At 42.4% G+C, this 120910-nt stretch overlaps 1 protein-coding gene across 3 annotated transcripts; it reads left to right on the forward strand.

Annotated features, from left to right (window-relative positions):
- Positions 1-921: 921 nt before the first annotated feature.
- DDX60 (DExD/H-box helicase 60) lies at positions 922-104102 on the forward strand. 3 transcript variants are annotated; one of them, XM_067040084.1, is made up of 39 exons: positions 922-1177; positions 1789-2117; positions 14085-14189; positions 14375-14438; positions 15728-15917; positions 17701-18042; positions 19850-19966; positions 20878-21039; positions 22359-22520; positions 31815-31956; positions 32920-33075; positions 36245-36350; positions 36801-36916; positions 38958-39118; positions 43082-43334; positions 45355-45521; positions 46079-46237; positions 48103-48252; positions 50756-50875; positions 51963-52058; positions 55301-55416; positions 56257-56399; positions 56499-56608; positions 61841-61945; positions 62496-62624; positions 63687-63811; positions 65958-66116; positions 70075-70222; positions 71554-71706; positions 73958-74062; positions 83078-83278; positions 88146-88250; positions 89047-89188; positions 91550-91671; positions 96646-96793; positions 98087-98229; positions 100351-100502; positions 101659-101721; positions 103368-104102. In XM_067040084.1, the coding sequence occupies exons 3-39, from the start codon at positions 14186-14188 to the stop codon at positions 103465-103467; spliced, it is 5136 nt and encodes a 1711-aa protein (XP_066896185.1). In that variant the 5' UTR covers positions 922-1177; positions 1789-2117; positions 14085-14185; the 3' UTR covers positions 103468-104102. The 3 variants fall into 3 exon arrangements, with proteins under 3 accessions (XP_066896185.1, XP_066896186.1, XP_066896187.1); XM_067040085.1 differs by lacking the exon at positions 922-1177 and having other exon boundaries at positions 1936-2117; positions 22362-22520; XM_067040086.1 differs by lacking the exons at positions 922-1177; positions 15728-15917 and having other exon boundaries at positions 2048-2117.
- The last annotated feature ends 16808 nt before the right edge of the window (positions 104103-120910 follow it).

Raw genomic sequence — 120910 nt, forward strand, 5'->3', positions numbered from 1 at the left:
CTTATCACTGGTCTCTGACAGAGCAGTTTCAAGGCAGATCTGGAATAAAGGGGCTCAAGGGCTCGGAGGAGGGGAAGAGGTGTAGACAGTGCGTGTAGACCACGAGAGGCCACCGTGCCAGAAAGAAGGTGGCTTCCACCTCCCTCTGGTAAGGACCCTCCGAGCCCCCCGGGGAAGTAACAATCACCTCCTCAGCCCCAGAGCCTTACTTCAGTCCCTCCTGCAAAGTATTGATACCTTTGCTCTGAGCTCATGGGTGTCAGGAGTCAGGACACTGACCTTTGGGCAGGAGGAGGGAGGGGCGTTGCCCAGCTGGCGCCAGGCAAGTGCCTTAAAGAGCTTAACGAAGGAGGGACACAAACGGAGTGTCACTTTAGGCCAGTCAGGTGTCAAGTTCCAAGTTCTCTCGTTTTCTTTGTCACTATCATCACAACAAACGCATCACAAACTTGCAAATAAATAATCAATTAATAAAAGCCTGATGGCTGTGAGAAGTGTGCACTTCTCAGCCCCTGACCTTTTCTCCAGTCGATGGCCATCTGTCTGTTTTCCCCTGTGGAGCAGTGAGAGCCTGGACCTCTCTTCTTTCCTTGCGGACAGAGCAGCTCCTGGCTTCCCACTGTGGCTAAGATTGCCCCACCCACCACTCCCTGAACTCCAGCGTATTTGCACATTTATAGCGCTCTTGAAGTTCATGAAATTAAGCACGTGAGCACACAAAGCAACTGCAGACATCAACAGGCAGAAATTACGTAAAAACAACATCAATTAAAGTGAGAAATAGGGAATTCCCCGGCCGTCCAGCGGTCGGGGCTCTGCCTTTTCACTGCCTGGGTTTCAGTCCCCTGGTGGGGGAACTCAGATCCCACAAGCCACGTGGTGCGGCAAAAAAAAAAACAACCCCAAAACAGTGAGAATGTTGCGCTTTCGATTTTACAGAAGGATGTTTCTCGGTCCAGGAAAGCTCCAAATATAGTTGACACAGAACGGTAATTCTCAGCTTCTCATCACAGAAACTCCAAGTTCACGCGTTAACTGGTTTGGTTTTTCTTTTTGCATAAAGGTGGAATTTCAGACTCCACAGTACCTTACATTTGAGAAATGGAGTATCTGCTGCCACATCATTAAACAAAGGACGTCACAGCCATCAGCGATTGCAGCCCTCCAAAGAGAGCCGGTGAGCCACGCAGAAACTCAGGATGTGAAAACACTGGCCCCAGAGAGCTGAGGTGCAGATCAAAGGAATGATTTCAGTGAGCCCAGCCTTTGCATCTTCCCATATATAGAAAAGCACTGGGCTTCCCTGGTGGCGCAGTGGTTGAGAGTCCGCCTGCCGATGCAGGGGACGTGGGTTCGTGCCCCGGTCCCGGAGGATCCCACATGCCGCGGAGCGTCTGGGCCCGTGAGCCATGGCCGCTGAGCCTGTGCGTAACGGGAGAGGCCACAACAGCGAGAGGCCCGCATACCGCAAAAAAAAAAAAAAAAAAAAAAAAAGAAAAGCACTAATTTCCTTAACTTGGGATATCTGGTTTTCCTTAATTAACAATAATCTCCTGACGTTCAGACTACCTGCCCTTTGTTGCAAAAACTATGTAATCTGGCTCCGCCCCCCTCACCTCCTCAGAGCAGTTTCTCAGGGTTTCTTGAGATGCTGCCTCCTGGGCTTGAAGTCCTAAAAATTCCTGCCGAGGAAAACGTAACTCTCAACTTCTAGGTTGTGAACATTTTTTAGGTGGACACATTTCACCTATTTCTAATTCCGCCTCTTCTCGATTTTATCTTGTTTAGATAGATGTCCCGGATTTCTCTGCCTCATTTCCCTCTATTTCACGCCCAAATCCCAAAGTCCTCTGCTGCCTCTTGCTGGATGTTGTGGCGGAAGGATGCTCAAACACCCCACCAGCTCACACAACTGAAACGCGGTGAAACGAAACTGGAAACTGAGCGCAGGACAAGAGAAAGGAAACCGAAAGTCTCCGGGACCTCTGGCCTGCTGGGGGCCCCGCCCCCGCCCCGCCCCGCCCCGCCCGACCCCTACACCGGCCCTGGGCTCCGCGCCCTCCCGCTTCTCTGCGGAGCGCTCAGCTGCCCTTCAGACGCTGCGGGTCCGGCTCCAGGTTCGGTCCGGGTTAAAGGGTGTGAGGGCGTCTCGGGGATCCCGGGGCGCTGCGGTCTCGCAGGGGCTCGAGGTCTTTGACCTGATGGGCGGGGAGGTGCCCGGCGCGGGCGCTGGACGCGGGGGATGCAGGGCGGGGGCGAGGGATGCGGGATGCTGCGGGGGGGGGCGGCGCGTCGCAGAGCTCCTGAGTTGCAAGGGGGATGTGGGCGCTGGCGGGGGCGGTGGCGTGGGGCGCTGAGGTCTGAGGTCTGAGGAGGGAGACGAGCGCGCAGGCACTAAGGGTCCTCTTCGGAGAAAGGGTGGGCCTGGGGCTGCTGGGGAGACCAAGGCGCGCGGCAGAGGCGGGCAGGGCCGGTGAGCCCTGGACCGGGCAGCGCCAAGCAGCTTCCTCATCCCTGCGGAGCCTCCGACCCAAACCAAACTTGCAGAATCAGAGTCTGCATTTTCATAAGGTCTCCCAGGTGATTCCTACATTTCAGTGGCTTAGCGCTGTAAGAATTTATTTTTTTAACTAAGTATTCACGGTCAGGGGGTGCGCGTTCATTTTCTATTGCTGCGCAACAAATGATCACCCCTTAAGTGGCTGAAGTCCGTCGAAATTCATCGTGTTGGAGTTTCGGTGGATGGGAAGTCCCGGCACAGCGGGAGCTGAGCCCGGACCTGCGTCTCCCGGCTGGAATGAAGGCGTTCGCTGGCTGGAAGGATCCAGTTCCTTGCAGCTCTGGAGACCCCGCTGAGGGGCTTAGCCTCAGCTTTAGGTCTGCAGAGCCAGCAGGAGAATCTCCTTTCTCCTGTGTATGATAGTCTCGCAGATGTACCCCCATCGGGAGAGACGCTGTCCCACTAAAGTCACAGGTCCTGCCCACGCCCAGGGGACAGGTTATGGGGGGCGGGGCACACCGGGGAGGCTGGGGTCTCAGAGGCCACCCTCAAGCCCTGCCCACTGCGGGTCAGCTCCTCTCCAGGCCATGTTTCAGGAGCGGCCCCCTTGCGCGCTCCACCATCGCCTGGACCGTGTTCTCTGGCTGTCTCTCCTCCAACGTGTAGCCCACGATTCCTCTTTTTTTCCCCTTCTTTCGATTTAAGATTTAAAAATCAGAACCCAAACAAGGTTCTGACACAACTGTGTTTGCAAGTTTGTTACCATCTCTTTCATCCTATTGCAATTTATTTCTTAATAAGCTGGGGGTTTTTGTTTTAAAGTTTATATTGGTGGTGGGTTGTTGTGTTTTAAAATCTTGTAGAGACTCTCCTAGTCCTCTTGGCATATTTTAACATTTAACATGTTCTTCTGTTTTCTAAATTTCAAAATGACAGTTCTTGCTACCAGAGTTTTGATCAAATTCAGGTTTAAGATCCGCCCCCCACCCCGGAGTATTTCCACACTGGTGTAGTTCTGTATGGAAACAGCTCTTTGCCTCTATTTTTGTTGTGTTATCACCTACAAATGACGACATTGATTAGTTTACCAGAAGCTATAAACTGGAACCACCCAGCTCTACATTTTTGTCTCTGTTTGTTAGCTCGGTTACCCCCGGCCTCACAGAAATGAAGCCTCCCCATGTATCAACCTCCCAATTTGGCTAATTGTATTAATTTCATGCTATCAGTGTTTGTCAAAATTTCTAGTATTTTATGACTTTAATTCTTGTGATTTGTTTCTATGTTGACTCAAAAATGGAAAACCAGTTAGCAGCACTTACAAATTATGATTATGTACAATTGTAGGAAGTCTTTTTCTTTGGCTGGGAAACATAGTTCTATATCATTGACACTATTGCTTGAAATGGATACTTCTCAAAAGTCAAAGTGTCATGCATCCTCTTATTTTTCTTTTTAGCTTCCTTTAATTCTTTTTTTTTTTTAACATCTTTATTGGGGTGTATTTGCTTTACAATGGTGTGTTAGTTTCTGCTTTACAACAAAGTGAGTCAGTTATAAATATACATATGTTCTCATAACTCTTCCGTCTTGCGTCTCCCTCCCTCCCACCCTCCCTATCCCACCCCTCTAGGTGGTCACAAAGCACCTAGCCGATCTCCCTGTGTCATGCGGCTGCTTCCCACTAGCTATCCACCCTACGTTTGGTAGTGTATATATGTCCATGACACTCTCTCACTTCGTCACAGCTTATCCTTCCCCCTCCCTGTGGCCTCAAGTCCATTCTCTAGTAGGTCTGTGTTTTATTCCCATCCTACCCCTAGGCTCTTCATGACATTTTTTTTTTCTTAGATTCCATATATATGTGTTAAGCATATGGTATTTGTTTTTCTCCTTCTGGCTTAATTCACTCTGTATGACAGACTCCAGTTCCATCCACCTCACTACAGATAACTCCATTTCATTTCTTTTTATGGCTGAGTAATATTCCATTGTATATATGTGCCACATCTTCTTTATCCATTCATCTGTGGATGGACACTTAGGTTGCTTCCATGTCCTGGCTATTGTAAATAGAGCTGCAATGAACATTTTGGTACATGACTCTTTTCAAATTATGGTTTTCTCAGGGTATATGCCCAGTAGTGGGATTGCGGGGTCGTATGGTAGTTCTATTTGTAGTTTTTTAAGGAAGCTCCATACTGTTCTCCACAGTGACTGTGTCAATTTACATTCCCACCAGCAGTGCAAGAGTGTTCCCTTTTCTCCACACCCTCTCCAGCATTTATTGTTTCTAGAGTTTTTGACGATGGCCATTCTGACCGGTGTGAGATGATATCTCATTGTAGTTTTAATTTGCATTTCTCTAATGATGAATGATGTTGAGCATTCTTTCATGTGTTTGTTGGCAATCTGTATATCTTCTTTGGAGAAATGTCTATTTAGGTCTTCTGCCCATTTTTGGATTGGGTTGTTTGTTTTTTTGTTATTGAGCTGCATGAGTTGCTTATAAATGTTGGAGATTAATCCTTTGTCAGTTGCTTCATTTGCAGCTATTTTCTCCCATTCTGAGGGTTGTCTTTTGGTCTTATGGTATCCTTTGCTGTGCAAAAGCTTTTAAGTTTCATTAGGTCCCATTTGTTTATTTTTGTTTTTATTTCCATTTCTCTAGGAGGTGGGTCAAAAAGGATCTTGCTGTGATTTATGTCATAGAGTGTTCTGCCTATGTTTTCCTCTAAAAGTTTGATAGGGTCTGGCCTTACATTTAGGTCTTTAACCTAAATGTAATTAATTTTTGTGTATGGTGTTAGGGAGTGTTCTAATTTCATACTTTTATATGTATCAGTCCAGTTTTCCCAGCACCACTTATTGAAGAGGCTGTCTTTTCTACACTGTGTATTCTTGCCTCCTTTATCAAAGATAAGGTGACCATATGTGTGTGGGTTTATCTCTGGGCTTTCTATCCTGTTGCATTGATCTGTATTTCTGTTTTTGTGCCAGTACCATACTGTCTTGATTACTGTAGCTTTGTAGTACAGTCTGAAGTCAGGGAGCCTGATTCCTCCAGCTCCGTTTTTCGTTCTCAAGATTGCTTTGGCTATTCGGAGTCTTTTGTGTTTCCATACAAATTGTGAAGTTTTTTGTTCTAGTTCTGTAAAAAATGCCAGTGGTACTTTGATAGGGATTGCACTGAATCTGTAGATTGCTTTGGGTAGGAGAGTCATTTTCACAATGTTGATTCTTCCAATCCAAGAACATGGTATATCTCTCCATCTATTTGTATCATCTTTAATTTCTTTCATCAGTGTCTTATAATTTTTTGCATACAGATCTTTTATCTCCTTAGGTAGGTTTATTCCTAGATATTTGATGCTTTTTGTTGCAGTGGTAAATGGGAGTGTTTTCTTAATTTCACTCTCAGATTTTTCATCATTAGTGTATAAGAATGCCAGAGATTTCTGTGCATTAATTTTGTATCCTGCTACTTTACCAAATTCATTGATTAGCTCTAGTAGTTTTCTGGTAGTATCCTTAGGATTCTCTATGTATAGTATCATGTCATCTGCAAACAGTGACAGCTTTACTTCTTCTTTTCCAATTTGGATTCCTTTTATTTCTTTTTCTTCTCTGATTGCTGTGGCTAGAACTTCCAAAACTATGTTGAATAAGAGTGGTGAGAGTGGGCAACCTTGTCTTGTTCCTGATCTTAGTGGAAATGGTTTCAGTTTTTCACCATTGAGAATGATGCTGGCTGTGGGTTTGTCATATATGGCCTTTATTATGTTGAGGAAAGTTCCCTCCATGCCTACTTTCTGCAGGGTTTTTATCATAAGTGGGTGTTGAATTTTGTCAAAAACTTTCTCTGCATCTATTGAGATGATCATATGGTATTTCTCCTTCAGTTTGTTGATATGGTGTATCACGTTGATTGATTTGTGTATATTGAAGAATCCTTGCATTCCTGGAGTAAACCCCACTTGATCATGGTGTATGATCCTTTTAATGTGCTGTTGGATTCTGTTTGCCAGTATTTTGTTGAGGATTTTTGCATCTCTGTTCATCAGTGATATTGGCGTGTAGTTTTCTTTCTTTGTGACGTCTTTGTCTGGTTTTGGTATCAGGGTGATGGTGGCCTCATAGAATGAGTTTGGGAGTGTTCCTCCCTCTGCTATCTTCTGGAAGAGTTTGAGAAGGATTGGTGTTAGCTCTTCTCTAAATGTTTGATAGAATTTGCCTGTTAAGCCATCTGGTCCTGGGCTTTGTTTGTTGGAAGATTTTTAATCACAGTTTCAATTTCAGTGCTTGTGATTGGTCTGCTCATATTTTCTATTTCTTCCTGGTTCAGTCTCGGCAGCTTGTGCTTTTCTAAGAATTTGTCCATTTCTTCCAGGTTGTCCATGTTATTGGCATATAGTTGCTTGTAGTAATCTCTAATAATCTTTTGTATTTCTGCAGTGTCCGTTGTTACCTCTCCTTTTTCATTTCTAATTCTATTGATTTGAGTCTTCTCCCTTTTTTTCTTGATGAGTCTGGCTAACGGTTTATCAATTTTGTTTATCTTCTCAAAGAACCAGCTTTTAGCTTTATTGATCTTTGCTATTGTTTCCTTCATTTCTTTTTCATTTATTTCTGATCTGATCTTTATGTTTTCTTTCCTTCTGCTAAATTTTTTTGTTCTTCTTTCTCTAATTGCTTTAGGTGCAAAGTTAGGTTGTTTATTCGAGATGTTTCCTGTTTCTTAAGGTAGGATAGTATTGCTATAAAGTTCCCTCTTAGAACAGCTTTTGCTGCTTCCCATAGATTTTGGGTCGTCGTGTCTCCATTGTCATTTGTTTCTAAGTATTTTTTGATTTCCTCTTTGATTACTTCAGTGATCACTTCGTTATTAAGTAGTGTATTGTTTAGCCTCCATGTGTTTGTGTTTTTTACAGATCTTTTCCTGTAATTGATATCTAGTCTCATAGCGTTGTGGTCGGAAAAGATACTTGATACGATTTCAAGTTTCTTAAATTTACCAAGGCTAGATTTGTGACCCAAGATATGATCTATCCTGGAGAATGTTCCATGAGCACTTGAGAAAAATGTGTATTCTGTTGTTTTTGGATGGAATGTCCTATAAATATCAATTAAGTCCATCTTGTTTAACATATCATTTAAAACTTGTGTTTCCTTATTTATTTTCATTTTGGATGATCTGTCCATTGGTGACAATGGGGTGTTAAAGTCCCCTACTGTGATTGTGTTGCTGTTGATTTCCCCTTTTATGGCTGTTAGTATTTGCCTTACGTATTGAGGTGCTCCTATGTTGGGTGCATAAATATTTACAATTGTTATATCTTCTTCATGGATCAATCCCTTGATCATTACGTAGTGTCCTTCTTTGTCTCTTATAATAGTCTTTATTTTAAAGTCTATTTTGTCTGATATGAGAATTTCTACTCCAGCTTTCTTCTGATTTCCATTTGCATGGAATATCTTTTTCCATCCCCTCACTTTCAGTCTGTATGTGTCCCTAGGTCTGAAGTGGGTCTCTTGTAGGCAGCGTATATATGGGTCTTGTTTTTGTGTCCATTCAGCCAGTCTGTGTCTTTTGGTGGGAGCATTTAATCCATTTACATTTAAGGTAATTATCGATATGTATGTTGCTATTACCATTTACTTAATTGTTTCGAGTTTGTTATTGTAGGTCTTTTCCTTGTCTTGTGTTTCTTGCCTAGAGAAGTTCCTTTAGCATTTGTTGTAAAGCTGGTTTGGTGGTGCTGAAGTCTCTCAGCTTTTGCTTGTCTGTGAAGGTTTTAATTTCTCCATCAAATCTGAATGAGATCCTTGCTGGGTAGAGTAATCTTGGTTGTAGGTTTTTCTCCTTCATTCCTTTAAATATGTCCTGCCACTCCCTTCTGGCTTGCCGAGTTTCTGCTGAAAGATTAGCTGTTAACCTTATGGGGATTCCCTTTTGTGTTATTTGTTGTTTTTCCCTTGATGCTTTTAATATGTTTTCTTTGTATTTAATTTTTGACAGTTTGATTAATATGTGTCTTGGTGTGTTTCTACTTGGATTTATCCTGTATGGGACTCTCTGTGCTTCCTGGACTTGATTGACTATTTCCTTTCCCATATTACGGAAGTTTTCAACTATAATCTCTTCAAATATTTTCTCAGTCCCTTTCTTCTTCTCTTCTTCTTCTGGGACCCCTATAATTCGAATGTTGGTGCATTTAGTGTTGTCCCAGAGGTCCCTGAGACTGTCCTCAGTTCTTTTCATTCTTTTTTGTTTATTCTGCTCTGTGGTAGTTATTTCCACTGTTTTATCTTCCAGGTCACTTATCCATCCTTCTGCTTCAGGTATTCTGCTATTGATCCCATCTAGAGAATTTTTCATTTCATTTATTGTGTTGCTCATCATTGCTTGCTTCCTCTTTATTTCTTCTAGGTCCTTGTTAACTGTTTCTTGCAATTTGTCTATTCTATTTCCAAGATTTTGGCTCATCTTTACTATCATTATTCTGAATTCTTTTTCAGGTAGACTGCCTATTTCCTCTTTATTTGTTAGGTCTGGTGGATTTTTACCTTGCTTCTTCATCTGCTGTGTGTTTTTCTGTCTTTTCATTTTGTTTACTGTGTTTAGGGTCTCCTTTTTGCAGGCTGCTGGTTCGTAGTTCCCGTTGTTTTTGGTGGCTGTCCCCAGTGGCTAAGTTTGGTTCAGATATTTCCTGGTTGGGGGGACTAGTGCCTGTGTTCTGGTGGATGAGGCTGGATCTTGTCTTTCTGGTGGGCAGGTCCACGTCTGGTGGTGTGTTTTGGGGTGTCTGTAGCCTTATTATGATTTTAGGTAGCCTCTCTGCTAATGGATGGGGATGTAGTCCTGTCTTGGTAGTTGTTTGGCACAGGGTGTTCAGCACTGTAGGTTGCTGGTCTTTGAGTGAAGCTGGGTCTTGGTGTTGAGATGGAGATCTCTGGGAGATTTTCGCCCTTTGATATTACATGGGGCTGGGAGGTCTGTTGTGGACCAGTGTCCTGGAGCTGGTTCTCCCACCTCAGAGACACAGCCCTGATGCCTGGCTGGAGCACCAAGAGCCTTTAATCCACACGGCTCAGAATAAAAGGGAGAAAAAATAGAAAGCAAAGAAAGGAAGGAAGGAAGGGAGAAAGGAAGGAAGGAAGAATGGAAGAAGATAAAATAAAGTAGGATAAAATAAAGTTATTAAAATAAAAAATAATTATTAAGAAGAAAAAACTTTAAAAGTAAAAAAAAAAACAAAAACGGTACAGTCAGAACCCGAGGACAAATGGTGAAAGCAAAGCTATACAGACAAGATCTTACACAGCAGCACACATATACACACCCACAAAAAGAGAAAAAGGGGAGAATAATAATATATCTTGCTCCCAAAGTCCAAATAATGATATATCTTGCTCCCAAAGTCCACCTCCTCAATTTGGGATGATTCGCTGTCTATTCAGGTTTTCCACAGATGCAGGGCACTTCAAGTTGATTGTGGAGATTTAATCCACTGCTCCTGAGGCTGCTGGGAAAGCTCCCGGGGTTCAGCTTTGGGCTTGGCCCCGCCTCTGTGCTTAGGTCGCTGGAGGGCGTCTGCTCTTCGCTCAGACAGGACGGGGTTAAAGGAGCAGCTGATTCGGGGGCTCTGGCTCAGTCAGGCTGGGGGGGGGGGGAGGGGCACTGATGTGAGGCGAGCCCGCAGCGGCAGAGGCTGACTTGACGCTGCACCGGCCTGAGGCGCGCCGCGCGTTCTCCCGGGGATGCTGTCCCTGGATCCCGGGACCCCGGCGGTGGCGGGCTGCACAGGCTCCCGGGAGGGGCGGTGTGGACAGTGACCTGTGCTCGCACACAGGCTTCTTGGTGGCGGCAGCAGCAGCCTGAGCGTCTCATGCCCGTCTCTGGGGTCCGCGCTGATCGCCGCGGCTCGCGCCCGTCTCTGGAGCTCCTTTAAGCGGCGCGCTTAATCCCCTCTCCTCGCGCACCAGGAAACAAAGAGGCAAGAAAAAGTCTCTTGTCTCTTCGGCTGCTCCAGACTTTCTCCCCGACTCCCTCCCGGCCAGGCGTGGCGCACTAGCTCCTTCAGGCTGTGTTCACGCCGCCAACCCCAGTCGTGTGACTGAAGGCCGAGCCTCAGCTCCCAGCCCCGCCCGCCCCGGCGGGTGAGCAGACGAGCCTCTCGGGCTGGTGAGCGCCGGTCGGCACCGATCCTCTGCGGGAATCTCTCCGCTTTGCCCTCCGCACCCTGTGGCTGCGCTCTTCTCCGCGGCTCCGGAGCTTCCCCCTCCGCCACCCGCAGTCTCCGCCCGTGAAGGGGCTCCTAGTGTGTGGAAACCTTTCCTCCTTCACGGCTCCCTCCCACTGGCGCAGGTCCCGTCCCTATTCTTTTGTCTCTGCTTTTTTTTCTTCTTTTGCTCCACCCAGGTACGTGGGGAGTTTCTTGCCTTTTGGGAGGTCTGAGGGCTTCTGCCCGCGTTCAGTGGGTGTTCTGTAGGAGCAGTTCCACGTGTGGATGTATTTCTGATGTCTCTGTGGGGAGGAAGGTGATCTCTGCGTCTTACTCTTCTGCCATCTTCTCTCCTCGCTTCCTTTAATTCTTGTGGACCGTACATAATTTCAATGTTTCTTGATTGTCCTCTTTATCTTTTTCCTTCAATTTTCTTACTATCTTTTAAAATAAATTTTCATTTAAGATGAGTAGCTGGTGAGGTTTCCGACTTGTTTTTTTAAAACTTTTAATTAATTTTTTTAACTGGCTGTGTTGGGTTTTCGTTGTTGTGCACGGGCTTTCTCTAGTTGCGGTGCGCGGGCTTCTCATTGCAGTGGCTTCTCCTGTTGCGGAGCACGGGCTGTAGGCACGTGGGCTTCACTAGTTGTGGCACACGGGCTCAGTAGTTGTGGCACACAGGCTTAGCTGCTCCGCGGCATGTGGGATCTTCCCCGACCAGGGCTCGAACCCATGTCCCCTGCATTGCCAGGCGGACTCTTAACCACTGCGCCACCAGGGAAGCCCCTAACTTCTTAAATGTCTTTTTCCTGATGAATTGAATGTCTGTTTGGATACAGAATTCTGAGTTCAAAATATTTCCCTCTCAGAACTTTGAAAGTATTCTTTTCTTTTATCAAGACGTCCAGTAATGCTCTCATTTTGATGTGTTGTATCTGTGTGCCAGGTACTATTTTAATCCATTTGTATGCATCAGCTCATGGTTTTAAATGGCTTGGAAACACAGCCAGCGGGAGTAATATGCTTGTCCAATGAGTGGATGAGTGAAGTGAGACAGAGAAAGTAACTTACCTCAACTGTAGTATGTTACAACTGGGGTGAGAAGCCCGGCGTCCTGCTGGCAGCACCCATGCTCTCCCTGCTCACATCTGCCTGTCTGCCTTACACCTCTTTGTGGTGCTTCTGTCTTTCTCTGTTTTCCTGGAGCTCTTCAGTTTTCACAAGCTGTGTCTAAGCATGTTTTTCTCTTTTGCCATTGTTTCTGCTCAGGTCTGGGAAAAAAATTTCAGTCTAAAAAAGGATATTTTTCTTTAACTTTGGCCTAATATCATTATGTTATGCTAACTATTATATCTTTGATTACTTTAAATTTATCCCCACCCCATTTTGCAATCGTAATTATCTGTGACTGGAATTACTGTGAAATGGACTTAGAACTTGTTGATCTGTCTTCCATATTTTAGTAATTTTTCTATTTTCCATCTCTTTGATTTTCTCTTCTCTCCTCTGAGAAATTTCCTGGATTTCAACCCCTAGATCACTAACTTGACATTTCAGCATGCCCATTCCATTGTTCTGCACATAAATTATTTTTCTGAAATTGTATTTAAAGTTTTTATGAGCATTTACTTTTTTTGTTTAGCTGTAGCAACCTGTTATTATTTGATTAGTTAATGTCATTATCATTATTGAGAACTCTAACTGGAGGTTTTTTTGTGAAGGACTCTTCTGTCCTTGAATCATGTTTGTTCATCTGGCTTCTTATTTTTTCTTTTCTTCCCCCTTAAATGTCTAGCGATTCTAATGTTTTATACGTAGTCACTTGTGGTTATTATGATAGGTAGCTGGTTTTATTTTCCTTAGCATGTTTCTCCTTTACATGAGAGAGAACTGAGCGTAACAATTGTAGATGCTGTGTGATGTTTAGGTGAGAGCGAGTTAGGGGTAAAGTTTGATATGGAAAGCTTCCTGTAGGATGTGTGAGGGTGGGGGAACGGGCCGGGAGTCCCTGGCCTGTCAGATGAAGGAGGGAGACTTTATTCTGCCAACATAGCTGTTGTTGAAAATCTGTTCAGTGTCCAGCATGCACTCATGTCCCATTAGTCATTGCTAGTTAATTTCAAAACCTGTATTATCTCATTCAGTTTAGGTGCATTATATTTTCAAATGAAGGTGTTAGGGCCTAATTTGTTTGGGGCTCACTGCTTAATACATGAACGGTTAGGTATTCATTTTGTCCTAGGAGTACAATTAAAAAAAAAAAAGTCCTGAGACGTGAAGGGCACCGTGAACCTCTGGGACGCTGTGATTTAACCCATCTCATCTCGTGTATCTGATACTGTCTTTCCTGATGCTGTGTCTCTCTGTCCAAGCGACTTCCTCCGCACTGGTGGCCTCACTTAACCATAATACTGAAATTACTCTCACATTGAGGTCTAGCCCAGACCTCGTGTTTGATCTCCAGACGTGTGCATTTAATTACTTACAGGACATAATCCCACAGTAAGTCGAACCCAGGCTGACCACAGATGAACTTAGGATCTTTCCCTGACCTTGGCCACATCCCAAGGTTTCCAGCCCAGGGAGCAGCCTCGCCTTCCATCCGATTGCATCAGGTAGAATCCTAAGGGGCTCCTCTTCTCCATCCGTAGCTGATCCATTACCTCGTCATGTCAAACTCACCTCCTGAGTATCAAAGATTAACATGGGCCTCAGACTACTGTCCAGCTGCACTACACGTAGCTACTACCATTGCTCTAGAACAGTGGCATTCCCTCCGCCTCACTAGCGGGGTCTTTGCTTCACCCCATCTCTTCTCTGTACTGGAGCCAGAGTACTTCCAAGATGCAAAGTCAATCACATCACTACCTGCTTAAAATCCGTCAGTGGATTTTAGGATGACAAAGATGCGATCAGAGGCTCTGCATGACTTTGTGTTTCTGCGCTCCAGCGCAGCTGGCTTCTTGAACTCGGCACCTAGAACCATCCGCACACTTTCCTGCCACAAGGCTTTTGCGCCAGGCGTTCTGGGTTCTCTCTGCCTGCAGTGCTCCCCACCCCACCCCTTTGTTTAATTAAGTCTCCTCTTATCCTTCAGAACTCAGCTCAAGCATTGCGTCTTTAGGGATGTTTCCACTGACCTTTTGACTTGGTCGCATTTGCAATGTTCCGTTGTTTGTATGATGATCTGATCGATATTTATCTTTCCTGGTAAATTTTAAGTTTCGTGTGAACTGACAGCATTTTGACTTTTGTTCATTCTTGTACTCCCAGTGCCCGAAGTTTTGTTTAAGACACGGTAGTCATCCAGTACTGTTTGTTGATGGAATAATTCCTTTCTAATTTTCCTTTCTTTGTAGGTCTGCCGTTTTCATTAGCATCTGCCACTTAGAGGTACCACAGTAAAGGATATTTGCTATATTTAATATTTTCCAGTTCAGGTTGGAGGCACGTGGCAAGAATGGGTAATTTTCTTTTTAACATATTTATAAATTGTAAAATAATGATTCTGCAAGCTACACAGATTTAATAGGATTAACTTTATGACTTGTTTTTTCTTTCTCAAATAATTTGTAAATGATAGCTCTTTTAAAAAGAATTGATTGAAAATAATTCATTCTCTTTTTCTCTCTCTTTGTTTTACGTTTAGAAAAGTACCTGATGCTTTTAGAGAAAATATCACAGTTGATTTTGGATCAAATGGCAAAAGCTGAGTGAGTGTTGTAGTCATAAATCAAGAGATATAAACTTCTACATCTTATTCCCTGTGTATCAGATTGGCCTTAAAGTGATGATCTATCTTTCATCTATCTTTCATCTACCATCTATCTATTATCTATCTATCCATCCATCTAATCTATTTATCAATTATCTTAGTATAAGTATTATAGTATTTTATATATATATATATATATATATATATATATATATATATATATATATATGAGATTGTTGAACACAGAGCTTTTAGAGCTGTTTGATGGTTGGTGGAAACAGTCTTCTCTTGTTTTATTGTCCATGACTGTCAATGGACCCATCATTTTATGAAAGGATGAGATTTTTTTTTCCCATATTTGAGAGCATTTATTCAATCTTCTTGAAATAATGCTTACAATTTCCACTTTTTTTTTAAACATCTTTATTGGAGTATAATTGCTTTACAATGGTGTGTTAGTTTCTGCTTTATAACCAAGTGAATCAGTTATACATATACATATGTTCCCGTATCTCCTCCCTCTTGCATCTCCCTCCCTCCCACCCTCCCTATCCCACCCCTCTAGGTGGTCACAAAGCACCGAGCTGATCTCCCTGTGCTATGCGGCTGCTTCCCACCAGCTATCTATTTTATGTTTGGTAGTGTATATATGTCCATGCCACTCTCTCACTTTGTCCCAGCTTACCCGTCCCCCTCCCCATATCCTCAAGTTCATTCTCTAGTAGGTCTGCATCTTTATTCCCATCTTGCCCCTAGGCTCTTCATGACTTTTTTTTTTTTTTTTAGATTTCATCTATATATGTTAGCATACGGCATTTGTTTTTCTCTTTCTGACTTACTTCACTCTGTATGACAGACTCTAGGCCCATCCACCTCACTACAAATAACTCAATTTTGTTTCTTTTTATGGCTGAGTAATATTCCACTGCATGTATGTGCCACATCTTCTTTAGAAAGGATGAGGTTGATGAAGCGGGAAGGTCTATATTCAGATATAGGTGTTCAGTCCCTGAGTTCAGCGCACATTTTGGCCTTAGATAACGTGCTCTCTTTTTGAGCCTCAGTTTCCTTCCCTGTTGAGTGGAGGTGATGCTGATTCTTCCTGTGAAGGACACTCATGCATGTGATGTCTTTGGCAAGTCAGTGTAGAGACCAACCTGAAAGAATTACTCAGTAAATCAAGTTATTGATGATAATGATGAAGATAATAATGATAATAAAGCTGCTACCCTTTCGGGCCTGATTTCATCTTCGTGTAATTTTTCATTTTCACTGTTTATATTTTAGTTATGACAGTCTGTTCAATGATTTTGTTGAGTCTGAGTTTTTTCTGATTGATGGAGACTCACTGCTGATGACATACTTGTGTGAGAAGTCCTTGCGGCCTGAGCAGGGCCTGCACTTCTTCTACCTGGTTGAACACTACCTTGTGGATCTAATTAGTAAAGGAGGACAGTTTGCCATCGTGTTCTTCAAGGTAACGTGATAGTTGGGTTCTTTTCTATGATTTGAGAATTAAGACTACAATGACATTGTTTTAGAAGTAGTTTTTTCTTCTTATTTCAAAGTGAAGTAGATCTATAAAAACTCAGCAAATTTAAAGGGAAGAGCAGAAAAAAAAAAGTGACCCATGATCCCAGTATTCAGAAATGGCTCCATTGAGGATTACTATTATTTTTATTGGGGTTGAGTTGTTTCACAATGTTGTGTTAGTTTCTGCTGGACAGCAAAGGGAAGTAATGTTCTCTCTGCTGTACAGTAGGTTCTCATTAGTTACCTGTTTTCTATATACTAGTATATATATATCAATCTCAATTTCCCAATTCTTCCCACACACCCCTTTCCCCCTTTGGTGTCCATACGTTTGTTTCTATTTCTTTGTCTCTATTTCTGTCTTGCAAACCGGTTCGTCTGTACCATTTTTCTGGATTCCACATATATGCGTTAATATACGGTATTTGTTTTTCTCTTCCTGAGTTGCTTCACTCTGTATGACAGTCTCTAGGTCCATCCTCGTCTCTACAGATGACCCAGTTCAAAACATGCACCCCAATGTTCATTGCAGCGCTATTTACAATAGCCAGGTCAACGTAGATGTCCATCACAGACGAATGGAGAAAGAAGATGTGGTACATATATACAATGGAATATTAGTCAGCCGTAAAAAGGAATGAAATTGGGTCATTTGTAGAGGATTATGTTTTATTTGCCCTCATGGTGCTTTCCTGTGAGGACACGCAGGACCCTGGAGGAGGGGGAGTGGTGTCCTCGGAAGCGGCTGAGCTGATCTCCGGGTTCTAATGTCCCAGCTCCAAGTAGGTCCACCTCTGTCTTCAAAACTCAACAGTTTGTTTGAGCCCAGAGGTGGATCAAACTCACCAATGTTGCTTTGTTCTTATTTGCTCTGCAGTAAATACATCCAAGGAAGGATACTTGGTCTTCCTCTTTTTTTTTTTTTTTGTGGTACACGGGCCTCTCACCGCTGTGGCCTCTCCCGTGGCGGAGCGCAGGCTCCGGACGCGCAGGCTCAGCGGCCACGGCTCACGGGCCCAGCCGCTCCGCGGCACGTGGGATCCTCCCGGACCGGGGCACGAATTCACGTCCCCCGCATCGGCAGGCGGACTCTCAACCACTGTGCCACCAGGGAAGCCCTTCCTCTTTTTTGAATGTGCATATAACTAATGAAATTTTAGCAGTTTCAAATACATGTATATATCATACACCACGTCCTCGTCATTCTATCCGTAAAGGTAACCAGTGTGTTATTCTTGGAGGTTTTGGTGCATGGCTATTCAGTTCTTTTGTGATCCGTATTATCGTTAGATATTGGAACGTTGCTGACTGCCTGCAAGCGATGCACGAATTGTGGGCTTTTGATCAAAACCGGTGCTATTTCCGGATGACCTGGGACTGTCCCCACAGAGTGACCCACCCCAGCTTTCCCTGTGGATGATTTACAGCTACCATTTGCTTTTATATATTTTTCTTTCCTTTTTCTTTTTGAAGTGAGATTGGAGAGGAGAAGAATTAGAATGGGAAGGGAAAGTGTGAGTTAAAGGGGACACGTGTATTTAAACCCAAGTTGTGATTTGTGGCATGTATTTGCAAAATGACAGTCCAGGATCAAGGGTCTATGTTCTGACTATAAAACAGAATACAGCTGTGTTGGAACCTATTCCTTTAATGACTTTCATGGTATGTGTTAAGCAACAAAACTAGTAGACAGCTAAATGACGATTTCAAAATTGTCTGCCCCACAGGATGCTGAGCATGCATACAACAACATCCCTGAATTTCTTCCTCTGAGAATGGCATTAATTCTCCACCTTCAGCATAACACCAACATTGATGTTCGAACAGACTTTTCCGGGTGCTTCTCCCAAGAGTGGAAAACTTTCTTGGAAGACCGTTACCCATATTTTCTGATTGTTTCCGATGAAAGCCTGAGCCATCTACAAGTACACCTTTTTAACTTTTTAATCATTCAGTCCTGGGCAGCGAAGGTCAATGCCGTGCTCTTCTCCGGCCAAGCATCCGATATCCTTCGACTTTATGCGTACTTTATGCCGAGCAAGTACGAAAACCAGATGTTTTTCCAGAAGGTAGTTTTCACCTAAAAGACAAGCTTTTAGAATTTCACGAAATTTTCTACATTACTTGACTCAGTTTTATTTCTTCCTCTTTTATGGGAATTATCATAGGTTTAACAGAGAGGTATAGAAAAATAGAAATGATAATAATAAAACCAAAATGCAGTCATTTATTGGGCAGTTGTTGTCATAACAATAGTGCTTGGTACTTCCCATGAATCATTTTATTTAACCTTCACAATGACCCGGTGAGGGAGGTGTTAGTGTTTTCTGTGTTTTGCAGATGATGAAATAGATACTTGAACAAATAATCTGCCCATTGTCAATTCCAAATCCAGTAATACAGCCTGGATTTGAAAAGAGGCAGCCTGACCCCAGCCCTTCTGTGCTTAAGTGTGGCATGGGGGGTTCCACCTCCACTTTGGAAGTCCAGACACATGTCCACATACTAGTGAAATGATGGTGAATATGGTAGCTTTTCATGAGAAAACAATGGAGAAAGTTGATGAAATACAATTTTAAAAAAAATTTTAAAAAAAGTTTGGCCGTACTGCATGGCACATAGGATCTTGGTTCCCCAACCAGGGATCCAGCCTGTGCCCCCTGCGTCGGAAGCATGGAGTCTTAATCACTGGACCGCCAGGGAGGTCCCGGAAATAAAATTATTTCTTAACATTAAATCATTAATAGAACTTTCAATCTATTTAGAATTTTAATCCTGTGATCTTATTATTTTGCTGTATTGGTATAATTGGTAATGACTGTATTGAACGTTTGGGAGTTCAAAAATGCTCACCAATTTTAGAAATAAATTTGGTTTCTCTCTAATTTTCACTACTTACAGTGAATTTAGAATGTGAAGACAATTCTATATACCATCAAAATGATTTTTTGTGTCAGTTAACATTTTCACTTTTTTGAGTTTAGGGTCACACCCCTCGGGGCACTGGTAACATCTGGATCGTTGTCACAAAATCCAATAAGATAGTTTACTTTGCTTTCGTTAGAACTTTAGTCATTAAATTTTTCCAACTCTGGTTGCCTGCTGTGAGTAGGAACAGCCTTGTGTGTGTGTGTGTTTTTTTTTTAATTAAAAAAATTATTTTTTTATAGTGACAGGAGGTCCTGTAATCCGTTCATTTCATTTTTTATTCTGTTAGAGCAATTTCTGAATCTGTGTTTGAAGAGTCCCTAGAAACTTCCTTACCAATCTTCCCTCAAGAAAAACATTTTTTAATGGAGGATTTTATTTCTGGTAAAATAATTTATGTCCTAGTTTATTGAACACTCACCTTAAAGAGGTGATTTCATTGATCAATTTGAGGACTAGGTGAAATGTGTATAAAAATGCCATGCATGTTGATAATGGCTGTTGCTGGATGATCATTACCTAGGGAAGGCGGTTATGCTATTCTCTCTGTGTCTGTTTGAATTTTTTTCTAATAAAATCTAGTGCATTAAATGGGTAAATTGTTTCTTTTTGAGATATTGAAAATGTTCTAAAATTAGATTATGGCAATGGTTGTGCAACTCTGTAAATTTACCAAAAGCCATTGAATTGTACCCTTAAAGTGAGTGGATTTTGTGTCATGTTAATTACACCTTCATGAAGTTGTTAAAAAATAAAATGGACCTAGACAAAAATTAATTTGGCAGACTTTAAAAGCATTGTTTTTGATCTGTAATTACATTAGTGTATTTTTTTTTTTACTTAGAAATATATTGTAACAATATTATTTTCAATATACGATTTTCTTTAGTTGGAAAGTAATGTGATATATTATTTATGATGATTTATGTGACTGCCTTCCTTTTGCAGAATGAAAAGAACATTGAGAATGCTTATAAAACCCTGATTAAACAATTGGAGGAATGTAGAGTTTTAGCATTAGGACATCTTTTTGGAAATTTAAAATGGAAAAATATGATGGAAGAGGTACTGAAACTTTTAAAAAACTTTTTATTTGAATGAATTGTTTAATTACTAAAAAAAATGCAAACATAGTTCAGAGTTCTCATATACCTCTCACCCAGCTTCCGCCCCCACTGTCAACAACTGATGTAACCAAGGTACATTTGTCAAACCAGGAAATTAATATCACTATAATATTAACAGACAAACATATTAATAACAGACTGTAATACACCACTTTTTCCAATTATCAGAAAAATTATTCACAAATTTTATTTTTACTGGATGCCTAATATTTCTCTAATGCTGAACATTTAAATTGTTTGAAAATTGGCTTTAACAGATAACTTTGTGATGAACGTCTTGGAGCGTGAATCTTGGTGCACATTTTGTATAACTTACCTAACCTACATACCTAGAACTTGCATAGTCAAGCAGAAAGTATCAGCATACATAATGATAATCATATGTATTGCCAAATAGCTTTGCAGTAACTCTGTGCCTAAGTATACTCTGATTTGCAAATATAAGAGAAATGACACGTCACATGGTTTCCAGTGCTATTATCCTTAAAATATACTTTGCTAATTTGAAAGTAATAATATGCTATCTAATTGTCCTTTTCATTACTAAAATGGTTGAACACTTTTATTAATATTTGTGTTTTGTGAATTGTCTGCTCATCTCTTCTTAAAGGCTCAGATGTTTTATTGATTTATAGGAGCTCTTTATATATTTAAACTTGTAATAATTTCATTGAAATACTTATTATTTTCCCATTTTGAATTTTGTTTCTTCCTTTAAACAGAAATGTTTACAGTTTTGTGTAGTCATATCTATTTTTCTCTTCTGTATGAGTTCTTCTAGTAAGATCACTTATGATTGAAAATATTTTTCTAAGTATCACGACATTTTACAATTTCCTTCTGTGACAGGCATGTGAAACTATTTCTCTGCTTAAGCAACTGTGGCCGGAAGGATCTGACATTCGGCAAGTTCTTTGTGTTACTTCGTGCTCCTTGTCTTTGAGTTTATACCATCACTTTTTAGAAAACAGATCAAAGACCACCGACGCTCAGAAAGCTGACATCCAACAGGTATGATAAGTTTACCGTGAAACACCAGTGAAGGTTTATTTATTTGATTTTACTGAAACATCTATTGTGCTGTTAGATGGGTTGGTGTTCTACTCACAGATGTTTACCTTAGTACATTTTTAGTCAAAGGTGTCCAGCCCTCCAGAGGAAGATGAGAAAGTGGCCCTCGGTGAGAGTTTACCCCCTTATGATGTTCCAGGGTCTTACATGCCTCGTGCCATTAAATCTTCATGACAGCAGTTTAAGGGAGGTGCTGTGATTCTTACTGAGGTTCAGAGAGTCCAGGGAACATTCGTCAAACCCAAGGACGAGATACAGTGTGGATTGAAACCAGGTCTGTCTGTCTTATCCAAGCTCCACTCTGTCCACTGCCTTGTGCGGGGACCTTCCTGCTGTCCTGGCTGGACAGATGCTAAAGCCACAACTTCTGTAGGGCTGACGGAGGCCACTGAGACTCTGCTGACTGGTGTGGGTTTGTTCTCCAACCAACTAGCCATCCCTGTGTGTCTGGACACATGCACGCACGCACTCAGACACACACGTGTACACGTACTGTGTTGTTTACAACCTGAGTGCTGGGGAACTCCTGGTTGAAGATTCTTATGAAAGAGAAACGCAGTTTGGTCTCTTCCCTTCATAGTTTCAGAAACGAACAGGGCTCATCGTCTTTCTCCTGTGTCCTTTAGGTCTGCTTGAATAGTGTCTTTGCAAAATAACGTAGATGGCGAGGCATGCCATTTTAAATGATCACGAAAGCGATACTAAACCACTTGTCTCTCTGGGGCTTCCCATTGTTGCACGCCGTCTGGCCCTGTGGAGGCACACTGAATGAGCCTCACTCTGGTTCCAGTGACACCCCTGCAAACATTGTCCCATCAGGTTAAATATGCCCACTTCTTTACCCTATTTCCACTTGGGTACGTTTGCAGATTGTACCGGTTTCCTCACCCTGGTAGTTTTCCATATAACCTTAAAAATAGGACGGCTGGGAGAGAAGAGATTCTGCACGTGTGGCCCCGCCGTGCAGAATCCTGTGAGCTCCTGACTTCATGCGCTGCTGGGTCAGCTCATGTGAAGTGGGGCTCCACTAAGAACACAGGAAGTCGCTTTATGTAAACTGCTACTAAGCTGGCAGTTCCCTGTCCCTCTTACCCAACATGTGTGTTAGGTGAAGAAAAGAACTTTTGCAAAAATGCAGAGTGAACAGCGTAAGAGCATGTGGTTCCTGCCCACGTGGTGCAGCTGCACCTTCTCTGAGGTGCCCAGGCATCGGGCGGTGGCCTGGCCACGGTCCTCTGACCCAGCTTCTTTATTTGAAGCAGGTGGAGAGGGACTGCCCCACCCTGGAGGGGGTGACAGATTGGTGTAGACTGCACTGTCTCAGCGTGGCGTTTCTCCTCCACTTACCTCTTTCCCAAAGAGCATGTACCAGATTCATCACTTCCCACTGGATTAAGGACATTCAGACTTTCTTAACAATGGTAAGTATACTCTTGATTAGTTTTTTTGTTTCAATTGTTAGATGTAGAAAAACCACAATGACCTTCAAAAACAGATTTGTATGGGAACAAGGGCAGCCCTTTGGCAGCTTTAAAGGTGTAAAGGCCTAAATAGGTCACTTCCCAGTTTCAGCAACTCTGCGTGGTAAAAGCCAACAGCTTGGTGTGTCTTCGGCCTGAGGGGATGTATCATAGCTCCCCTTCTGGTCTATGTTAAGATCAGGATTTTGTGTCATCAACTATAAGAGATGGCTGCTGTCATGTTCTGTTCTTGAGCGCAGTTGAAGAAATCAGCTAATAGTTGATTATCTTCATTCATTCTAGAGGACATTGAGAGGAAATTTGTAGACTTTAAAAAAATAGCAAAAGCAAAAGAAAATCTTACCCAGAGGCCCACCACTCAAGTCAATTCGGGTAACTGTTAATATTTTGGTTTATTCTGTTTTAAATGCATAGACCTTTTTTCTGTTATTTGTTATTGTTTCTAACACTGGAATTTTATATATATATATATATATATATAATATTTTTCTTTTCACATATTTTTCTGTTTTCTTCCACACTCTTGGTTAGCTCATTTTGTAGTGGCTGCTGGCTATTTTTTAATGGACGTCCCATGGCTTGATTACTCACTTCTCACTATGGGATATTGAGAGGGTTTTGGTTGTACTATAAAATCTGCTGTTCTCCGGGTTCTGTGTGTATAAGCTTTTGCCTTTAAAGTGGGGACTCCATGCCCAGAAATGGGATTAGTGGATCAATGTAAAAGGACATTTTTTAAGGATCTTGATCCTTATAGTCAGAATGTTCAAGGAAAGTGTTTCAGAACCAACCAGTCAGGAAGCCAGGCCACATATATTTATTTAATGCACGTGCATCCTGTGGATCACAGGAAGAGAAGGTGTTCACCCCCCCCCCCCCCACAGCACTTTCACAGAGCTACATTTTGCAGGGAGACAGATAAGAAATTTTTAAAACTACTCCTGCAGGATGGAAACTGCAGGACGCTTTAGAGTCTGATACTAAAAAGACTGAACTCAGTCTGAAAAGGACGACTTCTCTTAAGAAATGAAGAGAAGTTAAGTGACCCAAGTCTGTGAGTCGGAGTTAGCAGGTTGGAGGGAGGCCGCACACCAGATTCTAGGAGGTAAGGCGGCCTGTGTGATGGTGCTGAGGATGGCGTGACCTAATGTCACTGGACCAGAAAGAACACAGGAAAGGGACAAAGCGGAAGGGACGGGTCAGAGGTGCAGACCCCGTGGCCCCTTCAGGTGCTGTTAGGAGGGTGGAGACGTAACCTGGTGACACGCACAGTGAGAGGTAGCTGGATGGTCTCTAGCAGGTCAGTGGCACTTGCATTTCAAAGCAGGTGTCTCAGGTGCAGAGCAGAGGGTGCATCGGAGAGGTGAAACGTGGACTCGGGAAGCCAGTTACGTGACTGTCGCCTCCGTGCCTGTAAGTGGTGCTGATGTTGGGGACAGGGACATGGGCAGAGGGCTGGACCGCAGTGGGCAGTCGATCATGATTTGAGGTACGGAGTTGACAGGTTTAGTGAGTGAGCGGTGGGGGCAGGGAAGGGTCGGGGACAGTCTTCTCTTGAGCCTCCGGGGGGAGGGGAGGGTGCCGTGGTCCGCGGGACACTGGTGGAGGCCGCCGTGTGTTCAGTTTTGGAGAGAGTGCGTTTGAGGGTCCAAGGACGTACCCAGATGGAGGTACCAGGTGAGCTGTGTTAATACTGGTTTGGAGCTCAGCAGAGTGGGATTAGTTGGAGGTAAAGATTGGGAGTCATAGGCCCACGGATGTTCACGTAGTGGACGAAATTATGTTGGGAGAGAGGTGATAAGAGGGCCCGGGGCAGAGACCCGAGAAAGTCCAACGTGAAGTGGTCCCACATAGGCTGAGGTGCTGGGAAGGAGCTGCTGAAACGGACGGAGAGGAGAGAGGGGAACGGGTGGTTCTGAGAGCCGGGAACCAGGTCTCCAGATGTGGGCGTGGCTAATAGGATCAGGTGTGTCGAGAGCTCTAGGGGGTTGAGGACTGGGCACAGTCCACTGGGTTCAAGGGCACAGGGCAAAGTCAGTGTCAGTGATTCAGAGGTGAGTGGGAGGGGAGAGATAACGGTGGAGAGAACTTTCTGTGCAAGAGGCTGAGATTAAGGGTATGGCAAAGGGCAGAGCTGGCACGTGGGCCAATTGAGAGTGCTTTGCAGCGCTGTTCACAACAGCCAAGACACAGAATCAACCTAAATATCCATCAGCAGAGGAATGGACAAAGAAGATGTGGCACATGTATACAGTGGAATATTACTCAGCCATAAAAAGGGACGAAATAATGTTATTTGCGGCAACATGGATGGACCTAGAGATGGTCATACTGAGCGAAGTAAGTCAGACAGAGAGAGTCAAATACCACATGACATCACTTATATGTGGAATCTAAAAAGATGATACAGATGAACTTATTTACAAAACAGAAACTGACTCACAGACACAGAAGAGAATCTTATGGTTACCAGGGTGTGTAAGGGGGGCGGGGATAAATCGGGAGATTGGGACTGACATATACACACTACTCTATATAAAATAGATGACTAATAAGGACCTCTGTGTAGCACAGAGAACTCTACCCAATACTCTGTAATGACGTATACGGGAAAAGAATCTAAAAAAGAGTGGATATATGTATATGTATAACTGAATCACTTTGCTGTACACCTGAAACTAACACAGCATAGTAAATTAACTAGACTCCAATATAAAATAAAAATTAAAAAAAGAGTGCTTTTAAAATGACGGATGGAGCATGTCTAAATGCTGATCATGGAAACTAAGAGGGGATAGGATGAAAATACAGGGACAGTCAGGTGAGACGGGAGGGGACGTGCAGGACGCCTTTTTATGGAGGGAGGGGTATGGCCGTTCTTACAGGAGAGAGTGAAGAAAGAATGGTACAGACTGGCCGTGACGGAGGTTGTAGGGTCTATTTACAGTTCCTGCTTGCTGGTGTGAATTTTCTCTGTGAAGTAGGGGCAAGGTCATGCACTCAGAGTCATGGTGGGGAAGCAAGCCCGGAAGTTTACAGTGAAATACGTGGGAAACATTTACTGGAGGTGAGGAAGAGTAAGCTCTACTGAGAAAGACGTGCCACCCTGTCCTGCCTGGCACTTTGGAGGCTCCCCTCGACGTATCTGACAAAAGAATTAGAGTGGCACCCGCATGTGTTATCATATACTTTTCTGTGTCCGGTGGGTCTTAACCACGTGGCCGCAGGCACAAGGAGGCCAGCTGATGGCATGATATGTACAGAAAGGGACAAGAGCGTTTAGGCGGGGAGGACGCCCTTGGTGGATTTGTACCATTTTATGGAAAAGAAGACAGGGAGAGAGGTTTTCGTATCTTTGCAAGGGGGTGGTGCAAATGCCGGGCTAGGAAACAAAGCACCAGAGACAAGCTACAAGGACCCTATCGTGCAGGGAGAGAGCGGAGAAGCTGCTGACCTGGGGAGCCTGGTGTGATCAGTGAAGGAGTGTGACGGCCAATGCACGGGGCCGGAAGGATGGGCCGGCGGAGGGCGTGAGGAACCCCCCTTCGGGGCTTGGCAGGCAGACAGACTGTCGTTCCCTGGCCTGTCTCTCCCTCTCCTTTACTTCCCCTCTCACTGTAAATGCCTGCCATTCTCTGCCTGAAGGTTTGATCTTCTGGGTCTGAAATGCTGGGGTGCAATGCCCCACCGACGGCAGGTGAGGGCTGGGTGCAGGAGACCCCAACTTCCTTACACGTCGGGGCAGGTAACCCTGAAATGTGCTCTACGCTCTCAGAATTCCCTGAATTCCCAGAATTAAGCTCTGGTTGTCCACAGGGGTCATGGGTTGGAAAACATGGTCCTTATTGGTTTTCTTTTCTTTCCTGTCTCATGTCTGCATCCCCTGAGGGGTGCCTCTTGTGAGCAGTCACAAATTAGCGCTTTTCCTTGAAGTTGAGGCTCGGGGTCTGCTTCATGGGGGAGTCCAAACCAAGGCGAGGACGGAGGGCAGGTCCTGGCGATGACAGTCTCGGGTGTGTCGGGGAGAATGTGACCTGGGTCAGAGGGGTGAGGGGGGGGTCACTGTATACAAGACGTTCAAGAAATGTCGACGGTATCGTCTTCTTGGAGGCTGAAGTTATCTGTGGTGCTGGTGAAACTGTGCGCCAGGCAGGAACGTCATCGTTATTTGGGGACGTGGAGAGCTAGGAGCTTGGTGAGGAGGGGCTTCCAGATGGAGCAGACAGATGGAAGGCAGGCTTTTGGGCCGGGGTAGGAGGATAGATTGCAAGTGACGAGGACACCCCCTCTTCTCCATCCTGTGGTCAAGCCATGCGTGGAGCCGGGTTGCAGGGGAGGTGCTTGTTCATTGGGAAAGGCCGCGATCTGCACTGTGGTCCCCTCTTCCTCACTTTTCCATCCTCAGCAGACAGGTGTGTCAGAACCACACAGAAAGGGATTATTCAGGGCTTAGTAGCCTTTTTGTTCTGGGGCCCCTATGGCTATCTGATGAATGCTATGGCCCCTTCCTCAGGATAATATAAATGCCTAAAATAAGATTCTTAGGGTTACAGGGAAATCAGTTACGGTGAAATACCGTTATCAAAATATTATAACTGTATCGTTTGTGATATAGTAACACATGTGCTTCTTTGTTGCTACACTAGATAATCAGATAAATACCGTACTTTCAATGGATGGTGAGTGTCAACAGTATCTCGATATGTTTGCAGGGCTTCTAATGAAAACATCTGTGGTCCCTACTGGTGCCCTGTCCCAGCTACTGCTTGGGAGTGACGGTATTTTGTCTGGGTTTGCAATGGAAGAAAATACAAATTTTGCCACAGGTTAGCAAAAATAAAAATGTAATTTTCCGACCCAGGTTCATGGACTCCCCGAATTCTATCAGCTGAAAAACGTCTGTGGAAACCTCTTTTCTGCACTACCTCTCCCTCATAAGCCTGGCCTCCAGCTAGACTGGCAGGTGCCCTTACTTTGGGGATTGGAAAGACAAAAGCCAAATTCCTGGCTTTTAAAATAATAATACAGTAAGTCCCCTACATACAAACCTTCACGTTTCGAACTTGCACAGATGTGAACGTGTGTTTGCATGTCCGGTCACGTAAGTCAGTTCACGTGTCTGGCATGCGTTGCCCTGTGCGTGGTTCCTCTACAAGTGGGTGTGTGTTTGTGCACTTCACTATCCTGTGTTCGTTTTTTATGTATTCTTTGTGTGAAAAGTATTATAAATCTATGACAGTACATACTATAGAGCCGACTGTGTTAGTTGGGTACCTAGGCTGACTTTGTTGGACTTAGGATCAAATGGGACTGACGAATGAGCTCTTGGAATAGACCTCGTTCGTATGTAGGAGACCTGCTGTATGTACATTGATCCATGTATAACAAATATTATTGAAAAGGCAACTGTCTTCTTCTGCCCCCACCGTGCCTCCCTCCCCCTTTGCACAGAGTGTCCGTGAGTGAGGAGGGGACACCTCTGGAGAATAAGTGAAGGGTCCCCTGCGTGGCGTGGGTAGCATGATGGAGTCCGCCCTGAGGTTTCGCGCTCTGTGGCAGAGAGCACCTGTTTGCAGCACGGAGACTGGGAGACGGTGGCCTCACCGGGAGACCTGGGGCCGCGTGTGCCAGAAGACCGGTCTAGAAGATGCAGGTGGGGTCCGGGCATGAAGGAAGGGGATGTGGCCCCTGTGCTGCCAGGGGCGGGAGGGCATCTGAGGTCCTCAGGCCCCGGGGGAGTCCCGCTGGCTGATGAGGGGGTGGAGATGGGCCTCTGGGCTTGAGGGTCCTCAGAAGGCAGGCGAGATGAGTGGGAAACGTCCTGGCAAGTCCCTCAGCACCTCAGGGCTGTTTTTGGTAGACGTGAGCTCCAGGGGACCCGGTGGAAGCCAGCCCGTGGCCAGTGAGCAGCCAGTCTCCGTCCAAGGGGCCGGGGCTATGGCCTGGGCGGAACACAGGAGAGTCCTGTCCACCTGGGGCTGCGTCTTGAGCGGAGGGCACCCTCTTCCAGCTGAGACGGGGCGACCCCTGTGTAAGCGCCCCCGTTGCAGTCTGGCTGGGGGGATGCAGCGCAGACCCTGGAGGGAATTGACCCGAGGGTGACTGAGAAGTGATGTGTTGGACTAGTTCTGCTGGTGGCGCATAGGCTGCATTCACTGTAGCGGCTGACGGAGGTGTCGGGTCAGCAACCGCAGCTCGGATGCAGACAGGTCCGTCGATGCGTACCCGGGTCCTGTTTGTGAACGCTCACAACTGCTGTGACAGACGCGTTCAACGGTTTTGTGATACCGTGGTGGACACAGTATCATGGGGGCTGCTGACGCTCGAGTGAAAGCGTTTTCCTGTGTCCCAGGTCCCTCTGGGGAGCTTTGCTGTGGGCGTTTTTGGTTCCGTCAGGCAGAGGCAGACTGTGGCCGATTAAAAGGTTTATGAAGACTCTATTCCTAGTTCCCACTTAATTCACTTTAGACATTTTAATATAAGTCATGTCAGGTTAATACACTGAGCCTGTTGATACAGCATGTCAGGTCCTGAAATAACACATTATAGCATCGATAATACTGTGCTCTGAGTTCTGTTGTAATTTTGCTTCTGAGAAATACTTAATTTTTGGTCAACTTTATTTAGGGTGAATTACATGTGCTCAACTATTGAAGAGTATGAATGTGTTAACTGTGGTATTGATTTACAGATTTAAAGGAATGCTCTGAATGTATACTTTTCATTTATAGAGAGTTGTTTTTGGTTTTTTTTTTGGCGGTACGCGGGCTTCTCACTGCTGCGGCCTCTCCCGTTGCGGAGCACAGGCTCCGGACGCGCAGGCTCAGCGGCCATGGCTCACGGGCTTAGTTGCTCCGCGGCACGTGGGATCCTCCCGGACCGGGGCACGAACCCGTGTCCCCTGCATCGGCAGGCGGACTCTCAACCACTGCGCCGCCAGGGAAGCCCTATAGAGAGTTTTGTAAGCAATTTCTTAGGTACAGTGGGCATGAGGTGAGAAGAAGATTACAAAATCTTTCTGCACTGTGGAATGTTCTAAGATGGCCCCGCAGGACGTTCCTTGTGGTTTTGGCTGGTAGAGGACATCACCTCTAATTAGGATGGCGTGGACTGCCGGATGTGGTGGGAAGGCCTACCGTTTATTCTGTGCCTGCTTTATGCGTGTCCTTGACCTCTGTCGCCTCACTCAGACGCATCACTCCTCCTCTGTCCTCATTTTACTAACGAAAACCTGGGCTCAGAAGGGCTGCGGGGCCCATTAGCACAGCTAGTGAGTGACCCAGCCGAGGTCCACCTTCCTCTCTGTCCAGCTTCGCAGTCTGTGGCCCCCCTCGTCTTCTCCTCTCCCGACGTGGGGAGGGCTGACTGTCACCTGGGTGAGCCCCCCCGTTCTCCGCGCTTCACTTTGGTAGCACCTGGGAGCTGGAAGCCTAACTTCCTAGCACGGTTTCAGCCTCTGAAATGTTCACAGTGAAAAGCACATTCTCAGGCTTCTGGGGAAGGTAGCTCAGCAAGTGGAAGAGAGGGTTTCGTGTTGGCTCACATCTTGACACTTGGGGGCGACACGGAGGTGGCCCTCAGATGGAGTGCCTGCGAGGAGGAGCCTCTGGCGCCCCGTTTTCACATATTTCTCCTTACTCGGCGGTGTTGTGGAAAAGGCTCTGTGGCCCGGGGGCGGGGACAGCCCTTACATGGCAGTGGTACCCGAAGTACGGCCCCCTGACCAATAGCATCCTGAGAACACGTTAGAAATGCGGTTCCTTGGGCTCCCCCCAGACCTACTGGGGCAGCCTCTGGGGATGCTGCCTAGCAAGCTGTCTTCTCTTTTTTTTTTTTTTTTTTTTTTTGCGGTACGCGGGCCTCTCACCGCTGTGGCCTCTCCCGTTGAGGAGCACAGGCTCCGGACGCGCAGGCGCAGCGGCCACGGCTCACGGGCTTAGTTGCTCCGCGGCATGTGGGATCCTCCCGGACCGGGGCACGAACCCGCGTCTCCTGCATCGGCAGGCGGACTCTCAACCACTGCGCCACCAGGGAAGCCTGTCTTCTCTTTAATAACCTTTCCAGGGGAGGCTTTGCAGCAGTTTGAGGACCACAGCTTTATGGCCCTGAAGAGAGCTCGTTCGTGTTTTATTTGTAGGTAAAACTCCACCCTAGGTACAGGGTTCCTGGTTCTTTGATACCTGTGACTTCATCAGGAACCCTGTACAGCCGTCCTCAGTCACCTGGTGAGAGCTGGGCCGTCCGGGGCAAGAGCCAGTCGCCCCACGTGGGTATTGGGCACTTGAAACGTGCCTAAGTCTAAAAGAGACATCAGATTTCATACCCTTCATGTGAAAAGCACGTAAACTATCCTGTGAATATTTTTATATTGATTACACATTGAAATGACAGTATTTGGGGTATGTTGGGTTGAATAAAATAAAATGAATTTCAGCTTTTTTTTTTTTTTTAATGTGAAAAAAGTTTAAGAAACGGATGAAAGTTTAAGGTAACGTATGCAGCTTGCCTGCCTTGGATAGCGCTGAGTTAAACTTGGATATTGGGTAACGCTGAGTTATCAGCGTTACTGGATGGCGCTGAGTTAAAGTTCCACATCCGTAGAGATAAAGAGGTGATTCACGTTTGCAGAGCCTGGGTGTGTTATCGTGTGTGGAGCAGCGAAGCCTCCGTTTTTTTGCTCTCAGCCCAACTCCCCAAACTCTAACGCTGGTTAAAGGGGGGATGACCAGGTCTGTGCTCTGCGGTTGCCTGAGTGGCGCGCCGCAGCCCTGCTCGGAGCTCAGCGCCGCCGCTGAAGACGTTCTGCCTGTGACGGGCGGGAACACAGCTGCCCAGGAATGTAGGTGGGTGGGGATCTTGGCAAAGGGTCCCCTAAGCAATCAAATGCTCTTGTGACCTGAAAGTAACATTGGAAGCATTAAATAAACCCCGAGGAAAGAACAGAGGCACGTTGGAAAGCAGACGTATTTCTGTAGTCCCGTATCTGAGGGAGAAAAGGTGTGAGAGTCAAGTATGCATTTCTGTGACTGGGATTAAGGACTCTGCTGAATCATTCTTGGTCAGCCTGGTTTTAATTTAACTTTAATCTTTCAAGGTGTGACGTATTCATTATGACTCAGCCTGGAAGGGCCCAGCCCACTTGCCTTTCAGTTGGATTATTGAGATGTTTGAAGTATTCTAGGTTCTTGCTAATGTAAAAATTGTCACTAACTTGGTTTTTATTTCCAATTTCAGAAAAAGTGGTGTGACTACTTCATCCTAAGTAATATAGACGTTTTTGAATTTTGGAATCTGAATTTAACTCACCTTTCCGACTTAAGTGATGAGCTTTTATTGAAGAATATAGCGTTTTACTATGAAAATGAAAATGTTCAAGGTACCGCCCTAGTATGTTGTCATAATTATGCCTTTACCCAGAGAGAAACATTATAAAGGATTTAAAGCTTCAAAAATATTTTCCTAAACTTGCAACATATAGCAGTCATTTTCTTTCAGATACTTATTTATGCACGTGTATACGTTTTACTTAGTTGCAATCAGAGTGAATGCTGTATTTTAAAATATTTGTCACTTAATATTACTCCACAAGTATTTTTGGAAAAAATACGTCTTTGGGAATTTGGCATGTCTAGATAATTTTTAGCAGGTGAAGTTTTCAGTTAAATAGATGCAGAACATTTTTCAGAATATTTACTCTAATTAATGTAATCATGTACTACTATTAGATATTTAGGGAATTTTAAGTTTTGCCAAAGATAAAGCTGATTTATACATTTGTATATACTTAATTTTTCTTTCTTTGAATAATTTTATTAGAAGAAATCTTCTGCTGTTTATTCGTAGTCAAAGAAAAATAAAAGATGTTTTAAGAGAACTATAACTGATTGAACATTATTGAAGCATCTTTGACCTCTAAGATTTGGTTCCTACATATTGCAAGTGCTAGAATGAGTTAGCGACAAATAAATTTAGCAATCTAGCAACAAATAAATTTAGCAATCCTCTGTAAACTTTCTCATTTTTGAAAAATCATAGTTTTATTGATTATAAAGTTATGTGTGACATAACATTTTTTATTACCTTGAAGAAGACATTCACCATCTGTTATTGTTAAGACAGTTATAACGTTAATAGTTATCAAATAGGGAAACAGGATAAATTTTAAAGTCTCCAGTCCCACAGTCAACACTAGGGACCGTTTGGCTCTAGGTTCAGTGTAGCACTCACAGAAAATTTCACTGTTTGACAAGTATTTCAGAGCTCTGTGAATTTAGTCAAAATGTGTGCTTCTGTGTATGTGGGAATGACTTTCAGTGTTTACTACTTTGAACTCATGTAGGGCTACATTTGAATTTGGGAAATGTCATTATGAAAGATTATGAACATCTCTGGGATACTGTATCAAAGCTGGTCACAAAGATCGATGTTGGAAAGCCATTTCCTCTGAGAACAAAACAATTTCCTTTTCTTAAAAAGGATCCATCACCAATCAAAGGTAATAAATCTCTAAATTAATTTGAAATGAAAGCATTGTTCCTCTGAAAATGTTTTGAAAGCACCAGTAACTAAATGTTGCAAGTATAAACAATTTTCGGGTACTATGCATTTAAAATGACCTATACAATCATATCCTTGGGGCAATAACACTTGGAGTATAATTTTGAACAGAGATATGTTTTCCTTGTAACTAATGTTGTTGCCAATTTTTAAGAAAGCCAGATATATGTGACTTCCATGTCTATCAATCTGGAAGTGTAGATCAAGTGAAAAATCTCTGGTGCGTAATGATGGAAATGTTAGATGAGAGACACCAAACAGCTTTTTACAAAATCGTAAGTAAGCTCAGAACAATAGGAGGGACATTCCAGGAGCCAAACATGAAGGCAGAGACTGATCTCTGTGTCACTCTGAGAATTTCTAATTGCAGGTCTGCCCTACAATTAGAATCTGGGCTTTAGTGTCCTTAGTCAGCAGAGTCAAGACAACTGTAAGTCGGAAAATAACCTTAAAGCGATCAAAGGAATCTGGCGTGTTCTCTGTAGAGGAACATCATCATATACCCTGGTTTTACAGGGCTTCTCTGCCACATATGAGTGCAGATGCAAATTTATAAACGGCAGAGAAATAAGCCCCCAGACAAACAGTAAGCTGCAAAACTAGAACTCTTAAGTATTTCAGATTTTGTAAGTATCAAAAGTAGAATATACTATATGTGTGTTTAAAAATGCTTGAAGAAATAAAATATGAAATTTGAAACATGAAAAAATAACAAAATGAGAAAACATCTTCATATTTTAAAATAATCAAAGTTGTAGAAATGAAAAGACTGTCAGTAGATAGGTTCAAAAGCTGATTGGGGGCTTCCCTGGTGGCGCAGTGGTTGCGAGTCCGCCTGCCGATGCAGGGGACACGGGTTCGTGCCCCGGTCCGGGAAGATCCCACGTGCCGCGGAGCGGCTGGGCCCGTGAGCCGTGGCCGCTGAGCCTGCGTGACTGGAGCCTGTGCTCCGCAACGGGAGAGGCCACAACAGTGAGAGGCCCGCGTACCACACACACAAAAAAAAGCTGATTGGGGGCTTCCTTGGTGGTGCAGTGGTTGAGAGTCCACCTGCTGATGCAGGGGACGTGGGTTCGTGCCCCGGTCTGGGAAGATCCCACGTGCTGCAGAGCAGCTGGGCCCGTGAGCCGTGGCCGCTGAGCCTGCGTGACTGGAGCCTGTGCTCCGCGACGGGAGAGGCCACAGCAGTGAGAGGCCTGTGTAACACACAGACACACAGACACACAGACACACACACACACAGACACACACACACACACAGACACACACACAGACACACACACACACACACACACACACACACACACACACACACACACCCAAAGCTGATTGGATTTGGCTAAAGAGAGAATTTGTGAGCTAGAAATAGATCAAAAGAACTACAGGTACAACAGTGATAAACACATTACATACCTTAAATTTACACAGGGTTATATGTCAATTATATCTCAAGCTGGAGAAGTTTTAAAAGAACCGAAAAACAAACAAAAGAAATAGAGATAAAAAATGATAAAATACGTGTTAAAAGACATGGAAGACAGGATGAAACTGTCTAACCTTCCATTCATTTGGAGATTTGGAAAGAGAGGCCAAGCCGGTGCAGATTGGGCCGTATTTGACTGGACCACGGCTGGCGTTTGCCTGGATGCTGAAAGACAGGGATCTGCACACTCAGGGCGTATGATGAGTCCCGCGTGGGACAAGGCAAACACACGCACGCGCACGTGCACAAATACACACACTAGGCCCGATGCAGGGGGATTAGAGAATGTAAAAAATATCTTAAAAGGACCGGAGGTACTTACAAAGGAATAAAAAGTAGTCTCTAATAACAGACTTGCCCAAATATCATGATAGAAGTCAGAAATTAATGAAATCATGTTATTCTTAAAATACAGTGTAAGAAATGAGCAGCTTGGACATTTTTCAAAATACAAACACTGATTTATCCATCACCCTGTCATCACTGGAGACATTTCTATATCATGAATTTCAGGAAGAATAAAATGACCCCAGATGCAAAGTGACAAAGAAAGCTAAGGGGGTTTGGAGGGTGTATTGATAGAAGTGTAGTTTTCAGAGTACAGGGGAAGAATATATATCCCCTTTCATCATGTCAGGAAGAGTTCCACCACACAAAGACGCCTGAGAGCAAGGAGTTTATTGTTCCCAGGAAGATCCAATAAGGGGGTGCTTAGGTAATACCAGGGAGAGAACATAGTCAGTGCAGGCCGTGTTAATGTGTAGCTTTCCACATGGGCAACTACAGGTAAATTTTACTGGGAATCCTAGAACTGTGTGCAAACCACTACGGAGATGTCTTACCCACAGAGCAAGGTAGCTGGGGTATTTACCTTGTGACTTTCGTCAAGTCTTGGGGGGCATGAAATCCTTAGGACTCTGGCTGCACCCAAGGTTGTAAGAAGAAAGTGCTCAGGGAGAGTTGCAGGGACTCATAGGAAGGTTTCAGGCAAACGCAGGAACAGTGGACATCAAGGAAATAACGAGCAGAGCGATTGCAGCTCACCTAGAATTATGAACCAGACACTGGATAAAGGGGCAGTTATGAGCCAGCTATTGTATATACGATCAATATGTGACGTGTGATATCCATGTATCATATGTAGGTGTACATGGGCATAACGCCAAGGAGGATGTAAGAGAAGACTAATGATACCACATAATTTCATTGACATCTGTATTTTCCCCCTACTTTTTTATTTTTATAAAAGTATATATGTAAGAGATTTCTGAGTGAGACTTCCATATTTAAATTTCTTGTCTCATAATAGGAAATAAGAGAAGGAACAAACATTTGAAATAGGAAACATAGGTGTTTTTCTGTCTGTCAGTGTATCCGTCCATCCATCCATCCGTCTATCCACCTACATACATGCCTAAATGCTGCCTATTTCTGTATATTCTGCTGTGTTCCAGAATGTTGTAATGTGGAAAATAGCTTTATGGGAAGGGCTGGAATTGATCAATGTAAATCAGTAAGATCAATGAAACATGGTGTTTTTTAAAATGTGAAATTTTAGAAAATGCTGTGTAACATCGCTGTATGAAAGTTTCACATTTGACCTTGTCTTACTACTTTTTTACAGATACCTCCAAGGAAAAGATGGCTAATTTGGGTTTTATCCCAGTGTCATGTCAGGTGGTTGATAAGTTTGCTGGGGACATTTTGAAAGATTTGCCTTTCCTCACGAGGTATGGGGGCCACTGGGTGGAATGGATGAATTACTCATTAAAGCTTTTACAAAGTTCGACGGATTATTTATAAAGAGGTTATATTAGATGTAACATGTATTTGTAACACATAATGAGTTTAGTTTCAAATTTACCAATGTCTTGTGATCATAAGTAGCTTAAAAACCAACATAGTTTTAACCTTAGAGTAAAATCATTCCAGCTGTGTGTTTGTAATGAATGGATGAGTGGATGAATCTTTATTGGTGTCAATGGCACGAGATACGGGGTGGATTCTGGGTTCTGAAGCCCCAATAAACTGTTCTTTGGATTCTACCACCCACATTATATCTTGGAAAGAGGAAAGGTGGCTACGATTTTTTTAAAAATTATTAAAAAATGAGATCTGTGCTGTGCTGTATTTGGAGGCGTGCCATTAAAAATGTGCCTATGTTTCTTTTCGTCTCATAGCGATGATCCTATTGTAACTTCACTGGTCAAGCAGAAAGAGTTTGACGAGCTAGTGCACTGGCATTCCCACAGACCCCTTAGTGATGATTATGACAGGACAAAGGGTCACTTTGATGGTGAGTTCTGCGATTCTGGTGAAATACCTTAAAATCGATTTCACGCTCTGCCTTTTAAGTTACAATGAAAAATTACTCTGTTTCTTGAATAACAACAATGTACAAGATATGTAGATATACGTCATAAAGAGGGTGAGGAAAGAGCCCCACTTGGCTGACTGTCACGTGTACATGGGCACACGGATGTCTCAGGAGCAAGTGCACAGAGATGGCATTTGTCCCACAAAAGTTAGAAGCTAGTTTTTTTTTTTTTTTGCGGTACGCGGGCCTCTCACCACTGTGGCCTCTCCCGTTGCGGAGCACAGGCTCCGGATGCACAGGCTCAGCGGCCACGGCTCACGGGCCCAGCCACTCCGCGGCATGTGGGATCCTCCCGGGCCGGGGCGCGAACCCGTGTCTCCTGCACCGGCAGGCGGACTCTCAACCAGTGCGCCACCAGGGAAGCCCTAGAAGCTGTTTTAAGCTAAGACAGTTTATAGTTTCAGACACCTGTGTGCTCCTTGATGGCAGAAATATTGAGGCTATAGGCTTTCAAGCAATTGCAGCTGCTTTCACCTCATCCATAACAAGGGCAGCAGTTGACCCACCTTCAGGCTCGGGATGGAGGCTGTGGCACCACTGAGAGCAAGTCAGCCGAGACTGACTTAGGGACCTTGCTCCCTGGCTCATCCCTTATCTTCTTTTGTCTACCCCATGCTCACCCCCACCCTTCTTCCAGTGGACAGAACTTACCTTCAGAAGAATCTAAGAGTGGACCTAGAAAGCGTGTTCCCACAAAACACTTCCCAGCCTGCTGTTATAAACAGCTACTGATATCCTGAAAAATACAAGGGAGTTTTTAGATCAGTCATTGACATCTTCGGAGCCATTTGATTTACATATGTAGATACAGATATAGAAAAATCAGCCTGCTTAACTAGTCCCTTGAAGTGAGTGCTGTAGTTTTCTCTGGGGATGGGAGTATGTCATACCTTGAGAGTGCTGGGATTTCCTGTGTCATTGAATTTTTCCAGAGTGAGTCTTTCTTTTTTTTTTTTTTTGTGGTACACGGGCCTCTCACGGCTGTGGCCTCTCCTGTCGCGGAGCACAGGCTCCGGACGCACAGGCTCAGCGGCCATGGCTCACGGGCCCAGCCGCTCCGCGGCATGTGGGATCTTCCCGGACCGGGGCACGAACCCATGTGACCTGCATCGGCGGGCGGACTCTCAACCGCTGCGCCACCAGGGAAGCCCCCACAGTGAGTCTTTCTGAGCTGCCGAGTTCTTGGCTCCGTGGCCATGGTCTGGAGTAAGGATTTTTCTGTCAAGTGATACAAGAAGCCATGATACCCTAGATGGGTAGCTTCCTGATTTGGCCTTGACCTTCCCCCTTCTTTTTTTAAAAAAATTCATTTATTTATTTATATTGGCTGCATTGGATTTTAGTTGCTGCGCGCGGGCTTTCTCTAGTTGCACCGAGCAGGGGCTATTCTTCATTGTGGTGCATGGGCTTCTCACTGCAGTGGCTTCTCGTTGCAGAGCGTGGGCTTCAGTAGCTGTGGCACATGAGCTCAGTAGTTGTGGCACGCGGGGTCTAGAGCGCAGGCTCAGTAGTTGTGGCGCACGGGCTTAGTTGCTCCACGGCATGTGGCATCTTCCCAGACCAGGGCTTGAACCTGTGTCCCCTGCATTGGCAGTGGATTCTCAACCACTGCGCCACCAAGGAAGCCCTACCTTCCCCCTTTGTAACTTTATTCACAGGGCACAAAACAGAAGTAATGCCCAGAATCTGTCATTCTTTGTAGCATCCTGATAACTTGCTTTGAGAGGTGTACAGTGAAAGGGTGTTTTGTCGCTTGCACCCTTTAAATAAAGTAAGGAATCATTCTGTGAACAAGAGATAGTGTGATTTAAGATTCCTTCTTTAACAAAAGTCATCAGCCAAAGTTACTGTTCCTAACTAAAAAGAAAAGTGCACGTGTGTGTGGGATGGTGTGAAGGATTAGTGAGAACGCTGTTGAAAATATGTAGTACTGTTGCATTTTAAGCCTTTTCTATTCCAGAAAAATCTAGAGATCCTCGTCATCTTAGATCTGTGCAAATGTATCATCGTTTTCAGCAATTTTATGGGAAGTCATTAGAATCAGTCTCTCCAAAATTTGTTATACCTCAAGCTATCAAGCCAAAGAAGAATTTCTGTGAACCCAAGAGCAAAAAGATACAGGTAGGTTATATTCATTCTATCAATTTTTTTTAACTTTTCATTGTCCTTCTTTATTGTTATTTGTTCAATCTCTTTGACAGTTGCTTTCCATGCTACGTTTTTAGAAAAGTAAAGGGGTGGGAAAGATACTCCATGCAAATGGAAACCGAAAGAAAGCAGGGGTAGCTATACTTATACCATAGAAAATAGACTCTAACACAAAGACTGTAATAAGGGAGATAGAAGGTCATTATATAATGATAAAGCTGAAAACCTGAAAGCTTTTCCTCTAAGATCAGGAACAAGACAAGGATGCGTAGTCTCAACCACTTGTATTCAACATAGCACTGGAAGTTTTAGCCAGAGCAGTTAGGCAAGTAAAAGAAATAAAACGCGTCCACACTGGAAAGGAAGAAGTAACACTGCCTGTTTGCAGATGACATTATATTATATGAAAACCGCACCAAAAAACTGTTAGAAGTAATAAATGAATTCAGTAAAGTCACAGGATACAAAATCAATATACAAAAATCTGTTGTGTTTCGATACACTAATGATGAACTATCAGAAGCAGAAATTAAGAAAACAATCCCAATTACAATTGCATCAAAGAGAATAAAATACCTAGGAATAAATTTAACCAAGGAGGTTACAGTACATTGAAAACTACAAGACAGTGATGAAAGAAATTGAAGAGGATACAAATAAATGGAAAGATAGTCTGTGCTCATGGATTGGAAGAAAGAATATTGTTAAAATGTCCTTACTGCCCAGAGTAATCTATAGATTTAATGGAATCCCTATCAAAATTCCATGGCATTTTCCACAGAAATAGAACAAACAATCCTAAAATTTGTATTGAGCCATAAAACACCCTGACTAGCCAAAACAATCTTCAGGAGAAAGAACAAATCTACAGGCATCACACTCCCTGATTTCAAGCTATATTACAAAGTTATAGTAATCAAAACGGTGTGGTATTGGCATAAAAACAGGTACATGGGTCATTGGAACAGAATAGAGAGCCCAGAAATAAACTCAAGCATATGTGGTCAATTAATTTATGACAAAGGAGGTAAGAATATACAATGGAGAAAAGATAGCCTCTTCAATAAATGGTGTTGGGAAACCTGGACAGCTACATGCAAAAGCATGAGGCTTGGAACCCTATACTATACACAAGAATTAACTCAAAATGGATCAAAGACTTTAAGACCTGAAACTGTAAAAGTTCTAGAAGAAAGCATAAGCTGTAAGCTCCTTAACATTGGTCTTGGTGAGGATTTTTTGGATTTGACACCAAAGGCAAAGGTAACAAAAGCAAAAATAGACAAGTGAGACTGTATCAAACTAAGAAGATTCTTCACAGCAGAGGAAACCATCCAAAAAATGAATAGGCAACTAACTACAAAATGGGAGATAAATATTTGCAAATCATATATCTGATAAGGGATTAATATCTAAAATATACAAAGAACTCATACAACTCAATAGCAAGAAATCGAACAATCTGATTAAAAAGTGGGCAGAGTAACTAAATGGATAGTTTTCCAAAGAAGACATGCAGATGGCCAACAGGCACATGAGAAGATGCTCCACATCACTAATCATAGGGGAAATCAAATCAAACCCACAATGAGATATCGCCTCACACCTGTCAGAATGGCCGTCATCGAAAGGGCAAGAAGCAACAAGTGTTGGCCAGGATGTGGAGAAAAGGGAGCCCCTGTGCACTGTTGGTGGGAATGTAAATTGGTGCGGCCACTATGGAAAATAGTATATTTCCTCCAAATATTAAAAATAAAACTACTATATAGTCCTGCATTCCCATTTCTGGTATTTATCCCAGAAAAGAAAACAGGATGCAGAAGAGATCTCTGCACTCCCATGTTCATTACAGCATTATTCACAGCAGCCAAGGTACGGAAACAATGTAAGCGTCCCACAAGGGATGAATGGATAAAGAAGATATGGTCTCTCTATATATTGGAATATTATTCAGTTATCAGGAGGAAGTTCTGCCATTTGTGACAGCGTGGTTGACCCTAGAGGCGCTCAGTGATGTAGGTCAGACAGAGAAGGCAGATACTGCGTGGTGTAACTTACACGAGGAATCCAAAAGAAACAAAAGGTCAGACTCATAGAAACAGAGAGGAGAAACCTGGTGACTAGAGTGGATAACCCGACATCATATCATTGAATTTGCTAAGACAGTAGATTTTAAATATTCTCCCCTTCCCTCCTCCCCAAAAAGATAAATATGTGAGTTGATGAGTGGGTTAATTAATTCAGTGGGGAGAACCCTTCCACAATGTACATGTATATCAAGCCACCATGATGTACACTTTCAATATCCTACAGTTTTTCAATTATACCTAAAGTTAGAAAAATATTTGAGCAGACGTGAGGACTTTTGCTTTAATAGTCGACAGGCGGCCACCTCAGGCCCAGCTTGGTGGTCTTTGTTTTTCTCCTCGTGGCAACAAGCTCCTTCTTATTTGCACAGCCAATTTTATCTTTAGTGAGACCATCCAATTACAACTATTCCTTTTTTATTTACTGAAAAGCTTCTTTTATATAGTTATTTTTTTTTTGAGAGAGGTTATAAAATAGAAAGTTGGCAAAAATTCTAATTACCTAGTGTAAGGTATAAAGACTGAAAAAAATTTCATGTTTTTTTAATCTTCTACATTATTGGAAATTAAATAAATTATCGTGGAGATTAAACAACCTCAGCACCGTGTAAATGTGCTCTTCCAGCAACACTTCAAGCTAAAACAAACACATTGTACCTGGCAAAGAGCCGGGGCTTGTTCTTGTCCTGTTGAGACAGAACCATGCTCAGTTATCCCAGGACAGGGCAGTACATTTGGGAAGTTGAAACATTGGGGAAGCTGCGCTGATTCGAATTAAAGACTGAAAAAGTGATGACAATGAAAATCGACTTCATTAAAGGCAAAGTTTAGGGCTTCCCTGGTGGCGCAGTGGTCGGGAGTCCGCCTGCCGATGCAGGGGACGCGGGTTCGTGCCCCGGTCCGGGAGGATCCCACGTGCCGCGGAGCGACTGGGCCCGTGAGCCGTGGCCGCTGCGCCAGCGTGTCCGGAGCCTGTGCTCCGCAACGGGAGAGGCCACGGAGGTGAGAGGCCCGCGTACCGCAAAAAAAAAAAAAAAAAGGCAAAGTTTAGATATGAGTTTCATGACTAAACAGAATAATGGAAGGTTTGTCAGTGTTCTGTTACGGATACAACAGTTCTCTAATTTTCTTTGCAGCACATGAATCAGTCAAGTAGGTAAAAGTGTAGGAGAAGTGGGTCTATATTATGTGTAAGTTGGTTGGAAATGCTTGTCTAGACAGAGCAAACCGGCTTATTTATGATGTTCCTTCCCACCTGCCCCTTCCTCATTCACGCATAAAAGAGAATGAACTTGTGCTGTGCTTGGGACACACCAACAACTATTTCTGACACATTTCTGTCTAATGACAAGGAAAATCACAACTGCATTGCATGTGATGAGCATTTGATAGACGCCCGGGCAGGGGAGGAATACGTTCTCAGGCTGGGAGAGTTGAGCAAGGCTTTGTGGAAGAAATATCTAGAAGCACAAGTTGGGGTAGGGAGGTAACCATGGGGGATGGAAGAGGGAAACCAATTCCCGAGAGATCAGGAGACAGAAAAACCGAGTCCTGGTGTGTCTGATTGTATTACATTTACTCTTCAATTTATAACCTACACCACTTGGAGATCTAGAAAACTTATCTGTACAGAGGCTTTATAGTCATTAATTGGATTGTCCAAAGATTTCAGTTCACAGAGCCTTCAAAGTTAAGAAACAGACACTGAAACGAAAATTGTGCCTTGTTAAGAACGGGATGACGTTCAAAATAATCAATATACACTTAAAACTATTGTCTCATTCATGCGGTGCCATCTTGGACTATTTCCAACTTGTTTTATGACATGTTTCCTTCTCCTTTTGGGCAGGAGACCAAGGCTGAAAAAATTACTAGAGAGAATAAGGAGAGGCTATTTGCCAAGGAAGAACAAAAAGAAGAGAAAAAATGGAATGTTCTGTCCTTTTCTATTGAGGAGGAAATGAAAGAGAATTTAAACTCTGGAATAAAGAACCTAGAAGAGTTTTTGAAATCATGTAAAAGTAGCTCAGTGAAATTGCGAGTTGAAATGGTGGGGATCACTGCGTGCTTGCGAGCGTGGAAGGAACATTGCCGTGGTGTAGGTATGTGGCTTTGAGTTCTTGTTGAGTTGTATGTTCGAATACATTGGAGAAGAATAAAAATCTAATGATGATAGCTGTTATTTATTAACTGGAAGTTTGTGTTAGAAGGTTTAGAGAAGCCGTAGATGCATTATCTGATTTTGTCCTTGGAGAATTCCTCTAAGTACTATTAGCTCTATTTTATCAGTGAGCAATTAAGTCTCAAAGGGGGCCCCAGTAGCAAAGATACAGCACATTCATAAGCAAATACAAATCAATTCCTTATCACTTACATGTGGGATCTAAAATATGACACTAATGGAGGGCTTCCCTGGTGGCGCAGTGCTTGAGAATCCGCCTGCCAATGCAGGGGACACGGGTTCGTGCCCCGGTCCGGGAAGATCCCACGTGCCGCGGAGCGGCTGGGCCCGTGAGCCGTGGCCGCTGCGCCTGCGCGTCCGGAGCCTGTGCTCCGCAACGGGAGAGGCCACAACAGTGAGAGGCCCGCGTACTGCAAAAAAAAAAAAAAAAAGACACTAATGAACTTACCTACGAAACCGAAACAGACATGCAGACATAGAGGTCAGACTTGTGGTTGCCAAGGAGAGGGGGAGGGAAGGATTGGGAGTTTGGGATTAGCAGATGCAAACTATTATATATAGGATGGATAAACAACAAGGTCCTACTGTAGAGCACGGGGAACTACTGGAAAAGAATATGAGAAAGAATGTATACGTATAACCGAATCACTTTGCTGTACAGCAGAAATGAACACAACAATATAAATCAACTACACTCCAATAAAAAAATTCAAATCAATTCCCAGTCAAAGCGAGGTCCCAAGGGAAAGTCTGTCATTCATCTCTGAGATCTGAAGTGCGAACATTTTCTTTCTGGGCAAAACTCAGATCGTGTTTGCCTGGCATACTGAGTTCTTCCAGAAGTTGCTGTGGTTTCCATGTGCTCTACTTTACAACTGCTACAACAGATAGTAGAAAAGAAGAGGCAGGTAAGGGAGAAACATGGCTGGGTGGAGATGTGTAAGTTGATGGCAGGTGAAATGCTGAGGGGCCAGTGCGCCTCCAAACCGACAGTCCTCCTGAGTACACCTCGCTGAGCTGTCTGTCTTGGTCGTCTCCACACTCGAATCCTTTGAACACGGGGTCACTGGGGGTTCTTCTCCCCGCCACCCTGTCACTCTACAAACTTCAAGCTGCCCCTGCAATGACAGACTTCCCTGAGGGTTTCATCCCAGTGAGAAGCATGAGACTTGGCCTCTGTGGGTCTCTCTCATTAAGACGTTGTTGTGTCGGGATTTGCAGTTGACCTGAGAGAGGTCAGGATTAACAATGGCTTAAATTTCTTTTGTAGCCTTTTATAGCATCAGTATGTGTTTGGTAGTATTTGTTAAATACATAAAATGTAGGTTGATCGGAAGAAAGGGCCAATCAGAACTGCCCTAACATGTGAAGTATGAAAAGACCAGCCGTGAGGAGCACTAGGAAGGATGTATGTGACTGTAAAGAAATGGACGGGGATTAGCAAAGTTTGGATCTGGCAGGTATAACAGACGATTGAATTTAAAGGCTCCAGTGATTACACCAGATACTTATCTCTGGTCACCGTTAGGATTCAATAAATGTTGCCAAGTTTTTAACCAGATATTTAAACTCCTCTGGACATTTTTCTTTGAACAGAGTAGAGAAGGCATGAAAATAATAGTTGGGAAAGATTTGTATTCCTTAGAACTTAGACCAACTTGGGCTTTAGTGATCTTATTTCTATCATGAGCTACAAGATTTTTCTTTTTCTCCCAACACTTACAGCGCTACGTCTCAGTTAACCACAGAGATGTTGGAATGTGTTTAGTAGCACTTTGATTTTATTGAGTTTTCTGTATTCCAGAACCTCCATTAATGCTAAGTAAGACAGTGAATTTAATCGGGTCAGGTTGATAGCCTGCGTGACTAATCTTGGACTATCAAACATTTATTATTTTTGATTGCCTTTACAACAGTTTTGCTGTTTATTCTTTACCAAGGTGAAACCACAAAAGATTTAAGTATAGCTGTTCAAATGATGAAAAGGATCTACTCCGTGATGGAAAAATACCCAGCACTTTTGCAAGAGGCAGATCGGCAGCTCATAGCCAGATGCCTTAGGTATTTAGGATTTGAGAAATTGGCAAGTTCTTTGCATCCAACGCAGGTAATGTTTTCAGAATAGCTCCATTCTAATAGAGTAATTATTAGGTGCACCTCAAGTGTCTTGTAAACACAGTTACCTGTTTTTTTTTTTTTTTTTTTTTTTTTTACTGAAAATATTTACTCCAAGTTTATAATCATTATTAGTAATCCAGCTCCCCCAACTTGAACTAACCTAGAATTAGAAAATTTTACAAAAGCTTCTCTGGACAAAAATGCCAGATAGTCTCCTGCAGACCCTTAAAACTAATCCTGTGTTTAATTCTAGCAAAACATTTAAAAACTATATTGCAACTGTTCAGTTGTCTTGATATCAGATTGTAGCTCAAGTGCCGTGATGGATATCTGAAAATCTTGATGTCTGCTACTTACTTTTAGTTAAGATAATGATTTAGGTGGTAAGAGATTTCTTCAATAAATATTGCAAAATTTGAAAGATGGTAAAATGCTTTTCTCATAAAAATTAGTTTTCAGTTATTTTATTTTAAAAAATATTTTTAATCATTTAAAGGATGTTATAATTTAAAATCACTTTCAAAATGGACTTGTAAACTCCTGCAGGTCACGGGAAATGACATAAAGGAGAAGAAAAAGAACAAATACTCAGTCGGCATTGGGCCAGCTCGGTTTCAGCTGCAGTACATGGGCCACTATTTGGTACGAGATGAGAGGAAAGATCCAGACCCCAGAGTCCAGGACTTTATTCCTGACACCTGGCAGGTAGTGACTGGATGAAACAAACATTTTTGTATTTTATTATTAAATCTGATCTCAGGAGCTTCTCACGATTCCACACAGCACATTTGGCATGAAATTCTTAATCGTGAGTCATCTCACTTAAAACGGTCATGGGAAATGTCACATGTAGACTTTGTCCCATTTCAAGAAAGTGAATTTTTCGTATCATCCATTTTTCATAAATAGACCATTTTCTTGGAGGTACTCTGATGGATTCACACGTATATCTTTGAAGTTCTGTCTTTGTCATCTGACCGTATCATTATGGAGCAGCCTCCAAGGCTTCCCTGTGTCTGTAGGACATCCTATGTAAATATAGAAACGTGACAGAGGCATTCAAGGAGTTTAAGCAGTAGAGGCGGTGGTTTAGATATTTACAGCCTGTACCCGTGACCATAGGAGCTACTTTTCTATAAATAAATGTAAAATGAATATTGATGGCTATAAAATTAGGAATAAAAGGGTGCGTTTCTGCATTGATTCAACCTTATAAAATTGCCTCGAACCTTATCAGTTAAACCCGCTGACCGATGAAAATGCCATTTCAGAGGTTCAGTCTAACAGATGGGCTTATCAGAATCTGACTTTATCGTCCTTGTGTTGATTTTGCTGGAGTGCCTCAGAAACTCCCTGCCTGCTGTTCAGAGCAGGGGGACCAGGCCCTTCCTTCCTGAAGTGCAGAACACGAAGCAGCTGAGGGCCCTCCGGGTATCTACGCCCCCCTCCACCGCACCTCTTCTGATGTTGCCTTTGCCCTGAGGTGTGGCCCAGAGCGGACCTGGATTCAGCGCGTGCAGGACGGGGCTCTGGGGGGCTTTTCCATCTTCTGCCCATCACACAGGCTAATGATCCTTTGGCTAGTCCTCATTTTTTTTTTTTTTTTTTTTTTTTTTTTTTTTTTTTTTTCCGGTATGCGGGCCTCTCACTGTTGTGGCCTCTCCCATTGCGGAGCACAGGCTCCCGACGCACAGGCTCAGCGGCCATGGCTCACGGGCCCAGCCGCTCCGCGGCACGCGGGATCCTCCCAGACCGGGGCACGAACCCGCGTCCCCTGCATCGGCAGGCGGACTCTCAATCACCGCGCCACCAGGGAAGCCCCTAGTCCTCATTTTGATGAATAAAAGCATAGGCTAAAGGGGTGAGAGGCTGTTTTTTTTTTTTTTTTTTTTTTTTTTGCGGTACGCGGGCCTCTCACTGTTGCGGCCTCTCCCGTTGCGGAGCACAGGCTCCGGACGCGCAGGCTCAGCGGCCACGGCTCACGGGCCCAGCCGCTCCGCGGCACGTGGGATCCTCCCGGACCGGGGCACGAACCCGCATCCCCTGCATCGGCAGGCGGGCTCTCAACCGCTGCGCCGCCAGGGAAGCCCAACAGTCTGTTTTAATGAAGGTCCCACATGCCCTCCAAAGTAGGGGCTGGCATCCTTCTATTTAGAAAGTACAAGATAAGTAGTAAAATGATTAATCATTGCTATTTTTTTTTTCTGTTCAGCTACTTTTTCACCTTACAAAAATACATACTCTTAGATCTTCATTTCTCAGAGCCGTTGTGCACTTAGTCAATGACAAGTAATCAGAAAGAATATCTACCCAAGGACAAGATATTTTGTTCAGGCCCACTCTCCGTTTCCCACACACAAACCCACCTCCAGACGCTCAAAAGCACTGCAGTTGTCTCTTCTGGGAGAGGCCGTGAGTTCTTCACAAGTTCCCGTGTATCTTTTTGGTGTGTTTTCAACTCGCAGCCACTCCTTTGCGGCTCAGAGAATTATGCTGGAAGTGTCTTAAGGTATTTGTTTTGCTAACATGCTTCTCGTGGTGCTGACACAATGGTGCTCTGAACCCTGCAGCGAGAGCTCCTGGACGTCGTGGACAAGAACGAGTCTGCGGTCATAGTGGCCCCCACGTCCTCAGGGAAGACCTACGCCTCCTACTACTGCATGGAGAAGGTGCTACGGGAGGGTGACGATGGGGTGGTCGTGTACGTGGCCCCCACCAAGGTAGGTCCGGGGGCTGGGGGGGGTCATTCAAGTGACTTGAATTTTCTCTTTCACTCCTGAACCTCCTCTTTTAGTTTAATGCACGTGGTCATGTGGTAGATCTAGCTCTCTTTCTTTTTTTTTTCCCGATTTATTTTTTTCCACTTTTATTGAGATAAAACGGACGTGTAACCTGTTAGTTTCGTGTGTACAACCTCATGGTCAATATTTGTATGTATTGTTAAATGATCACCCCCATAATTCTAGTGAACATGAATCACGCATCACCTCATATAGTTATACATTTTTTTCCCTTGTGATGAGAACTTTTAAGATCCACTCTCTTAGAAACTGTCAGGTACACAATACCGCATCGTTAACTGTAGTCACTGCTACATCCCCTACTTATTTATCTTATAACTGGAAGTTTGTACCTTCTGACCCCCTTCACCCGTTCTCCCCACCCCCCTTAGCCCCACCCTAGCCAACCACCAGCCTGTTCTGTTTCCACGCGTCTCACTCTATTTTCTAACCTGCATTTTCTCCTCCCAGTCTGAGAGGCCGAAGTAATACTTGCCTTAGAGCACTGTGAGGCAGAGGTCTGGTCCTGTGATCTTGTCGTTCAGCTTTTTGCTCGAACTGAGAGAAGCGTCCTGACTCTGTTGGGTAATGTCGAGTCTTTAGGAACCCCGCGTTGCCTCTGCCCTTGGTGGGATGCATCCTGTCTGCTCTTGGGCGTCAGTGCATGAGGTGTTTCTCATACCAGGTGGTTTTGCCATATTTCTTCCATGGCTAGAACCACCTAATGCCAGACTTAAATACGGCAAGTATGACCTTTGTCATTTAGGAGAAGGGCTGATTTACAGGAAGTATAAGTTTGCATACCCTCAGGTACAACCCCTTGTTTTTAGTGCAATTACTCTTAAGAAAGGTAGATTTACCTGGGATAACTGTGATTCTACAGATTAAAATCAGATCTCACTCCATTTTAGTTTCTAGGGACATGTGGCGTCGAGTGACGTGGGATCAGCCTCAGAACCAGGCTGATCAACATGATTAGTTGAAATGAGCACTTTCGTTTTGATTGTAGCTTTTTCTTTTTTTTTTTTTTTTTTTGTGGTATGCGGGCCTCTCACTGCTGTGGCCTCTCCCGCTGCGGAGCACAGGCTCCGGACGCGCAGGCTCAGCGGCCACGGCTCACGGGCCCAGCCGCTCCGCGGCACGTGGGATCCTCCCGGACCGGGGCACGAACCCGTGTCTCCTGCATCGGCAGGCGGATTCTCAACCACTGCGCCACCAGGGAAGCCCTGATTGTAGCTTTTTCGTTGTTCATGGTTACGAAAGCAGTAAGTGTTCATAGCAGGAAATTAATAAAATATATCAAGAAAAATTAAGCTTTCTGGAGGTGGAATTGGTAATTCAACACAACACGTATTCCTCTTCTAAACGTCTTAGAACCCAAAGGTTTTAGAAGCCAAATGACTCTTCTAAAAGTTTAAATCCATTTGTATTCCCTCTGACAGTATATGGAAGTATATATATGTATCCTCGTATTTTTTTCCAACATTCCCATGATCTTTAAACATTTTTTGCCATACTGCTAGGTAAAGATTTCCATCTCATAATAAACCTGCACTTCTGTGATCACTGATTGGGGAGCCTTTCTGTACGGTTTCCGGGCAGTGATATTTCTTTAATCATGAACTACTTGCTCATGACATCTGCCCATTTTCTTTTTCTTGTAGTGGAAGGGGATTGCCTTTTTATCGATTGGCCAGAAGTTTGTGTAATAAGTATATTACTTTTTCTCTGTAAAGTATAACCAATATACTCTTGTCATTTTATATCTTTTTGCCATATTGCGGTTATATTAATGATATTTTGTTCATATCTTTGTGTAGTCAGATCTATCGATATTTCCGAGTGTGTTCAAATATATGAAAATAGGTGAAAATGTCCACTTTCTAGTATCTTTATGCTTATGTTTTAAGGTTTACATTTTAATCTAGGTGAGACTTTCTTGGGCATAGAGTGTGAAATACAGAGATGTGTATGGGTTTGCACACGCTCAGATTCCGCCGGCCACCAGCTGCCTAGTCTGGGGTGTGGGGGTCCCCTGCACACTCGCAGGTAGAGGTCTGGGGATGCCCCAAGTAGGAGAACCACACGTCCATCCTGGCTGCCCTCCTTGGCCATTCTACATAGACTCACGGTTTCTTTCTAAGCCTTGGTCGCCCAGGTATCAGCTGTTTGTTTGTCCTGTGTGGGCAGCATTTCCTGCTCTTTCCCTCTGATGAAGCCGGTTTTTCCCATTTTACATTGGGTTGAGGTTATAAGTGAGGTTCACGCACAGTCACAGAGCTCAGAGACAGCCCGTGGGTCAGGCAGATGGTAGGAGAAAGGGGTGATGAAGCTTCCTGCCCTCCCAGCAGTACGTAGTTTTAGACAGCGCCTGTCGTTCTCGCTCTGAGCTTTCCCCTGTACTTTATTCTGTGATTAATGGATATTTTCCCCTGTCAATCAGGCCCTTGTCAATCAGGTGGCAGCAACCGTTGAGAATCGTTTTAACAAGAATCTGCCCAACGGTGCAGCTCTGTGTGGTGTTTTTACACGGGATTACCGTCATGAGGCTCTAAACTCTCAGGTAGGACACACGCTAATTAATGCATTTGTCACCGAATTATGTGATAGTACTTAGAAGGCTCTTTCAGTAGAAATGCAATATTTTGACAAGGGCGTGTAGAAGTAATTTTCTTGAATTTATAAAAGATGAAGTGGCTTTAGAGAAAATTTAACAGTGTTATTTATATTCCAGAGAGTAAGAAATGGAGCTCATCTTTCTCAAGGACACTTACCTTTTGATTTTGGATTTCAGTTATAGTTCATGGCATCATCTTGGTTTATAAGTGGATCGAAAATGATCTGAAGAAAACCATGTGATAAAAACTGACAAACTCATTTCCATTCAGAATAACTGTTTCTTGACCTTTCTTGATGGGAAGGATACTCATCGTTATTTCAAAATGTTGTATTTATGGATGGACTTCACGGTGTTAAGTTAATCAGACAGTTTCCCTCCTTGTTAAACTCACTGAAAACAGTTACAGCTAAACAGAAAGTGAACACGTGACTATAGCACATTGCATGGTCGATGTGAGATGGGACACCCACATCGCCATTTGTAAGAGCGTCGCTGCCCAGGGGCGGGGCGTGAGGTCCGACAGAGGCCGGCTGTCGGCCCGTGCGCTGCCCCACTTTCGGCGCCCTGGGACTGAGCAGGGCTGGGGCAGAGACGCTGGCCATTTCGGCTGCGTGGGGAGCAGCGCCGACAGCTGCCCCGCGCTCCAGAGTCCAAGCCAGGTGGGCCGAAGTTCACCACCTTCCTCCGCCCCATCCTCTCCCAACTTCCATAGTTGTTCATTTTTAATAGACGGTTTTCAACCTAAACTGAACCTCGGGGGCAGAGTTTGAAGGAATAAACCTGCGACAATGAACTCTTCCTATTGTTATTACCGCGAATGCTCATAAATAAGAATTTAAACTTCAAATCTGATCTTACCATTTTGACCTATAAAAATGGCAGTTTCACAAGATTCAAACGAATATATCATATTCCAGTTAATCAGCAGGTCCATTCAGGAGTTTTAACTCTCTCTTCTATATTCTTAGAACTACATCTGGGTGAAGCAAGTGCTCAAAAGTGTTTGTTTGCATAATGTTCTTGTTTTTAGGTACTTATCACAGTGCCTGCCTGCTTTGAAATTCTGCTGCTAGCTCCGCATCGCCAGGCGTGGGTGAAAAGGATCAGATACGTTATATTTGATGAGGTGGGTTTGGTATTGTTTCTCTGGGTTGAGCTCCTGGTTGCGTAAGCGCCACACTGAAGACATTTGCTGCTTCGGGGCGTTCATCGTCTGCATGGAGTTTCGGTGGCGGAGGACACTGGCTTTCCCTTGTGAGTCCCAGCAGTCTTTGGGCTCCGTTTTCCTGTTCTGGCTCAGGACAGGGTATCTGTGTCTGCGGACCCCTGGTCACCAAAGACAAGGGGGGCTGTCTCTGGTGACCACCGTTTCACAGGAGCAGAACTCACCACCAGGGCATAAGTTTTCCTGGACAGAGATTCCAAAAATCTGATCTCTGATCTCCAAAGCAAAGAGTTTGGGGCTCTAACTATGTCAGTTATGTACCGTATCTTGTCGGTCATGGTCCCAGCGGGAAACAGGTGACACACGCAAAATGGAGGAACTCAAGAAGAGCTTTCTGGGGCTTCCCTGGTGGCGCAGTGGTTGAGAATCCGCCTGCCGATGCAGGGGACGCGGGTTCGTGCCCCGGTCCGGGAGGATCCCACGTGCCGCGGAGCGGCTGGGCCCGTGAGCCGTGGCCGCTGAGCCCGCGCGTCCGGAGCCTGTGCTCCGCAACGGGAGGGGCCGCGACAGTGAGAGGCCCGCGTACCACAAAAAAAAAAAAAAAAAAAAAGAGCTTTTTGCAAAGGTGTGTGGGCGGGGGGACTGTGCCGTTAGTGCAGTAGCCCAGGGCGAGGAGCTTACCCCTCAGCCTAAAGGGACAAGGCAAAGACGTGGTCACTGAGACCCACAGGGAGATTCTGAGTGCGCTGGCCGCTTTGTGAGAGACAGCTGCCTTAGCCAAGGAGCACACCTGGCTCGGGGTAGCCTGCCAGGAAGGCAGCCAATGGCACGAAGACCTCAGCCGCATTCCCTTCAGGTCTCTTGCCCAGGCTCTCCTTTGGCCAAAGCCAATGGAACCAGAGAGCATTGGAGCTCTTTTGCAGTAGCCCCTGTGGGTCCGTTTCCCTGGGCAGAGAGCGCAGGATGGAAAATGGTGGACATTCATAGAGCAAGTGAAGGATATTGAGAAGGTTTTTACAGCAGAATTAAGAATATTTATTCAAAGAGACTTAAAGCATTATAAAAGAATTCTTTTGCTCCAAGGGGTTTTCGGTTTCAAGGGGAAAATGATGATAAGCCTGTATTTCACTTAATTTTTCCCGTTGTAAGCTTGAAGCTACCACGCAAGCTGTGCTTTTGATTGGTTTGAATCTGACTTACTGTGGTTTTTTTTTTTTTTACTGATTCTGTATATGCTACATCTTGAAGGCCTTGAATATTCATATTGAAAAAAAAAATCCAACAGCTTTGTCTTTGCAATCTAGAATCTTGAATTGTACTCTAGTCTCAAAGCTTTGAAATGCTGTGACATGGGGTACCTCAGTTTCCCCAGTTTTATGTCAGGGTAAAGCTGACGGGCTTTGGAGACTGATGTCTATTCTGGCAGAACCAAGGAATTACGAAACCTAAGGTCACCACTCAGAGGACTGGTGTACTGTCTGACTAGGGCAAAGCCAAGTGGGCAGGGGAAGTGTTTTCCTTTTTTAAGTTGTCTGGCTCTGATAATAAGTTCTTTCCAGTTGATTGCCAGGTGCCATAGTTTCATCTGTTTAAAGGAGACCACATTTGAGAATCTTCCCTAAATCGAGTTCCATTTGCTTTATTTGGTCAAAGGACATTCATTAATTCAGCAAATATGTAAGGAGTAGATCTCCACAATGCCAGGCACTGTCGGTGCTGGGAATGCCTAGGGCACGTCACAGAATCATTGGAAAAAAGGGGGTAGACAGCTACGCCTACCCATGACGGTGGCAGCCCGCATCGGTGTCTATGGTGACGAGACGGATCGGTGTGACCCCACTGTGGTGATGGCAGGGAGACAGCAGGGGGACGGACGGCTCTGTGGGTAGGAGAGTTGGTCAAGGAATGAAGCAACGTTCAGTGTGTCTGGAGAAAAGTGAGGGCAGGATGGGAGAGAGGCTTGAATGAAGCTGGAGAGGCGGGTGGGGGGGGGTTACCCCCAGCACAACATGTACGCCCCGTTCAGGAGTTTATATTTTGTTCCACATGCAATGGCAGGATATTGAAGAAATTTACTTGTGGGCGTGGCCTGATGGAATTCATCCTTGAGATGTATCTGTTGGCTGTGATGTGAAGAATTCAGGGTATGGTCTGGGGAGCTGGGAGGGCGGCCAGGAGGGTATCGTGGTTGACTTGGGGGCCGTGGACACGGAGAAAATGCTTAGATCTGAAAGACATTTTGGAAAGTAAGATAAAGAGGAAGTATTGATGGATTGGTTATGGGAATTAAAAGAATTTGTGTCAAGATTTTCTATTGCCTGAATTTGCCAATATTTATGTAAACTTGGCATGGTTGGTTAAAGGTAATTGGAGACCATGTATGATGATTCAAGTCTCCCTGTCTTATTTTCATTCACTGATTTAAAATCAACTGAAAAATTATTTAATTTATTTAAGCTAAACTAAAACAAACAAAAGCAGTTCACCCGTTTCTCCCATGCCCACCTGTTGCAAATACCTATTTGTTCTCTATGTCTTTGAGCTTGTTTTTTTTTTGTGTGTGTATTTTTCTTTTGAGATTTCACACGTGAGATCATTATTTGTCTTTTTATGTCTGATTTATTGATTTATTTCACTTAGCATAATGCCCTTGAGGTCCTTCCATGTTGTCACAAATGGGAAGATCTCCTTCTTTTTTATGGCTGAATAATATTCCATTCTGTATATACATACTACAATTTCCTATCCGCTCATCTTTCAGTGGACACTTAGATTGCTTCCTATCTTGGCTGTTATACATAGTGCTGCAATTAACACAGGGGATGCTTATATCTTTTTGTGTTCTTTGGATAAATACCCCGAAGTGGGATTGCTGGGTCATATGGTAACTCTATTTTTAGTGTTTTGAGGAACCTCCATACTGTTTTCCACAGTGGCTGCACCAATTTACATTCCCACCGACAGTCCACAGGGGTTCCCTTTTCTCCACACCCTCGCCAACACTGGTTATTTGTGTTCTTTTTGACGGTGACCGTTCTGGCAGGTGTGAGTGATAGCTCGTGTGGGTTTGATTTTCATTTCTCGATGGCTGGTGACGTTGAGCGTCTTTTCTTGTGCCTGTTGGCCATCTGTTTGTTTTCTTTGGAAAAATACCTTTTCAGACCTTCTGCCCATTTTTAATGGAGAATTTTTGTCTTTGATAGGTCCACTGTCTTGGTGGAGAAATTGGAGCAGAAGTCTGGGAGCATCTCCTTGTCATGATCCGCTGCCCCTTCCTGGCCCTTTCTGCTACCATCAGCAACCCGGAGCATCTCACCGAGTAGGCATTAGCTTCTAGTCCAGATAGAATGCTTGTCTATTCTGAATGTTTGAATGTCATGCTTTGTCTCTGGGTTCTGGAGAGTTTCATAACTTGCTGGTGAATTTATTACCTTGTCTCTGGATTGGATATTCAAGGAACAGAGTCACCCCTCCTGGCAGGTGCTGAGCAAGGCCACACGCTATAAAGGAAACTCAAGGGTTCTCCCAGCTGGATCTGCAGTTGACTAGGAAATTTCCCCCATATCTCAAAAAAGGTTCACCACAAGTTATCGATTTATGTTTCTTTTTCTTTGTCCTTTACCAAGAAATAAAATTAAAATGGTATAATGACATGCTCTGCCATGGACCTTGAGATTTCTTATGTTGTCCCACTTTGTAGATGTTTAGAAAGATAGTGAAGCCTTATTAGTTGAAAACCCCATATTATTTATTCACTGGGCTAGATTTTTGCCCACTAACAGCAACAATTATAGCAAAGACTCCTATTTGCCAGGTGCTGTTCTAAGTGCTTTGCACATGTTAATTTATTTTAAATGGCCAGCAACCCTTATGATTTATTACTTTCATTACTGCTGTTAAATAGTCTTTTCCGTACTGCTGTTATTATTTCCATTTTAAATGTGGAAAATGAGGCCCAGAGAGATTTTGTGATCCAACCAAGAGCTTCGGCCCATGGTAAGGAGGCTGGGATTCGATCTTAGGTCATCTGGCTCCAGGGCCTATTCCCTTAAGTAATTTTTAAGGCACATAAAATTTTCTTTATTTAAATACTTTAAAATCCTTTCACAGGAAGTGGTTCCATGTTCTGCCTAAATCATAGGTAATTTTAATTTTTAAGGTGGCTACGTTCCGTAAAACAGTACTGGAAACAAACAGACAGTACGATGGGAAAAAATATTGCTTCTTCAAGAAATGCCAGCTGCCGCGCCAGTTCTCGCCAAGACTACTTACTGACGAAGCAGTCGTATAAAGTGAGACTTGGTATGTTTGACATATTCATAGGAATTTTATCTTTTCCTTTCAAGTTATTCCAGCCATTGTGTGTTCATTCATTTGGAAATCCTTGCTCTTCATTTCCAGTGCTCTATGCAGAGAGATACAATGATTTAGAGAAGCACATATGTTCAGTAAACAATCATGACATTTCCTTTGACCATTTTCACCCGTGTGCTGCGCTGACCACGGACCATGTGAGTGATACTTCCGCCATGTTTGTTCTGAGCCACATTGGTGGTTTGTATCATATTGCAAAGCTGCCTGGGCGACACTCATCAGAATTACAGAAGCGATGCTCTGTAACAGATATTGAACCTGAGTTTTAAGAGTAACAGGAATAACTTCATAGTTTTCATGTGCCCCTCAGTGGTGTCTACATCTGCAAAGCTTAAGAATGACTGAACATCTTAACCTGAAGTTTTTGGGGGTCGATTTTCTCTATTCTGTGCCCATTTTCCTTCTTCTCAGCACCCGTGTCCCATCTGTCCACCTCCGAGGACACTAACTCTTCTCTTAATGCAGCTACAACTGTGTGTGGACAGTACCTTGTACGTGTGAGAATCTGTTTGCTGTGAATTAGGTCAAACGAGGAAAAGACGCTTTTCGCTAACATAGCAATCACACGACTTTTTGGTAGTGAATCAGTAAGGTGGAGGCCTTAAGGGGACCTCATTTGACGCACTGGGGTTTGAGTGGGGGAAGATTTCTTAATTTCTCTTGCATATTATTTTTCCTTTTTCCCTCTATTCTCAGGAATGGCCCCTTAGAGCTCTGGCTGCCTCTCAAAGTGATAATTAAGCAATAGTTTGCCTTCCTTCCAAGACTGGATAAGTGAAATATACTCTAAATTCTGTTGTCAGATGAGCCTTCTAAATGGACGATATTTAAGGCACATGGCGTTTTCTTTATTTAAAATATTTGATGTCACAGGGAGTAGTTCCATGTTCTGCCTAAATAATCATCTGGATCAGAAAGCTAACTTAGATAAGTAATTAGTGAGGATAATTCTGATCCTGCCGAGCCTCTGATGGCTTTTCTCTGGAACCGGCAAAGGGCACAGCTCCTTAGCTAGGCTTCCCAGGTCTTCTAGGAACTGGCTCCAAGTCCTTTCTGTTCATCCACTTCATGGATTTTACCTGGAAGCCCTCATGATTTATATAGAAACTGGAGTGTTTCAGCACAGATGCAAAGTGCCCGTTGTCCGGACTCTCTTCACCTTTGATGGTTCTTCTAATGGGAAACCTCTTCAGAATCCTCTGTGACTTCCTTAGCTGGATGGAATCTTCTCTCCATAGCACCTTGTCTATACTTTTCTTGTATGACCACAGTTATCGTCAGCTTGCTGCTGAAGTTCTTTACGTGCTTGTTTTCTTACTAGACTAAGTCCTTGAAGACGAATTTTGTGTCCTTGTAGTTTGTAACTAACCGCTATGTATATACAATTAAAACGTATATTACACAAATGTAGCCAACCCAAATGGAGCACTTACTTTGGGTTCTAAGAATTTTACGTATTTTGTCTCTTTTAACCGCCACCACAATTTTAGGATACGTGATGCACTGATGTTCCCATTTGGCAAGTGAGGGAGGTGGGGCGCAGAGAACTTGCACCACTGAGGAAGGGGTGGGGCTGGGAGGCGGTCCCAGGTAGATCGATTCCAGAGCCTGCCGTCTTATCACTGTGTTCTGAACAACGTGGTGGACGAATGCCTGGGTGAGGGAGTGAGTGAGAATCACTGTATAGCCTTTGGGCTGTGATGCAGTAGCTTCTAACAGCAACGGAGTGAATCCTAGCGATGGTAGTTTTTCCAACAGGATTTTATTATGGCACTTTTTTCCCTTTTGTGTGGCAGTGGCTCTGTCTACACTCTAGAGAAAACTAAAGTGTGGACACAGTTCCTGTGAGCTAACTCGCATCCCCAAACTAGAATAGTGATGCTAACCCACATATTGATATCAAGACTCCTTTCTCTGTCTTTCTCTCCTCTTCTCTTCTCTTTCCACGTTATTTCCTGGCGTTTTTAAGTAGCGGAATATTTTCACAGTCATTTGTTGTGTTTAGATGGTTCAGGGCAGGTTGTCTTTAAACAGCAGTGAGCACGGGCTTTGAGAGAACTTGGCGAGGCGGGCGTTTTGGTCCAAGTGCCTTTCCTGTATCTCAGTACCTATTAATGGAACAACTGGGAAACTGTTCCCTCCCCTCTAACCCCATGTGACCTCTGCAAAGGTCACGCTGCTGCATGCTTCTCCTTCAGGCTCCCGGACGTTGGCAATAGGAATGGGGCTTGGACAGTGTTAAATATTTTTTTTTTTTTTTTTTTTTTTTTGCGGTACATGGGCCTCTCACCGTTGCGGCCTCTCCCGTTGCGGAGCACAGGCTCCGGACGCGCAGGCGCAGCGGCCACGGCTCACGGGCCCAGCCGCTCCGCGGCACGTGGGATCTTCGCGGACCGGGGCTCGAACCCGCGTCCCCTGCATCGGCAGGCGGACTCCCAACCACCGCACCACCGGGGAAGCCCTAAATATGTATTTTGGCAGCTGTGTGTGTGGGATGTTTCCTAAAGCATCAGTGATTAAAAAGCAAGTCGGCCTTTCTGAACAAGGAGATGCTTCCTGATCTTGTGTAGTAGAACTCAGATTGATGTGCAGGAGTGGGTGGTGGCGTGGAAAAGCGTAACGAGCTGTGGCAGCGTCAAGAGAAGAGCCGCCCCCCTTGGGCGTCCGCTCTGGAGCTCTGTCACGGGGGTGGTCCCAGAAGGGAGGGGGGCAGGATGAGAGAGCCGAGGGAGTGCCCACCCTCACGTGAGGCTCCTTTCTGGCGGAGTGGAGAATTATCCGGCCCCCCAGCTGTGGGCTGCGGGGGGTGGGGTGGGAGGACGGTCACAGCCCCAGCAAGTGTGGGGGTAGCCGAGCCACTGGTCTTTTTCACCTGCACGTGGAGCAGTGCTTCCGTCACCTGCGAGGTTGGGGGCGATGTGATTTGACCAAACGACATTGTGGGTAATGCTGTGTGTTCGTAAATGAAGGAGGGTGTGAATCTGTGACCTTTTACGTCTCTTCCTTTTACACGTGGGCTGGCTCAGTTTTGTACCAGCTCGTAAGTTATCGTATAGTGAAGACCAACTGAAGGGAATGCCCAGCTTTTAGCCACGGAGTCGTGAAATTGATTAAGAGCATTAAGACCCGTAGGTTTGGGCATTCATCAGTCACAGCGACAGTTGAGGCATCGATCGCGTGCCAGGCAGTTTACTAGGCCTAGGCCACGTATTACGTACGAACTTAATTCTGACAGCAAATCCGTGGCGAAGGCAGAATTGCCCTCCATGGTAGAAATAAGGACACGCGCAGGCTTTTTTAAAGGCTTAAAAGCCCTAAGAAATCATAAGCATTCTCGTGACCAAAACAGAAGATTTGTGTCTTAAAAATTATGATAGTTCTTGGATTTATTTGATTTTATTTAGGCAAAATAAGTTGCCACTTTTAAGTAGTAATAGTAAGAGAAGAAAATGCTAACATTCCAAAATAATATATTCACATACTATTGGGCAAAATGCCATTTTTTCTGTTCAGTTAGTTCAGTGCTCAGACTGAGATGCTCAACAGTGATTCGGGGAAATCACCTGCATCCTATAGATTTTTACAAGCCTCATCCAAAGCCTGGTTGATTATTTTGATTGAAATGTGTTTGACATAAAACCTTGTGTAAGTTTAAGGGGTGCAGCATGTTGATGTCATACATTTATTTTGCACTGTGTCTGCCACCTGTGTCATCTGAGTCCTCATCTCTTCTTTTTTTTTTTTACACTTTTTTACTTTTTATTATTTAAAAAAATTTATTTATTTATTTTTTGCCTGCGTTGAGTCTTTGTTGCTGCACGCAGGCTTTCTCTAGTTACGGCAAGCGTGGGCTACTGTTCGTTGTGGTGTACGGGCTTCTCATTGCGGTGGCTTCTCTTGTTGCAGAGCATGGGCTCTAGGCGTGCGGGCTCAATAGTTGTGGCGCACGGGCTCAGTAGTTGTGGCTCGCGGGCTCTAGAGCGCAGGCTCAGTAGTTGTGGCTCGCGGGCTCTAGAGCACAGGCTCAGTAGTTGTGGCGCACAGGCTCAGTAGTTGTGGCTCATGGGCTTAGTTGCTCCGCGGCATGTGTCATCTTCTCGGACCAGGGATAGAACCCGTGGCCCCTGCATTGGCAGGCGGATTCTTAACCACTGAGCCACTAGGGAAGCCCCTCATCCCTTTTTTTGTGGTGGGACAATTAAGATCTAGTCTCTTAGCATGTTTGGTGTTCATAACACAGCTTTCTTTTCTGTAATCACCATACTGGGCATTAGCTCTTCAAGACTTATCTATCTACTAGTTTAAAAAGTTTACAAAAGCCCGTACTGATGTATTTATCTTGTTTGCTTTTAGCGCAGTCTGTAAGGTGGCAGGACAGATATTTTGATCCTATATTGTAGATGAGGAACTAGCATTTAGAGGTAGAATTAGAACTAGATCTTCTGATTCAAACTTGATTGCACTTTCCATCCTACCAAACAATTTTTTTTCAGCTGTATTGTTTGGGGTGGCCTTTTTTAGCCCAGAAATTCCAAACGTGAGTTTCATAACTTAGTAGCTGTTTACTAAAACAAGTTCCCTATTGTCAAATAATTTTGGAGAAATCTGGATACTGTAGCCCCTTCTTGGAGATTTAACGTTTCCAGTGAGAACCCTTGAGGAAGCCTATTCCTAGAATAACACCCCCCCCGTCCCCAACTTTTCTTTTGAAGAAAACCTGCCAGCGTCTCAGGGATCATAGTTTCACAGGCAGTGGATTCGTAGCAACAGTGGTTGAATCCAGTAGCATTTACTGCAGTACAGGCTTTGGGCGAACAGGAAGTTTTAATTTATATTTAAAAATATTTGTGGAAAAATAATGACGTGGATATCCAGAAGGCTTAGCAGAGCCGAGTCATAACCTGGGGAGGAGTTTCCTTGAGTGGCGTGAAGGTGACCTTCGAGTTATCATAGGACTTGAGAAAGTCAGACTTGCCCTTTTAGCCTGGCTTGGTGCCCCAAAGCCAGGAATCATATTCATAATTAAATCAGTTCCACTTCCAGCTACAGGCTGGAGGCTGTGTGTTCTTGTCTAAACTGAGTCCACAGATCTTTGAGCCTCCCAGCCCTCATAAGAGAATTGGCTCAGCTGAAAGGTCTTAGGAAATACAAAAACCTTTTGGTGGGCTGTTGGGTTTTCCTCTCTCTTAGTAAATCAGGGACACTCTTGGTTAGTGTTTTGTTTGCGCCGAGCCATTATGGAGCATGTCAGATCAGTGCTGTTTTCAGCGTCTTTGGGTTCACGATAAGGAGGTGATGCTGAGGCAGAGGATGGAACGTCAGATGGAATAGAAGGAATATTAAAGTTTTCAATTTTATTTTAAACATAGATTGAAAAGTTTGGATTCCCTACTGATCTTACCCTTTCACCGCGAGAAATGATCCAGCTTTATGATACCATGTTTGAATTCTGGGAGAGTTGGCCCAGGGCTCAGGTAAATAGTAATTCTGCAATGATTTTGAATGGATCGAAGTGCATGGTAAGTGCTGTTCGCAAAGACAAGCTCTCACTCTTTCTAATCACTTGCATGTGATCTGTGAAAGTTCCTAGTGGACTCTTTCCAAAATAAGGTTTTGCCCCTTCTCTCGACAGCCTTCCTCCCGACGGTCTGTGTTTTCCTGTAACCGGGCGGAACGCGCCCGAGCTCCTGAGCGCGCTTCCTCTTTCACTTTCTGTGATAGGACGGTCCTTTCATCTCCCCTCCTGTGTGCTGGGTCCCGGGTTTCTGTTCCTGCCTTTCTCTCCTCTCACGCCCCTCCCTTCTCTCTGTCCGTCTGCGTTCATCTCCTGTTTGGTTTTTGCTGCACGTTCTGCCTTAAGAGTTCACCACCCCGTTAGGTTTACACACCAGAAATGATGGGGCGATAGAAGTGCAACCTCTACTCTCAAGACGCTTGTAATTCTGTTAATGAGACATATTGCTGAGAAACACGTTTGGATTCTCTTGCATGATTTTATTGAATTTGGGGGTATTCCTTTTCCAGGAGTTGTGTCCGGAGGAATTCGTTCATTTTAAGAATAAAATAGTCATTCAAAAGATGGATACTAGGAAGTACGAAGAGAGCTTAAAGGCCGAGCTGACAGGCTGGGTGAAGAGCGGTCACGTCAAGGAGGTAATTCTCACGCGGCTTCTGGGCGAAGCAGCTCTGTGTTCTTGTCCCCTGAGTTGTGCTGGGCACTCATTACTGTTTTCTGGCTTTTTTAAATCTTCAACTTCCATCGTAGGATTTTCAGTTGAGCGTGAAGTCCAGTGATTCTGAGATAGGCTAGAGAGAGAGACAGGACCTCTGTCCTCGTCTTGTCCTCTGTCCCACCCCCGACGTGTGCTCTGCGTTCTGACGCGTGAGGACAGAGGGGCCGTTTCCACGGTCCTGGTCGTGGATTGGAATCCCGGTGACAGCAGCCGAGAAGAGCTTCTCATCCCTTTCTCTCTTTGGCATCTGGAAAGTTTTTTTTTCTTGTATGATCTTTATTTTCATTTGTAGGAACTATTTTTGTATTACAACCTTACTCCAGGGTCGTATCAGTTACGCATATTTGTTTTAAGTAAGTTGCTGGTCTTTTTATTTTGGAGTTTGCTCTGCTGTCACATATTAAGGTTTCTGATTTTTGGGGTGTGACACATATTAGCGTTTTCTCAGAGTGTTTCCCATTATATTTTGACTTAGATTATCTCCTCCTGCTCCTATATAATTATATTTTATTCCACTTATTCTGTCAAGAAAAACCTTTAAAATGTATTTGTAAGTGATACATGATATAGAGAGAAACTTATATCATGTGTATACATGTTACATGATGTAGAGAGAAACTGATTTACCCCACCTCCTGCCATGTAGTGGAACCAGCATCGCTTACCAAATAATCCTCTTCCTGACTGATTTGTGTTGCCTTAAAAAATTGCATGTTAAATTGCACGTGTGCACGCGCGTGGGTCTTACTGTTTATCTTTTTGTTCTCTCGTATGTGATATATAAATATTGATTTATATATTTCTTTGATGGTTCTTTTGCAGTGTTTTATCTTATACTTGCATTATTTTTGTTTTTGTTACATAGTCTATTAAAGAACCACAGAAATATGGATTGGGTAACTATGAAAGTGTTTTAGCCAGCAGCAGGAATGCATGTCTTCATTTTGCAGAACTTACGATAATTTTCTTTTCACGGCCACAGGCCAGAATGGTCCTGAGGAACCTTCGCCCTCCTTCGGTTGTTAGTTCAGAAAACATGGCACTTATGTTTCCACATCTCGTTGAAAAGCTAAGGCAAATGGAGAAGTTACCTGCGCTGTTTTTTTTGTAAGTCATTTAGTTGGTTTTTGCTTGTGATTTGTATCAGATGCATTCTTTTAAGTAGAGGGAAGTTACACACACTTGACTGTTGTAGTGTTCAATATGATTTTTGGTGCTGTTCTGTTATCAGAGTGCATGTTTAAAACTACACCTTTCTAGTTCAGTTCTTACAAAAATAATTTTACCTGTGCTAGTGCGTATCACCTTCTTTATTTGGTTTTCCTTCTCCATTTCTTCTTCTCCTTTTACTATAAACCAGTGTATTTTTAATTAGGTCTTGTTAATTTTCAGTCAATACCTAGGCTTTTTACAAAAGAGATCGAATGCTTATGCACACAACTACCCCACATAAAATTAAAGTAGCCTTACAATATGCTAGTTTAAGTCCCAAGGCGCCAGGAAGTCTGGACCATATGTCCCTAGGTATTTCCACTTCAAAAGGTATAAAGCCCAGACTCTGGAGACATTTCTGGATTGTAGAGGCCAGTAACCCCTGGGTTTACCTGGCCTCTAGAAAGAAATAGTCACAATCCAAGAAGTTAGGATGGAAACCCCCAATTCTCTCCATCCTGCCTAAAAGAGCAAAATTTTACTGTATGATCTCACTTGTATGTGGAATCTGAAAAAGCCTTACTCATAGAAACAGACAGTAGATTAGTGGCTGCCAGGGACACGGGGTTGAGAGAAAGGGGGAGATGCTGGCCAAAGGTACAGACTTCCAGTTATGTAATGAATCAGTCCTGAGGATCTAATTCCATCATGGTGACTACAGGTAACAATACTGTGTTGCATACTTGAAGGTGGCTAAGAGTAGATTTTAAATGTTCTCACCACAAAAGGAGAAAAGGTGACTTTGTGAGGTGGTGGTTTTGTGAACTAACCTTACTATGGTCATGATTTTGCTCTGTGTGCCTTTATCAGCTTGTCATGTTTTGTATAACTTAAACGTATACCGTGTTCTATGTCAATTATGTCTCAACAAAACCGAAAACATAAAAACACCGAGAAAAGCAAAGGAGGCACTGAAATTCACAAAAGATTTGGCCATCAAGAAATCTGACTTAGTTCACTAACCATAATATTCTCTAGTGAAATAAGTCAGACAGAGAAAGACAAATACTGTATGCTGTCACTTTTATGTGGAATCTAAAAAATAATACAAATGAATGTATAAGTAAAACAGAAACGGTCACACAGACATAGAAGACAAACTTACGGTTATCAAAGGAAAGAGGAAAGTGGGGAGGGACGAATTAGGGGTTTGGGATTAACAGATGCAAACTACTATATATTAGATAGGCAACAAGGACCTACTGTATAGCACAGGGAATGGTAGCCCTGATCTTATAATAACCTAAATGGAATAGAATTTTCAAAAATATTGAATTACTGTGTTGTACAACTGAAACCAACGTGATATTGTAAATCAGCTATACTTTGGAAAAAAAAAAGATCTGACTTACATATATTTATCTAATACTAAGGGTCTTTGATTCTGTTACGGGACAGACCTCAAGACCAGTGGAATTAAACACAAGAACAACTACAATAACAATAAAAATAAATTAAAAAGAGTAAAAAAGTTTTTTCTCACCTCTTAAGAGGGGGAGGAGGAACATCTCTCTTCTGCAAATAGAAAAAATCCTTTGTTATCTGTTCCTTGCCTGTGGGGTGCCTGACCCCTCTTGCAGGAGAACTCTCTCTGGGCTCTGCTCGCCATTGCCCCAGGGGGGACTTCTTGTGTCCTGTGAGGTGTTTAATGATGGCTCTGCTGACCCAGAACACCTCCTGTGCCTGTTCCGGATGAAGCTCATAACAGTGGCGATTAAAAACTCAACAGGGCTTCCCTGGTGGCGCAGTGGTCGGGAGTCCGCCTCCCGATGCGGGGGACGCGGGTTCGTGCCCCGGTCCGGGAAGATCCCACGTGCCGCGGAGCGGCTGGGCCCGTGAGCCGTGGCCGCTGAGCCTGCGCGTCCGGAGCCTGTGCTCCGCGACGGGAGAGGCCACAGCAGTGAGAGGCCCGCGTACCGCAAAAAAACAAAAAAACCCTCAACAGCTGTGTGTCAGGATGACATCAGTGGACGGCTATATATGACTGAATTGTATTTATCACATTACTTTCAAGGCAAGCATTCTTTTCCTCTGTTTCCAGATTTAAGTTAGGGGCTGTAGAGAGAAGCGCTGAAAGTGTGAAAACGTTCCTAGAGATAAAGCAACAGAACAGACGGCCCCTCAAGGCTGATAAGGAGGCCTATGACATGGAGAACAAACTTCGAAAAGTTAGAAAATCCCTTGAGACGCAGAAGACAACGTGAGTATGTGATGCAACACACTCGTGGTTGGAAGGCTGAAATACACAAGTCCCAACGGGAATGTACACTGGGCTGCACAGACATGCGAGCTGCCCCTTACTTGCAGGCCGGTTCTGTGCTTCGGAGAACCGTGTGTGCTCCGGCTCCTGCCTTGTTCTCGGTGTCTTAATTCTGATGACTGTGGGTCTGAGATGCGTCTTGCCTTCCTCCCACGCTGCCATCCTCAGGGGCAGCCTGGGCTAGGCGGGGCCGCATCTCCCTCGGGCGATCACAGAGGTCTTCTTGGACGTGGGAGCTTCGAGGCTCACCGCCCTGCAGTGTAGCTGGCACCGCTCTTGCTGACGTTCTCGTTGGTGAACTTACCCACACTCACTCTTCTCTCTCCTGGGCCACTGTTCGTGGACCACGTTTGGAGCCTTGCCCTCACTTTTTCAGATCACGTCCTACTACCGTCATCCGACGGCACTCAGTATCGACTCTTCCCCCTGCGTGACACGTCCTCCTGCACTTTCCCGTGCCGTGGCCCTTCTGCCTTGAGGTCCCGCTCGCCCCCAGAGCTTCTCATGGGTTCGCTGTCCCCCTCTGAAGCTTGCCCTCATGCCCCACTTAGATTTAGTACCCTATCTCCCGGGCTCTTGCTACGCTGCAGTATCGATTATGTTGTGTTGCTGTCTTTTTCCTAAATTGTTAGCTCTCTCACAGCAGGGACCGTGCGTTTTCCTCTTTTTATTAATATATCCAGTTGTCGTCGAATGACTCGGGTCCCGCAGCTTGCTGCTTACAAAATCAACTGCGTACTCACAGATGTCGGCAGAAAGGAAAGGTTCCTTTAACCAGGATGCCGGCAACGTGGGGAGACGGTGGACTCAGCGTCCCCCCAAAACCGCTTCCAAAGATTCTTCTAGGCCATGCACGTTTTAAAGGGAAGGAGGGCAGTGATCTCGGTTAACCCCTGAGGTGGGGGGTCCGGGTCACCGCCGCCCCCCACCGCGTGCAGGCTCGTGAACTCCCCGTCACCTCCCTCTAGGTGCTCTCTTGTTCGCAAGTTCGGTCACACGGTTCAGTCTGGAGATTACTGGAGGGGACGCTAGGGAAGAGATCTGGCCGCCTGTTAACTGCTGATTCTTCATTTCTACATCTTTGATCTACAGAAAGAACGGACAACTTTAGGGAAAGTATTGTGTGATGAGAAGACCCGAAAGGTGTGCTCGGGCCGGAGACGAGTAGAGCCTGGGGTGCCCGGTGAAAAGTCACGATCAGCTCTGCTAACGTGGCAAGGAAAGGGGCTTCCTGCTGAGGGCGGTTTCCTACAAAGAGCTGCTTCCGCAGTCTTAGCACATTGCTTGGCGGGTCACAGCTGGTCCATAAATATTTTGCAGTGATTGGTCGTTACTTCCCTGAAAGTTGAAACAGCTTTTAGAGCTTCTCGGGCTCAGATTTTTCGCGTTCTGGAGCAAGTCAGAATTTCCTGCTGACACTTCTGTGTCTCTTCCTTCTGCCTTCTATGCTGTTTCCCTGGAAGTGGTGGTAGGTGTCAGCCTTTTCAGTCACCAGTCCTTAGACAGCTCTTCTTCAGGACCCTGGCAGTCACGATGTCAAGTTGCATTGGTGACCAAAAAGTCAGGCTTTAAAAATAAGACGCACGTTTTCGTGAACTAAGAATGCTGCTGTCCTATTGGTAAACAAAGGATGTTGCAGCCATCAAGCCACCACTCTTCGCCGGCAGTGCACCCTGAGGGGACCCCGGATGGGAAAGCACAGGACACTGGCCCCAGAGAGCTGAGGCGCAGATCAAAGGAATGATTTCAGTGAGCCCAGCCTCTGCATCTTCCCAGACACAGAAAAGCGCTAAACTCCTTGACTGGAGGTGTCTGGTTTTCTTTAATTAGCAATAATCCTTTGATGTTCCGACCACCTGGTCTTTGTTGCAGAAACTCTTGGGCATCCTGCCCGGCTCCCCCCATCACCTCCTCGGAGCCGTCTCTCAGAGTTACCTGAGGTGCTGTCTCCTGGGCTTGAAGTCCTGAGAATGTCCACCGAGTAGGACATACTTCTCAACTTGTAGGTTGTGCATTTTCTTTCAGTCAGCATTTTCCTCCCTCGTTCACCGTGATTACACCGAGGGTGTTGGGACCCTTGCCCTGGGCCCTGTGCTTCAGAGAACCCCACGTCGGCCTCCCCGTCTGCAGCCATTCCTTTGAAATTAGGAGTTGGTGCAGCTCAGGAGATGTTCCTCCGGAGCTCACGCTCACCCTTCAGATTCCAGGTGGTTACGGGGGTCTGTTTGTCAGGATAGGAGGAGGATGTATTTTATCTGAGAGCTTGTTACCTCAATTTAAAACTTAGAAATCCTTAGACAACAGTGTGGGGGCCTCCGTTAGCCCGCTGCCTGTGCTGGTTCCAGCACTGCCCCTGGAGGTGAAGAGCACGCCACAGGACGGGAGTTGGTGCGTCTACTGCTTGGTCTGTATTTCTCACCCCAGAAATGGAGTTAGACGGGACACTGGTTAGCACATACTCTCATATTAGGAGCTGTCTTACGTGCAAAGGTGAGAGTGTCGACTAAACAAAAAAAAAGCACAACCTAAAAGTTGAGAATTAGGTTTTATTTGCTGGGCGTTCTAAGGGCTTAAGCCCGGGACACAGCCTCTCAGACGGCTCCGAGGGGCTGCTCCCAAGAGGTAAGGGGGGAGCCAGGATGTAGAGGAGGTTTTGCAACAAAGACAAGGTAGTCGGAACATCAAAAGATGACTGTTCATTAAAGAAAACCAGACATCTCAAGTTAAGGAGTTTAGCGCTTCTCTGTGTCTGGGAAGATGAAAGAGTCTGGGCTCACTGGAATCATTCCTTTGATCTGCAGCTCAGCTCTCTGGGGCCTGTGTCCTGTGCTTTCCCATCCTGAGTCCCCTCGAGGTGCACCATGGAGGGGGGCTGCAGAGGCTGCGGACTTGGCGGTGGGCAGCCCATGGGTCTCCATCCTGAGTCCCCTCAGGGCTCACCGTCGGGCTGACTGTAGTGGCTTGATGGCTGCAGCATCGCAGCAGCTTTTCTCCTTCACCAGAGACAAACCAAGAAAGGACCAGAGATGTGGGTGTCTGTGAAAGACGGTCCCCGTGAGGGGTGACGGATAATGTGCTTTGGTGCTTTGACTGAGTCCAAGCCAGTGTTTGTGGGCCAGTGTCTTAGGCCAGATTCCTCGCAGGAATCTGAGATGGGACCTCATGGAAGTGATCTGTTGAAGGGCTGTGCTTGAGCGGGACCTGCAAGACAGCGAGGAGGCAACAGAGGGAAAGCGCGGAAGAGGCGTAAGGGTGTGGTGTTGCTGGAACACTGCTGACCTCGGCCAACCGGGAGGCCTGGGTGCACTGCAGGATTGTGCCAGCGTGGGTCGAGGGGGCTGTTCCGCGTACCGCTTATCAGTCAGGTACTGGCTGGGGGCCACATCCCCCGTCCCAGGAGGTGTTGTAACCTTCCAGGCATTTCTTGGGAGCTCTTGGCAGCAGAGGGCAATTCTGCACGGGATGCTGTCACCAGGAGCCCTTGGCAACGAAACTCGGAGCTGCTGGAGCAGGAGGAGAGAAGGAGGGGGAGAGGGGAGCTGGCCTGCACTCGGCCATGTGGAGCCAGGGGCACCTACCTTCCTCCAAGCCTGTGAAAGAGAAAATGCTCATCACTTTAGCAAGGGACAGGGGGGCTCGGGTCATATTGGGAGAACTGGATTTGGCAAGAAGGATGCTTAGAGTAGGAGGAAGGGAGGGGAATATTCAGACCCAATAGGGGACTTTTCTGAGGAGGGACCGCAAGTTCCAGAGGCTTCCGAGGGAGAAGGTTGGTTCAGGGTGGTCCGGGTGTATGTAGCAGTGAATGTCTGGGTGATGAGGGGATCAAGGATATCCCGGGCTTCCTATGGTGACCAAATGTGGCCGTTCATTACTTAAAATTTGTTTTTATAAACAGAGATAAAAGAAGCCAGAAAAATCCCAGAAAAGTGGATCAAAGCCTAATCCATGAAGCTGAATACGATAGTGTCCTCCGGGTTCTTGAGAAGAACTTGGAGATCCCTCAGGACTGCACATACGCTGATCAGAAGGCCATAGATGCTGAGGTGAGCCCTTAGGATGGGGCAACGCTCCTGGAAATCATTTCACGCTGCTGGGTGCGATACCTCAGTGCCGTCGCTTCAGAATAGAAGTCCCCGTGCGTGGCCTCTTCTGTCTGTACCTACCCCTGAGGGCCCTGCAGAGCATCTCTGAAGAAGGCAGGATTAGGTTTATAGATGGTTTCTTGCTTGTTAATAGTTACAACCCCTGGGGGTGGCTGCCCTTCCGTTATTTCTTCCTGCAATACTGTTTTTCACAGCCCGAATTCTACGCTCTGGTCTCACACACCTCAACCGAATATTTCGGTACCTGTGGTCCAATACACTTGAAATAATATATACACAATTTCTCTAAAGCTCAGGATTTCTATGTTATAGTCAAAACATGCCACCAAAAACACATTGAAATATCTAAATGCGGTATGCCGTTTCTTCTTCAAAATGTCTTATAGTGCAAATAATGCATGCGTTTGGTAGACGGATTAGAAAATACAAATTAGTAGCAATAAAAGCCATGCCAACAGTTGGAAGTAATCACTGCCCTTCTGGATGAACCTTTCATATCTTTGTGACCACACGCACACACACACATGCACATGCATACACGCACACACATACATGCACACATAGGTGCATACAGGCATAAGCCTGTGTGTGTATATGTGCATTCTATTGTGTACATTCTTTTGTAATGTTCATGGTTTCCTCCTTTTCGACAACCATCATCATTTTCATGGGTCCTTGATATCCCATTGTATAGTTGACTGTACATGGAGGGTATTTTGCTTTTGGATTCTTAGGGTTTTTGGTTTTTTCTTTTCTTCTCTCTTTCATAAGCAGTGTTTATTTTAGCACATAAAACTCTGCATGCAAGTGGCTTTCCTCCTTAGGGCAGGGATATTTTTAAGGCTATCTGCGACCAATTTACAGTGAGAAGGAAGCCTTCCCAGACCATATAAGGTAAGGAACCTCTCTGCTTGGAGAAGTCGCTCTCCCCAGGGAGAACTCCTAGGGCTGATCTGACCTCCCTCAGGCTGCAGCGGCCTCGCTCACACCTCCTCTGGGGATTGTCTACTGCTTGGTCAGTACTTCTCGCCCCTGAAATGGGCTGAAACAGCACGAGACCTTCCGCTCCAAGACTTTGGAACATTTCTGATAGTTACTGTTATTCCCATAAAATGTTTTTTATATGCAGAGTTAATTTCAAATAATTGGCCTCATTTAGCTAAATTATTATATAGTGTGCCTGTTATTTTCATTTCACCATTTTAAATTCCGATTTAAATTAAAGTTAGATAAGAGATGATCAAAATCCCTAAAACTCTTGCTTCTTTCAGACTTTGCAGAGAGTGTATGACCGAGTGAAATTCTCAAGGAAAGGCGCCAAACTGAAGGCTTTGGCAGAAAGGGGCATTGGATATCATCACAGCTCTTTGAGCGCCAAAGAAAAGCAGTTGGTTGAGATTCTCTTCAGGAAAGGATTTATTAGGGTAAAGTAAAGTTCTTCATTTTAAAACTTGAAACTCTGTCTGTATGAAGCTAAGCACCCATAACGAGTGGAAAATAACCATTTATTCCCATCTACTTATGTCTTTTTTTTTTTAATGTCCCAGGATACCACTGCATTTTCCATCTCGTTTAGTTGAGGGAGGGGGTTTGAAATCTCTCATTCAGTTTATCTCTTTTTCGTGAGATTCAAGTATCCCCTAAACAAGTACTGTTCCACTATTTCCAACTAAGTTTGAAATATACCTGTGACGATCTAGAGATAAACACCCACTTTTCATTTATAATGTCGACGGCATTTTGTCAGCCGTTCATGGGATTTCGGTTGTAGACGTCTTTTCATGGGTGTGGAGGACGTTTTCAGGGTAGCATTTCGATCAGATCTTTTTCCGGTGTAATAGGTGAAATAAGAACAAGGATGTACTGTTTGCCCGGGGCCCGCCGCACGGCTTGGCGGACTTTAGCGGCGCTGTTCTCATACTCTGTCCTGTCCCTGGTGGCGGATAGGAGGAAGGTTCCCTGAATCACTTGACACCCAGCCCTTGTTATGTTGTATTTGGTGTGTCCCATAAAGATGTGAGGAGATACTCTGGATACATTCGCAAAGAGGGTTTATGTGATTTCCTAGTTAATGTAGACCTTGAGTAGTATTTTAAAAGAGACCCTGACTTTTTCTAATTTGCCGCATTAATTTTGGAATTATGTACATTATATTTGTGTGTGGTAGGGAGGGGAGAGATTGATTCTGTTACTCTAGGGAGTATCTTTTAATCTTAATAAATAAATCTTGAAGAAAATCTGACATCCTAATTTAAGGGTAATTCTGTAATCTGGAAAAAGACCCCAAATGTATCATTAACAACTTTGTTTAGCTTTTTTCTTAACTGATAACAAGTTGCTTATTTATTTTAAAAGTCAATAACCAGAAACAAAATTTTTTACCTGATTATGAAGTGAGGTAAGGAGGCAGAACTATTTTGATCAGCATATCCTGGGTCTAAAATAGTATCTGTTAAATGGTAGTTGCTCAGTTACCAGTAGCTTAGTAAATGGACAACTAGATCCCTCTCGGAAGAGTACTGTGGAAATAGAGATAGCTTTGTTATTGAGAACACATTTTTCAAAAGGTATCTATTCTACTTATAGTCTAAATTTAATGTTCTCTCTTTTCCCATTCATGTTCTTATTGAAGAACTTTATAAAACAGTTAATAAATGGTGTGTTTCATTTTGACAGTATCGATATCAGGTTCAGAATAATTAAAGAAAATTATCCCATATACTTCACCATTAACCTCAACTATGACTTTATGATAATCAATATAAATAGAAATAACAATTAGAAATACCCAGCAGGGCTTCCCTGGCGGCGCAGTGGTTGAGAGCCCGCCTGCCGATGCAGGGGACACGGGTTCGTGCCCCGGTCCGGGAAGATCCCACGTGCCGTGAGCCGTGGCCGCTGCGCCTGCGCGTCCGGAGCCTGTGCTCCGCAACGGGAGAGGCCACAACAGTGAGAGGCCCGCGTACCGAAAAAAATAAATAAAAATGAAAATAAGAAATACCGAGCATTATAGGAAAAAAATGAGTAAAAATAGATTATTTAAGAAACTGTAAAATTTGCCCTACTCCTTTTCTGGTCAGTTATTATGGCAATTCAGGGAAAAAGGTGAAACTTAATTTGCTCTATTACTTAGATAATTTATTTCCATAGAAATAATCTTCACAGATCAGTTTTAGTGGGTGAGGCTGGCCACTGCCTATAAGTGGGTCTGTAACAGTATTAGTCCCTGTTGTGGGAAGTTCCCTTTCTAGTCGTTTTTTACAGAGTATTTCCTGAGCCTCTGTCATGTGCCTGGTACTCTTTTTGGGGGGTGGGGTACACGATAGTGCAAGGGGCTTGGAGCCTGAGGCAGGACAGTAAACACACAGATGATACACTCGAGGTGGTCATTAGTGCCATGAGTAGGGATAAGGAGGACGGGGCCATCATTTTGGATGTGGTGGTCTAGAAATTTCTATGTGACATTTGAGCGGAGGACTGAACGAACCAGACAGATGGATACGTGAGAGAAGGATATTCTGGGCAAAGCAGAGGGAGGGACAAGGCCCCGAGCAGTGAGATACGACAGAGCAAGAACGCCAACGTGCTAGAGCCTGTAGTTCAAGGCTTTCAGTCACTCCATGGCATTCCACCGAAATGCTATTGTATGAAGTAACTGTTTTATTCTCCTTCTAGGTGGTGACCGCTACAGGGACACTTGCTTTAGGAATCAACATGCCTTGTAAATCTGTGGTTTTTGCCCAAAACTCAGTCTATCTGGATGCTTTAAACTACAGACAGGTATTGTGATATGCGGAAACTCCCTGTTGCATTGCTAAAATAGGGCAATAAAAGAGTAAGAAAGGCGAGCCTTTGGTTTGCAAATGTGCTGCCAACGTTCACGGGGACTTTCCTGCAAACCTGACAGTCACGTTTAGCTGTGGTATAGCGGGCAGGTCAGGGGCTTGGTGTTACGTGACCTTGGGTGAGATATCTAACCTGCCTGGTCCTTCTTTGCTACCTCCAGAATAGGGATGATAAGGACAGTCCCATGGCGTTTGCAAGAATTCAATGAAGTGATTTGTAGGGAAGACACACGGGCAAAGCGCTTGAGGACTCTCTCCTCGTCCAGTCCCTGTGCTCCTGAGTTTACGGCCTGGGGTTCTCTTTCACGCTTCTCTTGTCTTTGCCCCTGCTGTGCACTGTACTACCAAGCCGACTTTGTTATTCTCCTCCCGTGGTTTCGATTTTGGCCTTGCAATCTCCATTATCCGCCGTCTTTCATCATACATCTTTAGCTTGTAGTAATTAAGCAGTTTTCCTAATTTTCAGGTCTCCTGACTCCACTGTGTCCTGAGCGCAGCTCAGGATCACTTGGTGACTATTTCTGCTACATCTGTCAGCCAACATTACAGCCTTTATCCAAGTGCCCCCCGATCCCACTTCCTCATGGAACACTGCCTTTCTGTTCCCTGACGGGCCTTGTTCCTACCCAATACAGCACCCTTATTGTTTCCTCCTCTGCTGCCGTTCTGGGCACGAACCCTCCCCCCGTATCATCTTTGGGAAGATCTCATTTAGGGGTCTGGGGCCGGCGTTATGGATGGGGAACTTGGGAGTAGAAATGCCAAGGTTGGGGTCCCGGTTCTTTCGCCTCCTGGTGTTTGCCTACAGTGAGTTTCTGATTTCCCAAGCCCCAGTTACTCTACTGGAAAATGCGGACGATGACGACACTCACCTCATAGGGTAGTGGTTGTAGGGTCTTTATAAAAAAGGTGTAGAGGACTTAGCACATTCTGAGCACTTATTAAAGGGGAACTAATATAACTTCTGGAAAGAGTTTGTTCTTAGCTTTCTTTGTACGAGTAGCGTTTCTGAATTTTCTCTCACTCTCGCATCTCCCCAGTTTGTGCACAGTTTTTATGGTGATTTGTCACTCAGCACGTGTGTGTGTGAGGGAGGGAGAGCAAAGGGACAAAGGAGGGGGGTGGGAAGGAAGAGAGGAGGGCCGGTAAGTTCAGCCGTAAGTGAACTTGAAACCGGTGTCTCGTCTTTTTTTCTTCTTGCTGTTCTGTCTTCTGTATATCATTATACAAATATCTGGCACAGATTTGGGAATGAAGTAAGTACATCAGGATGACGAATGTCTCATTTTCAGCTCTGTCTCAGCCACGGTGAATTTCCTGCCTGGTACCCAGTTGGATTTTAGTCTCAGTTCTGTAATGGTTGGACGTCTGCACAGCTTACTTGCTCTAATGCGGTATAAAAGGCTCAGTTCTTTTTTTTTTTTTTTTTTTATTTTTTTTAACATCTTTATTGGAGTATAATTGTTTTACAATAGTGTGTTAGTTTTCCCTCTACAACAAACTAAATCAGTTATACATACACACATGCTCCCACATCTCCTCCCTCTTGCATCACCCTCTCTCCCACCCTCCCTATCCCACCCCCCCAGGCAGTCACACAGCACAGAGGTGATCTCCCTGTGCTATGCAGCAGCTTCCCACCAGCTATCTAATTTACATTTGATAGTGTATATATGTCCCTGCCACTCCCCCACTTCGTCACAGCCCACCCCTCCCCCTCCCCATATCCTCAAGTCCATGCTCGAGTGAGTCTGTGTTTTATTCCCGTCCTACCACTAATCTCTTCATGACATTTTTTTCCCTTAGAGTCCATATATATGTGTTAGCATACGGTATTTGTTTTTCTCCTTCTGACTTACTTCACTCTGTATGACAGACTCCAGGTCCATCCACCTCATTATAAATAACTCAGTTTCATTTCTTTTTATGGCTGAGTAATATTCCATTGTATATATGTGCCACATCTTCTTTATCCATTCATCTGTTGATGGACACTTAGGTTGCTTCCATGTCCTGGCTATTGTAAATAGAGCTGCAATGAACATTTTGGTACATGAGTCTTTCTGAATTATAGTTTTCTCAGGGTATATTCCCAGTAGTGGGATTGCTGGGTCGTATGGTAGTTCTATTTGTAGTTTTTTAAGGAACCTCCATACTGTTCTCCATAGCGGCTGTATCAATTTACATTCCCACCAGCAGTGCAAGAGGGTTCCCTTTTCTCCACACCCTCTCCAGCATTTATTGTTTCTAGAATTTTTGATGATGGCCAATCTGACCGGTGTGAGATGATATCTCATTGTAGTTTTGATTTGCATTTCTCTAATGATTAATGAGGTTGAGCATTCTTTCATGTGTTTGTTAGCAATCTGTATATCTTCTTTGGAGAAATGTCTATTTAGTTCTTCTGCCCATTTTTGGATTGGGTTGTTTGTTTTTTTGTTATTGAGCTGCATGAGTTGCTTATAAATTTTGGAGATTAATCCTTTGTCAGTTGCTTCATTTGCAAATATTTTCTCCCATTCTGAGGGTTGTCTTTTGGTCTTGTTTATGGTATCCTTTGCTGTGCAAAAGCTTTTAAGTTTCATTAAGTCCCATTTGTTTATTTGTGTTTTTATTTCCATTTCTCTAGGAGATGGGTCAAAAAGGATCTTGCTGTGATTTATGTCGTATAGTGTTCTGCCTATGTTTTCCTCTAAGAGTTTGATAGTGTCTGGCCTTACATTTAGGTCTTTAACCCATTTTGAGTTTATTTTTGTGTGTGGTGTTAGGGATTGTTCTAATTTCATACTTTTACATGTAGTTGTCCAGTTTTCCCAGCACCACTTATTGAAGAGGCTGTCTTTTCTCCACTGTATATCCTTCCCTCCTTTATCAAAGATAAGGTGACCATATGTGTGTGGGTTTATCTCTGGGCTCTCTATCCTGTACCATTGATCTATATTTCTGTTTTTGTGCCAGTACCATATTGTCTTGATTACTGTAGCCTTGTAGTAGAGTCTGAAGTCAGGGAGCCTAATTCCTCCAGCTCCATTTCTCGTTCTCAAGATTGCTTTGGCTGTTCGGGGTCTTTTGTGTTTCCATACAAATTGTGAAATTTTTTGTTCTAGTTCTGTAAAAAATGCCAGTGGTAATTTGATAGGGATTGCATTGAATCGGTAGATTGCTTTGGGTAGTATAGTCATTTTCACAATGTTGATTCTTCCAATCCAAGAACATGGTATATTTCTCCACCTATTTGTATCATCTTTAATTTCTTTCATCAGTGTCTTATAGTTTTCTGCATACAAGTCTTTTGTCTCCTTAGGTAGGTTTATTCCTAGATATTTTATTCTTTTTGTTGCAATGGTAAATGGGAGCGTTTTCTTAATTTCACTCTCAGATTTTTCATCATTAGTGTATAAGAATGCCAGAGATTTCTGTGCATTAATTTTGTATCCTGCAACTTTACCAAATTCATTGATTAGCTCTAGTAGTTTTCTGGTAGCATCCTTAGGATTCTCTATGTATAGTATCATGTCATCTGCAAACAGTGACAGCTTTACTTCTTCTTTTCCTATTTGGATTCCTTTTATTTCTTTTTCTTCTCTGATTGCTGTGGCTAGAACTTCCAAAACTATGTTGAATAAGAGTGGTGAGAGTGGGCAACCTTGTCTTGTTCCTGATCTTAGTGGAAATGGTTTCAGTTTTTCACCATTGAGAATGATGCTGGCTGTGGGTTTGTCATATATGGCCTTTATTATGTTGAGGAAAGTTCCCTCTATGCCCACTTTCTGCAAGGTTTTTATCATAAATGAGTGTTGAATTTTGTCAAAAGCTTTCTCTGCATCTATTGAGATGATCATATGGTTTTTCTCCTTCAGTTTGTTGATATGGTGTATCACATTGATTGATTTGCGTATATTGAAGAATCCTTGCATTCCTGGGATAAACCCCACTTGATCATGGTGTATGATCCTTTTAATGTGCTGTTGGATTCTGTTTGCTAGTATTTTGTTGAGGATTTTTGCATCTATGTTCATCAGTGATATTGGCCTGTAGTTTTCTTTCTTTGTGACGTCTTTGTCTGGTTTTGGTATCAGGGTGATGTTGGCCTCATAGAATGAGTTTGGTAGTGTTCCTCCCTCTGCTATCTGTTGGAAGAGTTTGAGAAGGATAGGTGTTAGCTCTTCTCTAAATGTTTGATAGAATTCGCCTGTGAAGCCATCTGGTCCTGGACTTTTGTTTGCTGGAAGATTTTTAATCACAGTTTCAATTTCAGTGCTTGTGATTGGTCTGTTCATATTTTCTATTTCTTCCTGGTTCAGTCTCGGCAGGTTGTGCATTTCTAAGAATTTGTCCATTTCTTCCAGGTTGTCCATTTTATTGGCATACAGTTGCTTGTAGTAATCTCTAATAATCTTTTGTATTTCTGCAGTGTCAGTTGTTATATCTCCTTTTTCATTTCTAATTCTATTGATTTGAGTCTTCTCCCTTTTATTCTTGATGAGTCTGGCTAATGGTTTATCAATTTTATTTATCTTCTCAAAGAACCAGCTTTTAGTTTTATTGATCTTTGCTATTGTTTCCTTCACTTCTTTTTCATTTATTTCTGATCTGATCTTTATGATTTCTTTTCTTCTGCTAAATTTGGGGGTTTTTTGTTCTTCTTTCTCTAATTGCTTTAAGTGCAAAGTTAGGTTGTTTATTCGAGATGTTTCCTGTTTCTTAAGGTATGATTGTATTGCTATAAACTTGCCTCTTAGAACTGCTTTTGCTGTATCCCATAGGTTTTGGGTCGTTGTGTCTCCATTGTCATTTGTTTCTAAGTATTTTTTGATTTCCTCTTTGATTTCTTCAGTGATCACTTCGTTATTAAGTAGTGTATTGTTTAGCCTCCATGTGTTTGTATTTTTTACAGATCTTTTCCTATAATTGATATTTAGTCTCATAGCGTTGTGGTCGGAAAAGATACTTGATACGATTTCAATTTTCTTAAATTTGCCAAGGCTAGATTTGTGACCCAATATATGATCAATCCTGGAGAATGTTCCATGAGCACTTGAGAAAAATGTGTATTCTGTTGTTTTTGGATGGAATGTCCTATAAATATCAATTAAGTCCATCTTGTGTAATGTATCATTTAAAGCTTGTGTTTCCTTATTTATTTTCATTTTGGATGATCTGTCCATTGGTGAAAGTGGGGTGTTAAAGTCCCCCATTATAATTGTGTTGCTGTTGATTTCCCCTTTTAAGGCTGTTAGTATTTGCCTTATGTATTGAGGTGCTCCTATGTTGGGTGCATAAATATTTACAATTGTTATATCTTCTTCATGGATCGATCCCTTGATCATTATGTAGTGTCCTTCTTTGTCTCTTGTAATAGTCTTTATTTTAAAGTCTATTTTGTCTGATATGAGAATTGCTACTCCAGCTTTCTTCTGATTTCCATTTGCATGGAATATCTTTTTCCATCCCCTTACTTTCAGTCTATATGTGTCCCTAGGTCTGAAGTGGGTCTCTTGTAGACAGCATATATATGGGTCTTGTTTTTGTATCCATTCAGCCAGTCTGTGTCTTTTGGTGGGAGCATTTAATCCATTTACATTTAAGGTAATTATCGATATGTATGTTCCTATTACCATTTACTTGTTTCGGGTTGTTCTTGTAGGTCTTTTCCTTCTCTTGTGTTTCTTGCCTAGAGAAGTTCCTTTAGGATTTGTTGTAGAGCTGGTTTGGTGGTGCTGAACTCTCTCAGTTTTTGCTTGTCTGTAAAGGTTTTAATTTCTCCATCAAATCTGAATGAGATCCTTGCTGGGTAGAGTAATCTTGGTTGTAGGTTTTTTTCCTTCATCACTTTAAATATGTCCTGCCACTCCCTTCTGGCTTGTAGAGTTTCTGCTGAAAGATCAGATGTTAATCTTATGGGGATTCCCTTGTGTGTTATTTGTTGTTTTTCCCTTGCTGCTTTTAATATGTTTTCTTTGTATTTAATTTTTGACAGTTTGATTATTATGTGTCGTGGCGTGTTTCTCTTTGGGTTTATCCTGTATGGAACTCTCTGTGCTTCCTGGACTTGATTGACTATTTCCTTTCCTATATTAGGGAAGTTTTCAACTATAATCTCTTCAAATATTTTCTCAGTCCCTTTCTTCTTCTCTTCTTCTTCTGGGACCCCTATAATTTGAATGTTGGTGCGTTTAATGTTGTCCCAGAGATCTCTGAGACTGTCCTCAGTTCTTTTCATTCTTTTTTCTTTCTTCTGCTCTGCAGTAGTTATTTCCACTATTTTATCTTCCAGGTCACTTATCCGTCCTTCTGCCTCAGTTATTCTGCTATTGATCCCATCTAGAGTATTTTTAATTTCATTTATTGTGTTGCTCATCGTTGCTTGCTTCCTCTTTATTTCTTCTAGGTCCCTGTTAACTGTTTCTTGCAAATTGTCTATTCTATTTCCAAGATTTTGCATCATCTTCACCATCATTATTCTAAATTCTCTTTCAGGTAGATTGGCTATTACCTCTTCATCTGTTAGGTCTGGTGTGTTTTTATCTTGCTCCTTCATCTGTTGTGTGTTTTTCTGTCTTCTCATTTCGCTTATCTTACTGTGTTTGAGGTCTCCTTTTTGCACGCTGCAGGTTCGTAGTTCCTGTTGTTTTTGGTGGCTGTCCCCAGTGGCTAAGGTTGGTTCAGTGGGTTGAGTAGATTCCCTGGTTGGGGGGACTAGTGCCTCTGTTCTGGTGGATGAGGCTGGATCTTGTCCTTCTGGTGGGCAGGTCCTCGTCTGGTGGTGTGTTTGGGGATGTTGGTAACCTTATTATGATTTTAGGCAGTCTCTCTGCTAATGGATGGGGCTGTAGACCTGTCTTGCTCTTTGTTGGGGATAGGGTGTCCAGCACTGTTCTTTGCTGGTCCTTGAGTGAAGCTGGGTCTTGGTGTTGAGATGGAGGTCTCTGGGAGATTTTCGCCGTCTGATATTACGTGGAGCTCGGAGGTCTCTTGTGGACTAGTGTCTTGAGGTTGGTTCTCCCACCTCAGGGACACCGCCCTGGTGCCTGGCTGGGGCGCCAAGAACCTTTAATCCACACGGCTCAAAATAAAAGGTAGAATAAATAGAGAGGAAAGAAAAGGAAGGAAGGAGGGCGGGAGGGAAGGAAGGAAGAAAGGAAGGAAGAAATGAAGGAAGGAAGCAAGAAAGCAAGGACGGAAGGTGCAGAGGAAGAAAGGGAGGAAGGAAGAGAGGAAGGGAGGAAAGAAGGGGGAAGGAAAGAAGAAAGGAGGGAAGGAGGGAAGAAAGGAAGAAAGAAAGGGAGAAGACAGAGTAGTATAAAGTATAGTTATTAAAATAAAAAATAATTATTAAGAAGAAAAATTTCCTTTTAAAAAACAAACAAAAAAAAAACAAAAAAAAAACAAAAAAAAAACAAAAAAAAAACAAAAAAACAAACAAAAAACAGAAAAATGGGTCGGTCTAACCCTAGGACAAATGGTGCAAGCAAAGCTATACAGACAAAATCTCACACAGCAGCACACACATACACACCCACAAAAAGAAAAAAAAGGGGAAAATAATAGTATATCTTGCTCCCAAAGTCCACCTCCTCAACTTGGGATGATTCGTTGTCTATTCAGGTTTTCAACAGATGCAGGGCACTTCAAGTTGATTGTGGAGCTTTAATCCGCCGCTTCTGAGGCTGTTGGGAGAGATCTCCCCCTCTCCTCTCTGTTCGCACAGCTCCTGGGGTTCAGCTTTGGTCTTGGTCCCGCCTCTGCGTGTAGGTTGTCCGAGGGCGACTGCCCTTCGCTCAGACAGGACGATGTTAAAGGAGCAGTTGATTCGGGGGCTCCAGCTCACTCAGGCTGGGGAGAGGGAGTGGCACGGGGCGGGGCGAGTCCGCGACGTCAGAGGCCGACGTGACGCTGCACAGGCCCAAGGCGCGCCGTGCGTTCTCCCGGGGAAGCTGTCCCTGGATCCCGGGACCCCGGCAGTGGCGGACTGCACGGGCTCCCGGGAGGGCCGGTGTGGAGAGTGACCTGTGCTCACACACAGGCCTCTTGGTGGTGGCAGCAGCAACCTTAGCGTCCGACACCCGTCTCTACTGTCCGTGCCGACAGCCGCGGCTCGCGCCCGTTTCTGGAGCTCCTCTACGCGGTGCTCTTAATCCCCTCACCTCACACCCGAGGAAGCAAAGAGGCAAGAAAAAGTCTCTTGTCTCTTCGGCAGCTCCGCGCCCGGTTCTAGGGCTCCTTTAAGCGGCGCACTTAATCCCCTCTCCTCGCGCCCAGGCAGCAAAGAGGGAGGAAAAGGTCTCTTGCCTCTTCGGCAGCTCCAGACTTCTCCCGAACTCCCTCCCGGCCAGCCGTGGCGCACTAGCCCCCTTCAAGCTGTCTTCACTCTGCCAACTCCAGCCCTTTCCCCGGGATCCGACTGAAGCCCGAGCCTCAGCTCCTGGCCCCGCCCGCCCCGGCGGGCGAGCAGACAAGCCTCTCGGGCTGGTGAGCGCCGGTCGGCACCGATCCTCTACGGGAATCTCTCTGCTTTGCCCTCCGCACCCCTGTGGCTGAGCTGTCCTCCGCGGCTCCGGAGCTTCCCCCTCCGGCACCCGCAGTCTCCGCCCGCGAAGGGGCCTCTAGTGTGTGGGAGTCTTTCCTCCTTCTCGGCTCCCTCCCACTGGCGTAGGTCCTGTCCCTATTTTTTTGTCCCTGTTTATTCTTTTTTCTTTTGCCCTACCCAGATATGTGGGGAGTTTCTTGCCTTTTTGGAGGTCCGAGGTCCTCTGCCAGCGTTCGGTGGGTGCTCTACAGGAGAAGCTCCACGTGTAGATGTATTTCTGATGTCTCTGTGAGGAGGAAGGAGATCTCCGCGTCTTACTCTTCCGCCATCTTTAAGCCGTCTCAAAAGGCTCAGTTCTTATACTGTGATGGAGAAACTGTTCAGGAAAGATTTCCGTTGTGATTCTATTCTGTTTTTCAGATGTCTGGACGGGCCGGGCGACGAGGTCAAGACCTGGGGGGAGATGTGTATTTCTTTGACATTCCACTCCCTAAAATCGAAAAGCTCATCAAATCCAGTGTCCCTGAGCTGAGAGGGCAGTTCCCTCTCAGCATATCCCTGATCCTGAGACTCATGTGCCTGGCTTCCAAAGGAGATGACCCCGGGGACGCTAGGGCAAAGGTACTGTGGGCACAGTTCCTGGGGCTGAGTCTCCGTTACTGGCCGGGCTCTCTTACATCTGTAGTGATAGCTTCTTGGAGTCACCAGCCTTCAATGCTTGGTAGTGTCTTGGCTGGTAGACGACTGGGGGCGGGTGGGGAGGGTAATAATTAGTTTTGTTGTCTCTGTCAGTCATAGAATTTCTGGCCAATGGGCATTTGGATTTGCCCCAGATGACTATTTTTCATGCATTGCCCCATAGGAGTGAAGGGTGCTAGCTATGGATTTAAAAAGATCTGAGTTACAAAAAGATTTGTGTTTATGATTTTGTAATAAAAGGGTTTATTTTTCATAAAAAAGTAACCCAAGTTCATCAAAGAATATTTGGATAATGCAGAAAGTTGAAGAAAGAAAAAAAGCACCTACACCTAGTTTCGCTCTCCAAAAACAGTCACATTCTCATTTTGCTATTTTTTTAGTCATATTTCTAAATATAGGTGTGTATTTGGTTCCTTGCAAAGGTATATTTAGTTGGACTTAAGACTATGGTCATAAACTTACCGTGAAATTTTCCGCTCAGATAAATATTTTGAGTCTAATCCCACAATGAGAAATTTAAAATTCATAATTAAATATTTGGTTTCATCCTTATGAAGCTGCATTGTGAAAGGGACCCACTCCTCCCCTGTGTTTGTATGTTGATTAGCCTGCCCTCTAAATTGGATCCTGTTTGCCAAGGTGAGGATTCTTCCAGGACATTTGTGATGAGTAGCCTCTTGTTATGTTGTTGATGCTTCTACAGAGCAGGTGCATATCATTTTGGAGCAAAACTTCCCCATGTTTGAGTTCTTTTTTCCCTCTATACAGGAGAGAAGCATACGTCTTCTTGCAAACTTTATAATTTTTTTCAAAAAGGTTTTCAGAGTCGTTGGTCTCCTTTGCTTTGGCCTGTGTAAGGAGCTCTCTCTGTAACCTTCACACATAAAAGACTCACGTGTGGGCATCAATTTCTTGGAATATTCTTTTTACTTATCACATCAAACTAGAATCACTTCACTGCCCTCTGGCATTTTCTGTCACAGAGGAACAGACTCTTGAAATCTCCTCTAGAGGAACTGTGCTAATTCCTGTTTTCTTTCTTTTTTTTTTTTTTTTTTTTCCTGTTTTCTTATGGTTTCTTTCTTTCTGCCTATGTAATTATATGAGTATTTTAAAAGCCTGTATATTTAAATTCTTTTCCCCAGAATTTTCTATTTTGTGTGTCTTTCCTTTTGTGTTTTATTGATGTTTTTGTTATTACATGAGGAAAACTTTCAGTCTTCATGCTCAGAAGTTTTTATCGTGATAAAATACATGTAACATTAAATTTGCCGCCTTAACTGGTTTTAAGTGTACAATTCAGTACTGTTAAGAACCTTTGCATTGTGCAGGGCTCAGGTCATTCTGGAACTCAGAAAAGATTTCTGAGTTAGATCTTTGATATTTGCTTCCGTTTTGATTTATTCAGTTTCCAGAAAAAGTTATAACTGTTTAAATCAAAAGTCGTTTTCCTGTTCTCCGCTGTTGATTTTCTTCATTATGAGAGAACACTTGAGTTGATCTCCTGCGTCTCTGATGCACTCTCTAAAGTTTCAGATCTGCTCCTTAGGGATACCACGTGGACGTCCATTCTGCTGCTGGGCTTGTTTCCCTGAGATTGTGCACTACTTCCTATGTCACCCTTTCATATCATAATAATGTATTATTTTTAAAATGTCAGTTTATATTGTCCATTTACCTGATGCGGTTGTGCCTTGTTTCATAAGAGGTCATATCTTTTGGCCTCCATTGAGGATGCCAAAGAATTTTTCCAAAATACGTTTTTCTAAAAAAACCCGTTTTTCTAAAAAAACCCGTTTCATAGGTCAGATTACTTTTGAGTAGAAGCCAGTGTGTTCTTGTGATGGTCAGTAAGTTTCTACAGAGCCTGGTCCCAGGCTCCCTTGTCGGACTCACCACGTCCTGGTCTCCTGCACGAGCCCCCTACCTGCTCCACCGACAGTAGGCACGTAACAGTCCGAGGGGCACGGCTTTGCTGTTTCTGCTGCTTCCGGAACCTTCCCCCAGATGTGCACACAGTCTCACTCTTCCATCTCGTTCAGTTTCTTGCTCTGCTGCTAGCCTGCTGCCACCACTCCTCCTGCGCTGTCGATGGACCCCCGTCTGCTGTGCCGACTGACCCCAGCTCATTTATGCACAGCACACCCCACGCCTTACACAGCTGCGAATCTCTGTCTCTGTCTCTGTCTACCATCTCTACCGTGTTTTTGTTTATTTTCTCTATATTTCCCACTGGAATGTAAGCACCCTAGGCCAGAGGTGTTTGGTTGTCTTAATTCTTGGTACAGACACCCAATAAATAGTTGTAGCATGACTGAATAATTTTAGGAAGTTGGTCTATTTTCTTAAAAGAACTGATCTCTTGTGGTTTTTCCTATTTTCTCACTTTTGAAGGAAAGTACGTCCCTTCAAATCTGGTGGTTTGCCAAGAAAGAGGGTGCATGATTTTTCTTTCGGTTTCACTCTCTGCTCACCTCAGTGCTGTTTAAATACCCTTTTAAGTGTGAAGCTAGATGAATAGCTTTTGGCCCAAACCTCAGCATTTAGCATATTTTCAGATTATGTAGCTTTCTGGACTGAAAGTTCATCTTCTGCCAGTGTCACTGACAGATTAGTCCACAGACTGGTCCTGTGGAGGCCACGCGTCACCACGCACTGCAGTAGGCACTGCAGGCAGAACTCTTACCGTCATAACAAGACTTTAGTGACGTGGTCTGCAGCTCCGGAGTTACAGTGAGCCACCAGCAGGCACTCACCCTCCTACTACTGTGCTCTTTCCTGGCTGTTGCTCTAAATGTAGAGCGAGAGGGAGGAGAAGTTGCAGGAAAGGGCATTTTTGGCTCCCTGAAAACGTATCACCCCAAGGTAGAGGTGATGGATGGCACACCCCATCCCTTCCTTCCTTCTCCCTTCCTTCCTCCCTTCCTTCCTTCTTTCCTTCCTTGCTTCTTTCCTTCCTCCCTTCCTTCCTTCCTCCCTCCCTCCCTCCCTTCCTGCCTCCCTTCCTTCCTTCTTTCCTTCCTTGGTTCTTTCCTTCCTTCCTCCCTCCCTTCTTTCCTTCCTCCCTTCCTCCCTCCCTTCTTTCCTTCCTTCCTTCCTTCTCTCCTTCCTCCCTTCCTTCCTTCTTTACTTCCTTGCTTCTTTCCTTCCTCCCTTCCTTCCTTCCTTCCTCCCTTCCTCCCTCCCTTCCTCCCTTCCTTCGTTCTTTTCTTCCTTGCTTCTTTCCTTCCTCCCTTCCTTCGTTCTTTCCTTCTTTCCTTCCTTGCTTCTTTCCTTCCTCCCTTCCTTCCTTCTTTCCTTCCTTGCTTCTTTCCTTCCTTCCTTCCTTCCTTCCTTCCTCCCTCCCTCCCTTCCTTCCTCCCTTCCTTCCTTCTTTCCTTCCTTGCTTCTTTCCTTCCTCCCTTCCTTCCTTCCTTCCTCCCTCCCTTCCTCCCTTCTTTCCTTCTTTCCTCCCTCCCTCCCTTCCTCCCTTCTTCCCTTCTTTCCTTCCTTCTTTCCTCCCTCCCTCCCTCCCTTCCTTCCTCCCTTCCTTCCTTCTTTACTTCCTTGCTTCTTTCCTTCCTCCCTTCCTTCCTCCCTCCCTCCCTCCCTTCCTTCCTCCTTTCCTTGCTTCTTTCCTTCCTCCCTTCCTTCCTTCTTTCCTTCCTTGCTTCTTTCCTTCCTTCCTTCCTTCCTCCCTTCCTTCCTTCCTCCTAGTCCACTGGCCTTACATTGACTAGAGATTCTTCCCAGGTACTATGAACTCTCAGGCCTAAAGGCAGCCACGTTTAATCTCGGTGATATTGGGAAATTCTCCTTTTAATTGAACCTCATAAATGTTATAGTGGGCAGTTGAAAGATATCTGAACTGTCACCTCGATGCTGTTTTACTGTCTCAATATTTTTATTACTTTGACCTTAATCAACCTAATGCCATCGTTTTTGCAATGATACTGCAGGACATGGGATAATGTATCAATAATATCGTATTTTCTTCCAGAACAACCCAAGAGTGAAAGCTCTTAAACTGGATTCACATACATTACCAGATTCTTTGGCAACATGTTTCATTTCCAGTGATTGTTTTAAATGCTTCGTTTTGTTAGGGGAAGCATGTGCCATGTAAGAATGTGGTAAAACAAGTCATGTGAAATCCCGCTGAATCTTAGGTGGGTCTGGTATCTGTGGGGTAAAATGGATATTAGTAATATATATTTGATTGTTTTATATTCTTTTATGAGCTGGTCAGTCAGATGTGGCCACAAGAGGAGACAGACGAGAGGCTCAGGGAAACAAAGTAGAAACTCAGAGGTCCTAGAAATGCAGGCAGGGGGCACCACGCAGGGCTTCGTGAGACCCCAGGATGGTCGGGAGGAGGCAGGAGACACGAGTGGAGGGAGAGGGTCCATGGGAAAGGCAAGGCATCTCCGAGGAGATAGTTTGGGACTGGCCAGTTGGAATAATTCGGGTGGGCTTTGGGAGCTGCGGTGGTCTCTATTTGCCTGGCGCCTGGGGTGCTTTAGGACAGGGGGGTATTGGCTTGGTGTGTGAGATTCAGGTAAGGCAGCAGGTGGGGCGTAAAGTTGGGATTGGTTGGTTTGCAGATGAAAAGCAAGCTTTGTCAAGCTGTTGTTACCTTTAGGAAGTAGCCCTGGGAGTGGCAGCCTCTCCCCAGCCAGCAAGGTTTTTAAGATGTCAAAACATCCTAGTATTCAGGAAAAAATGTTAAATTCCAAGGCACCTCTCTTGTCCTCCAGGGGTGTATTTCTCTGCAGGAGCACAGTGTGAATTCACATGCTCCTCTCCTCAGGTGCTGTCCGTGCTCAAGCACTCTCTGCTCTCCTTCAAGCAGCCCCGGGTGCTGGAGATGCTGAAACTGTACTTTCTGTTCGCCCTGCAATTCCTGCTCAAGGAGGTAGGACCGTGTTTGCCTTTTTGTGAGATAGGATCGGTACCATCTCTGTCTCTCATCATCTTGAACTAATTCCAGTCTTTCCAAGGTTATAGCCAAGGGTTCCTGCTACTTACAGTTGATTTAATTATCAAAGTGGGCCAGGTAATGAGTATTAATCTCTCTTATATTGGTATTGTGGACTGAAAAAAAAAAAGCACAACCTGAAAGTCGAGAATTATGTTTTATTCGGTGGACATTCTTAGGACTTCAAGCCCAAGACACAGCATCTCCAATAACAACACTTGAGGGGCTGCTCCCAAGAGCCAAGGGAGGAGCTAGGATATATATAGGGGTTTTTGCAATAGAGACCAGGTAGTCAGAACTTGAAAAGATGACTGTTCATTAAAGAAAACCAGACGTCTCAAGTTAAGGAATTTAGTGCTTTTCTGTGTCTGGGAAGATGCAAGAGTCTGGGCTCACAGGAATCACTCCTTTGATCTGCGCCTCAGCTCTCTGGGGCCGGCGTCCTGTGCTTTCCCATCCTGAGTTTCCTCAGGTGCACCGTTGCGGAGGCTGCAGTGGCTGAGGGCTTGATGGCCTGCATCCTGTCTCCATCCTGAGTTCCCTCAGGGCTCACCTTCGGGGCAGCTGTAACGTGACGGCTTGACGGCTGCAACATCCTTTGTTTACTGATATGGCCGCAATGTTTGAGTTCTCAGCATTAAGTACTGTTTTAAACTGGCATTTAATAAATTGTCTATTAATTACGGTATGTGGTTGAGTTGAGTCAAACTGATCGATTATGTCTGTTCTTTAGGGCTATTTAGATCAAGAAGGTAATCCTACAGGCTTTGCTGGACTTGTGTCACATTTGCATTATCACGAGCCTTCTAATCTTGTTTTCGTCAGTTTTCTTGTAAGAGGCCTTTTCCATAATCTCTGTCAGCCAACCAGCAAAGGTAAGCTTGACGTTTCATACGTATGGTCTAAAAACAGCAAAGATGCTATAGTGAAGCTAATACTTCAGGGAATTTTTTTTCTACAGAGAAAATACAAGTTAATATTTAGATAATTTGGAGATGCCAAATTAGATAAAATAAAGTTTTATATACCTACTAATATAGATTACATAGGAGACAGCCATATTTTGTGGCAGCTATTTAAAAATAACAACTTCTTATTAACGAGAGATTCCTTGATTCCAGGATTCAGAAATATTAATATATGATTTTTTGATAAATATTTTTCTAATTAAATGTAATATATGCTCGTCATAGAAAAAGGGTATAGGAAACCATCATGTTAAAATAATATTCACTGTTGATATTTGTGAATATTTTCCTCGAATATAATTCTATAGTGTATTTAAATAGCTGATATCATATTAGTTGCATGATCTAGAAAGTTGTTTTCCCCCAGATTTGCTTTTGTCAAATTGTGTACATTTTTTGTGAATTCCATTTGTAAAGCCCATCTAATGTTTCATTTAATGCAGTTTTTATAGAAGCCTTTGATTTTTATAACTAAACCATAGATCTTTAAACTATGTCCCTAAAAGAAATGTTTCTGTCTTTGTGCTTAAGTTCGTTGTAGTTCTTGATGCCTGGTGATTTCCTTGCCTTTCATAGCGTAACTTTGCTTTATCTTCTGTGTTAACTGTCAGGAACACTCTATTTTACCCAATGTCACTGGGCTCTGAATGTGCATTGTTCTGTGAAACAAGGATACTCAGGAAGTTCTGTCTCCCAAAAGCTCTAAGAGGAGAAATAATTTCAGGCAACAAGAAGTGCAGTTGTGTTTATTGCTGTGTGTGTGTGTGTGTGTGTGTGTGTGTGTGTGTGTGTGTGTTTAGGGAGGTGTGTGCTGTTATAAACATGGAGACAGAAGCTTTATGAGGCAGATAATATGGACATTGATATGTTGTACATGAGGAAACAGAGAAGTTAAACAAATTGCCGTGGTCACAAAACCTAAATATTTTAAGTCTTGAGCCAAGATTCAAATATGAGCAAGTTATTAAAAGTGGCCCCTTTTTTTAACATCTTTATTGGAGTATAATTACTTTACAATGGTGTGTTAGCTTCCGCCCCATAACAAAGTGAATCAGCTATATGTATACATATGTTCCCATATCTCTTCCCTCTTGCGTCTCCCTCCCTCCCACCCTCCCTATCCCATCCCTCTAGGTGGTCACAAAGCACAGAGCTGAGCTGATCTCCCTGTGCTATGCGGCTGCTTCCCACTAGCTATCTATTTTACGTTTGGTAGTGTAAAGTGAGAGAGTGGCATGGACATACACACACTACCAAAGTGAATTTCTTTTTCTTTTTAACATCTTTATTGGAGCATAATTGCTTTACAGTGGTGTGTTAGTTTCTGCTTTACAACAAAGTGAATCAGCTATACATATACATATGTTCCCATATCTCTTCCCTCTTGTGTCTCCCTCCCTCCCACCCTCCCTATCCCACCCCTCTAGGTGGTCACAAAGCACCGAGCTGATCTCCCTGTGCTATGCGGCTGCTTCCCACTAGCTACCCACCCCACGTTTGGTAGTGTATATATGTCCATGCCACCCTCCCACTTCGTCACAGCTTACCCTTCCCCCTCCCCAAAAGTGGCCCTTTTTAACACGACCATGTAACAGTCACGTGCTGTGGAGGATGGGAGTGAGTCAGGTTGATGGGATATATATATATATATATGTATATAATATTATAATATATATTATTATATATAATATATACTATAATATATATTATATTATTATTATATATATAATATATAATATATATAATATAATATATATTATTGAAGTATAGTTGCTACCATGTTGTGTTAGGGGTTGACAGTATATTAACCTGAGTGACAGGGAGGGGAGGGGAGGGGAGGGGGCTGGGGGGTTATTTGTGGGTTAGTTTTGGAAACCCTTACGTGCTTGGCTGAGGAGACTGGGTTTTGTTTATGAGGCACTGAGATGCAATCAGAGTCTTTTGAGGCGGTGAGATCATGATCATTAAATGCTTAAGAAAACCAATGATAGACTAAAGAGGAAGGTCCCAGGTAAGGGGACAAGGGTCTTTGGTTAGAGTTACAAGAGTCTGAAGCAGTGGGGGAGCAGCAAGAAGGAAGAAGGCGGCACAGGTGTAAAACTGCCAGCAGAGATAGTCATTCCCTAGTTGCTCTACTTGTTTCTAGAATTTCTAGTCTCCATGAAATAACATGCAATATAACATTCAATTTATATTATTCAATTTAAGCATTAACAATGGGATTAATGCACTTTTTATGTTTATGACAAGATATTTTATTTTGTATAGGCTCAAAACATTTTTCTCAAGATGTTATGGAAAAGCTAGTGTTAGTATTGGCAAATCTGTTTGGAAGAAAATATCTTCCAGCAAAGTTCCAAGATGCTACGCTCAAGTTTTATCAATCCAAGGTAAAATTTGTGATTCTGATAACATTAAATAATTAAGACAATTTAACAGATCCTATAAATGATCCCACAGCAGTAGAATTTTATTAATATAGAGTTCATTTGTTTTATAGAAATAATTTGTTCTTTTGTAATCAGTGTTATATTTAATCTGTAATTCACATGTCTCCTCTATAAATCTATCAAAAGATTAAATGCCTTGAGGAAAAATGGGATAAAAAGTTTTTCTCATGTTTTCCATTGGATTGTATAAACGTGTAGCAATCAGTGGCTAAAGAAAAAATGTACGTAGTTATACATTACATGAACTGATATTTCCCATCATTGAATCTCTAGTTCTTTTAGCATCTTTTTACCTTGCAGTAGGTCTATGGACAGGAAGTGTATGTTGTAAACTGTAATGTTCTCACTGAAAAAATATTAGAACAGTTATCTAAGAAATCACCCCTTGACATACAGACTGTTGTCTGATTTTATTTGCAATGACTTCTTTGATCATGATTCCCTGTCATTAAATCAGCATCAAATATTATTACTAATGTATTTCACTAGAATCTGAGAAAGTGGGAAGGGCTGGTTATACCAGATAACCTTGGTAAAAGGTGGCAAAGAAGAACAAAAAGAGAAGAGTTCATCTATATTGTCTAACATCACAATGTTAAGTTACCATTAGCCCTCACAGAATGTTCTCTAGACCAGTGAACACAATTTTAGTCATTGACTTTTCATCTTCATGTCTTTTTCATCACGTGTACATTCTTGGACTATTATTTGTTTTGGTTAAATAAACTTATTTTTCTTATAAAATACAAGTCAGTATCTCTATTCTTACACAGGTGGTTATGATAGAAAAAAGTACAATAAAAAAAGGTTTTGAGTGGAGGCCTCCTATTTCTCTCTCTTTTTTCCTTTAAAGATTATTGGAAATTTGAGCACTTCCAGGTGGGACATGCTAGGTGGCCATCACTCCTGTTGCAACAGAGCGCTGTAGAAGGGATGAGATTATATTGGCTAAAATTATAGAATGGCAAGAACTTATCCAAGGTGTGATTGGACTCTCCAACCATGATTTTTCTCTCAAAGAGCTTGTTGATTCTGGATGAGGTTGAAAATTGTACTTAGCATATCCAGAGAGCCTCTCCTATGAGATAAAAAACAAAATAAAACAATAAAAAAACTGGAAAACAGTATCAATCCACTTCAATCTCTACTTAGACTGAGGTGATCACATCTTCACTCACTTGGCCAAACACAAAATTGGGGAGCTCACTCCAGTGGAAGGTAACATTGTTTGAAGTCTATCAGGTCCTTTTAGAAACACTTCTGGTGAAAGAAAAAAAAAAAAAAAAACCTAAAAAAGTGAGTAAGCAAGAACATATGACCAATTAGCAGGAATGCAAGCAGGCAATAATAATCAACACGAAGATGATTCAGATATTGAAGTTAGACTATAAGGGCGGCTCAAGAAAATTGGGGAAGAGATTGAATTGATGAAAGGATGGAGAATTTCACTAGATAATTACAAAATTGATGAAAGAATAGAGAATTTCACCAGGTAATTAATTGGACAGTCCAGAATTGAAAAATGTAATGTCTGATCAGAATATACATATCAGAAGTCAATATCGGTGAGTTGACTGACAGCTCAATAAAAGGTATCCGAATTGTAGCACAGGGAGAAAAAACTGAAAATAAATGCAGTAGCATATGAGAATGTGGATCACATTCAAAAGGTTTAATGTAATATAATGGCAATCCCAGAAGAAGAGGAGGGAGAAGAATGGCAGGAGGGTATTGAAAAATAATAGCTGGGAATTTTCCAAAGCTGATGAAAGACAGCACTCCTTAGTTTCAAAAGATTAGTCAACTTCAAGAAGGATAAAGAAACACTAAACTAAAACTACTGAAAATCAAAAACAAAGAGAAAAACACAAATCAGCTAGAGCCGAAATAGACATTTCCTTGAAAAAAGCAATAATAAGATTGATAGCTGACTTTCTGACCAAAATAATGGAAGGTAGAAGAAAATGGGAATATAATTTTCACTCCACTCTGTTTATTTTTGTGCTTGAATGTATACAGATACTTAGCGTATGTTTTAAACATAAGTTAAAACAGGGTAAGTATATTGTGATTGTTTTCATGACATCAAGAGGATATGCATACCTTATTTTTAAAGTTTTTTTGAGGTATAATTGATATATAAAAATTGCATACGTTTAATATATACATGTTAATGCGTTTGGACATAGGCATGCACCGGTGATATCATTGCCACAACAAAGGCACTAAACATATCCACCATGCCCAAAATTTTTCTTCTGGTTTTATTTATTTATTTAGTTAGGAATACTTACCATGAGATTTATCCTCTTAATGTAGTTTAAAGTACACAGTACTGTATTGTTAACATAGGTACTATGTTGTAGAGAAGATCTACAGAAATTATTTATCCTGCATAACAGTCATTTATATTCAATGAAAAACAATTCCCCATTTCCACCTCCACCCAGCTCCTGACAATATTCTCTGCTTCTATGAGTATGACTATTTTAGGTCCCCCATGTAAGTGGAATCATGCAGTATTTGTCCTTCTGTGAGACTTATTTTACTGAACATAATGTCCTCTAGGTACATCCATGTTGATCTCCTTTTTTAAGAATGAATAATATTCCACTGTATGTGTACAGCACACTTTCTTATCGATTCATCTTGTTGATACACACTTGGGTTGGGTTGTTTGTATGTCTTGCCTGTTGTGAATAATGTTTCAGTGAACATGGATGTTCAGGTATCTCTTCAACATCCTGATTGCAACCCTTTTGGATATATACCCAGATGTGGAATTGCTGGATCATATGATAGATCTATTTTTAATTTTTTTAAAGAAAACTTTGTATGTTTTTCATAGTGGCTGTACCAATTTACATTCCCACCAACAGTGTATAAGGTTCGAATTTTTCAACATTTAAAATTTTTCTTCAAGCCTTATAATCTTGTTTTTTTTTTTTGATGATAGCCATTCTAACAGGTATGAGGTGCTATCTCATTGTGGGTTTGATCTGCATTTCCCTGATGATTAGTGATGCTGAGCAACTTTTAATATACATGATGGCAATTTGTATGCCTTCTTTGAAGAAATGTCTTTTCAAGTCCTTTGCCCGTTTTTCTTTTGTTTTTTGTTTTTTGTGGTTTTGTTTGTTTGTTTGTTTTGCTATTGAGTTGTACTAGATTCTTAACATATTTTGGATATTACCCCTTATCAGATGGTTGGTTTAGAAATATTTTTTCCCATTCCAGAAATGCCTTTTCACTCTGTTGATTATTTCTTTTGCTGTGCAGAAGGTTTTTAGTTTGACGTAGTCCCACTTGTTTATTTTCACTTGTGTTGCCTATACTTTTGGTGTTACATTAAAAAAATCATGGCCAAAACCAATGTCACTATATTTTCTTTTATTAATTTTATAGTTTTAGGTCTTACATTTAAGTCTTTAATCTGTTTTGAGTTTATTTTTATGTACAGCATATGGTAGGGGTCCAGTTTCAATCTTTTACATGTATATATCATTTTGCCAATACCATTTTTTGAAAAGACTATCCTTTCTGTATTGTGTGTTATCGGTACCTTTGTCAAATATATGCTAGTAATATATATGTGAAATTTGTTTATGGACCAGAAACACCTTAATTGCCTTAAAATTGAACAAACTCGTTTCATTTCTAAATACACATAAGACAAAAAATAAGTAAAGTGGGAATTATCAAATATTTTAGTTAAATGATAATGAAGACTACATACAAATATAAGATGTGATTTATGCAATGATTAGAGGGACATTTATAGCCTTTATAACCACATTTTAGAAAAGAAGATAGGCTGAAAAAAAAATCAGTGATTTGACTTTTCAGCTTAAGGAGTTAGGAGAAAACAAAACAAAGCAAAATAAATAAAACAGAATATCTAACCTAAGGGAAATACAAGAAAAAGAATAATAAAATGAGAACAGAAATAAAGTAAAATGAGAACAATTGTAAAAAAAGGGAAATCAGCAAGACGTAAGTTGCTTCTTTGTTAAGATTTGTAATAAAAGTGATGAATACACAGCAAGACTCATTGACAAAGAAGGGAGAGAAATCACAAATTACAATTATCAGGAACAAAAATGAGACATTATTACAGATCTTATGTAGTACATCAAATGGAAAAAACATTTGAATATTTGGACAAAATGGGCAAATTCCTAGAAAATGCAACTTTCTAAAACTAACCAAGGACTATATGAATAATTTCATATCTGATAGCTGTTAAAGAAATGTAACCAATTATTTAAAAAAATTTTCCCATTAAAAAAACGCAGGTTCAGATGGTGAACTTTTTTAAACATTTAAAGAATAACAGCAAATTTTCACAAACTCTTCTAGAGAATATAAAAAGGGAGCAAAACTTAAACTTAATATCAAAACTTGACAAGGACATTATAAAAAATTAGAGATGTATTTCTCTTATGAAAATATAGATGGAAGAATAATTAACAGAATATTAGAAGAATGAATCCAGTGGGTTTTTAAAGACCCTCACAATTAAATGAGGTTTATTCCAGGCACAAAGGGGACTTTATATTGTTGCTTGCTTTCCAAACATGTCACTAGATTCTTTGAAATATTTACAAGTCTAATGTCATTTGAGGGCATACTTCTATTTAAAAGAGTTTTGATTAAATAGCATGAAAACAAATTTTTAAGAGTAAAGGTATTGGTTTTTATAACACAAATAGGAATAAAAAATGAATTTCACCTGAATTTCATAGATGAAAGAATGGAAGTTACATTACTGAATAGATAGATAACTATAGAGTTATATTACATTGTTCTTTGCAGTTCTTCTAAACTTTCAGTTTTCAAGGATGGTATGTAGATCTCTCTGAAAAATATTTGGCCTCCAGTTTTTTGTTTTTGATGACCTCCTTGATGATTTAGGTGTTTCTGGAGGATCTCCCTGAGGACTTCAAGGCTGCTCTAGATGAGTATAACACAAATGTGATAAAGGACTTTGCCTCTTTCCTACTGATTGTTTCCAGACTGGCTGATATGAAACAAGAACATCAGCTCCCATTGTCAAAAATAGGTAAGTGTATCTTAGCTCCATTGTGGAACAGTTTAAAAAATAAATAATCTTGCCTAAGAATATTTTATCCCATAAGAAGAGTAGAGCCCTGGAAAGATCAGTCTGCCTTAGAATAAGGGGATCCTTTCTGCTGTCTCAAGGAAGGAAGATATGATTATTAGAATTAAGTAAAGGACAATGGAGAATGACATTGAATAGAGTCATCTATAAACCATCTTGATTCAGGGTTGGGTTTGGGACGTGCCTGCAAAATGGAGTAAGGACACCTATGAGATGAGGAGAAACAAGAAGTGATTGTCGCTTTTTCCTTGAGAGGAGCTGTGTGTGGTGGTCATGAGCATAAACTCTCTGCATATGACCTGAGTCCAAGCTCTGGCTCTGCTACTTGTTAGCAGTGGGACTTCGAGCGGGTGACTCCATATTCCTGCCTCGATTTTCTCAACAGGTAAATGAGGAGGCTAACACTATCCACCTAGTTTGGGGGAGCTTTAAATGGTTAAGCCAATGTCTGTAACTGTCTCCAAACAGCACGTAGCACGTAGTCAACACTCCTAATCTTTGCCCTTCCTTTTCATGAGCTATTGGACGGAAATCTTCTGGGAGAAACTAAACTGGAAACGGTGACAGGGATACAGGGAAAGGGGTGAGCTCTGGGTAGCCATTTCCTGGTTTCGTAACATCCTCAGCTGGAAGAAGTCAGGGAGGAGGAGCGTGTAGCTTCCTGGACAGCGTGAAAGCAGGAAGCAGACAGTGGCAGTGGGTGTGGCGAGCGTCCAGAGGAGGAACAGGAGCGGGAAGTTTCAGCCTCAGTCACAAATGAGAGCTGACTCTGAATGCACCCTCTGGTGCTTTAGAAAGGGAGGAATGGAAGACATACTTCTTCTCGTATGCCATTTCCAAACCTGCTGATGGTGGCTGCTTGAATCAGCCTGTCTAGAAGAATTCTGCAGCCAAGTCTGATTTCGGTGGGGAAAAGGACCAAGGTAATAACAATTCTGGGCTAAAATAGGATACAATTTAAATTTAGTATTTTATGACCTGTTGATCAAAGCAACTAAAATGTAATACAAAATTTTATACTGTTGATAATAGTACTAATAACATTTACTGAATGTATTCTGTGCCAGGATGTGCTGCTTACTGTATGTGATCTGTCTTATTCAGTCTTCATTACAGTGTTGGTCCTTGAAAGTTGAATGGCTCCCCTTTGCCTCCTGGTCTAGAGCAGGTGTGTAAAGCTTGGCAATCTGGCTTAATCTTCAAAACTGATTTGTGCCAACCTCTTATGGCCAGATTTCTCAGGTAAAGAGTGTGAAGACTCCCAACTTGTGTCTCACTTGATGAGCTGCAAGGAAGGAAGAGTAGCCATTTCTCCGTTTGCCTGTCTCTCTGGAAACTCTGATGGAAATTTGCTTCATCTAGAAACTTCTGACCATGTAAGTGGAAAACGAGGCTTATAAATAAAACGTCTTTGAGAAAGAATTGGATTTATACTTCTAGGCAGCTTAGCAAGGATTTCGAATTCCCCAAATTGAAAAGAATTTCAGGTGTATCAGCAGAAATATCCAGGAAAGTTTCTCACCCTGGCCTGAGGAACCCTGTTCCATTACACAGAAATCCAGGATCACCACTTTTCTGGAGATTGACAGAGGTTTGCTGTGAAAAGAGCACCTAAAACTATCTTCAGGCTTTCCCAGTATTGCTGTAGATGCTGTTAATCCCATATATTCTGGATCAGTGATGTCAAAAATGAAGTATAAAGAACTAGATACATTTCAAATATGCTGGATAACCCATTTGAATGTTGGAATAAACTTGTGGAAATTTAAGTGTAGTTGATTTACAATGTTGTGTTAGCTTCTTGTGTACAGCAAAGTGATTCAGGTATACACACACACACACACACACACACACACACACACACACACACACACATATATGCTTTTTCATATTCTTTTCCATTATGGTTTCTCACACAATACTGAATACAGTTCCCTGTGCCATACAGTAGGACCTTGCTGTTCATCCATCCTATATATAATAGTTTGCATCTGCTAACCCCAAACTCCCAAACCATCCCTCCTCTACCCTCTCCTCCCCCTTGGCAACCAGTCTGTTCTCTATGACTGTGTGTCTGTTTCTGTTTCATAGAGAGGTTCATTTGTGTCATATTTTAGATTCCACATATAAGTGATATCATCTGGTATTTGTCTTTCTCTTTCTGACTTTGCTTAATATGATAATCTCTAGGTCCATCTGTGTAGCTGCAAATGGCATTATTTTATTCTTTTTTATGGCTGAGTAGTATTCCATTGTACATATGGACCACATCTTCTTTATCCAGCCATCTGTTGATGGCTTCCATGCCTTCGCTTATTGTAAATAGTGCTGCTGTGAACACTGGGGTGCGTGTGTCTTTTCAAATCATGGTTTTTGTCTTTTCTGGATATATGCCCAGGAGTGGGATCACTGGATCATATGGTACCTCTATTTTTAGTTTTTTGAGAAACCTCCACACTGTTTTCAAAGAATTTTGAAAAACTGTATAGACACCTGTGCATTTTAAATGGACGCATATATTTTTTTATCATATATTTAAATAGTTTCTAATGATATAGATTGCATTTTTAGATAAACGTTGATATGTTAAAATAGAACCATTGCATCATCCTTCAAAAAATATAAAATGGAATATAAATACTAAAGTGTTTTAACACCCATAACTGTCAAGTTAAAAATAGTCAAGAATAAAATTTTTAATGATTTAAATTTTGATGTAGTTCTTTTCCTCTTGTGTTTAGATTCTGCATTCCCCCACAAAATTTTACCTTACTTACCCACCAGTTCCCCTTGATTGCAAATCTTCCAGATTTTCGGGGTCAAAACAATTTTCTGCATCATAACGGAATAAGAATATTCTAAGAACTTTTAATAATAATAACTTTCTGAGCTACTCCCCAGTCATTTTAGAAAGTAGCTGTACCAGTGTGCACTCTCACTGGCCCTGCACTAGAGTTCCTGTTGACCCCATAGAGTTTTCAGAAAATGAGCAGACATGGAAAACTACTGATGTGCTTTCTTCCTTTTCATATTTTCCTTTTTCTTTCCCCTCCATCTTCCTCCCCTTCCCTTTTGTTCCAGTAACTGGGATCTAAAGATTGTCAGTTACTCAGTTTAAGCCTTCATTCCAGACATGCAAGGCACCAGCTCCCTGCCACTCTGAGTACAAAGGTATTTCCTGCACCAATTAGGATACTGATAAAATTTTAAATTAGCTTTTCTTTCCTAGTGAGTCTTGCTGTATTCTAGTGGCCGGGTAGTTAAAATTTTTATTGTACGTTGTGAGGCAGTGATGTTCATGGGCGGAGCCAAGCCATCCTACTGTCCCACTTGGGACAGCGCTACCGCAGTGTGTATGAGAGACACCCTCTTCCTTCACCGTGAAGAGTGTGCTTTAAACGTGTTGATTCTAGGAAGGAACTGTGAAGCACAATGTAAGAAATCATAAACTTTCTTTACACATAAATAGTAAACTAAGGAGAGCTCTGTTTCTTCAGGTCACTCTGCGCACCGTTGGCATTGATAGCACTCGGGCTCCTGTGCTGTGGCCACAGGGAATTGATCACCAAGGAAGAAGAATGCAGCTCAATGCTTATGCACTCGATTTCTATAAACACGGTTCCTTGACAGGATTGGTCCAGGACAACAGGTGTGTTTTATCTCTCTCCGTCTCCATCTCCCTCCCCAGCCATCCCCAGCATCCCCGTCATCCCCATCTCTACCTCTACCTCTCTCTATCCTTTTCACCTTTACCTCTCTCTCTCTGTCATTTCCACCTCTGCCTCTACCTCTAGTTCTATTTCTATATCTAACTCCGTCTGCATCTTTACACCTAATAAATGAACGTAATGAATCTTAGGCAAACACCTTTTTACAATTTCAAGTATAGGTTAATCATGCGAAACATACTGAAATTTTTTCTTACAGACTAAGGGCAAGAGAAAGTGCATTTAGTGGTATTGTTATTTGTGTTTGACCAGCAAAATCTTGAGACTTAGGCTGACTCACTTGACATAAAGATTTACACTACAGTTATCAATATTTGCACATGTTCACAGATACGTTTTTTACTTAGTACTATTTATTGATTATTATCTATTTTAAAAATGGATAACACTAACAAATAATGCCATGCTCTGCATTGTCTGAGAGAAGTGTATGAAAAGAATATAATTCACATCTGAGGACTGAGACTATGACAGTTGTTTTAGCTCTTTGGCAGGGAAACCATTTTCAGAAACAGTGTGCAGGGATTTACTGGGAATGGAGAAATTGGCCCAGTCACTGAGCACATGGACGTGTGTGGGGGTGTGTTGGGGGAAGGGAATTCTGTCACACCATCGGGAATTCAATGTGCATTTTAAATACATTTTGAACAATCTTACTGAATTCAGGTATTTAAAACTTCTGACCCTCTTGAGAAACACTGATCATTTTTGACAGTAGGACTCATTATTGTGAATAAAGTAGTTGTGACACCAGTGAGTAATTCACTTGGTTCTTCTCTTTGACTCTCTGGCCCCATCCACGCTCCTGATCTTGACTTTGCGACTTGGGTTTCTCCTAGAAGGTCAGCCTTCAGCCTCCCATGTTCATTGATTATCTCTGGTTGTGAACTTGTGACTGGAGTTCATAATTGTCATTCTCACATTTTAAATCATCTGGGAGTCTGTGGCAGAAATGATTTTAGTAAATACATCTTAACAGACAAAAGTAATCCATTAATGACCAGTCCAACATTTCAATATGAAATAAATTCTTTAATGTTTTTATACCATTAATTTTCAAAATGTTGTTTTGTTTAGGATGAATGAAGGAGCTGCTTATCAGTTGTTGAAAGATTTTGGGCTCACCATTCAATCTATCAGGTATGTTATACATTTTATATATTGATTTCAGATTTTCTAATAATTCAATGGTAATTTGAAAAATGTTGAGCTCATACTTAAAGATGCCCCTGAGCCTCTTAGGTGCCAAGCATTTCAACTCCCCAGAGACTTTGCAGACCTTCTCCTCAACTCTCTATTGCATTGTTTCAGTAATAGAACTAATTCCAAAATCCATGAACTTTCACCTAGACCAGAGCCTCAGCCCAGGCACTTTAGACCAACAGGCAGCAGTATCCCAAAGCTTCAAGAATCCCTAGACCCTCACGTTCTCAGTTTCCACAACCAAGGTTTCCATTTTAGTTAATGATACGTAAAAACATAGGCGTGAGGATGAGATCTGGGGACCGAGAACAAAAACCAGTGAGTTAGATGGTATGTGTCACATTATATCTCTTGAATAGTGTTCAGGAGGAAATGTCCAGGAGTCACAATTGTGAGTCTGTAACTAGGAGGAAATTCAGTATTGTGGGTACAGAGCTGGTCATTCTTTGCGGTAGGTCAGTGAAGACACCAGGGAAAAACTGGACCTCTAGTGGAATCAAGGCAGGTACAGGTTACAAAAGGCTGGTGAAAGGTCAGATCCTGACTGTTCCCAGTCCTTGATGAGCCCAGCTGCACTGTCCATTCTTAGATATCCTCTCTCCATTCTCGTCACCTGTGTATCAGTTCCTTATTGCTGCTGTAACAAATGACCACAAACATAGTGTTTAAACCAACACAACTTTAGTGTCTTATAGTTCTGGAGGTCAGAGGTCCAAAATGGTTCTCACTGGGCTGAAATGAAGGTGTTGTCAAGGCTGCATTCCTTTCTGGAGCCTCTGGGACGATCAATTTGATTGTCTTTTCCAGCTTCTAGACGCTTTGATTTTGGCCCCTTCTGTCTTCAAAGCCAGCACTGGGGGACCGATTCTTACATCAGGTCACTCTGACATTCACTCTCTCCTGCCCCCTGTCTTCCACTTACAATGACCTTTGTGACAACAGTGGGCCCCCCAGATAATCCAGGTTAATTTCCCCACCTCAAGGTCAGCCAATTAGCAACTTCAATTCCATTTACAGCCTTAATTCTCCTTTGCCAGGTAACCTAAGGATTTATAAATTTCTAGGGATTAGGACATGGATATCTTTGTGAGCCATTATTTTGTTTATCACACCCTGTTTTCTTAATTTTCTCATACATCTAGGTAAAGGGAGGATTGTTGTGCTTTTTGTAGAGGTAGTTGCCTGTAGATTTAAGTATATACTGAAAAAAAAAAAAAAAAACCCACAGAATGACTCCATAAAAAAAAAATGTGGGGAAAAAGAAGGGGATTTGTGCTGCTGTTATTGAAGGGAGGAGGTATCTGGTTACATGGGACTCAGTGGCCATTAAAATCCTCTTGGTAAAATACAGGGAGAGGAGCTGCATGGTGATTGTCTTGATTGATTGATTCATTGACAAGGTGTTTTTTTGATTTTTGTTTTTGAGATAAATATGTTCCTTATGATTCTTTTCCTCACTTTGCTCACATTTCATCATCTAGTGGGATTTACTTAGCTCTGCCTCCCTGGGGAAAGCCCTTCTTAAGATACCGACTCTCAGTAGAATGGGTGAGTTTTATTTGTATCTATATTTCCATTTACAGTGTTTCTTTGCGTGAACTGTGTGAAAATGAAGAGGACAACGTGGTCTTAGCATTTGAACAACTGAGTGAAACCTTTTTTGAAAAATTTAAGAACATTTGAAAACGAAGTCTATCCAAACTAATTAAAAGATTGCCTTGGGCATTTTTAAAGTCATATTTTATGATTCTCATGATTTTTGTTGGGAATACATATATGATGAAGTAGAAAGGGAAGCAGTTTGGAGTCAGGGTTCTGATCAAACTTGCCCTGCTCTCCTGTGAGCATCCTTGGATGAATCACTTAGTATCTCTAAACCTTGGCTTCTTTGTATTGCTTAGTAACAATGGTTATGTCTCAACTAGTTTGTAGATTGGTTGAGAAATGTAAGGATTTTGTATGAGATTGAAGAACAACGCTTGCTCTGTGAGGCCTAAACAAATATTACATTCTCAACAATTTTCTCCTCAATGTTATAATTTGTAAAAAGTCTATTAAGGCTAGAATAAATGATTACAGTATCCTGACATTGAAATATAATCTCTCTAATTAATTTAAATGTGATTGCATGACTTAGATATGGCTGTTGGAAGAGTACCTTTTAGTGAACTTAAACTACTTTTTATAAAACATGATGGGAATTTTGGTATAAATTCCATGGTGCTTTAAATAAAACATACCTGATAATTTGGCTTGATTTTAATTCTACATAGGTAACTGAAAAACCACAAACAAATAAAATGGGTTTAATCTATTTACCATTGGTCTCTTTGTGTTAAAGTCACACGTCTTTCCATCCTCTTGCATACACATTTGCATTTTATGGAACATAGTTCATATATGGTCACCTTCCTGCCCCAGCCTCACCTCAGATTATCATTCTAGAACCTATTTTAGACCCTGAACTTGAACAGAGCATTTTTTTCCTCAAGGCAAGGTCTGCTCTCTCCTACTATCAAGATGTCTTACTGAAAGGTGATCCCTTGTATGGCATTATTTATACATAGATTACATCGGCTTAGAAAAGCCCTGTGGTTCATTTTGTCTGGAGATAGAAGAATACTCTTTTCTCCGGAACTGACCCATCCTTGCATGTGCCATGTTAGGGATCCCTCCTTTCTTTGATGAAACCGATTTTCATTATTTTAAATCCTGCAGTACAACAATTTCTGAACACCCAGACATTTAGAAACCAAAGCAGTGTTTTTACTGCCCCTTAATCTCTACCAAACAGAATCCAACAACATATTAAAAGGATCACACACCATGATTGAGTAGGATTTATCCGAGGAAGACAAGGTCTTCAATATATGCAAATCAATCAGTGTGATACACCATATTAACTCATTAAGGAATAAAAACCATATGATCATCTCAATAGATGCAATAAAAGCTTTTGACAAAATACAACACCCATTTATATGAAAACTCTCCAGAAAATGGGCATAGAGGGAAGCTACCTCAACATAATAAAGTCCAGATATGACAAACCCACAGCAAACATCATTCTCAATGGTGAAAAACTGAAAGCATTTCCACTAAGATCAGGAACAAGACGAGGATGTCCACTCTTGCCACTCTTAATTCAATATAGTTTTGCAAGTTCTAGCCATGGCAATCAGAGAAGAGAAAGAAATGAAAGGAATACAAATTGGAAAAGAAGAAGTAAAACTGCCACTGTTTGCAGATGACATGATACTATACATAGAAAATCGTGAAGATGCCACCAGAAAACTACTAGAACTAATCAATGAATTTGATAAGCTTGCAGGATACAAAATTGATGCACAGAAATCTCTGGCATTCCTATACACTAGTGATGAAAATTCAGAATGAGAAATTAAGGAAACAATCCCATTTACCACCACAACAAAAAGAATAAAATACCTAGGAATAAACCTAACCTAAGGAGGCAAAAGAATTGTACTTAGGAAACTATGAAACACTAATGAAAGAAATCAAAGATGATATAAACAGATGGAGAAATATACCATGTTCTTGGTTTGGAAGAATCAATATTGTGAAAATAACTGTACTACCCAAAGCAATCTAAAGATTCAGTGCAATCTCTATCAAACTACCAATGGCATTCTTCACAGAATTAGAGCAAAAAATTTTACAATTTGTATGGGAACACAAAAGATCCCGAAAACCCAAAGCAATCTTGAGAAAGAAAAATGGAGCTGGAGTAATCAGGCTCCCCACCTTCAAACTGTACTACAAAGCTACAGTAATGAAGACAGTATGGTACTGACACAAAAACAAATATAGATCAATGGTACAAGGTAGAAAGCCCAGAGATAAACCCACACACCTGTGGTCACCTAATTTATGACAAAGAAGGCAAAAACATACAATGGAGAAAAGACAGCCTCTTCAATAAGTGGTGCTGGGAAAATTGGACAGCTACATGTAAAAGAATGAAATTATAACACTACCTAATACCATACACAAAAAATAAACTCAAAATGGATTAAAGACCTAAGACTGGACACTCTAAAACTCTTAGAGCAAAACACACTTTGACATAAACCACAGCAAGATCTTTTTTGACCTATGTCCTAGAATAATGAAAATAAAAACAAAAATAAACAAATGGGACCAAATTAAACTTAAAATCTTTTGCACAGCAAAGGAAACCATAAACAAGACAAGAAGACAATCCTCAGAATGGGAGAAAATATTTGCAAATGAAGCATCAGACAAAGGGTTAATCTCCAAAATATACAAACAGCTCATGGAGCTTAATATCAAAAAGAACAAACAACCCAATTAAAAAATAGGCAAAAGACCTAAATAGACATTTCTCCAAAGAAGACATACAGATGGCCAAGAGGCACATGAAAAGATGCTGAACATCACTAATTAGAGAAATGCAAATCAAAACTACAATGAGGTATCACCTCACACTCGTCAGAATGGCCATCATTACAAAAGTCTACAAACAGTAAATGCTGCAGAAGTTCTGGAGAAAAGGGAACCCTTTTATACTGTTGGTGGGAATGTAAATTGATGCAGCCACTATGGAGAACAGTATGGAGCTTCCTTAAATAACTACAAATAGAACTACCATATGACCCAGCAATTCCACTACTGGGCATATATCATGAGAGAATCATAATTCTAAAAGACACATGGCACATTGTAAATGTTCATTGCAGCACTATTTACAACAGCCAGCATATGGAAACAATCTAAATGTCCAACGGTAAAGAAGATGTGGTACATATATACAATGGAATATTACTCATCCATAAAAAGAAAGGAAATAAGGTTATTTGCAGAGATGTGGATGGACCCTACAGTCTGTTATACAGATTGAAGTAAGCCAGAAAGAGAAAAACAAATATTGTATATTAATGCATATATGTGGAACCTAGAAAAGTGGTACAGATGAACCTATTTGTAGGGCAGGAATAGAGACGTAGACGTAGAGAATGGGCATGTGGACACGGGGTTAAGGGGAGGGTGGGATGAATTGGGAGATTAGGTTTGACATAAATACACTACCATGTGTAAAATAGGTAGCCAGTGGGAACCTGCAGTATAGCATAGGGAGCTCAGCTCGGTTCTCTGATGACATAGATGGGTGGGATGGGGGAGGGGAGGGAGGTCCAAGAGGGAGGGGATATAGGTATACATAGAGCTGATTCCCTTCGTTGGACAGCAGAAACTAACACAACATTGTAAAGCGATTATATTCTACTAAAAAAGCAAAACAAAACTAAAACACAGTGGTACACAGTATTAATATATTGTTACATGGGTTTCCACCCCTTATTTGTAGTTTCATAAGTCTGATGGAAACATGAAGATTTTTTTCCATATGACTGAGCCAATCTGACTTCCTAATTTTTAGGAGGAGAATAAAATTATTCCTTGTAACGTGGTATTCTCTTGCAAGAAGGAGTTACACCTAACCTCTTCCAGGTGGGTTTAGTGGGCAGCTTCCTTTCTGATTTTTAGCAACAACTTTAAAGAGTAACTTGGAACAACTTATGAAGAATGAATTTACATAGGAACTCCAAAAACAAAATGCTTTATGTTCCATTTGTTGTATTGATGTGAAATTTTTCTGAGAAACGTGTATAAAGGCCTTGGTGAGATTACTGGAAAATCATCATTCCCACCGTAATTTATTCCCATCTTTTTCCCAAGAGAGGGAAAATCATATTTGCAATGGGCCTAAAAAGGGTTTTCTGGAAGAGCCATTTATCAAAAATTTTTATTTTGAGGAAATTGTAGATATTTATGGTATTATAAGAAATAATACACCTATGCATGTATGGTCAACTAATTTACAACAGAGGAGGCAAGAATATGCAATATGAAAGGACAGCCTCTTCAATAAATGGTGCTTGGAAAACTGGACCACTATCCTGCACTACACATAAAAATTAAAATGGATTAAAGACTTGAACATAAATACTGAAACCATAAAACTCCTTGAAGAAAACATTGGGGTAAGCTCCTTGACGTAGGTTTTGGTAATGATATGTTGAATCTGACATTAAAAGCAAGAGCAATGAAAGTAAAATCAACAAGTGGGATTATGTCAAACTAAAAAGCTTCTGCACAGCCAAGGCAGCCATCAACAAAATGAAAAGGCAGCTTACTGAATGGGAGTAAATATTTGCAGATCATATATCTGATGAGAGGTTAATATCAAAACTATGTAAAGAACTCACACAAAACCCCCAAGTACTTGATTGAAAAAATGGGCAGAGGGTCTGAATAGACATTTCGCAAAGAAGACATACAAACAGCCAAAAAACACATGGAAGCATGCTTAACATCCCTAATCATTAGGGAAATCTAAATCAAAACCTCAATGAGATATCATCTCACACCTGTCAGAATGGCCATCCTCAAAAACGAGATAAGAAGTATCGGCAAGAATGTGGAGAAAAGGGAACCCTTGTGCACTGTTGTTAACGGGATTGGAAATTGGTGCAGCCACTATGGAAAACAGTATGGAGATTCCTCAAAAAATTAAAATTACAACTACCATATGATCCAGCAATCCCACTTGTGGGTGTTTATCTGAAAGACATGAAAATGCTAACTCAAAGATGTATGCACCCCCATCTTCAATGAAGCATTACTGACGATAGCCAAGACATAAAAACTAGTGTACATTGATGGCCGAATAGATTGAAAAATTTATGTATATATATATACATTATATATATGTATAAATATATATATAATTCAGCCCAAAAAAAGAGTGAAACCTTGACGTTTATGACAGCATAGATGGACCTTGAGGGCTTTATGCTAAGTGAGCTAAATCAGACAGAGAAAGAGACTGTATGATCTCTTATGTGGAATCTAAAAAAACAAAAAAATCTGAACTCATAGATGTAGAGAAGAGATTGGTAGTTGCCAGAGGTGGGAGGTAAGAAGTGGGCAAAACAGGTGAAGGGGGTCCAAAGTACAAACTTTCAGTTATTTGTAATAGTAATAGATAGTAATAATCATGGTACATTATCCACGGTTGGTTGAACCTGTGGACACAGCTCCTGAGAATTCAGAGGGCCGCCTGTGTATTTATTGAAAAAATATCCAAGTCTAAGTGGACCTGTGCAGTTCACACCCATGTTGTTCAAGGATCAACTGTATTTGAAAGTTGCTGAGAGTAAATCTTAAAAGTTTCTATCACCAAAAAAATGTGTAATGATGTTTGGTGATGGATGTTACCTAGACAATGTGGTGGTCATTTCACAATGTATACAAGTATTGAATCATTATGTTGTGTACCTGAAACTAATAATGTTATATGTAAATTATGTATCAAATACAAATGGTAATGAAAAAAAAAAATACAGGGCGATCCCATACAGGCTTGACCCAGTTTCCTAAATGGTAGATGCTTGCATCGGTATAGTATCAGAACCAGGTACAGTTCTGATTGGTACAGTATCAGAACCAGGAAATTGATACAAATATAATCCATTATTCTTATTTCATCAGTTTTACGTGCCCACAGCTGTGTGTGAGCATTTAGTTCTGTGCAGTTTTACTGCACGTTGTAGGTTTTGTGCATCCACTACCACAGGCAGGATACAGAACAGTCCATCCCCACAAAGAACCCTCCTCCTGCCCCTTTATAACCACAACCGGCTACCCACTGTCAACCCCTCCCCCGCTCCTTCCCACCCGATGTCACATCCCTCCCACTGCTCCCCACCTTCCCGTCCCTAACCTCGGCCAATCACTGTAATTATTCTCTATTTCTGTCCTGTTGTTGTTTCAAGCCCCATATAAATAGAATCGTACAGTGTGGAACCTTTGAGATTGGCATTTTTTTTCCTGCAGCGTAATTCGCTCGAGACAGATCCAAGTTGCTGCATGTTATCCATATTGTGCTTTTTTTTTTTTTTTTTTTTTTTTTTTTTTGCGGTGCGCGGGCCTCTCACTGCTGTGGCCTCTCCTGTGGCGGAGCACAGGCTCCTGACGTGCAGGCCCGATGGCCATGGCTCACGGGCCCAGCCACTCGGTGGCACGTGGGATCTTCCCAGACCGGGGCATGAACCTGCGTCCCCTTCATCGGCAGGCGGGCTCCCAACCACCGCGCCACCAGGGAAGCCCTATTGTGCTGTTTCTTATTGCCGAGTACGGTTCCACAGTCTGGATGTACCATTCAACCCATTAAAGGACACTGGCTTGGTTCCAGTTCTGGGCTCTTGGAAATAAAGCTGCTATTAATGTTCATGGTTCCTCTGTTTCTTGTTCTTCAGTTTCTCTTTTCTTGCCTTCCTGTGAATTACCTGAAAAATTTTGGATTCCCTGTAGGTTTATTTACAGTGTTTCTGAGTATATGTCACTTTGTACAGTTTTCTTAGCGGTGGCAACGTGCATCTGTAACTGGTACTGAGGTTTTACCACCTTACTGCTATGTAGGTCCCTTTACCCTTCCTGCTTTTAAAATATAATTGTATATGAGTATTCTCTCGACATACATTGAGCATCACATCAGATGACATTAACATTTGTACTTCAGCCGTCAAATATGAGTTAAGCAGCTAATGAGGAGAATATTCTATGATATTTTTCTCTCCTTTTACTTATTTTGATTTTCTTTTTTCTTTTCTGAAGGCTCAAGCTTCCTTTTGTAATCCTTTCCTTTCTGTTAGAGAACTTCCTTTACCCATTCTTGGAGGGTAGGTTGGCTAGTGATGAATTCTGGTCATTTTCCTTGAATGGACAGTTTTTACTAACTCTTCAATCCTAAAGAATATTTTCACTGGTTATAAAATTTATCTGACAGGTTTTTAAAAATTTCAGTTCTTGAAAACCGTTGGGCCACTTCTGGCCACCACGGCTTCAGATGAGAAATCTGCGGGCACTTGAGTTGGTGTGTGCTGTGGGTTATGTGGTGTTTCTGTCTGTCTGCTTTCAGGATTTTTTCTTTGTCTTTAGTTTTCACAAGTTTAGTTATGATGTTTTCATTGTATGGTCTTTATTTGGGATTTATTTAGCTGTTTTACTCTGTAGGTTCATGTCTTTTGCTAAATTTGGGAAGTTTTCAGCCATTATTTCTTTAAAAATTTTTTTAATTGAAGTATAGTTGATTTACAATGTTGTGTTAATTTCTGCTGTACAGCAAAGTGATTCAGTTATACATGTATATACATTCTTTTTCATATTCTTTTCCATTATGGTTTATCACAGGATATTGAATATCGTTCCCTATGCTCTACAGTAGGACCTTGTTTATCCATCCTGTATATAATAGTTTGCATCTGCTAATCCCACACTCCCATTCCTTCCCTCCCCCACCCTCTCCCCCTTGGCAACCACAAGTCTGTTCTCTATGTCTGTGAGTCCGTCTCTGTTTCATAGAGAAGTTCATTTGTGTTGTATTTTAGATTCCACATATAAGTGATATCATATGGTATTCGTCTTTCTCTTTCTGACTTATTTCACTTAGTAAGATAATCTTTAGGTCCATCCCTGTTGCTGCAAATGGCGTTATTTCATTCTTTTTTATGGCTGAGTAATATTCCATTGTATATATGTACCACATCTTCTTTATGCATTTATCTGTTGATGGACATTTAGTTTTTTTCCATGTCTTGGCTATTGTGAATAGTGCTGCTATAAACATAAGGGTGTGTGTATCTTTTTGAATTAGAATTTTGTCTGGATATAAGCCCAGGAGTGCGATTGCTGGATCATATGTCACCATTATTTCTTTAAATATCTTTTCAGCCCCACTCTATTTCCCTCTCCTTCTGAGACTCCAATGGTGTGTGTTGGCTTGCTTTTCTGTGTAGTCTCACAGGTCCCTGACACTCTTCATTTTACTTTCAGTCCACTTTCTCTCTCTTATTCAGATTGGTGAAGGCTATTGACCTGTTCTCAGGTACACACACACACACACACACACACACACACACACACACACACTCCCTTTGCAGTGTACCTTGGAAATGCTCCCACAAGTCTTCTATTTTCCTTCTGCTTTATATTCTCCATTTCATTCCACAACAAGCCCTAAAAGTAGTGTGTGGCAGTTTCTTTGATGGAAAAATATTGGAAGCTGTGAAGACTAAGGAGAGAAGCCAGACTTGATGACCATGGCAACTTGTGACTCAGAAGCTATGAGGAGAAAACATAAACATTTGAAGTATTTATTATAGGAATCTAGCAAAATACACAACGATGCCAGCTAAATATACCATTTGTTAAACTGAGTTTTATTCCAACTTCAGTGTTAACTAACTGCATTTCCAACTTGCACAAAACCAGTCAGTGCCAGAGAATGAGTGTGCATTCCTTCCTAGGGGACTAGGCACCTACGTAGAGATGTATCAAGAGGGCATGTCACTGCAAACACAGTCTGCATTCTTTGGTTTCCAGGTTTCTAAGCTACGATAAAGGTTTGTTATCAACTCAGCCTCACAGGGATGTGTGGTGCAAGCACGATCGATCGATCGATCAAGTGTGAAGTTAGAGTAGGGTTCATCTTGGCATACCCATGTAAGTAACAAGAGCTAATTTGGTTTTACATCAACTATGTTGATTAGACAGCACTTCTCCTAGTAAGCACTCAACCTACTAAGGACTTTTACCATGTGTGATATCCATAAAGATGATAGAGTGAGCCTTCATTCAATAGGAAGACATAAAACAGGATCAAGATAGGCTATTGAGTGAAGCAAAAGCTGGCTTTCAGAAAACTCTCGGGCTATGGAAGCCTTGCCACCTGTCAGGAGACTTCCTGAACGGGGCAGAAATTATAAAATCATAACAGTCAGTTGAAGAAGTGAAGCTTTCTCTTGTCAAAGTTATGGATTCACGTAAAAAATACAAAATCTAACTTTTCCCAACACAGCCAAACATTTCATTCTTTTAATAAAAATTGAAGACAGAGCAGCCCCATGTCTCCTAGGACTTTCTTCTTAGCAACAACAAGCCCTGGCCGTATCTCAAAAACAAGAATAGGGACGTTGAGACGTGAGGGATGACACGGCAGCGGATTCTCTGGGTTTCCCATATGTCCAAGCAGCATGGGGGGGGGCTTCATCACCGCTGTGCTTCCCCACTGTGTCTTCAGGGCATCCAGCCTCCCCCAGCCTGGCATCAGTGGGCATGAACAAGGCAGTTTGAGGTGGAGCTGATCAGAGCTCTGTTTTTATCTCCTTCCTCTACAATCTGGCATCAAACTATCTTTGGAGCCATATTGTCTACGCTTTGTCAATATGTTATATCTTTCATGATCTGGCCAAACTAAACAAGTTCACAGAAGGTCCTCCAGTATACGGTTTGTATTTTCCTCTTTTTAAGACCAATTATTTGGCTCTGAGTTTCCCTCCTCTTTATCTATATCTTAGCCATGCTTTAAAGCCCATATCAAATAGCACTTCTCTGTGTAGCGTCCCATCAGATGATCTTTTCGTTTTTTGGACCTATTAGAAAGGGGAAAACACAAAAGTACGTCTTGCAATACTGTTTTCCATAGTGTCTGCACTGATTTACTTTCCCACAGACAGTGTGTAACGCCTCCCTTTTCTCCACATCTTTGCCAACTTATTTCTTGCCTTTTTATGACAGCCATTCTGACAGGTGTGAGGTGATATCTCATTGTGGTTTTGATTTGCATTTCCCTGGTGATTAGTGATGTTGAGCATCTTTTCATGTGTCTGTTGGCCATCTGTATGTCTTCCTTGGAAAAATGTCTATTCAGATCCTCTGTCCCCTTTTAAAATCAGATTGTTCTTTTAATTTTGTGTTGTGTGAGATTTTTTTTTTTAACGTATTTTGGGATGTACATATTTTATGGATCCCTTATGGGATATATCATTTGCAAATACTGGCATACCTCTGAGCTATTGAAGGTTCAGTTCTAGACCAATGGAATAAAGTGAATATCAAAGTAAAGCGAGTCACATATTTTTTGATTTCATAATCAGTAAAAAGTTATCTTTACACTATGCTGTAGTCTCATAAGTTTGAAATAACATTATGTCTAAAGTAACAATGTAAATACCTCAGTTAAAAATACTTTATTGCTAAAAAAATTCTAGCCATGATCTGAGCCTTCAGTGAGTCATACTCTTTCTGCTGGTAGAAGAGTTAAAATATTTTGAGAATTAGGAAAATGTGACACAGAGTCATAAAATGAGCAAATGTAGGAAAAATGGCTATAGATTTGTTGGTTGCCACAAATTTGTAAAAAATGCAAGATCTTCAAAGTGCAACAAAGCAAAGTGCAATAAAACAGGGTCTGCCTGTATCTTCTCCTATTCAGTAGCCTGGGTTTTCTGTCTTGTTGATGGTTTCCTTCACTGTGCAAAAGCTTGTAGTTTGATGAACTCCCATTTGTTTAGTTTTACTTTTGTTTCCCTTGCCTGAGGAGAGAGACCCAAAGAAAATATTGCTAAGACTGATGTCAGAGAGTGTACTGCCTATATTTTCTTCTAGGAGTTTTCTGGTTTCAATTCTTACATTTAAGTCTTTAATCCATTTTGAATGTATTTTTGTATTTGGTGTGAGAAAGTAGTCCAGTTTCATTCTTTTGCATGTAGCTGTCCAGTTTTCCCAACACCATTTATTGAAGGGATTGACTTTTCCCCACTGCGTATTCTTGGTTTGTTTGTCAAAGATTGACCATATGAGTATGGGTTTATTTCTGGGCTCTCCATTCTGTGCCATTGATTTATGTGTATACTTTTGCACCTGTAGCATACAGTTTTGGTTACTATAACTTTGTAGTATAGTTTGAAATCAGGGAGCATGAGCAAGCGAAGCTTAATTTTCCTTTATTTAGATTGTTTTGGCTATTTGGGGTCTTCTGTGGTTCCATACAAATTTTAGAATTGTCTTTTGCAGTTCTGTGAAAAATACCTTTGACATTTTTTGGTTTTGTTTTGTAGATTGAATCTCTAGATTACTTTCAATAGCATGGACATTTTAACAATATTAATTCTTCCAGTCTTTGAGCATGGTATATCTTTCTATTTATTTGTGTAGTCTTCAGTTTCTTTCATTAGTGTCATAGTTTTCAGGATACAACTCATTCACCCCCTTGGTTCAATTTACTCCTAGGTATTTTATTCTTTTTGCAATTATAAATGGGATTGTTTTCTTCATTTATTTTTCTGAAAATTCATTACTGGTATATAAAAATAAACAGATTTCTGTATATTAACTTTGTACCGTGCAACTTCAGTGAATTCATTTACTAGTTCTAATGGCTTTGGTTTGGTTCTGTATATTAATTTTGTACCCTGCAACTTTACTGAATTCATTTACTAGTTGTAATGGTTTTTGGTGTGGTCTTTAGGGTTTTCTATATAGTATTATGTCATCTGCAATTAGTGAGTTGTTCTTGTTACTTTCCAACTTGGATGACTTTTATCTCCTAGACTGTGTTAAATAAAAGTGACAAGTGTAAGCCTCTTTGTCTTGTTCCTGATCTTAGAGGAAAAACTTTTAGCTTGTCACTCTTATGATTTTAGCTGTAGGTTTGTCATATATGGCCTTTATTATGTTGTGGTATATCCCCTCTATACCCACTTTGTGGGAGTTTTTGTCACAATCGATTTTGAATTTTGCCAGATGCTTTTCTGCATCTATTGAGCTGATCATATGATTTTTTCCCCCAGTGACTCCAAATTGATGTGTTCCTTTATTTAATCATTGCAGCTTCAAACATTTTTTAACATTTATATGATTTCTCCACCTCCCCCAACCCAATCTAGAGTGATATGTAATCCTTTGCATTCTTCAAGCTCTCAAAACTGCCGTTAAAATTCACTAATATAAAGCATTGACCACAGCTGACATCTTGGCTAAAAATGGGCATCTTTCATGATATTGGTGCTATTCTGCAGACTGAGTTAGCCAGGAACTCTTTACCTTTAATTTGAAAGTAAAATGCACTTTGAAAATGGGCAGTTTGATTTGTTCAGTCAGAGCATTATGTAGTTCCTTTTGCTTGAGATGATCATATGATTTCTATCCTTGTTTTGTTAATGTGGTTTATCACATTGATTGATGTGTGGATATTGAACCATCCTTGCATCCATGGGATAAATTCCACTTGATCATGGTGTGCAGTCCTTTTATTGAATTGTATTTGGTTTGCTAGCATTTTGTTGAGGATTTTTTATCTCTGTTCATCAAGGATATTGGTCTGAAATTTTCTTTTCTTGTGGTTTCTTTGTCTGGTTTTGGTAACTGGATGGTGGTGGCTTTATGGAATGTGTTCAGGTGTTCCTTCCTCTTCAGTTGTTTTGGAAAAGTTTGAGAATGATAGGTGTTAATACCATTTTAGATGTTTGGTAGCATTCACATGTGAAGCCATCTGGTCCTGAACTTTTGTTTGTTGGGAGTATTTTTGTTACCAATTCAATTTCATAACTGATAATCAGTCTGTTCATGTTTTCTACTTCTTCCTGATTCAGTCTTGGGAGATTGTATGTTTCTAGGAATTTATTCTTTTCTTCTAGGTTGTCCATTTTATTGGCATATAAGTGTTCATAGTAATTGCATGTGATCCTTTGTATTTCTGTGGTATTGCTAACTTCTCCTCTTTTGTTTCTGATTTTTATCAGCTGAAAAATCTGTTGATAGTCTTATGGGGGTTCCCTTGTAACAAGTTGTCTTTCTCCTGCTGCTTTTAATATTCTCTCCTTTGCTTTAACTTTTGATATTTTAATTACAATATGTCTTGGTGTAGATCTCTTTGGGTTCTTTTTGTTTGGGACTCTGTGCTTCCTGGACTTGATGTCTGTTTCTTTCATTAGGCTGGCGAAATTTTCAGTTGTTACTTCTTCAAATAGGTTTTCTGTCCCTTTCTCTCTTCTTCTGAAAGCCCTATAAGGTGAATGTTAGTAAGCTTGATGTTGTCCCAGAAGTCCCTTAAACTATCCTCATTTTTTAAGATTCTTTTTTCTTTTTTCTGTTCTGATTAGGTGATTTCACTACCATATCTTCCAGATTGCTGATATATTCTTCTGCATCCTCTAATCTGCTGTTGATTCCTTCTAGTGTATTTTTCATTTCAGTAACTGTATTCTTCAGTTCCTTGTTTTCTCTTTTATATTTTCTATCTCTTTGTTTAATTTCTTACGGATTTTATTTATTTTTCTCCCAAGTTCAGTGAGCATTTTTTGTGACCATTACTTTGAACTCTTCATCTGGTAAATTGCTTATATCCATTTCATTTAGTAATTTTCCTGGGCTTTTGTCTTGTTCTCTCATTTGGAAGGTATTCCTTGTCTCCTCGTTTTGCGTAACTCTCTGTGTTAGTTTCAGTGATTAGGCATATCAGCTACATCTCTCACTCCTGAGAGAGTTGCCTTGTATAGAAGGTGTCCTTTGGGGTCCTTTGGCTCAATGCCCCCTGGTCCCCAAAGCCAGGTGCTCCTGAAGTACCTTCTTTGTGGGCTGTGTGTGCCCTCCCGTTGTGGTTGTGGATGCACCAGTGGGCAGGTCTGGCCCCTAGCTCATCTGGCTGATTGTCCTGACCATGACTGCTGTGGGTGTGCTGGTGTGTGGGGCCAGCCCTCTGTAGTGGTATCTGCTTTGGGGGGCATTGGTGTTGGCCAGGGCTGCCTGTCAGTTGAGTGGGGTAGGAGCTGATTTGGAGAGGTGGGTTGGGTGGGGCGGGTCCTCAGGGGAACACCAGGGCAGGGCGCATGGTGTTAGGTAGGTTGATTGAGAGTGATAGAAACGGCCCCACCAGCACTGGGCCTGCTAGTTGGAAGGAGAGTAAAAAAAAAAAAAAAAAAAAAGTATCCAGCCAGTACTTCTGTCCTGGGAGAAAGTTTCCCCAGGTCCTTGCCTGCCTGGCATCCACCCTAATATTAAGTCAATGAATCTACGTCAAGAGTGGAATCTCAGTTCCCCACAGCCCCCCAGCCTTCCTGGATAGAAACCCCACTGATTTTCCAAGCCAGACGCTATGGGGGCTTGTTCTCTTGGAGCTGGTCAAACCCCTCGCTCCTCAGGAGAACATAGCGGTTGTGATATCCTCCTGCTTGTGTATCACTTACTTGGGGCTGTGGGTTCTGACTGGACTGCATCTCTGCCCCTCCAACCCGTCTCCGTGTGGCCCTTCTTCATATCCTTAGTCATAGAAAACCTGTCCTGATGGTTTTCAGGTTGTCTTCAGAGAGTTGTTCTACAGGTACTTGTGGTTTTGGTGTGCCCGTTGGGGGAATGGGGCTCAGGGTCTTCCAACTCTGCCATCCTGATCTGGACTCTAGTCTCTAATAAGTTATTTTTAAATTCTATAAACAACTTTGAAAAGTAGTTATTCTTTTTAAAAAATTTTATTTAATTAATTTATTTTTGGCTGCATTGGGTCTTTGCTGCTGTGTGTGGGCTTTCTCTAGTTGTGGCGAGCAGGGGCTACTCTTCGTTGCAGTGCATGGACATTTCATTGCAGTGACTTCTCTTGTTGCGGAACATGGGCTCTAGGCGTGCAGGCTCAGTAGTTGTGGCTTGAGGGCTCTAGAGCGCAGGCTCGGTAGTTGTGGTGCACAGGCTTAGTTGCTCCGTGGCATGTGGGATCTTCCCGGAGCAGGGATGGAACCTGTGCCCCTGCATTGGCAGGCGGATTCTCAACCACTGCACCACCAGGGAAGCCCTGAAAAGTAGTTATTCTTATCAGCTTTGTTTTAAAGATGAGAAAACTGAGGCTCAGAAGAACTCACAAGCCGTGGTGTGAACCTAGATTTGTCTGGCTTCAAATCTCTTTTTCCTTTGATTACAAAACACTGACTCACATACAGGGTATTATTTTGTTATTTAATTCCTGCAAAGAGAAAGACATTATTCCAATTTTGGAGCTGAAGAAGCAGGTTAGAGACATTTGAGGTCTTCACAGAGTTAGGAATTGCCAAGAAAAGATGTGAACTTATTTTGGAAGGGTTTTATAAACTGTGTTTTATTTCTTTATACCTTGCTGGATAAGGTTTGCTATTATTTTATTTAGCATTTTGTTTAGGATTTTTCTTTCAGATATTTTGTTTAGGATTTTTATTTCTATATAAATTAATGACACAGACCTGAAAATTTCCTTTCCTGTGTTTGATTTTTTTTGATGGAAAAGTTTATTTTAGACTCAAAATAAATGGGGAGCATTCTTTCTTTTTTATTTATCTTCTATTTATGAACTGTTTGATGGGATTGGAATAATATGTTCCTTGAATGATGATTTTTATTTTTTTAATTGGAGAAGAGGATTGGGGTAAATTTTAAATGTTTGTTTATCGGTCCATTAAAGTTTTCTTTTTTTAATAGACTTATTTATTTTATTTATTTTTGGGTGCATTGGGTCTTTGTTGCTGTGCATGGGCTTTCTCTAGTTGTGGCGAGTCAGGGCTACTCTTCATTGTGGTGCATGGACTTCTCATTGCAGTGGCTTCTCTTGTTGTCGAGCATGGGCTGTAGATGCGCAGGCTTCAGTAGTTGTGGCACGTGGGCTCAGTAGTTGTGGTGCGCAGGCTCTAGAGTGCAGGCTCAGTAGATGTGGCTCACGGGCTTTGTTGCTCCGTGCCGTGTGGGAGATTCCTGGACCAGGGCTTGAACCCGTGTCCCCTGCATTGACAGGTGGATTCTTAAATACTGTACCACCAGGGAAGCCCTAAAGTTTTCTATTTCTTATTTAGGTTGGCATATCATATGAAAATTTCCATTTTATCTAAATATTCAAATTTCTTATGATATACCTGTTGATAGTACTTTTTCTAATTTGTAAAATTGCTGCCATTTTTGTAGTTCTGATCCCCCTTTTATTCCTAAAATTATTTATTTTTGTTATCTCTTTTTTTTTCCTGACAAACGATGACAAACACTGTTGATTTTATTATTTTCAAATAATTAGTTTTGGCTTTATCAATCCTTTCTTCTTTTTTACATGTCACTAAAATGTTAATTGTGATAATTTCTTTCTATCACTTTCTTTAAAAATGTCTGCTTTTAACTTCTTTAGCTAAGTTTCATGCTTAGCTCACTAACTTTTATTCTAACTTCTTTTCTAATATAAGCACTTAATGATATAAATTTCTGTCTATTCACAATTTTAGAGGCATTCAGTACATTTTTATGAATATTTTTGGTGTTATTTAAATTCAAGTATTTTAAAATTTTCCCATTAATTCTTTTTGCCCTGCAAAATTAATTAGAAGTGCTCTTATTAACTTGCACATGTAAGACATTTTGTTTTATTTTTCTTATTTATCTTCCGTTATTGATTATGTGCTTAGGGAACATGGTCTCTAAGACACTATACTTTGAATTTTGTAGACTTACTTTGTTATTTAATATATTTCAAACAAGTTCCTTATTTACTTGAGTAGAATGTATTCTGTATTAGGAGTCATAGCAATCAGAGAAAGGGTTTTTTTTGTTTTGTTTTGTTTTTTTGCGGTACACGGGCCTCTCACTGTTGTGGCCTCTCCCGTCGAGGAGCACAGGCTCCAGATGCACAGGCCCAGCGGCCATGGCTCACGGGCCCAGCCGCTCCGTGGCACGTGGGATCCTCCCAGACTGGGGCACGAACCTGTGTCCCCTGCATCGGCAGGCGGACTCAACCACTGTGCCACCAGGGAAGCCCGAGAGAAAGTTTTTTTAAAAAAATTTTATTGGAATATAGTTGATTTACAATGTCGTGTTAGTTTCAGGTGTACAGCAAAGTGAATGAGTTATACATATACATATATCTACCCTTTAAATTCTTTTTCCGTATCGGTCATTACAGAATATTGAGTAGAGTTCCCTGTGCTGTACAGCAGGTCCTTATTAGTTAGTTATCTATTTTAAATAGAGGAAGAGAAAGGTTTTTAATTAATGCCCTTGTTGTTCAAATTTTCTCTGACCTCCTTGATACCTGTAACATGAAAAATATGAAGAAATATGCTTAGGTCAGTGGTGTAGTATTTCTCTGTCCCATTAAAACCTTGAGGGAGGTTCGTTGGGCTAGTTCTCTGCATTTTGTTACTGAACAAAAACTCTCCACTATGTGGGTTTGTCCTCCATTGGACCGGCAGATTATTTGTGCGCACATACGATGTTTTCAGTTCTAGTCCACACTGATCAGGACTTTTGA

Source organism: Kogia breviceps, chromosome 8, assembly GCF_026419965.1.
Source record: "Kogia breviceps isolate mKogBre1 chromosome 8, mKogBre1 haplotype 1, whole genome shotgun sequence".
In the NCBI taxonomy this organism is placed as follows: Eukaryota; Metazoa; Chordata; class Mammalia; order Artiodactyla; family Physeteridae; genus Kogia; species Kogia breviceps.

Excerpts from the sequence above, each read along its gene's own strand:
- DDX60 (XM_067040084.1), top strand. Across the intron at positions 14,439-15,727 it reads GATCAAATGGCAAAAGCTGA|TTATGACAGTCTGTTCAATG; the intron begins GTGAGTGTTGTA and ends TTTATATTTTAG. Across the intron at positions 18,043-19,849 it reads ACCAGATGTTTTTCCAGAAG|AATGAAAAGAACATTGAGAA; the intron begins GTAGTTTTCACC and ends TTCCTTTTGCAG.